The sequence below is a fragment of the Pithys albifrons genome, chromosome 3 (assembly GCF_047495875.1).
Source record: "Pithys albifrons albifrons isolate INPA30051 chromosome 3, PitAlb_v1, whole genome shotgun sequence".
Classification (NCBI taxonomy): domain Eukaryota; kingdom Metazoa; phylum Chordata; class Aves; order Passeriformes; family Thamnophilidae; genus Pithys; species Pithys albifrons.
The window spans coordinates 87,368,479-87,480,810 of NC_092460.1; the positions used below are offsets into that span (position 1 = coordinate 87,368,479).

The 112,332-nt window shown below is 39.5% G+C and overlaps 2 protein-coding genes and 1 long non-coding RNA gene across 4 annotated transcripts; 2 read left to right on the forward strand and 1 right to left on the reverse strand.

The window, feature by feature from the left end:
- The first annotated feature begins 6,805 nt into the window (after positions 1–6,805).
- Positions 6,806–70,690, forward strand: LRRK2 (leucine rich repeat kinase 2). Its single transcript, XM_071552608.1, has 51 exons — positions 6,806–7,280; positions 7,378–7,463; positions 11,746–11,852; positions 14,952–15,040; positions 16,344–16,478; positions 18,094–18,228; positions 21,186–21,317; positions 23,201–23,320; positions 24,418–24,542; positions 25,079–25,158; positions 25,908–26,014; positions 27,701–27,830; positions 28,376–28,500; positions 30,110–30,243; positions 31,788–31,932; positions 32,724–32,863; positions 34,190–34,318; positions 34,400–34,570; positions 36,603–36,858; positions 37,068–37,256; positions 38,598–38,719; positions 39,443–39,512; positions 39,937–40,157; positions 40,676–40,926; positions 41,994–42,142; positions 43,049–43,142; positions 44,227–44,413; positions 44,794–44,975; positions 45,475–45,704; positions 46,638–46,765; positions 48,035–48,253; positions 48,956–49,157; positions 49,761–49,849; positions 50,717–50,904; positions 51,800–51,954; positions 52,947–53,093; positions 53,247–53,438; positions 54,162–54,308; positions 54,627–54,727; positions 54,899–55,089; positions 55,902–56,062; positions 56,872–57,042; positions 58,817–58,917; positions 59,245–59,439; positions 60,418–60,611; positions 60,889–60,961; positions 61,779–61,963; positions 62,747–62,899; positions 63,616–63,824; positions 66,896–66,970; positions 68,861–70,690. The coding sequence occupies exons 1-51, from the start codon at positions 7,097–7,099 to the stop codon at positions 68,980–68,982; spliced, it is 7,623 nt and encodes a 2,540-aa protein (XP_071408709.1). The 5' UTR covers positions 6,806–7,096; the 3' UTR covers positions 68,983–70,690.
- A 6,308-nt stretch (positions 70,691–76,998) lies between these two features.
- ERGIC2 (ERGIC and golgi 2) lies at positions 76,999–102,341 on the reverse strand. 2 transcript variants are annotated; one of them, XM_071552610.1, is made up of 14 exons: positions 102,247–102,341; positions 96,546–96,691; positions 93,554–93,662; positions 91,280–91,326; positions 90,223–90,293; positions 89,561–89,601; positions 88,763–88,864; positions 87,210–87,305; positions 86,413–86,468; positions 85,385–85,483; positions 84,132–84,229; positions 80,668–80,830; positions 79,747–79,826; positions 76,999–78,952 (listed from the first exon to the last, which is right to left on the reverse strand). In XM_071552610.1, exons 2-14 carry the CDS (start codon positions 96,649–96,651, stop codon positions 78,887–78,889), a joined length of 1,134 nt encoding a protein of 377 aa, XP_071408711.1. In that variant the 5' UTR covers positions 96,652–96,691; positions 102,247–102,341; the 3' UTR covers positions 76,999–78,886. The 2 variants fall into 2 exon arrangements, with proteins under 2 accessions (XP_071408711.1, XP_071408710.1); XM_071552609.1 differs by lacking the exon at positions 102,247–102,341 and adding an exon at positions 98,863–99,035.
- Positions 102,342–104,159: 1,818 nt separating this feature from the next.
- Positions 104,160–106,982, forward strand: LOC139669523 (uncharacterized). Its single transcript, XR_011697282.1, has 3 exons — positions 104,160–104,304; positions 105,952–106,068; positions 106,872–106,982. It is a non-coding gene; the product is annotated as an uncharacterized lncRNA (long non-coding RNA).
- The last annotated feature ends 5,350 nt before the right edge of the window (positions 106,983–112,332 follow it).

A 112,332-nucleotide genomic window follows, 5' to 3' on the forward strand; every position in this document is an offset into this window, starting at 1 on the left:
TGCATTCACTTAAGAAGTTTCTGTAGGGGTCAATGCCTCCTTCATTCGTGTGTAACATTATGCAAATTTCAAGAAAGTATAACAATATGCATTATGCATTGGATGATGAGGCCGCGGAATTTGTTCAGAAGACTGGAGGATCTGGAATTGCAGCCTGTGGCCAACAAGAAATGTTTCAACCAAAAGAACAAAGAGTCTTGAGTGAGACAGGAAAAATTGTTTTAAGGTTTATTCCACAAAGCACAAATCCTTAGCTGTGGGCATTTTGTGGAGTATCCTGTGTTCCTTTAACTCTGCTATACATTTGTACTGTAAGGCAATGAGTCCTACTGCCCCACTAGGATGTTGTGAAGCCATTGTTCCCTTTTCATGCATATCATATACCTTGACTTTCAGTTCAGGCTAGAGTAATGGCTGTGCTTAAGCAAATTAAAGTAGGTCACGTGCTGAGAAATAAGACTGTCCCGCAGGAGCTGTTGTGTGGCAAAAAACCAGTCCACACTCTTGGAAAAAGTGATAGGAGATCAGAAAAAGAACAAGTCACTTCTGATCATGGTGGGCACCAAGCTGCAGAAACTTATGCCAAAATATCCCCCAAAAACTAGGTCAATGTTTATAACCATATAACAATGAATACTACTACAACCTGGAATTACATATAAATGCTTGTAGATTCAAGACTGAATGCAGAAGTCTTTATACATCTTCATCTTTGCTAGAACTCATGGAGGTTTTTTTGAACTACACTTTGTCATAAGACTCTGCCCAAAATTATGAGGCCAATAAATATATCATCACGGTAAGAAAATTCCTTGGTGCTTTTCTAAGGGAGATGCTATGTTAATACTTAAGACACTGCCACCATCCATGCCTAAGCCACACCCCAAAACACACTGACTCAGTGAACAAAACACTCAGATGATGCTGGCCACCACTTTAGCTTCAATGTAGATGTTTAATATTTTCATTCAGGTATCAGACTGACCTTAGGAAACATGTTATCCTCTTCAGGGAAGCTCATTTCCAGTTCCCTGGGCATCTCTACCAGGTCATTTTAAGGTGCATATGGGTTTCACAGAGTGCCTGCTGAGGGCACATTCGTCAGTCTCCTGAGAAAGGGAGCAGCTCTGAGGATGAGACAAGGCACACATGTCACAATCCCAAGCACTTTGCATCCAACCACATTAGAGGTGCAGCCACACTACAGCTGGCTCTACTCCTCCAAAGGCATCATGCACTGCTACAAATCTCACCACACCTTCCTAACACATCACTGTGTCCAAGAACCACACATTTGTCCACACGACTGCAGAATATTAGTGACACAACCTAGATGAAACAGGAAACAGAAATCAACTGCAGGAACCACAACTTCATGTCTCTCTGTATAGCAAATGACCAATGTAGCCCTCTGCAGAAATTAGAATACTCTTGAAGGCAGTTTTAATACATCCAAAACCAGCTACTTGGTTTTCTAGGAAAAAGCTGAACTAAATTAAAGAGTAATTTAATTAGTCTTTAACCTGAGCAACAAGTTAAACTGAAACCTTGTCATTTGCGTAAGTTCTAAAAATTTTTTAAAAATAGACTAAGTTTGGCTTGCCTTTTTTTTTTTTTTTTTTTTTTTTGTAACACTGCACAAAAATCAGGTCACACCAAAGCATAACTGCTAAGAGTAACAAAACCCACTGGAATGTTTGCTTAAAGTTAATAATCCTCACAACAACTATATGACACAAACTGTAACAAAATACTAAAGCCACTAAATCAAGGATCAAAGCACTTCAACTAGAGGTGTCCCTAGCTGTAAAGTATCAGAGTATGTTGAACATTTATTCATGAAAAGGATGTCTTAGATTAAATGCTTAAGTCTATTCTGAAGTCTGATTTTACATTCAAATGAAAGTTAGCTTTGCTAGTCTTCGTCCAGAATTCATATTCTGTATTTGTGGTACCACTTTCACAAGCTTTATACATCAGCACAGTGAGGAAAAAGTACTATTTTACTCCGCATCAGGCAGAAAACATCCATTTTAGAGAAAGAATTCTGCAACTTTAGAGATGCAACTATCTTTTAGCCTTCTTCAAATGTTATGTTTTCCTGGTACACCATACATTTATGTATATATAATACTATATATTTGTAGATACTGCAAGAAAACTCAAATTCATTCAGTTATCAACTCCATCTTTCAAGGGGTAGGGTTCACAGCTGCTATCATTGTTTCTGCTGACCCCTGTGAAATGTTAGATCCAGCAAATCACAAAGTCTTTGAGAAATTGCAAGGAGATGTATTGACAAGTCAGTCTACAATGAAAACCAAAACACAGAGTAGAGGTTACACAACGCTCTGCCTAGACAGGCCCAAAGATCCTGGGAAGCCACATGACAGAGTCAAGAAGTTGCAACCACCACCACACACACACACCGAGCAACACAGAAATCACACCAAGTACAACTAATACTTCTGGGTACTTCCATTCTCCACAGTTCTTTCTCTAGAGAAAGAGGAGGGCAAAGCAACAAAAAGGGGCCTCCAAAACAAATACATAAAAAGGATGGCTAAAATCACCTACTTTACCTGTGTATGTGGTGCTTCCCTGTTCATTGCAGGCCAGAAATGCGTCACTGCTAAGCATCAGAATCTACACAGGCAGAGGAGGATGTGCAGTGTCAGGCTCTCAGAAGGTACGGGTAAGACACAGCACCACAAGCAGGCTGAAGTCATGGCAAAAGAACAGGACCAGAGGAACACAGAACAGCCCCTGAAGAAGGTCAAGACTTACCACAAGTGGGATGACAATTCTTTAGCCTGATGTAGTGGCTGAGCTCTCAGGACCAAACGTTTCCTGTCACACAAATGCAGAGAATTAGGAAAAACAGAAGGCAGAGCAGTACTTTCCCATGTTATACACTGAACATCTTCAACAGCCCAGAAGTATGGCCCAAACACAGTTTGGTCCATGACAGCCCATTTTACAAGAAAAATGAAATTCAAGCTCACATGTGAAAAACAATCCCTCCACCAATCTAGTCTTCCTAACTGTTTCAATTTTGGCTTCATCCACAGAAAGAATAGAGAAATAACTACTTGCTTCTTAAGGAAGATTACTTGTTGTCTCTTTTTTGTTGAACGAGTGTTTCCTCTGTTATATTTGGAAGCATTTATATATGCAGTGCTTAATCTTTTTTCAACTACTGTCCAGCTGCACCTCAGTATGTTACATGGCCCCCACTTCAAACTCTGGATTAGCCTTTCAGCCCCATCCATGCAGTGACAAGAGAGGGACCTGCCTGACAAATTTCTGGATTCCACATGAACAAGATTGCACCAGATGCACTACCAATGTGATTAGTTCCATCCCCATTCCTGAAGTCCCGGACTTCAAGAGCCACAGGCAATGAGTCCAATAAGGCAGAGGAGGTCACCAAGTACAACAAAAGCTGTGGTGAGTCAGAGTAGAAAGAGTGGTGTTCAAACCCACCACCTGGGAAATGCAGTCCCACAGCCTGAGACAGAGTTGTTGAGCATGGCTGTCCCCAAGAATGTGGCTTCACAACCCAGTCACTTTCCAGGAATGACTCAGCCTGGCAACCCCAGAAGCTATAAAAGGGCAGAGGCCAGTAGAATTTGTCTTGCTTGTACACTGAGTCAAAACTGCAGGGCACCTACAAGCTTCAGGAGGCCACAGCTCACCAAGGATCCAAATGAACACAGATTGTACCTGCCTGGTTACTTTTTCAGGTAAGAATGCTATTAATAGTCAGAGGGACTATGTAACTGCAACTGACCACTCCAAAAACTGAAAAGCACATCCACTGATAATTCAACACATCAAAAAAGCAGCATAACCAACCAGGGGATGAGGTTTACCAATTTGGTGAGGCCATCAGCTCTGTTTCATCTCCTCTGTGTTCTTAGACAGAAGAGGCTGGTTGTCAACTAATTGAACTAATCATGTATGCAGACAAAACTGTTAATCCTCACCTGAAACTGAAGGGAGTCATTGAGTCAATTACTCTTAAGATTGAAGTTTAAATAAAAAAGATCCAATATCACCACAAACTCTTGACTCTGCCAGTTAGAAGCCATCAACACTAGATTCCATCACAAAGAAAACAGATTCACCGGTTCTGAGAAGAGCTTCCTGGGAACAGATATGAGAAATACATCTCAGATTTCCTATGAAAATGCTAGTTCACAAACCCAGAGAGAAAGGTATCAAAGTCTTCCATCAAACACAGTGATACATGATCACAATCCTAAGGCTTGTGTAACTAGCCAATGGAAGGTCTATACCTTTGAAGTTTTAACACTAACATAAAAAACACTTTTAAAGGATGGCTGCATTTCCCAGCCTTTACAGAAAATAGTTTACTTTACAGCACAGCAGAAAAGCTGTTAGGAGTTCCCTACCTTGTAAACTCAGTGTGAATCTACAAGCGCACAGATTACACAGAACTTACATACACATAGCATATCATCATCTGGAGAAACAGCTATGGATGGATGCAAAGAAATAGATTGAGAGATTACTGATAGTCACTGGAGTTAGAGAAGAGACAAACACTACCAAAACAACCCTAGAAGTGCTAGCACCATAGGCACTAATAATACCAAGTCAACAATGTAACAGTAAACCTCCATCCAAGTTATACTTCCAAATTTCAAGAAGGAGGAGTTCAAGATATGACCAGTTTGAAAACAAAGAGCAGTGGAATAGCTCTAGGGAACAACTAGGCCTGTTCCCTTTGAAAAGACTAACAGTAACAACTGCCTAAAGAACATCAATATCTGTCAGAAATGCCTATCAGTAACTATTCAGTTTAGGGCAAGTGATTCCTCAGTTAGAGGATTTCCAAGCAGAGGAAGATGCAACACTACAAACTGCAGACACCACCCCGCCAAGAAGGACCTAAGCATGTGGGGTAGTCTTTTTAAACCATATGCATAAAACAACATAACAAGCTACAGCTGACAGAGAACAGAAGATATGGAATAAACACACTCAGCTCCAACAGAGAGGAAGAGAACAAATTGTTTAAACCAGTTAAAGTGGCCTTCTGTGGTGGTCTTCGTGGCTAGGCAGGACATTCACACTCACCTATGGAGCATTAGAAAGAGCGTAGAAATATATGAAACTTCCAGAGCAGAAAAATATTAAGGAGGTGCTCCAGAGGTAAAGCCCTTTGGCCTTTTCCCATAATCTGATAATAAAGACATGCAGACAACTACACTTTACTGTAAGAGCTCAATCCTTTTGACAGACATCAAGACAATGTCACTCAGTCTATAACCCCTAATCATTTCTACAGATATTAATGGTATCTTCACCAGATTTCCCCAGGAAAATCCAAGAAAACTGCACAATATAGATGCTTACCAATACTACCTTGTTCTTTCTATTCTCCTCTGTTCTAATTAATAAATACAATGCAGAAGACCTTAGTCAAACCCTCCCATATTCATAGATACTTAGCAGAATTTGGCACCTCTCCAACTAGTCCTTCAGGGAACTACCATGTGCAGAGGAATGAAGTTTGGGAAACAGATTACAAGTCTGGGGTTTGACACTCCTGGTCTCAAGAAGATGCTTCCTTTATTTATTCAGACACCTGGGAAACTCTAGCACAATTTTTTTTTCTTTACCAGCACACATGGGAAGACGAGGAAACATTAACCCAGGTCTCAAATTTCCTAGGTCAGGAATCTACAATTGCAACAAATTATTTACTCCGGAAGATACAAATGATCCAAGACAGCATTCCAGCTGTCTACAGCATGATGAAACAAAGTGGGAGGCTGCAACTACGCATTTATTATAAATTGGGTAGAAGACACACATTTGACGATTTCAGGCATCTGTAGTTTCAGTAGGAGTAATGTAGTGGGAACCAAAAAGGACTGTAGTGGACTGCCCATGGCTGGACACCACTTTACCACCAAAGCTGCTCTATCATTCCCCTCTTCAGCTGGACTGGGAAGAGCATAACAAAAGGCTGATGAGTCAAGATAAAGACAGGGAGAGATGACTCAACAATCACCATCACAGGCAAAGCAAACTCAGCTTGGGTAAATCAATTTATTGCCAAACAAATTAGAGTAGGGTAATGAGAAATTAAAATTAAATCCTAAAACACCTTTACCTCACCTCTCCCTTCTTCCAGTGGCTCAACTTCACTCCCTTCACAGGGTGCAGTCCTTCAGGAACAGACAGCTCCATCCAGCACGTCCTGCCAGCAAACCTGCTCCAGCGTGGGCTCCTATCCCCACGTCCTGACAGGAGCCTGATCCAGCATGGGTTTCTCATGGCATCATAACCTTCTTCAGGAATCCACCTGCTCTGGTATGGACTCATGAAGGGGGGCAGCCTGCCTCACCCTGGGCTCTTCCAGGGGCTGCAGAGGGACAGCCTGCCTCACCCACCCTAGGCTCTTCCAAGGACTGCAAGAGGAGAGCCTGCCTCACCAGGGGCTCTTCCAGGGGTTGCGGGGGACCATCCTGCCTCACCAGGGGCTGCGGGGGGAGTCTCTGCTCCGGAGCCCGGAGCATTTCCTCCTGGGTGCTCTGCACTGTCACTGCTGTGTGCCCTGACCGGGTACGTTCCTGTCACACATTCTCCCTCCTCTGTTCCAGCTACTATTGTACAGGCTTCAGGAAGAACACATCAATCACGTGTGAAGCAATGCACATACATGGGGAGAGAACCATCTCAAACCCAAACAGCCACCCCACCCGCACTCCAGACAGTTTCGCAGGGTATCTGCCCTGCTGGGCGGCCCGCGGGGTCCGATTCGGCGGCTCTATTGGGCCGCTGCTTCGTCAGTCACGGAGGGCGGGGAGCTGCCGGCGGGTCTGGTCCGGTGTGTTGTGTTGTGCTGGCGCGGGCGCTTGCGCGGTTCCCGCGGGCGGTTCCCGGGGTTCCCGTGGGGCCGGCCCTTGGCTCCGCCGTGTCCGTGGAGCAGCGCCCCGGGAGGGCCGGGGGGCCGCGGCGGGGGCGGTTCGACAGGCGCGGGTGACGCGGGACAGGCTCAGCCCGGCCCGGCCCAGCCCATCTCAGCCCGGCCCGGCCCGCCCCGCCCCGCGACCGGCGGATGGGTGAGGGCAGCGGCTCAGCCATGGCCAGCGGCGGCCCCGAGGAGGGGGAGGCGGTGGCGGGAGAGGAAGAAGCCCTGAGGAAACTGGTCGTCCGGCTCCAAAACGTGCAGGAGAGGAAGCGGCTGGAGACGCTGGTGCAGACCCTCAGCGACCTGCTGGAGCTGGCAGGGCGGCGGAGCGGTGAGCTCTGCCCTGCCCTGCCCTGCGAGTGCTGCCTGCCTGCCCGCCCGCCCGCCCGCTGGGCGCTAACGCGGTCTGTCTGTCTGTCCCCCCACAGCTGCCCGGCTCTTCAGCGGCAAGAACGTCCACGTGCCCGTGCTGCTGATGGTGGATCTGTACCCGGGAGCCGCGGGCGTGCAGCAGGTCAGGGGCGCCGGAGCCGGGCGGGGGGCCGGGGCCGCTTCCCCCAGGCTGTGCCGAGCGCCCCGGCCGGGAACGCGGCTGTTCCGCTTGTTGTGTTCTCCTTAACTTGCTCTCGCCTGCGCCGCTCCATGAAGTGCTGTGGTGTGTCCTGCTGGCGCTCTCACCGCTGGCATTTAAAGGGACCAAGTGTTCCAGCTCCTCTTTGCAGACGCCACTCGCTGCGTCTCTGTTTAAAGGGCAAAAGGAGGCAAAGTAGAAAATAAAAATTAAGCAATATGAATACTGTGTGATGAAGGGTCCTGAATTACCAGTAATGTTATTTAATATAACTTTGACGTGTCAATATTGACGTTTGCCGTGGTTAGACCAACTCCCGAAAGGCAGAATTTTAGGATATGAGTTCATACATGTGTAGCTCTGACCTAGAGAGTTGTACTAGAACAGTTTTTTAAAGGGAGGGCCAATCTTTTAGCTAAGAGTAGGTTCTGCAATTTAAGGTTCTGCCTACCTGCCCCTGTAACTTAGCATTGGCCCATTTGGATTAGGTGTGGCACTTGCACGATGTTGTACTTATGGTATGGATGCCAGACTTGTCATACAAAACAGCTCCTTCCTGGCAGGCATATATTAAATTTCTGAGTATGATATGCTTAAAGGATGTTTATAAACTCCAGACTTCTTTGCAACTGTTTTTTTTTTATTATTATTATTAAGCCTATTTGTATGGTAACAATATTTTTTGAGATATTTTGTTTTTTTTCAATTCAGCTAGAAAGCAAAATATAAATTATATTGTAAATGCCTCTTAAATAATAGTATATTTTAAGGCATTTTGTGGTGGTTTTTTTTGTCTAATACACCTTAGCTAGAGGTCAAAAGCTCAAAATTCAGATTGAAATATGAAATTGTGTTTGTGTAGTGATTAATATGGAATAACAGTGATTTGAGGTTTTCTATTGTGCAGTGTCTGAAGTTTTTACTTATTTTACTATTCAATTGCTAAGTTGTTAAGAAATACAGAAAAATTAATCAGCAGTTATTTTCAAGATACAGCGTATTACATATATATACCAATTTACTAAACCTCTGTCCAGAAGTTTAGACTTGAAAGTGAAACATATGAAATCCAACCACAAGAAGTAGGTGTGAAATGTCAACACAAGACTCTCAGAATTGCATAGGGAAGATAGTGATTGTTTAATTTTCGCTTTAACTGTGTTGAAATACCTCACTCTAAATTAATGCAGAATCTTAAAATTTATTTTAATCTTCTATATGCCTGCATTTGCAGTCAAACAGTGTTTCAGATTAGAAGTTATGGAGCTCCTTCGCATTCCTGTGTTGTATTGGATTATGAAATTCAAAGCTCAGATCCTGTTCCTCATAAAAGATCTTAGGCAACTCTTTCTTCACATTCAGTTCTGATGTTTACAAACATTCACAATATGTTACTAGAGCTCTGCCTTCTTGCTTCATTCACTGCTATTTGTTTACAGTCTTTGCGAATACACAATTCTCACTTTACAGCAGTGGTGAAGTAATGAGGTCCTGATTACAGTGAAATCTCTTTCACTACTAATGAATTTTCATTGAATAAATGAATTAATCAACCTTTTTTGCTTTCAGCATTGTAAAAAAATTGACTCACATAAGGGAATAAACACAGTAAGAGAGACAGCTGAAGTGAGAATTTCTTTACCTGCCCTCCTTCAATAGTTACAAAGCATCGTGTTGTGCTGCTGTTCCACTGATTTGTACAAAGTATGTTTGCATAGTAATTCAACATTGCAAGTATTAGTGCAAGTCATAGTGCAGTCATAAACCCTGCAAGCTTCTTCAGAAGTATGAAGGTGTCGCAGTCTGGAACGTCGGTGGTGCTTGTAAGGAAAGTACATGTCTTTAAGTAAATATGGTAGTTTTCTGCTGTTACTCTGGCAGTGACTGCAGCAGCTTAGAAACTCTAGAGCAAAATATGAGTACACTTGAGTAAAGAGCAGTCAGCAGAGCTTTATTATCTCATGCAAAAGGGGGTGACCTAATGTAATACAAATTCATTGCATGCTAGAAACAGAAAGGGTCTGATTTAAAAATAACAGGAGTTTCAGTACTGCCACCAACTGTTTCTGTGTATAGGGACCTGTTTAAGTGTTTGTAAGGACATCTTTCTTTACTTTTTTTCTCTTCCCTGTAACCTTTAGAATTTCTATTATTTAAAAGACCCTTACTTTCTTACATAATTATTAAAGAGCTAATAAGCCCTCTGTTATCTGAGGCTGTGATTTTGGTATTTACAAATAGACTACCTATCAGCAGGGCAGATGTTTCCATTGGTCTTCTCTGGATCCACAACTCTTATAATTGTTTGTCAATACTTGAGTCTTAACAGTCCAGATAAAAATGTTCAATGGGAATATGAATTTCATCACAGTTTTAATACAAAAAGGAATCTTCTAAAAGCAGTAAGCAGGTTTTCATCAGATTCTATATTTCATAAGAACAATTAGGATGGACAGAAGTGGAACTTCTAAAATAAAATCTAAGAAATACAGAGTTTATGAATTAATAGTCAGCTCTAAAATGTTACTAAAATTTATACCTGATTAACTGTCACCAATAGACTCTCTTTTGCTTGGAATGTGAAAAATCAGGTAATTACATATCCACATCTTGGGGAGGACTGATGGTTGTAAGACTATTCATTGTACTTGCATTTAGTCAGGACTCAGTTACACAGGCCAACTGAATCTTTCTGAATGTCCATAGTACTTGTTTTGTAGTCTCATGCAGGGCAAGCCAGCTTGCTTTCCAAGGAAGTGAAGAGCATGGAAATTGGCTCATGGTCAAGATCACTCTGCAGACATTAAGGTTGTAATTTGGCTCTGCAGATCTATACTCAAATAGAAACAAAACTACTGCAGATAGTGCGAGCATAACCCGTGTACCAAGTACGTGAAAGACAAAAGCAGAATTCCAGTTCCCAGGGAGCTAAATCAGCTTTTTCATACTCTACAAAGCTGTCAGCTGTCTAGATTGAAGGCTTTGCTGTTCCTATGGGTGACTCTGCACTACCAGACCTGTAATTCCATGTCTCTAGTCTTACTGATTGCAGGGTTAGAGACCGTGCACTTTCTGTGAACTTTGCTGTTAAACTCCTTGGAGCTGGCCATTTACATTCCTGTTGTTGGCTGTCCCATCTTGACCCCTTTGCTTTACATAACTATTTTGTGGAAAACTGATCCACTTACACATACAGTTTTTGCACCATACTTGTCTTCTGTTTTGACCCTATTCTTAAAATACACAAGCTGCCTTCCACCTTATTTATTTATTTGTTAGGGGATTTGTTTGTTTGTTTATATGGTCAAGGAAGCTTTTATGCCTTGTTATAATTCATTTTTCTAAAATTGGTTTCATCTTGATTTTTGGCATTTCACAGTTCACTACTTCTCTTTCACAATGCAGAGGGGGTTTCTTGCTCATGAGTTAATTATTTGTGCAGATTTTGCTTAGTGTCTCCTCACTGCAGCCAGTTCAGTCATATGAGCTTGTAGGCATTCGTAAGACAGCAGCTTTCTTCAATGCAGAAGATCAAAGAAGAACATCCTTAGGTTTGGCATTATTTACAGATGTTTGAAAGTCAGAGAATTTGCATGGGATGAAGCTGGTAGTTATTAAGAACAAATACATTTCGTTTAGTGGTATTTTGTTCCTTATGATGTCAAAATTTCCACTGCCATCATTATGTTTTGAAAGCACGCAGTGTACAGGGTTGATAGCAAGAATATGAAATATGTGGTATTGTTCATGAACTTCATCCCTATTTAAAACATTGAACACCTTTAAAACCTATGCTTTTTCCTTATAATTTGCAATTAAATGGCAAGTTCTTCTGGAAACACACATTCTTTAATAAATCTGGATTTGTAATAATGCAGTGATCCTCCCTGGTCCGTGATGATGTACTATTGATCCCATCATGTTTTTCTCTCTGCCAGCATCTCGTTTAACTGTGTGCCCTTTACCCTCCAGGCAGTGTTGAAGCAGATTGAGAGTGATGTGTTTCTGCAAGTGATGCATTCAGAATCATTAGCATGTGTTAATTTTACCTCCATCTTTTAACTTTTCATGCCATTTGTCTTGTGTCAGTTAATTTTCCCTTACTTATTTAGCTTGGTAAACATTTTCAGAACAGCTGTTTTCCAAAAGCCAAGAATATTAGAAGACAACATTGAAGTTCCAAGCAGAATATCTATTCTAAAATAGCTGCATTTTTGTTTTACAGATGGGCTGGTCACTTCTTTGTAAATTAATAGAAATTTGTCCAAGTACTCTACAGAACATAGCTCCTAAGGATGTTGGGAAGGACTGGGAAGTACTGAGTGTTCATCAGTAAGTATTTTGTATGCCAGAATGCTTGGTTATTTTGGCAGTGTGTATATGCAATTAAATATATTTATATGAAGTTATTACATGAGCTTCTTTGTTCTGGGTTTCTTCAGCCTTCAGAATGGGAGACTCACACAAGCAGGGATCTTACTGTGCATATAAATACTTGATGGGCAAAGTAAAGGAGACTGTGCCAGGCTTTTCTTAGTGACACTCAGTAAGAGAATGAGAAGCAAGGGGACCAAATTGAGATGTAGGAAATTCCACTTAAATATTAGAAAAACACCCAAGCAACCTTTTTGACAGATGAAGTATTACTTGAATGGTTGTGTGTGTTCTTTCCAAATGTGAGAAATTATGTCCACAAGCCTAAAGTAGTGTAAATCAAAAAGAGGAGGTTGTGCCACACTTAATATTATTGTCCAAAAATTAAGTACTTTAAATGATCACCTCAGCTGCCTGTGAAGTCAGTGGATGCAATTACCTTCAGAAGGGATGGCTAGTTCCATCTTTTTGGTAAGTTATCCTGGAGCAAATTGTGGTTTTGGGCTTGCTTATCTCTATCCTTTAACTGTCAAGGGAAGCCTAAGCAAGTGGTTTCTGGATATTTGTGGTTAGATGGGAAGAAAACCAACATAGTTTAGCTGAGTGGTTGTCCAATAACACAAATGCTGATTGTAGATGTAGGCACAATACAAGTGGGGGTTTGTTTTGGTGCTCTCTTTGCATGGGCAGATTGCCCCTTCAGGGCTGATAATAACAACAGCCTGACAACCTGGTGAACCTGCCTCTGTAGTCTTCACCACACCCTTCCTTGGACAGGTTGCTACTGTAAGGTAGCATGAGGATGCATTTTGGTTTTGTGGGGTTTTGTTTATCTGTCTGTTTTATAGTGGTTTTGTAAAGGAATGAACTCCCTTGAAAGATGCATTGGCAGTTTATGTTGGTAAGTAAAAGCCATTTGGGTTTTTCCTGAGCAAGAAACAACAGCTGAAGCTGTACAAACTCACTGTAATTTCTTTGGGAGCTTAAAAACTGGTTAATTGACTGAAAGTTATTCTGAAAGCTGGAAGCACTGCTGTTGATTCTCAGGTCTCAGAAAAATTGCTTTTTGAGGGCTGATCTTTCCCAAAGCCTCTTCAGAGCCTGCACAGTGTGTGTGGTTGAACAAAGTGTCCATTTCAGACTCAAACTTCACTAAAGACCTGATGATAGCATTTCTGTACACACCACCTTCCCACTATGAGTATTTTAGCCACTGTATATCCCTGTCTGATATGTTGACAGTTTTCCTTGCTGTGGAGAAGCTTGGGCGAGTGGGTTAAGGCATTTCTGTCAGTGCCAAAGGCAGAGCAAGCCAGGTAAATTGTATCTCATGTATCCTGTGCATGGATTGGATTAAAACTGCAGTGAATCAACACCACAGTGAATATGTACTGTTTGCAGCAATGCAGGAAACAGTTATGATACCAAGCAAAAGGTCGCTTTTTTTTGTTTTGCAAGAGATTTTCCCTTTTGTGTTACTATTTTTGGAGAATAGAAATCCTAAGCTAGAAAAACCATTTCTTTCTTGTGTCTCAGCAATGATCCAGCTTGACCACATTGCAGTCATGTTTACATGTTTGTTACTGACTTGGGTGTTCTTGACAGACAGTGTGAGAAATAATTAAATAATTGCTGTCACTGTAAAGACAAAGGAAGGAAATTCCTCTGGTGTATTTGCATTCTTTCTACAAGCTTAAAGATACTTCATGTTTTGTAATCTCTTACATTAAACTCACATACAAGAGAAGAGGTTTAGAAAATTTTACATCCTCCTTCTTGATCATACTTGAAATGAGAGGGTACATGCAGGGAAATTTCTAAAGGTGAAGAATGTTTGTCTCCCATCACATTTTTGCCTCTTGCATTTACTTTGGTCATTGTAGCTACAACACCAGTGCTACAAGAGAGGTGAGATAAACGAGCAACATCAGTGATACATTAATTCCAGCTTATAAAGTTAGACTACAGCAAGACAACATTGTTGCCAGAGCTGGGGAGTGAAATCAGGCTGAAACTTTGAGTGCTGTTTATGTTTTTCAAGACAGGTCAAGAATATCAACTAAAGTATCACAAAGTACTGCACAATCCATTTTATTAGATATTATATATACAAAGACTCACATTTGAAATTTATTAAAATTGCAGAGTCAAGTTCTCTAAAATAACAAAAAGTAGAAAAAAGTTTCTTTAGATGTTTGGTTTTGTGTTTTTCTTTAGTTTTTGATTGTACAATTTCTTTTTTCTTCCTCTCTTTTGAGAAATGCTTCAGTATGAAATCAATGTTTTTAAAATTTTATTTATTTATTGAAGAGGTGTCACTGTGTTACAGGTGATAGTTTGAGCAAAATATGTTAAAAATATCAGCTGATTTTTAGGTGCCCAGTTTGATACATGCCCTGGATTTTCCAGTACTTGGCATTGTTTGGCTCTGTTTGAAAAGTGAATGGTGACTGGCTCTGATGCAGCATTTCTGAGGTTAATGGGACTCAGGCCAGGCCACACAGACAGTAAGGCGTGGGAAACTGGCGGTCTAGGAAATGTTTCTTCTTAGTGATTTGTCCAGTGCTGTATGGTTGGAACTTAGATCAGGCAGAATCCTTCAAGGTCTTTAACTGGGAAACTGCTGCTTCTCTTCCAACACACCCTTGGTGGTTCACCATAGCTGATCTCTTGCTACAAACAGAGCAGGGCTGTGCTGTCCACACACTGACCCTTCACAGCCCAGTGTTCTGTAGAGTAACCACCTCCTGAATGGTGCTTGTCCACTGTGGAATTAATATATCACTAGCTCAACATGAAAATAAATTTGAAGAATTTTACAGAACTATTTTAATGAAGTATGGTTGTAGTTAAAATTACAACATTATTTCATTGGTAACTTGAAAAAATGTAAACAAAAGTTTTTTTAAAAAATTAATTGAGAGCTCCTTAAGCTTTTGCTCTTTTCTGTAAATATTCCTGGTTTTATGTAAATGTTTGATAAAAGAATTTATATGTTAATATTTCTTTAACTATGACTCCTTTTCCCCCCCATCTTCTTTTGTTTTTAATTTTTAGGCAGATTCTTAAAATGCTTACAATCCACAAAGGAAATATAAATCTCATGATAATAGGAATAAAAGCACTAAATCTACTCCTCATGTCAGGTATTGTGTGTTTTACTTTCTCTAATGCATCTAAGCCTTTAAAACACAGAACTGTGATACAAAGTGTGTGACATGTCAGACCAGATTTTTCTCTGTTTTACTCTATGAAATCACTTGTAATTTTTTACTTGTGTACAAAATAATAAGAGTATTGTTTTGCACCTTTTTTACCCACTTGGGTATGATTCTCCAAATTGCAAGACTGTGAAGAACATGACCAATTAGTTTTGCCAAGTTATTAGCATGGACACAAATACTTGCTGTTAACTAGTCAAGTAAAATAACTAAGAGCTTATTTTTCCGTTACCAAAGTACAAATTTTGTAACCTTCTGACTTACTTCCTTTAACACTGGCTAGTACTTTTGAAAACAGTAAATTATCTCTGACTTTTCTGTTTTTCTGCTCTACCTAATCTTACCAAGTGCTGAGAACTTACGGTGCTGAGAGTCTTGTTCTATTGTAATTAAAGAGACAACCTAAGGGAGGGATTCTGGTTAGTTTATTCAAGCTAGCATATAATATTATGTGATACAGGTCTTGTTATAAAACATTACAATAATTAACAATAATAAGAGCAAAATCTGGCTATTAATGGGTTAACTATAGTCTTTTAATTGTGAGTTACTGAAAAGGGTCCAGCTGCAGCTGAAACACTGGAACAGTCATTATGCATTCTATTGTTACTGCTGTAAGCTTGAAATCTGTCACAAATATGAATCTTTTTGCCTACACATGTTATAGAGTTACTATTTTTTTCAGAATTTTTTCGAGGTCATAAGAGCAACAGTGAGGTTGGCTTTTCAGTTCAGTTTCAGCCAACAAATGGCTGCGATGGTGGGAATGATACAGATGGACTGATTGCATTGCTCACTGTAGCTGGCATGTACATTTAAAATCCCCTCTTTTTACTTCACAGTGCAGTCCTGCCCTCTTTCTTCCATCAACTTTACTTCTTAGTGAAACTTTTCAGCTGCAAAAGGGTTTTTTTTGATGTGTTAATTTTTGACCAGTTTAGAGAGGTGAACTGGTGAACTGGCTGATTGAAGAGTCAGAAAAGTACCAAAGTTCAGTGCAAGAATGGAGAGGGGAAACTGTCTTTTTAGCAGTAAAGTTTTAGAATATTAGTTCTTTTGTAAATATTGCCTTAAGAGATAAAATTGTCATGAGTTATACAAACCTGCATTTAAACTGGTACATTTTAATGTCAGTATTAAAGAATTTTGGGTTTCAATGGTTAAATACAGTTCTTCAATGGAAGTTGAGAACTAATCAGTGCAACATGTAATCTCTTCTGCTATTCAGATGTAATTGCTTTCCTGCTCTTGGAAGAAGAGGTGGATGTGTTTTCCTTGGTGTTTAATGCCATGCACACCTTCCCTAAAAATGAAGAGATCCAGCAACATGGATGTAAAGCATTACACAAACTTTTTGAGAAAGGTATTTATAGCTTGTGGTTTATTAAGTTAGAAAAATGGATGGATTGGGAGGGGATGGCAGGTGTTTAAATGCAATAAGTGTATTTTTGCATTCCAAGTTGATTTGTGTATTATATCTGTTCTTTAAATGAGTTAGCTCAAAGTAGACTTTCCAAGCAATATCACAAATTTTCTAAATTAGAGCAATAAATATAACATCTTTAAAAAAATCAGAATGTCTCTTTACTTCTGACGAGATTTAACTGAAAAGACATGATTCAACATTGATCAGTAACACTGGAATAAAAAGTGGTGACATTTCATTAAAATTCTCAAAACCAGGATTGTGTATTTAAAGACTGGTAAACTTTAGTAACATGTGAACAGTTCTAAAATCAAGAAAGATGTTTGTACTTTAAAAAATACTTGGTTCTTCTTTTGATCATGACAATGCTAAAAGATGATTATGTATCTATATGATATTCCTGTTTCTTCTGACAAGTGAATCACCATGTATTGAATTTCTGCGGAATTCTCAGTAATTGTGCATGTAATGGCCAGTAGTCCCCTTGTTGTATTGTTTGAATTGAGTTTCTTGCTTCAAAATGTTGAGTATTGCCATCACATGCTGTACTCCTTTGTTTCAAAGACAGTCTCCAGTCCTTCAGATTGGTTCTTTTTGGCACCATTTTGTATTGTATTTTCTAAGTCTCTCCCACACATGTGTGTGTGGGATTATCTTCTGTGTTCCCTCCCCTCTTCCTCTCTACATAAGTACTTTTGTACTGCTGTATTTGCTCTTCAGTCTTCATAAAAGGCTGATTGTTTTAGATTTGCTGTGCCTGTTTTTTCTAAGTGCCTGATTTTTACAGATCTGCAGGCTGCTGCAGGTACAGACCCACATACCTTCTTCTTGATGGCAATGCTATTGTAACCAGTTCCTAGGCTGCCCCTGCCTGGTTTTAGCTACCTCTGTGCCACCTTGTCAGTTATTGTTATGTGGATATTTGCCTAGACGTAGCTTGAACCAGATGCAGAAAATGATCCTGCCTATGAAATCTGAAAGGTGTTCCTTTCTCAGCCTGGGCCAGTTCCCTTATCTGGTTCATTGCACAGCCAGGCAGTTATGTCAATGTGAGTAATAGGGGCCAGGGATGGAAAAATCTTAAGCCATTAAGGTGAGATATTATTGAAGCAGGGATGTATTCTTTACAGAAAGAAGTCCATTATCAAAAAAAATTTGAGAAATTTAATAAAATCATGGAGTATGAAAAATTACATTCTATCAATTTTTTTTCACTGTATGCTTAGCTTTTCCCTCACTAATATACTGTCTTGGTTTGGAATATCTGAAGTTTGTTCCGTGAAAAAGGGTAAAAGATTTCTTCTAAAATACTGATTCACAGCGTAGCATTTAAAAGTCAGGACTCCATTACGCTAATGTTAGGAAAAGGTCTTTATAAAGTAGCTCAATTTTCAGTAAAAGGAACCATAATTGTGGAAGATGATGTGTTTGGAGAGTGCCTTACTTTCTGTAAAAACCAGAAAATAAATATAAGGAAACTTGATAAAAACAATTATCTTTTCTCATTAATGATTTCCTCAAAACATACTGTATGTCTTGCTTTTTAATTTAGTTCCAGAAGAGCAGCTGACTGAATTTGTTGAAAGCAAAGATCATATGATCATACTGAAAGTTTTTAAAGAGTTTCCAGAGAAAGAAGAGGTGATTCTTCCTGCACTTTACTCATTACATTCCTTAGCTGGTCCACGTAAGTGTATTATTTCAATTCCTCATCTCCCATAGCATGCACCAGCTCACACTTTCTGTGCTTGTAAAAACTAATCTTTGTGTGACTGTACAAAATCAGTGAGAACTGGTTGGGAGTTGCCAGATAAATCACTTTCCTGTTTTCTTTGGGAAATACTTCTTTTTTTCATTGGATATTTTTTATATTTAGCCATTGAAACAGATATCTCTCATAACAGGCAAATACTTTCTTCTGCTTGGAGTAAGTAGTAACAGAGGTGCTTATCGTGGTTGTAGAGACTGAAGTTCAAGACTCTGCCCTATCATCTTTTAATACTTGAAAAATAAGATAGATTTATTGACTAAATAAATCTTCGGTGAGTTTAGGTAGCAGGTAAAGAACACTGTTGGCAAAGTCTGTTCCACAAAGGAAAAAATGCCCATGCAAATTCAATGGCCAGGCCTGGGAAAAGACATCTGAGCTCAGACACCTGCTCTGACCATTCAGTGGTGGCTGCAATGGCAAGCATTGTGCACATGGCAGTCTTACAGTGTCCTCAGGGGTTGTGCAGTAAGACTGAAGAAAATGTCTTTGTTATGTTTTGTCTTCTGATAACAGCAATCACTGTTTTAGGCAAAATCAAATCCTGGGAAATATGCTTGATAATTTGTGTCAATTTGTTAAAAGCAATTTGATCTTGTTGACTCCGTGGCAGCTTTTGTCAGCTTCATGCTGGTAGTCACAGTTTTCATAAGCACAGAGCAAAGTTCTGCTTCCCGTGTCTTTCATGATGTCCATAGTACTGTGCCTCCTGCAAATGTGTTTCCTCACCAAGTCTTGCTCATACATCCTGTCTGGCTTTATTGCAGCTGTGCTGGCCCCATGTATGCCATTAAACAAGAACCAGAGCAGTGTTCCACATTTCATCAGACTCCAAGCTATTTAGTCTCTGTTTCTCAAACTTCATGCTGTTCCAGTCTGTGTTTAGAATTTAAGTATTCCTTGAGGCAGAAATAATTTTCCCCTAGCCCAGAAGTTACTGCTATTTGCAAGGGAAGAGGATGCCAGATTCTAAGTGCTTTTCAAACAGTAAATATTTATATGAAGTGTAACAAGAGAAGGGCATGAAAAAGACCTGCTCTAAAGTAGGTATTTAGTACTCTCGTTTCTAATACAGCCAGAGAAGCAGAGACAGCTTGCACATGAATGTGCAAATCTAGCATTCATACTCTTGGTTTGTGGCATCCCACAAGAAATCAATGAAATACATTCTTTAAGGCCACCATGGAGAAGTTAATTTACTGTAAGTACACACTGTAACTTACCCAGTAGTAAAATGTCTCCCCAAACCCTAAAGTTGAAGTCTCTATTCCAAATGAGTACCTCAATATGCCTTGTTTTACTGATACATACATAGGCTTTGTCCTGGTTTACATGTCATGGGAAATGACAAGGTAAGGTTGTATTCCAGTGTGGTACAAGAACTCTTTCAAATCTCAGTAGCTGTGATGGCATGAGAAGATTGCTTTGCTGCTGACTGTACTCCAAAATCTGTAGTGGAGTGATGGATGACAGACTGTTAGCCATTTAAATGGTAGGCACAGGCAGCCAGCCAGGCTTCTCCTCTGTTTAGTAGGGAGAAACAGGTACCTCAAGAGGAAATAGGCCTAACCCTAAACTAGCTGTGTGTTTCAGCTGGGATGGTACACCATACAGAGTGCTCAGATCTCTTCATCAGTTGTTGGGAGAACCTAGATTACTAAGTCTTGGTGGCTGAGATTAAATGAGATCTGTTCCATCTCCTTTTCTCTTGCTTGTTCTGGGAAATGGTGACTCCCTGCAAATGTACCACTGCGTGGATCTTGCAGGATTTAAACATGCACTTGATTATGCTCCCAATGAAGTAATAAATTTTGGAATCTTCTGAATATTTTAATATATTCAAAATTGCCACCTGTGAAATTAGGTCTTATGTGAAGTGATGCAATACTGTGGAATATACCTTTTAAAAGGTGATTTCAGTTGAGAATGACATGATAAATTGCTGTCATATTAAAGCATTGTGAAAGGTACCTTCCTTCACCATCAAATAGAATGCTTCAGAAGTGCTTCCTACTCAGCTTGCTTTTTCAACTTGTAGGTTATCATTATTTAATATTCATAGATACATTATTTTGAAGGTCTTTAAAAAGACTAATGATCTTTAATAATACCAGAAAAGCCAAGCTGTTGAAAGAACAATTATGAAAGTTTACAGACCTCAGCAGAATAATGCTAACTTCCTTAGAGTCAATGACAGGACTCACCTTCATTCACTGGCATCTGGATTTTGGCCAGGATTTTTTGGGTTCATATTCTGTCTCATACCCTGGGTGGACATACTGCAAGGATTCTTTCATACACCATGTTTTAACCACCATGATGCTATTTTGTCTTAAATTACTATATGTGGGATTGCTGTCCTCTGTAGGAATGGATGCATTCTGTCTTTGTGTTGGCTTCTGTTGGTTTCTGTATCTGGCTCAGTAATAAGCAGTAAATAAGCAGAGAGTGATCAAGCACTGGCACAGTTTATTTGGAGGTGGTGTGAAATTTCCATCCTCGGAGACACTCGGAAGCCACCTGGCCATGGTCCTACGCAACCTGCTCTGGGGGGCCTTGCTTGAGCACATGGATCGTGCAAGGTGACCTTTAGAGCTACCTTCCAACATCAATCCTTCTGTGATTCTGTGAGAGACAGATTTGCAATGACTTTAAAAATATTGCAGGAACAGTAGATGAAAATTTCTGTACTCTCAGTACACAGCAGGTGTACAGTAGAATTAATGTGAATTAAAACAATAACTTTGTTTTTGCAAAGCAAAAACTGAAACATAGTTGCAGTTTTCTAAATAAATCATTTAACTGAGGTCTGAATTGGAATCCAATAAACTTTGTTTTAATTAAGAAGCACTTTCTGTTTCTGTTTCTTTCTTTAGCCAGTAATGTTGAAGTGCTCATGTCTGGAAATGTTCGCTGCTACAATGTTATAGTGGAAATGATGAAAAGTTTCCCCAACAGTGAAACAGTTCAGGAAGTGAGTTGCTGTTTGTTGCACAAGCTTACATTAGGTAAGTTCATAAAGTTGTTTATAGTCAGCTTATTCTGGCTGTGTAAGAGTTTGGAGTTAAGTGGCAGCGTTACAGGCAACAAGACTACTAATATTCCAGTTAATCCTCAGAGTGGTGTGTGGATCTGTGTCTCTAATGATGTAAATATGCTGAAGTTACACTGGCCACAGTCAATATGGTATCCTTTTGTGTTAAACTTCAGTGGCAATCAGAAGCTGCCATAAAAGACTCACATGGGGGAGGAAGTAACAAGACAAAAAAGGGGAAGAATAGGCGAGTGGGAAATCAGTAGATCTCATTTTGTATAAAGTTACTGTAGAAAGGAGGAAAGTTACTTCTAGTTTTCTTTTTTTATTTTTGGAAAGGCAATGCTGAATGTGTGGGAAACAACTGGTGCTACAGAATTACCTGAAAGGCATTCTCTAAGTCTGTATTTTAACTCCTTGCAATGTATTTATCTTCAGAGAGCTGTGGTGCATTCCTGTCAGTGATGGTGCCTATCCCTGGGCCCCCTGTGCTGCAGCAGTGAAGCAACCACAGGGTCCTGGACTCACCCTAAATACTTTGGTTGTCTGGGCTTTCATGGGCTAATGTCACATCAAGAGAAATGATGCCAGTGGCAAAACATTGTGCCTGTTAGCAACTCCGTACTCACTTGTGAATATGATAAAGTGGTCTGAGCAGTTGCCAAGAACCATACCATAGGAAGTTCAAATAAAAATAAATATGTTTTCCCCCCTGCTGTGTGCAAAACCACTGTGAGCAGCTGCCCAAGCAATCCTCACTGCATGGCTGGTTCTTCACCAAGGACTCAGCCAAGGTCTTTCTCATGAGTTAGGCTTCCCAATTCTTGCAGGTTGTGGCCTGAAGCTACTGCAGATGTTGGTACCAGTGCATGACTCCCCTTAATCAAGTCAGTCCCATTCTTTCAGCATCTGTTTCTGCCTTTTTTGTGTAGATATTGTAGAAAATACAGATCAGACCTGAGTACAATCGAGAGCAGCTTCCAGTTCCCCTTCAGAAAGCCAGATACAGTTTTCAAGAAAATGTGGTGGCCCCTGATGTGGTATTTGCAGGGTTTTTTTGGCAAGAGGCAATGCTGCTCTTGAATGGTTTCCTGTGTGCTACTGATCTTTCACATTGCCAGTGTGATTCTCATTTTTACTAGTGAAAATTTAAACAAAACCGAATATAAAAATTGAAACCGTGGCTGTCATACTATATTTGACTAAGGAAGTGTTGCTCTATTTTTTTATGCATGATAGAAGGTTTTACAGCAAACACAGAAGTTATTTAGATTTGCTTGCTTTTTGGAGAGTTCCTTATATTCTATCTATAACAAAATACTGTACAGCCTATAGTAATAGTTATGCTTTAAATATATTTATTACCAAAAAGTAGTGCTTTCTGCTCTTCCAGAATGTATTTATTTATAATGCTGGCCTTAATCTACTTAATGAGGAGGGCAGAAACAAAGATTAAACCAGGGTTAAATGACTTGCTTCATAGGATAAATCAAAGCATGGTAAGAATTCAGGACCAGGACTGCATTTCCTTCCTGGCAGGAAGTCTGCAAGTGATATACTAACTGTATTTTTTTTTTATTTTGATGACACTGTGTACTTCGTTTTGCATTAAACCTTCATCTCTTGTAAAAAAAAAAAAACAGAAAAACAAAAACTCCAAAAAGAATCTAGATCCCAACTGTTTTTTGTCCTTGATCTCTTCTTTCCACAAATAAAATGATGTTATGTTGAGGCCTGTAATAAGAAACCCAATGTTTGCTACAAAGTTTGTGCATTGTATACCCAGAAATTTATGTTAAATTCATGTGAAGCTCTAGATGTGTGTTTATATTCATTTAGTACCTTATGTGTTTTCAGGAAATTTTTTCAATATCCTTGTGTTAAATAAGGTTCCAGAAGTTATTGTGAAGGCTGTTACAGCATATCCTGAAAATGCAAAGTTACAAGCTGCAGCTCTCAGTTGTTTAGCTCTTCTGAGTGAGTAAATCTGTTTACTTGTTAATTTTTTCATTCTGGTAATTTCCTATAGTAATTGCAAACTCCTTTAATAGGAAAACCCTCAGGCCAGATAACTTTCACAGAGCTGGTTTCCTACATGCTTGCAGTTTGTTGTTTTACTTTGAGAAGGCTGTGTTCATATCCTATGCCCAACACTTTCACAGTGTTTAGAGGTGCTAAGTTATGTTGATAGATCTGAACAAAGCAAACTGTTTATTCATAGGCAAATATTGGATAATCCCTTAACATAAAATCTTTGGTTTTTAACAACACTGATTTGGTCCTGTGTTTGCCAGGTGTGACAGTATTGTGGCAGTTGATAGCAACACAAAATCAATGCTTATGCTTGAGTTCTGAAATCAGTTAAAAGATTTAAACTTTTCCTTGAACACACTTGGGGTGTTATTTTGAAACAGAAGTTAGTTAGCTAGTGGCAAAAAGTTAAGAATCTGGTCCTCTTTGAGTAATTGTTCCATACAGAAGAAATGCTGTTTAAAAGTCCATAAAATAGATTGGAAATCAGTACACACTCCATCATGCCTCAGATGCTGTTGGTCACTGTTGGTATCTTTTTTTTCCCATAAATGCTGAAAAATTGCAAGACTTATTTTAAATTCTCTTGCCCTTTCTGGGGCCAGTTATTTCTCTTGTAGCAACTGCAGTTTGCATTCTGGTTCTCAGTGGCATTGCTGAAGAATGTTGATGGCTCTGTAATAAGTGGTTACTTGCAAGTGCTTTACAGATATATTTTATGCCTGTGGTGTTCTGTATGTAAATACACAAGAAAAAAAGTTTGTGCAGGTCTTTTCAGAGCCAAAGCCTTGACTGATCTGTAACTATGTGCCCCATTTACTACACTGCAGTTAAGTTTTTTACTCTCTTTATAACCTTAAAGACATTTTTCAAATCTGTCATAGAGTTTATGCCAAAAGACTTCTCCCTTCCCAGGAAAGGCGTATCTTCCCACTAATTTTTGCACATGGGCAGTGTGAGCACCTCCATGACTACAGGATGGTTAAGATATAAGTATTTCGTTTTCACAGTAACAATTTCTTGTAAATATTTTATGTTTCAAGCTGAAACAATATTCTTAAACCGGGACTTGGAGGAAAGAAAAGAAGAGGAGGAGGAAGAAAAGTTATGCTGGTTAGAAGCATGTTACAGAGCATTAGAACTGCACCGAAAAAATACAGATGTGCTGGTGAGAACTTTTGGGTGATGGGAGTAAGGAAAGACTGCATTATGTAATGAATAAAATGTTTAGCAACATCCTTTTCTCACATATATCCTCAGGCTAAAAAGGTTTTAAGGACTGAATTAGATTTAGAATAAATCTTACCTTTCTTATCTTTGTTCAACTCAAGAGGTTTAAGTAACTACTTTGGCTCAAACGTGGGTAGTTAAGCTGAGACTATTACCTGAAACTTTGGCCATGCAAAGACTGTTGTTTAAATTCCTCCTCTATATCCAGCAGCCAAACACAGATCCATCAACAGAAGAACTAATCTCAGTCTAAAATTGGTATCAAAATGCAAATCAAATAAATGAGACTGTCACACATGTTTGTAACTCAGGCCTCTCCCAGCTATAATGTGACATTCTACATTTTCTTCTATTTCTGCATAGAGCACCTTATACCTCTGTTGTGGACTGAAAAGCAGTCAAACTATTGAAGTTTTTTCATATATTTTTAATCTTCTAAAGGTATATTTTCTTAATACTTTTGTCTCTGTTTAGGAGGCTGCGTGCTGGGCTTTGAAAAATCTGTTTCTGTATCAACGCAACCTTCATGAGAAGATTGGAGATGGAGATAATCAGTCAGTGTTATCCTGAACAGGATTTTTGGAAAATTATTAGGCCATTTGGGGTTTCATGTTTCAATTATTTTTAGTTTTCTTTCCTGTTTCCTAATATATGATGAAATGCATGATAATCTACCACACTTGGGAAAATTTCTTCAGAAGTGCACTGACCTTGAGTCACGAAAAGCTGCCTAAAACTGTGTTTTAATAAAGGATCAGAACAAAGTCTATTAGAGCTAATTTTTACAGTTCACAAGGAATTTTGTTTTCAGTTGCAATAAGGATAAAGAATGTGAGAATGGAGATAATAGCCAAGTTAAGATATCTGGTATGTAAGGAATATGGAAAAGCAGTGCTTGTTTTTTCCCACAAATCAGATGGAAGGGCACTGTAGAGGGGATGCTGCCTCATCAGGGAGAATCTGGACATGGGTATGACACAGATTTCTATTTTATTTAAGCTATTTTCCTGAGATGCTTGAAATTTAAGTAATTCAGTTTTAGCCTATTAGTACCTCTTTCTGCACCTCAGGTCACTTGCAAAGCATGGTACCAAGTGAATTCAGTGAGATTCAGACTAGACAAAGTTGTGTAGGTTACAAAGGTCTTTCTGTCAGTTGTTTCTATGGAAACATGTTACAAGCCCAGAGCAATCATCTAAAAATTTCGCTATGTCACATAGTACCTTTTTAGGAAACTGGATTGCAATTATGAAATAACTGCTGTGATGCAGTCCATGTGCAGTGATTTGTTTGTCTCTGAAAGGTTCCCAGTAGACAGAGCAGTGATGCTGTCCATGCTGATGCACTCCTCTTCAAAAGAAGTGTTTCAGGCAGCTGCTAGTACCTTGGCAATTTTGTCACAACAAAATGGTAAGGCACTTTAATTATCTTTACTTTCTAATTCAGTAGAAAGTTATTACATAAATACTAAAGAGAATTTAATGTGTTGTTGTATAAACACAATATTCCCTGTGATTAGAATATTATGCTGTTGTGTTCAGTAGGAAGGTTATTCCTTGCTTTGAAAAAGCTGTTGTTGGCTGGTACCAAAAAATACATGGAAGTAAAGAGCTCTCTGCCAGTTTATGTGTTGCAAATGCTACTTTTTGGAGCAGGAGACATGAAAAGAGCATTCTCTCTGTTTGCTTGTTTAAATATCTACCACGTCTGAATTTCATCAAGAGCAGCATTTGTTGAAAATTACATGAATAAGGAATACAGCCCAAGAAATACCATCTTCTTGCTTAACACAGGAGATCTCCGCAGTCCTGTGGACTTCAGTGAATCAAATTGTGTAGAAAGTTAAGCATGTGCATGCCAGTTTTCAAGATTGCTTTAGTCCTGATTGTGTCCCTAACATGGTTTCCTAACTTTTTTCAATTTGCAGACCCCCTCAAAATTTTTCAGTGGAGATGTGGACCCCTGGGTAGAGTGTTTAAGCCTACTGACAGTTGGCCTGCTTTTATTAGATACCTTTCCCAGAATCCTTTGAAATGGTTTTGGACCTCAAGTGGTTTGCAGGCTGCACATTGAAAACCACTGGCTAGATAGGAAGAAAAAGCCTAGCAGTTAATTACCATTCTCTCGGTGAGAAAGCACTGTTTCATCACTAGTTGACTGAGCCATCCAAGTACATAAAACCTAGCACTGGAAAGGTTTTATACTTATTTATGAGATCAATATCTATCTATATTGAGAGACAGATCTCATAAATGTGTGCATACTATTATCATATACCAGGTACTCTCATAACATGGGCCTCTTCCAAGTGGACCTCTTATTCCAAGTGGGCCTCTTATTCCTTTTGTAAATCTAAAGCAAGTTTTTCTTTTGTCTTTTTTTTAATTATTATTCCTTTTTTCCCCTTCAATGAATGTGCTTACAGCAAAAACAATAGATACAAAGAAGCTTAGTAAAACCCTCTGGCACAATGCAGAGTTGCTTGAACTAACTGTTTGAATGGATGTACTGACCTGGGAATATCAATATTTGGTGGTAGTTACTCTGATAATGTATCATATTTTTTTACTGTTCTGATATGTATTGGTTACAGTTATAACTACAATGTGTGCTTGGATATTTGAATTTTAAAAAATGAATTAACAAAAGTCAATAGAATGAAAAAATATTATTTCATTTTTGAAGCTTTATATTGAAAGTTGGAAGGCTTTTTTTGAAAGTTTTAAATTATACCTTCCCTACCCTATATGAGCACAGAGTACAATTACAAGGAAGAAGTTTAAGAATAAACATTTTTGAAAATAAAAGTAAAGCTATACATTCTCCTTCCCATCTGCTAACTTTATGTAAGTAAAAATAGCAGATGTATAGAAACTTATTAGATGATTGGAAATTATAATCTGTTTAATTAAGCTATGCAAAGAGAAGTCAGCTTCGGCTCAAGTTGTTTCCCATTCTAATTTACACAATAATGTGTGTTTGATGAGGGGAAAAAATGAAAAAAAGGAGGGGAAAAAAGCAGTTTTGTTGTTTTTCACAACTATACATAAAGAAAGAAAGATTTACTTACAGGATGCTTGCGATTTTGTGTTGTAGTAAATATTAGGAAGACACTCTTGGCAAAAGGCATACATATGAATGTTTTGGATATAATGAGGAAACATCCACAGTCTCCTGAAGTGATTGAAAGTGCCTGCAGGATTCTGAATCATGTTTTTGAAGGAAGGTAACATAATTAGAAATGCATGTCCGCTTCCAGAGTGAAGGTTTGTGAAATTCAGTGGGGTGAGCAGTTACATTTAAATTATTGACTGTCACTGATATTAAAATTGACCACAGCCTGACAGCTCTGTTTAAGACATGGAATTCTGTAAGCCCTGTAATCAAATGCCAAGGTGGATGTGTGTGGGGAGCTGCATGTTCTTCTCTTCATGGTTCTTGAGGAGTGAGATTTGAATAGACTCTCCCTGGGTGGTCACTCCTTCTGTTAGCCACACTGAATTCCACTGAGAGGCAGAAAATTCCCCACAATATCAACTTAATAACAGTGTTAATATTATTTTTGTGTTGGCTGGGATGGATATTTACATAGACCAAATTAGTGGAATGGTGTGAAAATAATATGATGAAAAAGACAATAGTTTAATTTGTATTTCATAGTTCAAATCAGATTAACAATATTCTGAAGGGTTATCACAGTGTTAATTGAGGAGGCAAATACACGTAAAATGTAGAAATGCATTTTTTTATTCATTTTAAAAATATTTTCAGTTTCCCTCATCTGGATATAATGACAGTAGCAGCATCAGAAGTTGTAAAAGCCATGAGGAAACATGAAAAATCACTCTCTGTACAACTGGAAGCACTTCGAGTCCTTTTACACTTTATGGGACCTGGTAAGTCATCCAAAGTCATAGATCCGATCAGAGAATAGAATCAGCTGGGTTTAATCTTTCTTATCTAATGAGACTGCCTTTAATGAGACTTCAGAAAATTACTGCAGTTCTGTACATAGCAGAGAACAGCTGTAAGTCTTTAGGAACATACAAGAAGGGGGAACATTTCTGAGGTATTTAAGGTAAGAGACCAAAATTATCACTGCTGATTTCCCCTTGATTTCACCAGTGAAGAGTGAAGAGTTACCTCCATTACTTCTAAGGAGTTCAGGGAATGAGTGTGGAGCTGTCACTGTGATTCTGTATTTTCATCATTGATCCCCTTTAAGAGAAAGCATGATAATGACCTGAACACTGTTGTATCACAGAATGAAATTGTTTTGGTCGAATCTCTTGGAAGGAACATAAAAATCGGACAGTGATTTAAAGATATGTAATATACAATATATACTATTTTCTACAAAAAATGAGAAACCAAACTGACTAACTTAGAAATTCCTTTCCAAAAAAACCCTCTTTAGCAGCAGTCCACAGGGGGGAAAAACTGTTCTTTGTTAGTTTTATGCCTTTAGTAGAATTTAGGAGTTTTAACTCTTTTTATCACTGTACTGCTGTATATCCTGCAATTTTCCTCTCACATTAAGAATGAGAGTACAGACATGGGATACTGGTTTTTTTTCAGAACAACTTTTTTCAGGCATCTCTGCAGTTTGAGTTGAACATTTGCAAAACCATGAAGTCTGAAAATAGTAACTTGGCTGAAATGCAGACCAATTGCAGGTTTTCAGTTTCCTTCTATTATTTGAGTTACAATCCCAATATTTCCCTCTTTTCAACAAGCAGAAGGATAAAGACTTGATATATGTATTCTAACGTATAGGCAAGGCACTTTGTTTGCCAGGATCCTGGAAGTGAGGTCCTTCTAAAGTGTAATCAAACACAGAAAATGCCAACTGGATGTTGGAACTTGCAGGTTAATTAGAGAATAAAAAAGTAATTAATGGGAAAATAACAATCAGAACAAATATGAATGCTGAAGTGACTTTTAAAGGACTTCTGGGTACTTTCTCAAGTGTCACTTGACTACCAAGTGCCAAAAGCTACAACAAAGGTAAACTTGAAAGGCCTTTCTCTGTTCTTTTATATGTGCTCACATTCCACTTAATGTCATCTGTGTGTAAAATTTGTCCCATGATGTGCTGCCAAGTGAGCAAGGACAAATAGTTTATAGCTTCTCTGTAGTGCCTCCATTCCAGAAGGAAGAGGCATTCTGAAGTAGGTATCAGGAAGACCAAGAAACTGCATAGCTCAAAAAAGCAATACATTGCAAAGTACCTCAGGCCAAATTCTTTGGCATGATTTTGTGTTTTCATAGTAAGCAGTGAGCAAACATGTGGTGAAATCGTCCTTTCAAACACAATATACTCACATTACAATGGAACGGTGGAGGAACTCCAGTCTGTAATACAGTGTTTTGAAAATGTCATAAGATCTGAGTTATGCCGAGTCACTCTGTGTTCAATTTGATTGTTAGATTGTTACATTGAGTTAATACTGGGGAGATTATGAAATCTGCTGTTCTGAGGAAGGTTGTTTTCTGTTGTTGCAGATACAAAGCATGAACACCAGAATGGTTCTTCCAGAGATGTGGGAGATGCTGCTTTTGCACTCACAGTAAAAGTCATTAAAAGCCAATGTCTGTTGGAGGGAACTCACTCGTTGGTGCTTAATGCTTTGAACAGGGTATAGTTAAAGCTTTATTCTAGTAGATTTTGTCATTATTTTACACTTGCAATGGTGAAGCATTTCTCAGTTTTAGTTCTGCATTGATTTGCCTATTGATTTGACAGAATTAATCTTACCTCCTTAGTTTTATTGATCTTTTGAGGTTTCTTCTTACTTTCTTTCCTGGAGTGTATTATATGATCCTTTATATAATAACTCTAAGAGATATTTATAGAAACAAAGCAAATTTTTTTAAAAGATACAGTTTATTTTGATTTTTTTTAAATGGACTAGTGTGTACAGGAAAAGTGTCCTCATGCCTACACCTCAGCTACACATAGAATTGAGTGGGCAACTCAGTTGTCTCCATTCCTTTCACTGGTCAGTTCTGTAAATTTTTCCAGCCACTGGAAAACACAATGGTCACAGTGCCTTGAAGGGGAAGCTGAAAAATGAAAGGCTGAAGCAGACTCAGTCTATACAACGAAAACACAGGGCACTTTGCACAGCAAATAAACCTTAAATCCTAGTGATGGGAAAGGTTTAACTTTATGGTCATCATAAGAATTCCATCTCTACAAGGTTTTCAAGCTTCACATGACCACAGTCATAATGTAGCAATTTGTAATTTTTAAAAAAAAAACTCTCAAGAATTTTAAGTTTTCCAAACAGCTCCAGCCAAGGAAACTTATGTCTCTTACATTTATTACAGAAGTCAGAGCAAGTAATGAATCAATGAAACAGTGTCTAAAGGACATTTTTTGACCTGAAGATAACAGATATAGGAGTTAACAAGGGAGGTAAAATAATTTTTGCTTAGAGAAGGTGTTACAGTCTTTAGTGCTTTGTGGTCATCCCGACTGCATTTTCCAACCCAGCTGGTTTGTGGTTTTGGGGTAGTACAATATCAACCAGAAGGGCTAGAAATTGACACATTTTAATGAAAAACTGGAGGCAGAATAAGGACAAAGATGGATGTGACTCCACTGAAATAATTTTGCAGATTCACAAATCAACTGTGATGGCTGTGATCCTCTCAGATCTAGGCTTCATTTAGGCTTTCTCCATCTAGAAATTGGGGGGGAAACTGGGAAAAATATCACAACTTGTTGAATGACTGTATAACTAAACCCCAAATACTAAAATCTTCATGAGGTCTGGTAATAGGTATGTTGCTTTGTATCTTTTTATTTTTATTTTTTTTCAGTTGCCACCATACTAATCACTTGTGCCCATTCTCAAAAAAACCCCACATTTTTGTTCCTTCTTAGCCACAAAGGAAGTACATTTTCTCCCTCTCTTTGTCCTAAGAAAGTGGTATGAACTTATCAATGATTGTACTGAAAATTTGAGGGGAAAAAATGAGCAGCTGAAACTGATGGTTGATAAGGAAACCTTTTTAAAATCGTGATTGTTATTTAATGTCACATCAGCTGTAATTTCACATACTTAAGGGAAATAAGCACTTGTTCTTACGGAACAACATTAAAAACAAGCAACTTTTTTCTTGCTCTTGTAAGCAGAACAAACTTCATGTGCTTTTTTATTCCTTTCTTCATCAGTTTATTGGAAATCCTAGCATTCAGAAGTGTGGATTAAAACTACTTGCTTCTGTAGCTGAGTGCACTGGTGCACTAGAGATCTTAATCCAGCAAGGAGCTACTGACACTGTGCTTCACACGCTGCAGATGTATCCAGATGAACAAGGTAGGGAAGTGTTCTGTCAGTAGAATGAGAATGATGAGGTAGGAGGGTTTGATGAAGCACAGAGGCTGTGACCCATCTATAGCTCTCTTTAGTGCTGGATGTGATGTAGGTTGTCTATTGCACTCTTTAGTGCTGGATGTGATGTAGGTTGTCCCATGCTGTCTTTAGTGCTGGATGTATTGTAGGTTGTCCCATGCTCTCTTTAGTGCTGGATGTGTTGTAGGTTGTCTGTCACTGTCTTTAGTGCTGGATGTGTTGTAGGTTGTCTGTCACTGTCTTTAGTGCTGGATGTGTTGTAGGTTGTCTGTCACTGTCTTTAGTGCTGGATGTGTTGTAGGTTGTCTGTCACTGTCTTTAGTGCTGGATGTGTTGTAGGTTGTCTGTCACTGTCTTTAGTGCTGGATGTGTTGTAGGTTGTCTGTCACTGTCTTTAGTGCTGGATGTGTTGTAGGTTGTCTGTCACTGTCTTTAGTGCTGGATGTGATGTAGGTTGTCTGTCACTGTCTTTAGTGCTGGATGTGTTGTAGGTTGTCTGTCACTGTCTTTAGTGCTGGATGTGTTGTAGGTTGTCTGTCACTGTCTTTAGTGCTGCATGTAGGTTGCATGGCAAGAAGAGGCTGCAGTACTGCATAGTCCTTGAGTTTCACCCATGTTGTGGTTATGCCTGGCCCTGTAATACCTTATGCAAATAGCTTCCTGGAATGTAACTAAAAGACTGCTTAAATCATGAATTTATTCCACTCAGAATGTCTGAATTATCAATGTCTGAATGATACTTATTTTCCTTCTAGACATACAGTGTTTGGGTTTGATTCTTCTACGCTCTTTGATTACAAGAAAGAGTTTGTGCATTGCAACTATGCATGTCCTGGCAGCAGTTCTGGTGTCTACTCTGCGACGTTTTAAAGAAGTCACTGAAATCCAGATGCATGTACGTGTCATCTCTGTGTGTAAAGATGAAAATGAAAGCCAAAACCTTAGAAAATTATTTTAATGTAGTTATATTTGAAGTAGAATTCCTTATTTTACTTACTTCATCTTGATTTTATTGCAATTACTAGATTAGTATAAACCTGTGTAATTAAACTGATACTTGTGTTGTAGAGATGGTTTTCTTGGAGGCATATATTCAACCCAGAATGTGTAAGCATAGATTAAGTGTTTATCTAAAACTTCTGAAATTTGCAAACTAGAACAAATTTCTCAGTGATGATCCATCCTGTCAATCTATAACCATTTAATGAAATAACTATCGTTATATTATTGATTGCCCTTTTTTGAGAAGTCATAGAAAATAACTTAGTTCCCAGCCTTGTCACCCACAATAAACTTTGTGCAGGAATGCTGTATTTAAGAAAGGGTATTGGTGGACTGCTGTGTCACACTTGGGACCCACATCTGTATATGGAAGGGAAGTTCCTACACTGTCTGAAAACACATCTTCAGTTCTCCTTGTGTGAAAGTTCTGTTTCCTCTACTTCAGAAGTTTTCCCTGTTTGTTGGCAGTTTCATTTTTCTAGCACAATGGAGCTTGCCTGTGACATCAGCTTTCTGTGAGAGTTGCTGTGCTTATGTTTCAGCTCAATATGAAAAGATCACAAGTACAGCCTCCCTTCTTTGCTGCTGTTTTTCCTTCAACCTTGCCATCTTTAGCTTAGCAACCAATGTAGAGAGAAATAACAATAATGTGCTGAAATAAGGATGTTACTCTAAGTGATTAAGCCTCAATTAGGGACAGAGTCCCTAATTTACCCAGCTGGTACTTCTAAGTGGACTTTACTTGCAGAATCACGGGATAATTTCATGTTTCTGCTTAGTGTTTAGATATACCTGTTAACTTTTTCATTTTTTTACTGAGCAACACACTGGAACAGAGGATGTATCTTCATTCCATATCCTTAGAAGGAAGTTGTTTCATCTCTGCATTTTCAGGAAATCATGAGTACATTTGTCACTGCCAGGCAGGATGTTGTCAGATATTAAGGTGCATATTTGGCTTTTCAAAGTGTCAGTTAATATATGTTTAAGTGGGTCAGCTAAACAAGCATGAAACTCCAGCTATATAAACACAGAGACTCCAGGTATTTCTGCCTTCTCTCCTGATCTTCACTGATTTGTGAATTATTGCATGTTTAAAAGCAAGACCAAAAATTAAAGCACATATCTTTTGGTCGAAATTCGATTTTGTTGCATGACTTGTTTGAAAATGACACTTTTTAACACTGTACTTCTCTCAATTTTCTCATTGTGTTCTTAGGGATTTCATGCAATCTTGTCAATTCTTGGCTTGTCACCATGTTTTGCAAAGCTGCTGATAAATGAATCGTTTGACACAGTCATTTTCTACCAGATGTCTATGTGTTTCACTGACCAGCGAGATCGACAGGTATCTTCCTTCCTTGACAGCTCCACAGCTAAAAAATGTTGCTGTTCTTTTTGTCCTAACTTCTGTTGTCTTCCCATTCAGTTTCAAAGCCTGTGTTGTAATTGTTTTGCTAAAATAGCTGAAAATGATGATTTGAAAAATACGATGCTGGAAAAAGCATGTATGGAGTACAATAGTATCATGGCTGAATGTTTACTTCTGCTGGGAGCTGATATTAATAAGAAGACAAAGACAAGCTCTTTGATCTATCAGGTAATATATGGAAATATATATATAATTTTATTGCTTTAAAATTTGTGCTTTTGTGTTCCTTTCTGTTTTCATGTAAACATTGATTTGACAGAACACAGAGCAATACCCAATGCAGTCTGACTGGGACCTGAGTGGTGTTAATCATCGTTACTGACAGTGACTTCAGCTTCAGTCTGATATTCACTGAAATGCCCTTCCCTGTACTGAAGCTTGCAGGTCACTGTCACATGGAATATGTCCACACTGTCAGTTTGGTTCTACTGCAAGCTCACTTTAAAGTCTGTGCTCTCCAGCTGTTTACCATGTTCATGTGCAAACCTGTGTTCAGTCAAGTACTGACCTAGCCTGAGCTTGGAGTGTTTTTGAAGAAGACTTAAGCTTTTCAAGTTACCAGTCAGGTTTTTTTTGAACTAATCAGGTGTAGAATGCATCAAGCCCAAAAAGACCAGGAGCTGGTGTTGCAGATTTAGCTCTTTCCAAGCTCTGTGAGGCCAAAGTACCAATGGGGCAGCAGGCAGCACTGTGTATTGATAGGTTTCAGTGTGCTTAGTCCCACATTGCTCTAGACCTGTGAAGGTGCCTTTGCCCAAAATGTTTGTCCCAGACTGGTGGATTTTTTTTCCTTTGTGTTGTACTTGAAGATGCATACAGTCTTCAGTGTTTGTGCTGATTTAACTGTTCTGGTTAGACTTTATGCCAGCATAGCTAAAGTAGTATGACACCTTGGAATGCCTGAAGTCACACTAGCAAAGTGGTTTATCCAGACTGCAGCCACATCCAGAGTATCAACTATTTGAATTATGTAAGTATCCTAAAAAAGGCCATAGGCCAACATCCCATCTGGATTCAGCCTTGCCAGTGGAGAGGCTGCTCCCACATGCAAGTACTCCTTGCTAAATGTGACTGCCTTTGATTTTTTATTTTTTTAAGAGAAGTGGTGTGTATAAGCACTTCTTAATTTTGCTTCAGTGACAAGGTCTGAAACAGTCTGAGAGAACCTCAGCAATACTGCCCACAGGGAACTGGGAAGTGTTCGGTTCTGCTGGCAGGACTGACTGGGTGATGAAGCACAGCTGAGTTTGGAACCACCCATCCATCCACGGGGTGTGAGGTTGGCCAATCAGTGCTAGCAAACCACTGTGAACATAATGAAGTAACTGGCAGTATTTCTTAAAATTATTTTTGATATTCACAATCAACATTGGTCTGTGTAGCAATGCAGGCTTGGAGATTGGGCGGAGTAAAGCTGACTGAACCATAGAATCATTAAGGTTGGAAAAGATCTCCAAGATCATCGAGTCCAGTCTTTGACTGAGCACCACGTTGTCAACTAAACCATGGCACTAAGTGCCACATCCAGTTGTTTCTTGAACACTTCCAGGGATGGGAGCTCCACTGCTTCCCTGGGCAGCCCATTCTGGTGCTTAACCACCCTTTCAATAAAGAAATTCTTCCTGATGTCCAACCTGAACCTTCCCTGGCACAGCTTGAGGCCATTTCCTTTCATCCTGTCACTTGCTGCCTGGGAGAAGAGTCTGACCCCCACCTTGCCACACCCTCCTTTCAGGTGCTTAAAGCTAGTAGACCTGAGCTCCATAGCACTAGGCAAGGTTTGATGAGTCTCACTGGTGTTGCCTGTTCATCAAATATCCAGATACAACATAACAACACCTAAGCATCTTTTTTCCACTAAACAGATAAATAAATGGAGTTGCCATAGACCACATGAAATAACCAAACCAGATAAGTTGCTGTTTGTTTTTGCTTGAAAATTGTGTGTACTCATGGCAATAATTACAATTGCAGAACTCAAACATTTGATACATTTTGGGCAAAGACTTTATGGAAATGGGAGTTGTTTATCAGATGCCTGAGGGATGCATATGCTCCAAGGAGTAAGGAATTGTGTAACTGAAAAAGAGTCACAATCCTAAAGATAAAGTGAATTGGAACTTGAGACAAGCCTCTTAATGCACTCTGAGCTGTTGTTTGAATGCCTTACATAATGTTTTTAATTGCTTTTCTCTGTTAGGTTTGTGACAAAGGAAATAATCCTAAATTGGTGGAATTGCTATTAGCCAATGGTGCTCGAGAGCAGGATGTTAGAAGTGCTTTGACCATCAGTATAAAGAGAGGAGATAGCCAAATCATCAGCTTGCTCTTGAAGAAGCTTAGCCTTGATGTCACCAACAGCAGTATATGTCTTGGAGGATTTGGTATTGGGAGACTAGAACCTTCCTGGCTCATTCCTTTGTTCCCAGATAAACTTACTCCACTAAAAAAACAAAGTGAGTATATATAGAAACTTTTATATCTGTTGATGGTACTATGAAAGTGTTTAAGATCAAGACTTTGAGTTCAGATTCTCTTCATAGCACTCAGCTGGTTATAGAAAGTCTGACAAAACCTGAAAACATCAAGTTATTTCTACTGTTTTTTTAAAGCTATTTGGTTTGCTTGTAGAATATTCTGTATTTTCCATTTTTTGTACATACAGATGCAGGTTCTGCACTGGCAAGAATGGTGCTTAAATTCCAGATGAAGAATGTTTCAGAGGAGAGATCAAGAGCATTCTCTGATCCAAACTTCTCTGAAGATGGAGTGGATAAAAACTATGATTGGAATTTCATACCTGACCCATTAGTGGACAGTATTTTTCCTTTGAGTGATGATATTGATAGTGAAGGTAATTGTATTTCTTTTCTTTTTTCTTTTTGTAATCCCAATCTAGAATAGCAGGGCCATACTATAGCCATAAATCAGTTGTTTATTTGTATTTGTGATACGATACTACCTATGAAGGAAAAACTTCTATGTAAAATTTCATTCACGGTAACATTGGAGAATAGTTTATGGTGAGTAAGTATGTGCTTTATCTATAAAATTAGGACTTAAAAGAATTTTATTATCCATTTAAAATTAGTTCTTCATGCATTCAGTAGATAGAAAAAATGGGATTCATACAACCAAATTTAGATTTTGACTGTTTGCTGTTTGTCTATGAGCTGCCTTTATAGTCTATAGCAAAACACAAGCACTTCAAGAGCCCAGTTTGTCTCCTCATGAAGTTGGATGTATTGCAATCTGAGTTGTCTGTAAATAAAGTTTACACAACCAGATTTGGTATAGAGGACTATACTATTAACAAATAAAGTAAATGAAACAAGACCTATCCCAAAGATGACTAATTGATCAGAAAGTGTAAATGACAGCTGTGTGTTCAGTCCAACTTCATTCTTGGTTACCATGTCAGGACATCTGAACGCCTTTAACTTATAAAAGGACAGCATTTCAGTCTATAATATCAGCAGCTTTATAATAAAAGTGCCTAAATTGGCAACATTTTTATTTTTTGTTCAAAAGTCGCTCTTGTTTTAGAACAGCTGGCTACTTAAAATCATCACAGGTGAAGAATTTGAATTTGGCAGTCAGAGAATCCTAAGAAAGGTTTTGTTCTTTTCCTTTATATCTTTACATACTGTTTTTCATTTCTGTAGGTCTGTTTGTTGTCCCACATAGAAATGTTGATATCATTAAAAAATAGTCTTTACTATCAAGAGTGATTATAGGAGTTTTAAAAGTAGCTTTGAGAAGAGGGACACCTAAATCACCAAATCCAGAGTGGTATTTGATGTTTCGTTCTCAACAAATGTGGAAGTGCAAATTCATCTATTAAACTTTCTGTATTTTATTATTTACGCTGCAGTAGCAGAAAGATGTGCTATGAATAGTGTACAGTAATCCCAACTCGATCGAAATTTTGAGTCATAAGACATCAGGGTAAGAATCTGATGATGATACTTGGTCATATTTGAAGCATCTTGGATTAGTATGGTCCAAGTGCTCTAAAAAATGTTGACAACATTCTTGGCCTGTTGCACACCCAGTTAACCAGCGAAATCTTTTGAAATGTTCTGATGCTTTTGAAATGTATCTCTCCTTTGTATGTCAGCATCTATATTACAGCTGAATTCTGAGCCTCATCTTTAAATACATTTTCTTACTTATTTCTTCTCCTGTGTTCAAGGAAGTGATGGTTCACTTTTTACAAAGAAGAAGTCCAATTCCATTGCAGTTGCTGATTTATATTTTAGGGAAATGGCATATCAAAGAGGTTCTCCTACTTTACCACGACATTCCTACTCTGTGGTAAGTGAGATCCTTGATCATTCCAGGCTTTCAAGTACAACTGCATTGCCGACTGCAAAATTTTTAATATTCAAGAGTTAGGAAAGGTCATGTAACGATACGGGCTTTTGTCTGACTGTTTCCTTCTTTTGTGGTGCTTTGTACGGATGAGAGTTTATGTCAGCAAAAATCCATGGTCACTAAAAAGTAGATATCCTTTTGAATTGTTCAGATTTCCAGTCTGGTGTTCAAACAGAAATACAGGAACTGTGGACCTATTCACAAAGACTTAAGTACTCACTAGTGAAGCTGATCTTCAGCTGCGACCCATGGAGAGAGACTGATTCCATAAGAAGACATAAGAGGACAAATCAGTGGAATGGAAGTCAGATGCCTTTAAAAAGAGCTTGTCCCTATCTCAGGACTGGCTTTCCTAGAGAAAATTATTTTTTGTAATGTTCTGCACCATCCTATCACCCCACCCTAGTGAAAGTCATTTTAGGTTGCCAAAAAATGCACTTTTTGCATTGCACTTTAGATGTGCCTCTCTTTCACATTGCATGGATCATTAAGTCTTAGAAAGATGCAACCTATAATTATTTTGAGTTGAAGTGTACAGTTTGTTTGTGTTCTCCCAATGAGTTCTGATATAAAGAAACCACAATAAAAAGAGATTACTGAATTGGGATCATTTAAGATACCTGCCTATGTTTGCAACTGTTTTTTCTCATTGGCATTTTGCAGGGACCTGGCTCGGAGTATGAACCATTTACAAAACAAAGAAGAAAATTCTTGCTTCCAGATGAATCTCCCAGTAAGTGAAGTACACATTTTAACATATGTAACAGATTTTTCACCCTTAATGCTTAAGCAAGCATAGCATGCAAAGATTTTAATCAGATTATATATTTGTTTACAAATAAGAGGATACGTTTTGGAAATACCATGGTGGAATACAAATAATGCATATGTATTTGGCTTCACAAATAATTTATGTAGAATCAAACAGGCAATGAAATTCATGAGTGTTCTTAATAGCTTTCAAAAGCTCCTTCTGTTTTGCAGTGCATAAGCATCCATCTTTCCCCTACTGTTTTATAAATTTCTATGTCTTAATAGAAGTCTTCATGGATTTCAATTATCTAAACATTCACTGCATCTTTAGATCCCGAGTTAATTGATCTTATACTGAAGTGATAAATGTAATCATGCTATTTTTCACATTTTTGTTTTAATAGAAGGCATTTCAAGATTTTCACCACATATAAGACCATCAGACAGTCTTTCTTCATTGATCTCAGAGAAAGAGTGTATTAAATCACTAGATCTTTCATCAAATGAACTGGAGAACATTGATGCCATCAGCCAGAATAGCTGCTTAATTAGTCATCTGGAACACCTTGAGAAACTGGAGCTCCACCAAAATGCTCTTACCAACATTCCAGAACAACTGTGTGAAGTAATTCTGCATAATTTTATGTAATACAAGCTAAAATTAGTTAAAATAAATTATCTCTAATAATATAATCCATACCTGTTGTGATAATGTATTCATAGCGATATTACTCAAGAATATGGGTGTATATTTTTGCATGCTTCGTACATTTAGAGTTTTCATTCAGTGGATTTATGTTCATCTAGAAATAAAAATATTTTCATAGAACTGTTTTAAGTAATTTACTGCAAAGAACTGCTTTAAGACCTGCTATATTAAGTAGTATAATAATAGAAATGGAACTGAGATTTGCAGGCAATTAATATCTGTTAAATTTTATGAAAGTGAGCTAATTAATTTTGAATAATGATTTTTATTTTGTAACAGAAATAGGTTACATTGGTATGATTGCTATTGTCTGTTTTTCCTACTGAGGTAAATATGAGTAAAGTAATAAATTGTATAAAAATATAACTTAATCATAAACCTAAAAATTAGTATTTCCTTTTAATTTTTTGAATCAAATTATCCTTTTCTTTCAGAACTTGAAATGCTTGACTTACTTGGATTTGCACAGTAACCGATTTACTTCTTTTCCAACTTATTTACTGAAAATGAATTGTATTGCAAATCTTGATATCTCTCGAAATGACATTGGACCTTCCTTTGCTTTGGATGCATATCTCAGATGTCCAACTCTAAAGCAACTTAACCTTTCATACAATCAGCTGGTATGCACTCCTGAATTTCTTACAAGTGTTGCTGAAAATCTGGAACAGCTGTTACTAGAAGGGTGAGTAGCATTAGTAAATGGGCTGTAGCATAAGAGACATAACAGGAAACAATGTATTTGTCATCCAGAATGATGACTGTTATAGCATGGAAAGGATTATTTAGTCTCCAGTGAAACACTGATGTTGTCTTCTAAGTGTGTAAATTGCTACAATTTTCAATGTTGTGTTGTAAAGTCCATGTGAAAATCTTTGTTGGAATCTTAACACCATTGCCATTCCAGTAACACACTACAAATGTAGTTCAGTGTCTTTCTGCTGCCATACTATTCATCCCCAGGGCTGGCTGTCTGGTCTGACATACTCAGCTAGGTTTTCTGTATACACAATACAGTTTCCACTGTATTTCATATTCACAAAAGCTTTTTTGGAAGTCGTATTCATGGAATCTTAGGTATTGGCATGAATATGTTTTAAATGGCAGAAGTATGAGAACGTATGTAGCTTTTGGTTTACCAGCACTTATCGTATTTGTTAGTGAGTGAGATAATTCATCTCTATATAGAATTCTTAAGAATGCAGTTCGTGTTAGTTCTGTAAACTGCAGAGACTGTCTCATACTACCCTTGCAAAATAGTGCTGTGTGGTCCTTTTATCTCTGCATTTTCAGGATCTTTGTCTCTTTCTGGTGTTCTTGTCCCCAGGATACATCGTTTGTAACATTATATACTCATCCCGAATTGTATTCCACATATGGATTTAACTTTTTTTTAGGTTGATAGTAATTCCATGCCTATAGTCCTGCAAACACATATCTTTAGTACACAGAACCCCTCACAAATGCAGCTGTCCTCTTTCTGTGGGATTGAGCTTCAGTATGTAATCAGAAAATGACACCTTTCAATATATTCTGTCTCTTGCTCTCCAAATTAATTTAACCAATCTTAATATCTGTTATGTTATTTCACATTGCATGTGGACCAGTGTTTTTGCTGACTAGTCAGTGTTTATATAAAGACTTTTTGTTTTACCAGTGTAAGGATGACATTGTCAAATCAACACTCTTCATGTTTTCCCTAATAGTTCTTAAATGAAACATCGAGTATTTTCTTTCTTCTTGTTATCACAGAAACAAGATTTCATGCCTGTGTTCACCCATGTGCTTGAAAGAATTGAAAATTTTGAACATTAGTAAAAACAACATTTCATCCCTTGCTGAGAACGTTTTCATGGGCTGTACAAAACTGGAGCAGTTCAATGCCAGGATGAATGCTCTTGGTAAGTATTGTGAAAATACTGCACCTTCTAGAAACCACTCCAAGTCACAAAATTCCTCTGCGACCAACATTTGGAGTCTTGGGACACCAGAAATACCACAAATGCTCGTCCTTGTTTATACAGTTCCCTAAGCATCAGCTTTTCATCACTAAGGATGGAGTATGCATCCAGTAATTTGAGATCCCACTTGGCTGACAGCTTCTGGTCCAAAAAAAGCAGGTGTTCCGTAGCTCCTGTGTTTTATCTTTAAACCTTGTGCAGACAGCTTAGGTACCACTGGGCAGATGCCCTTCACTAGAGCCCAGTGTTAAAGAACTGCTTTGAGTCCATACAAAGTGAGAGTCAGTAATTTCCCATATTTTATGCAAAGGTGTCAAAATTAATTTGTCTATGAAAATTGGAAGTTGCATAAATCATTTTTAATGATACTCTGGGAGTTTGTAAGTTATTGTCAAAATTTATTTTCTTCAAGACATAAAATCTTCCATTTAGAAATTATTGTCACATTATTTTAGAAGGTAACCCTTATAACTGCATTAAACACAGCTGAACTCTTAGACTAATTTTTGTATGAATAAGACCCAACACATCCTGGGTCATTTGGGAATATTATGTATACTGGCAATACAGTAACATCTAGGTAAGGTTATTTCAGTATTTAGTGCCGCTATGAGACGAAGGATATCAGTATGTAATGTATTAAAAGCCAATATATGAATTAATTTGGGGAGTTTAGTTTTAAATAAACTTTGAAAAAAAGATTTGAATTCTGCCTTTGGTAGATGTTACAAAAACATGTATATAAAAATGATAGATTGACCTTTTAGTTTCTCTTTAATTCTGGAAAATTCCTTTCTTAAAAGTAATTCCTAAAAATAATAAAATTATTCTCTTTTTCTGCTCTAGAAAGAATATCTGACTTGTCATCCAGCATAACAATTTTAAAATTATCCCAAAATTGTTTTACTAATGTTCCAGAAACAATTCTTCTTCTACCACAGTAAGTTATTTTCTTATTTATTGAAGTTAACATCAAGTTCTTGATGAAAAACATCTGATGACATGACTTTGTTAAGCAGAAAATTCTGCACTCTTGACTGATTTTCAGGGAATCCTCTCTAACAGGTTAAATCCAGAACTTAGTAGCTTTTAACTGAAGACAAACTAGTCATGATTTTGAGAAATTCTGTTCCTCAGATTCAATTGGTGTTTGCAGAAAATATATTACTTGACAGTTGAAGCTGACAATTCTTGCTGAGAAAACCAGAATTAATTAAATGTTTTCTTGTAACCAACAATAAAAATATGTTGGCAATTTTTCCTTTTTGAGTTCTGCAGACTTTTGCACAAGGCTACTGGGATTGGTTTTTCACTTCCCAAATAACATGGGATACTTACTCTCAAAGAATAACACTTCCTCTAAAGGGAATTGTGATAAAGATGCATGTGACATTTATTCTGTTATACCTTCAAAGCAGTACTCATGTGATAATTGCACTTCTGCTTTTTTTATAGAAGTTGATGACCTTAAGAGATCACTAGAATAAGATTGTGGAAGGAGTGCTTGGAAGGGATGATCAGATCAGTTGTCTGTTAGGTGTGGGCAGATGTGAGTGCTGATGGCACCATGGAGAGGGCAGATCCACAGATTTGTGAAGTTGCAGCAATGAAATGTACATAAAGCATGTCATTATTAACACCATATTACACCATTTCAGCATGCTAACATTTATATTCGTGGCAGCAGATTTAATAGGTGTGTTAAAAAACATACAGTTTTCAGATACTACATCTCCAGGTCAGACAAATGAATGAGGCATTGCATGGAATTTTGTATGCTTCATGTTTCACAGTAACACAAATAGCATATTTGTCCAACAGATGTGAGTGAACTATGTAATTTATGCACATACATGTATTGCAAACATATCTACTTCTATCTGCATTTCTGTCAGATATCATCTGTTCTGATAGCTAATCCACTTATTTGTTTATTAAAAATTCATACACTTCCAGTTCCAGTTAATCTGGGGTTTATTTTTTTCTCTTTCTAACTTCTCTCTTTTTTATTTTCGTGTTTTCAGTTTGCGATCGGTAGATTTAAGCCAAAACAAGATCACCAGCCTGCCTGGACCAGTGCACTGGAAATCATCGAACTTAAGGGAGCTGTTATTTAATCACAATCAGATAGACGTCTTGGACTTGAGTGAAAAGGCATGTGCATGGTCTAGGCTAGAAAAGCTACACCTGTCCCACAACAAGTTAAAGGAGGTAAAGTGTAAGATTCTACCTAAAGAAAGTTAAATCATTTTTAAATTGAATGCCATTTTTCGATGTTCATTTGATTTTCATGTCACCTCTCATGCCATTGTACATTCTATAGTGAAATGCTATGTAAGTGCCAATAGTACTTCTATAAATGAAAACCACCATATTTATTCAGCTTTTATTCCTGGAATGTGTCATATAATCTGTTTGTATAATGGATTGCTTATGAGGTCCTTTCTCTATTAGTGTAGAACATTAGGCCTGTTTATTGAAAAAACATACACTGCAGTAAAAATAATACCTAGTTTTGTAAAATATGTAATGTATTCATGCTAACAGGGTTTTTTAATTCATAACTGCCCATTAAATGTTCTTTTATTTAGATTCCTCCTCAGATTGGCTTCCTAGAAAATTTGACTTCTCTGGATGTAAGTCATAATCCCGATCTGAGATTCTTTCCAGATGAAATGGGAAGGCTGTCCAAAATCTGGGACCTTCCTCTGGAAGGACTCCATCTGAATTTAGACTTCAAACATGTGGGATACAAAGCCAGAGACATTATCAGGTTTGTTGCCCTGTTGTTCTTGAATATTCCTGTTTTGCTTTCTTGGCAGGTGCAGTAAGCATTAGTTTTGAAAAGACATGTTGGTTTGTTGTGTGAAATCCAGCATGCCGCTCTGTGGAAGGTTTCATGTCATATCAACACACACACACATAAAATAGACTAGAGTGGTTTAGACCATACTAATACTACCTCTTGAATTTGATGTTTCTATGAGCTATGCAAACAATGGTGCTTACCAGTTATTTGTAATATGTTTCTTCTGTTCCCCAGTGCATTGCACAGAGCATAGTTTTGGGATAATTACAAAACAAAAAAGATACATTATAAATTAATCTTTAGCTTTCAAATCAGAACCTAGAATAAACAGTTAAAAGCCCAGTAATATCAAACAGATATTGAAAATCTGAAGAAAATGGCATGGGTTTAGATTTTTCCTTGTTCTTGAGTTTCATTGGGTTTTTTCTCTATTACACACTTTTGCAAACTTTTTTAATACCAGATTTCTTCAACAACGACTGAAGAAGGCTGTACCTTATAACAGAATGAAGCTCATGATTGTTGGAAACACAGGCAGTGGGAAAACTACCCTGTTACAACAACTAATGAGAAGCAAACGAACAGAGCTGGGCTCTCCGAAACCTACAGTAGGCATTGATGTAAAAGACTGGATCATTCAAGGGAAAGGCAAAATGAAGAAGGAGCTTATATTAAATGTGTGGGATTTTGGAGGTATTTCACAAGCTTATTGTCCTTTACTATTTTCTTTTCTAAGATCTTAATGCGTTACTTATTCTTAGAATCAGCCTGTGGACATTAAAATTGGGGACAGTAGAATCACACAAACTTACAGCAAAAGTCCAGTGACCACTTATAATTTAGTGAATTCTGTAAATTAGCAGTTAATCAATCAAATTTAATATAAAACTTTAGGAATTTCTCATCGCCAGATGTGGTCTGATCACTCATTTCAACCACAGGACTTTAAAATAGTCATTTCAGAATAGTAAGAAGCAGCTTCTTACCAGAAGAGTCTTCCACTCAACTGATTCTCCCTTTTATAGTCTGGGTCTCTCTAGGCTCTACAGTATCACAGGTTTTTAAGGTTATGGGAAACAAAGCACACTGGAGGAATCTTTGAGCCTTGGGTTTTTGGAAAATTTTCTAAGTTTGGGGGACTACAGAAGCACTTCTAAAATTCGGGGCTGTTTTAGGCTATAGGAAAGTCATTTTTAAACAATGTCACCATTTAAATAGAGTCTGTTAACACAGTGCATAAGCACAGATGGGCAGCATTCAAGCTGGATGTCCAACTTCACTTGTAATTTTGAGTGTTTAATCATGTGAATTTGGGACTCTCTGAAGTTGCTGGAAGGATGGAAGAAGGGAAGGAAGGAGTGAGGGAAAAGTTCAGTACTGGAGTTTTAAAAGAATCGTGACCTTTCAAGTTGTCTTTCAACACTACACTTCAGTCAACAAACTACCATGGAGTACCTACCTAAAACTCATAGTTATTATGGATTTCCTGTCAATGTAGAGAAAGTTTTACAAACCTTAATTTAATTTGTGAATTAATGATCTGAGAATAAGTGTTCTGCTGCTTTCCTGTGTTCTGATGATGTTCAGTCAAGGAAATACTAAACAATGAAAATTTTTGATCATTAGGGCAAGAAGAGTTCTACAGTACCCATCCTCATTTTATGACACAAAGAGCTTTATATCTTGCTGTTTATGATCTCAGCAAAGGACAAGCAGAAGTGGATGCTATGAAGCCATGGCTTTTTAACATCAAGGTAAGCCATACAGAATGGAATTCTGCTTTCCAGGGACCTGTTTGTGGACAGCAAATTAACTACAAATATTTTTAGACAGGGGAAGAATTAAAAAACTCTTCAGAAAATAAAAATAGTAAGATTAAACAAGAGCTGAAATACATCATGTATTGGATATGAAAATACTTTTAAACTTGCAAAGGCATGATAAGCACCATTTGTACTTAAAGTGGTACAAAGTGATGTGCGAAAGAATAGTTTGTATATTCTGGCAATATTTTGAATTGACTGATAAAAATAAGAAAGAGATAGTATTAAAAGAGTGATGAGTTAAACTTGCTTTTTTGTTTTACTCCAGTGTAAATCCTGGGGAAATCAGAGTTGGACTAATTTAAAACTGACTAGATCCAGAATTGAAATCATGCTATTAAGTGTATTCTTAGCATCCTGTTGTTAATAGGAATGATTCCGGAACTGTGGTAGGGAAATTGATCTGAGAATCTGCCTACATAATTTTTGTTCGCTCTGAGTGTTTTATCATCATTTAATGGAGTCACTCACTGGGAGAGTGACCATTGCTTGTCTTTTCCTTTGGTAGGATGGTGAGCTATGACTGGGCAATACAATCACAGAAAGAGTTTTTACACTGATTCGGTTCAGTCAATTTGTCTTTTTCACTCTTTTCGCCTTGAAACAGTGACACAGGACAGAGGGTTGCAACAGAGGGTTGCAGTCAGTGTAGTGTTGATGAAGACCATTTCTGATGTGTTCTCCTTTGCTCTGCAGTACTTGCAGATATTTCATTGCTGCACTGTTCCAATGACAACTAGCAAAGTGCCATTTCCTTTGGCTTTTCCATTTTGTTGGATGTTCTTAATGAAAAATGTCACTCCTACTTTACAGACGATGCTGTTAATCTGCAAAGAATGAAGTCCAGATCTACTCTGCTTTCTTTTAGGAATAGCTGATTTTTTAATATTTCTGTTTTGAAATAGACTGCTCTCTGCATCTTGAAAAATATGTTTTGCACTTATAGGCTAATGCATTTTCACTGTCTTATCCAGTCAAGGTTATTAGATGGGATTGCAGTTTAAACTTATTGTAAATAAAGACATGAAATAGTATTTCAGATTTCAAAAGTTAAGAAAAGTTTATTCAAAGAGGGAGAAATAGTTGCTTTTTTAATTTTATTGATTGTTTTGACTAAATTGTTCACATTTTATGTGGATGTAGAACACTGAAATCAACATTCACTATTGAGTTAATCAAGAATATGGATCTTACTGACAGGCACGAGCTTCAACATCCCCCGTCATTCTTGTTGGCACTCACTTAGATGTTTCTGATGAAATGCAGCGTAAGGCCTGCATGAGTAAAATCACTAGAGAGCTGTTGAATAAACGAGGCTTCCCAGCAATCCAAGATTATCACTTTGTCAATGCTACAGAAGAATCTGATTCCATTATCAGACTTCGGAAAATCATAATAAAGGAGAGTCTTCACTTCAAGGTAAGCTTTATACTGTTGGCAATGTTGAAAACTTCCTAGTTTTAGTTAAGTGAATACATTTTTAATCATTAGCACATAATTAAAGACATTTTAGTGTGATAGCAAACTCATCTTGCCTTTATCAATGTTATACACAGCAAAATAATGAAAGAAAATCACGAGCTTTGTTTTAATTTAATTTTCTACCATAAAAAATCAACTAAGTAAAATTCCCAGGTAAGTTCTCTTTTCTAGCAGTAGGGCCATCTTTTTCTTACAAAAAATTTATTAAAAACTGGTTTTGTTGTATGTGTTAAACATGTAAAATTACATGTTTGTATCATGTAATTATAGCAAGTATTGCAAGATTTCAGGGGACCAGGAAACAGGATTTTGTGATTTTTGAAAATCAACTCATTTTCCATTTACTGATTTCATTTCACGTAACATGAAACTTTTCCTAGAAAGAGGAGAGTGAATTAAAGCAGTAAAAGAAGATCTTGTGGTCTGAGTGATGCTCCTAAATTGGAGAATTTGCACTTTAATTCTGTTGTCTCCAATGTCATCCTACCCACTAAGCCATGTTAGTCAATAAATGATTGTTCTTGTTCCTTCTTGCTACTACTGTTGAGTGGATGTACCCACCTTACATCTTAGTTATATTGTCTGCAATTCAAATGAATAAATTATTATGTTTAAGATTATTCTTCCTAATTTTTACAGATCAGAGATCAACCAGTGGTTGGTCAGCTAATTCCTGACAGCTACCTGGAGCTGGAAAAGAGAATTTTGCTGGAAAGGAAAAATGTCCCAGTGGAATTTCCTGTGATTGACCAGAAACGCTTATTGGAAATGGTGCAAGAAAACCAGTTACAATTGGATGAAAATGAACTCCCTCACGCAATTCACTTTCTGAATGAATCAGGTAAAACACCATCTTCAGTGTATGTTTATTAGCACTTTGTTGCAAATCTGCAGCAGACCGTCTTGTACACATTTTTAAATCCTGCATGATGTTGCCACTAAGTGGTGAGCTGAAGTGCCTCAGCTTGGGTAACATGAGTTTGTTAAACCAGGTTGTTAGGAAGGGAATTCCATGATATGAAGGATCACTACTGTAACCATTTATATCTCTTGCCCCTCCTTGAAAACATCATATCTGCTGGGTAGACAGAACAGTTGCTGAAGAAAGATGCACTTGCTCCAATAGCTCAGATTAGAGCAGTGGTCAGAGGAACACATGTAACAGCTTATCTCAGTGCATTCCCTAAGATTAAACCCTAAACCACACAGACCTTGGCAAAAAAGCAAGTCAGATTACAAATCTAACAGAAAGTCTGAAAATAAATGTAAAGCTGAACAAACCATGATTCCATTCTACTGTTCTGAGATTGACATAAATTCAACACTTGTGTTATTCAAATTGCTTATGTCAAGTCACATAAGGAAAACAGCCCAGAGTGGGGTGTTTACTTTGCTTAATATGGAGCTTGAGCAGTGCAATCTAATTACAGTTTTCTTTATGCAGGTGTTCTCCTTCATTTTCAAGACCCAGCACTACAGCTGAGAGATCTGTATTTTGTAGATCCTAAGTGGCTGTGTAAAATCATGGCACAGGTTAGACTATGATTACTTTCTGTCTATGGATTCATGGTATGTTTTGCCCTGTCTGAAGCCCCTGTCACTTATCAGTGATTCTTCTTCACCATTTCATTATCCTTTCGTGATCTTGGGTTTTCTCAGGACGCACATGGTTTTATCCATCTCTTTCTGTTCCTGTTGCTTTTTGGACAAGTAACTGTCTCATTGCTTCTGTTCTTACAATGTAATGTCCAGTATAATTTAAATTGCCATGGACACAGCAATACATGTAGAATAGAAAAACACCCTGGATGCAAAGTAATCCTGCAATATGTTGCAACAAGTTGAGATGGAAGGTGAAACTTTGGGTTAAAACTCTAAGAAGTGGGGAAGAACTGTCATTGTATGCTTGATATGGATGACAGAGGAAAGTGGGTGCCATGGATTCACATGTTGGAATGGGGGAGTAGCAGACTGACTGCTGAAGTGAGACCATCATTGAAGTGTTGATCTAGAATCACTCTTGAAATTTATTATATATATTCAGATTTCCTGACCTCTGAAACTTCACCCTTCATTCAGTGCCAGAAATGGGATGGAAAAATGTAAATTTGAGTCTTTAAAGCTGATAGGATAAAGAGTGAGAAAAGACCTGGAAGATGACAACTTGCAGTGGAATCCACACAAGTGACTTGGACAGGTTACATTTTGTCACTGCTCTTGTCATGCTGTCTAACATCATGGAAATATTTGGTTTCACTATGAAAGGCAGTCCATTTCCAAACTTCTTTCCCCTCTCCCTGAATACTAGGCTATACCAAATATTTCAGGGAACAAAGTTTGTCAGGAAAATGCAATCTAATGGTGAATGTACATCTGAAATTGTTTTACTTTTTTTGAAAGATTCTAATGGTGAAAGTGGAAGGCTGTTCTAAATATCCAAAGGGCATTGTAAAGCGTTCAGATGTGGAAAAATTCCTTTTGAAGAAGAGCAAGTTTCCTAAGATCTATATGTCACAATACTTCAAGCTTCTGGAAAAGTTTCAGATTGCTTTGCCATTAGGAGAGGATCAACTACTCATCCCAAGCAGGTAAACAAAGCTAAACCCACAAAGGTCAGCCATAGAGATAGATGAAAATAAAATCCTCCCATCAGGCTAACTAGTTCAACTGATCAACAGGTACGTGAAAGTGTGATACATACCTTGTATACTACATTTTAGTAAATGCTTTTGGAAGAGACACATTAAGCTGAACTTGTAGCAGATAAAGCTTACACTGTGTCAGAATGGTGGGTAAATGGAATCTATAAATGATAAAATGCTTTCTGAGGATAGTATTTCTTTTACGGTTACCATGCTTCAAGACTACACCAGGGAGATTATAATTTAGCTTTACATAGCAGTGAGCCAGCATTGCAGGTATTTATTGCAATATAAAAGACAACCATAAAATTCTATAACTTAATTGCTTGAAGTGAGAACCACAGACAAGTTACTCATAGGCAGTATCTCTTCCAAACAGTGTAGATACTAAATGTGGTGACAAAACCAAAAAGTTACGACTTTCAGTGTGGTATTTTTGTTACATCTGAAGCACATAAGACAGTTTTTCTGCCTCAGTTACAGACTTCCCTAATGTGTTTAATAATGCTTATGTTGCTAATTAGACTTTCTATGTACTTCAAAGCCCTGGGATAGGAAGATTTTATCTGAATGTCTTCCCTGCCTTATATATGTTTCAGATTCTTCTCACGTTTACATTCGCTATCTAATGATTGTTAGTGAGGTTAGTTTAAATTACAGCAGAACTTCACTTTAGCACAAGCAAGCAGAATAGGCAGATACACTATCTGTCAGCTCCCTGATCATCTGAATGACACATTCATTAATAAATAATTTATTTTACATAATAAATTATATATGTCATCAGTTGTTTTGCATAAAGTGCTTAATCAGATTCTGTCTTTATACTTTATTCTTTCAGTTTGTCTGATCACAGGCCGGTTATAGAGCTTCCCCACTGTGAAAATTCAGAAATTATCATCAGGCTTTATGAGATGCCATACTTTCCTATGGGATTTTGGTCCAGGCTGATCAACAGATTGCTTGAAATATCACCTTATATGCTGTCAGGAAGAGGTACAAATCTTTATCTTCAAAAACAATAGTGACCAAGTTTCCTTTGAATGCCAACACCTGCATATTGAAACCCTAGTCCCCAATATTGTTATGTTTTAGCTCATTTCCAGACACTTCACAAATGTAAGAAAAAGACAGTGGTCATTTTTGTTAACTTAGAAATATGCAGGAACAAGATAGCACCTGATCTTCACAGTGGTGTGCAGAAGAAAGTGAAGGTTGTAAGCAGCCTATTTCTCTCCTTCACGTGCCAGAGATAGAGGTAATCCATGTATATATGCAATATTGCTATTTGCTTCCACAAAGAATACAGGAAGGAGTATGTCTTCCACACAGAAAAACAGCTTGTCTTCAGGTTCATTGATTCTCCTTTTATGAAAGCCTAAATTCTTCATTTTCATCAGAAGGAGTGGGTGTGTCTTCAATTTTTTTTTTCAATAATTCTGTGCTTTGTGTAGACTTATCTGCTGAACTTGCCAAATTCATTCAGCTTTGTTTCCTTAATATGTGATTTATGTATACTGGTGACAAGTCAAGTACAAAAAACATGCATTGCTAATGCTCTACAAATGCCTGCTATCCTGGAATTCAGATTTCTTCTGAGCATTAAATTCCAGTTGCATCCAGCTATTTTCATGAGTGTGTGGCAGGGGAAAAATTCAGATAACTGTGTTTTTTCATACATTGCCCAAGATATTCTATGCTTGAATCTGAATGTACCTGAGCATTTCTGTAATGCCTACCTGCTACATGACTTACCATCTTGTTCAATATTTATAGTTTGTGAATATACCTTATAGAACTGAACACCAACTGACATATCTTCAGCTTTTGTGGGGCTATACTATGCTGCCTGCAAAGTTGTAGCCTTTATTTTGTTTGTTATTTGGGTATGTGTTATCCTACAATGATAATTAAACAAAGTACGTTGAATTTTAAATTTGACATTCATATTTGAGATCAGATTCTTAATCTCATTTTGTATTTTCTAGAGCGAGCTCTTCGTCCTAATAGAATGTATTGGAGACAAGGCATCTACTTGAATTGGTCTCCTGAGGCTTATTGTCTCGTGGAATCAGCAGTATTTGACAACAACCCAGACAGTTTTTTGAAAATTACAGCACCTTCTTGCAGAAAAGGTTAGTTATTCCTGGGCCTGATTTTTTCTGCAGTTTGATTTCAGCTTGGCATTTTGGTTTGTTGTGCTTTTACCCTTAGAATGTAGAGTTTCTCTCTGTAATTAGAAGTATGGCAGATTGAGTCTGTAATTTCCCTCTTTTGGTTTCTTACAGGGTGCATCCTTTTGGGGCAAGTTGTGGATCACATAGATTCTCTTATGGAAGAATGGTTTCCAGGTTTGTTGGATATAGATGTATGTGGTGAAGGAGAAACACTGTTAAAGAAATGGGCTCTGTACAGCTTTCAAGATGGTGAAGAACATCAAAAAATACTCCTTGATGACTTGCTTAGAAAAGCTGAAGAAGGTATATATTTATGCTGTTTGAGGTACACGGAGGTACACCTGTATGTAGACAAATAATATACGACATCCCCTTCATAAGATTTGGATACTTCACGTTTAAAAATGTTTCATTTCTGTAAGAAGTAATTACAGTGTAAGTTGTTGGGTTTTTTAATGTAAGAGCTGCCTAGTATATGTAAGTATAGAATATGAGACAGATTGCAGCTACTCTGTGTAGCCAAGTAAAAATTGCAATAATGAGAAGAATCCTTTTGTTGTCATATTGATAATGCAACTTCATTCATGGGACTGAATCCAGCATATAGTAAACTGATGCTTGATCTTCTAGCTGGATCATGTAGAACAGTAATTTAAAAGGCAGTATTCAGGATGACACTCTACATACAGCATTCTTTCTTTTTACAGACAGAAAGATAATCTCTTGGTTAGTTTGGTGTTGTTACATAGCAACAGTTTTAATTACATTTGATTGGTACATGTACAGAACCTTGAAAATGCTTAAACATGTAAGATCCAAGAATTTGAATGGCAAACTTAGTATGTATGTGTGTGTGTGCACATCTACATAAAAAAATAAATATATATCTATGCACTCATATGAATCTAATTTTACGTATGTTGGTCTTACACACTCAGAGATCCATGTACCTTTCAGTGCCTTTTGAATTATGACTACTCTTCTTTTTTTTCTTTTTTTTTTTCTTTTTTTATTTGTTTCTCTTAGGTGACCTTTTGGTAAATCCAGATCAACCAAGGCAGACCATTCCAATTGCTCAGATTGCTCCTGATCTGATATTGGCTGATTTGCCTAGAAATATTATGTTGAACATTGATGACCTGGAATTTGATGAAGCTCCTGAATTTCTCTTGGGTAAGCATTATTTTGTAGGGTTTGGGGGTTTTTAACAGTTTATGTAAGCAAATCTATTGAAGTTGGTTTTGCAACATTTTAGAGATTTCTTTTCTGAAGACATGTATTACTTTAGGTTGTTCTGAATTTAAGATTATTGAATTTTTAATTTTCCATTAACTTGTATGCTGGTTTTTATGTGTTTAGATTACTGATCATGAAGCTTAACACAGTAGATGATCCACATTTTTAAACTGAACCCTTTTTGAGAAATGTATTTTGAGAAATGGTTGTTGTCCCTTTGTTTATAATAGTCTTTTCAATGTTCCTGTTCAAAAGGTGATGGTGGGTTTGGATCTGTGTACCGTGCATCCTATGGTGGAGAAGAGGTTGCTGTGAAGATTTTCAATAAACACACTTCCCTCAGGCTTCTAAGACAAGTAAGGAATAATGCTTATTTTTGTAGTGCTGCTCTTGGAATGCCAACCCCAGCAAAGAGCTTTAAAAGTTTAAGTAAATTGCAAATCTTCACTCCAAAACATTCTGAGTTTACTTCAGATTTACAAAGGTCATGCTATTTGCATTATTTCATTTAATCTTACAATTTACAGGAGCTTGCAGTGCTTTGTCACCTGCATCACCCCAGTTTAGTGTCTTTGCTGGCTGCTGCAATCCGTCCCCGGATGCTGGTGATGGAATTAGCTCTTAAAGGATCTCTCGATCGTTTGCTTCAACAAGACAATGCAAGTTTGACTAGAACACTTCAGCACAGGATAGCTCTACATGTAGCTGATGGCTTAAGGTAAATGTGACTTCGTCATTGCTGTAAAAACAGGATATGGGTGCAAATAAGATATACTGCAAATGAAAAGCCTCTATTTTCTCATATCCCTTTGGATCAGGCAAATGCTTTTATTTTTATGTTTGATTAGCTGATATATAACACAGACTTTTGTTGCCTGTGTTTTTTTCTGATAACAAGTGACCCTGAAATGAGCTCAGTTGGTTAAAACATGGTGCCAATAATACCAAGGCTGTGGGTTTGATCCCTCTCCAGGCCATTCATTTGAGAGTTGGACTGGATGATCCTTGTGGACCCCTTCCAAGTGAGAATACTCAGGGATTCTGATTCTGTGATATTTGTATAAGCAGAAAAATTGCAAGAGTTCTGGGTTCAATTTCTTACATGGCTGTTGATTTCATATTGAAATGTCAAAGAATTTAATTTAGTGCATTTCTCAAGTTCTGAAAGTCCCTGAATGACCTTGGGATCTAGTGCAGTGTGACTTTAAAATGACAAAACCTGCAAAGGGGCTGAGGGGTCAGTGAAACTTAAACTTCTAAGATTCAGTTTGCAAACTGCCAGCAACTCTTCAGATAAGACTTGGTACTAAAATACTGCAATGTGTATGTGCCAGTAAATAGTATTTCAGAACAATTCTGAAGTTATTGTCCAGTAAAGGAGTGTCATGTTGGCAATGTTTGACATTTTTAACACAATAGCTCACATTTGAAAGCACGATTTACCCTTGTGGGAATAATGTACTCAGTGTGTGTGTACAGATAAATCCCAAATATATAGATGCTTTCAATAAATATTTTTTTTATTAATAGATACCTGCATTCAGCAATGATCATCTACCGTGATTTAAAGCCTCACAATGTGTTGCTTTTTACCTTATATCCCAATTCAGCTGTTATTGCAAAAATAGCTGACTATGGCATTGCCCAGTATTGTTGCCGAATGGGAATAAAAACCTCTGAAGGCACACCAGGTATGGAAATATTCTTTGGTTTACAGTCCATTATGTCCAAAAACAGCTAATATGTTTTTATGTAGTCTGTAAGAAGTAACTCTGTCTATACTGTAGTCAAAATCACAAAAAGTAATCCTAATCATATTACAAGTTGTGCTGCCAGATTTATATCTCTTGGCCTTTCTTCCTGTTCATGTCTTAACTAACCCCTTTATAGAAGAATCAAGAAGTATACTAAAGGTTTAAAAACAGAACAAATGAAATTGCATGCATTCATCTTAATTTTTTGCTCTCTTAATGTGGCTATTGTGATATTGAAATTACACTGCTAAAATTTGTTGGTTTGATTTCCAGTAGTGCATATGGAGGTCTTAATGTTTTTTAAAGGCAGTAAATACCTGCACTGTTCCCCAACTTTAGAGAGAACTTGTGAACATCCATTCTAAAGCACTGACCAATTCAATCACTCTGAGAAGTGCCTTTAGCTCTTTTAAATTGTGCATGAGGGTGTGACCTCAAGTGTTAAATGTTAGTCCTTCAGGAAAGATTGCAGACTTGTGCTTCATTTTCAGCATTCATTGATGAAGTAATTATTTTATGTGTAATGGTGCAGGAGCTCTGTAACTGATGGACTGTCTCCTTCCTTTATACTTACTGCTGATGTTTTTGGAGGTCTGCCAAATGCAGACTATTGCCAGCCCAGAAATAATGTGCTGTTTTTAGTTTACTTCCTGTGGTGTTTTCATTCATAACTGTTTCCTTTTAAAAGGATAAAGACAGCTTCATCTTGACATGAACATAACTATTAATGAATGATTTATCTGTAGGATTTCGAGCACCAGAGGTTGCCAGAGGAAATGTTATTTACAATCAGCAAGCTGATATTTATTCATTTGGCCTGCTGCTTTATGACATTTTAACAGGAGGAGGTAGAATAATGGAAGGCTTGAAGTTTCCAAATGAATTTGATGAATTGGCAATACAAGGAAAACTACCAGGTATGCCTTATTTCTTAAAGTTTTAACATTTGTCCTCGCATCTCATATGAATTATGTTATCTCTAACAGTGATCAGAGGAGAAGACTAAATAAAAGCAATTTTTAGAATCTTCCCCTAATTTTATATGGTCTATAAATTGTGAGAAATAGACATATATTTAGCATCACAATGAGAATAATTCCATTGCAATTTCACAGAATCTAGCTGGTTCACTTTGTAAAGAAATAAAGGTTTTATGTATCCTTGGGACTTCCTCCAGAGCCAGCTAAACTGGGTGTTGCTGAAGGTACCATCCATAATGCATATCACGCGTGAAGATAAACACAATTCCACCTTTGTTCTTTGACTGAGATACATTACATTAAGATATCCATTATTGAAAAGCTGAATATCTTAAAATCTTTTAAAAAACTTAAAAAACAAAACAAAGCAAAAAAAAAAAAGCTCCACTACCTTAGAAGAGCAGCCACCCCTAAAGATTTCAATTAGGAATTTCCTTTTAACTTGTCAAGACTGTGAAGTCCCTGTGCAGCTATGTAACATTCTTCATATTCCATCTGTGTTACAATATGTAGTTTTTGACTGCTGGATCGGGGAGTAAAGGGGCTGTCAGGCCAGACATAGTGTAGTCAGCTGGACAATGTGATGCCATCTTTGGCAATTTCTACCAGGGTGTCAAGAGCTGCTGAATTTTTATAAAACAACAAGCTTAGTGTCTGGTGTTCTTATTTATTGCCTACAGCAGTCAGTTTACTCATGAAACATTCTTTAGAAGTATTGCACTCCATCTAGAGAGAGCAGCAGCACTTAATCTGGCATGGCTTCTCCATTATGAGAGACAAAGGGTTGATACATTTTCAGCTCCTTAAGAGAAATTGTCCAGTTCTAAGCTCAGGCAATTTCAACCTCCTTCCTGAAGGGAATATCCCAAGAACTAATGACTGTCTCTTGAGCACAGCTGTCCATTTGACTATATTATGAGCCCTATGAAATAATCAGAAGTATTAGTTTCTGGAGATGGTACAGTCCCATCTGTCCACATGCTCATCATTTATCTATTTCCACCAAAAGAAAGGCTGGCTGATCTCACAAGTAAACAGTGCCTATCATTTGTTGAACTGAATATGTTCGTTTGCAGGTATTTATCATTAATGTTACCTCTGTCTAATGTAGATCTGGAGTATCTGCTCTGGATTATGATGAACTAAAAGGAAAAGCAATAAATGCATCATTATTCATGACTAATTTGTTCTTAGCTCAGCAGCTGTAGTCATAAGATACATAATCACAGCATTGAGTGGGATTTTGAACTTCCATATCTCATAAATACTACATGGAGTTGTTTATCTAGTTGCTATATGTTTTATTGGAAGTTCATCTGTATCCCATGTATTCTGCCCAAACACAGAAGAATAAATGTGGAAAAACGTGTTCACAGGAATTTGAAAGACTACAGATTGAAATTACAGGATTAATTAAAATACAACCCACATATATCTGTGATTCAGTCCCAGGTACAGGAAGGAAAGAAAAAGATGAAGCAAAATCCATTTGCTGTGACTGCTATTAATGAAAAGGGCTCTAGTTCTAGCACTTCATGCTCTAGCATTTAATGGTAGATGAACAACTCCAAGCTGTTCATGCTGACATTTCACCTAACAATGTGATATTTCTTAGAGCAGCTCAGGAAGAAGTTGATGAATTCTTAAAATAAGAAATTACTCAGAAGTATGCTAAATGCTGCTTAAGAAGTTATTTAATTTTACATTTTAGATCCTGTCAAAGAATATGGGTGTGCCCCCTGGCCTAAAGTTGAAAATTTAATTAAAAGTTGTTTGAAGGAAAACCCTCAGGAGCGACCAACATCTTCCCAGGTATTACTTAGTGTATTTATTTGTATTTTTATGACAGATGATACTAAAAAGTGGTTGTGCTTTCTGGAAAGGAATGGGACATTAGGTTAGTAAGAGACACAGGATTTTTTCTGCTCTTCCTTGCTGGAGTGGAAACAGACATGAAATACTGGCTACTCTTGCCATCCAGAATAAACTGTTCCATTCAAATCTACCAACCACTTATTCTAGCCAGACCTATTGAGATACCATGTCCATATTCCATAAAATATCGTTATCCATTGCTTATTATTTATCACTGTACAAGCCATTGCTGTGACCTTGTGTGTGCTGTGGCTTTCTTTGTAGGTTTATGAGATCCTGAATTCTGCAGAGCTCATCTGTTTGATGAGGTATGTCTCAATGCCCAGCACATCTACAGCAGAGTGCATGGTAGCTGCCAACCAAAGCTGCAAGAGGGCAGGAGTCTGGATAGGCAACGGCAACACAGAAAAAGCACAACTTTCATTTGTTAACCTGAATACAGATGGACATACTTGTGAGGTGTGTGGGAAAGCTACCATTTATTCTGTTTTTTTCTGGCACCCAGTTGTATTTCTGAAGCAGGATATTACTTCTGGAAAGCTTGAGAGAACAAAGCTCATAAGTGAGTCATCACTGTAGACATGAAACAAAGTAGAAAAGCAGTTGCTTTTTCCTCTTTTCCTGCCATCCAGCCTGAACTTTCTCATAATACTGTCTGCACTACTGGGTGACTTTCTTCCACTCATATGGAAGCTATTTTTGCATGAGGCTGCAAAAAGGAGTAGTAGTTAGGCAACCCTTCATACCTCCCACAACAATCCAGGCAGTCTCTTAATGATTCCTTACTTCCCATGAATGCCATCTCCTTGTGCCACTTTGGCAGTTGCTCTCCAGTTCTTTTAATTTGATTTTTGTACATCTCAGTCCCATCAGAAAAGGGGAAAGGTTTTACCCAGGCTTGCTGTGCTGTGATGAACATGTGTGCCAGAACTGAGTGTGACTCATCAGCAAAGTTGTTTAAGTTCTATTTCCATCTGCCATCTGTTGACCATGATACATCTGAATTGGTAGCTTTGCTATAAATTTACATGGGTTATTTTTTTAAAACTAAAATGAGAAAAAGAAATATTCAGCCAGTACTTTTACTGTTAGCAGTTAAACTGAATGTATATTGCAGTGTAGTTCTGTTTGTTTAATTCTCTGATAGCTTTTAGACCTTCATTAGAATAGAGAGAATATTTTTTTTCAGAATTCAGCTGAGAGGTTTTCCTGTGTACTGTTTGAGGGGTCCTTCCCACCAGTACTTTGAAGATAAATGGCACAATTGAAAACGTATTCTGCTAGTAGGAAATTAAATTTCTTACAGGGGAGGTTAGGCCTTAGGTCTGTCCAGGGTCCTAGAAGATTGTACTTCATTTCTATCACCAGTTAATTAACTAGCATTTACACTTACTGGAATCAGGACTATGTTGTTTTTCTTCTTTTTTTCTGATTCAGGATATTGCAGATAGTAAAATTATAAGTTTGGCCTTAGTGACTCTTCCTACAGAGAAAGAAAACTGGATTGTAGCAGGAACTCAGTCTGGTTCTCTCTGGGCCGTTAACACCGAAGATGAGACAAGAAGGCATCGTCTGCAGAAAATGTCAGATTCCATCACCTGTTTATACTGCAATACTCTTTCAAAGCAAAGGTATAAATGAATTTTTAGTATTTTGAATTACATTTTGGAAATGCTACTAAACAGAGATGTTTAGAAAATGGCATCTCTAAACTGTGCTCTTTGTTCAGACCACTGCTGCTTATTTTGACTGTGTTTCCACTTAATTTTGCACCCAGTTACACTGGGGACTACATTCCTGATCACAGGGTTTGTGTTTGCTTTTAGTGTTTAATTGAATACTTGAAACAGTAGAGACTTCTTATCTGATTAAGACATTTCTAGAATTCATTGTTTTATTTTATTTCAGCAAACAGAAGAATTTCTTCTTGGTAGGCACAGCTGATGGCAGACTGGCAGTTTTTGAAGACAGAGCAGTAAAGGTAGATTTGTTCTTTGCTGTCTGTTCTACAAAGTGCTATCAGTAATATCTAAAGCAGCTACCAAGAGGAACTTTATTTTATGCTACTTACTTTTTAATTGCTTCTCTAAAGCTAAAAATAATTTTCTACTGCAGTGTTAGAGGAACTGCACATGTTTGAAAATAATTCAACAGTCTAGTTAAGAGGTGAAAAATTTCTTTGAAAGGCCTTGCAAACTGGGTAGAGACCACCATGAATGGTCATTACTAAGAATATTCTAACAGTTTTTATCTCCCATATTTATTGCTGTTATGGCTCCTTTTTCTTCTTATTTGGTAAATTTTTGTAGGACAGTTTTGTTCAAAAAGAAAATACTGTTTAGGTTTTCTGTGGGTCAGAGTTCTTCTCACAGGACTGATGAAGAAATACTGTGAGCTGTTTATATCAGCTGGTTCCTGAGGGTGAGCTCCTGAGCCTGTGCAGTACAGAGCAGTTATGGAGTTGCAGTGCTTTGTAGAACTAGAAAATGGCCCAGTGTGGGATGTCTCCAAAGATACAGATGTGACTTTCCATCCAGTCCTTTTAACTGCTCCAGGGCTTGCAGGATGTGTCAGTACCTGCTCTGTGCTGTTTCCACTCACACAGGCCGTGTCCTATGGGACATCTATAATGGGATATGGTGCTTCTCAGTCCATAGCATTCTGCAAATGTGCTGAACCATAATGGGTCAGAAAATCTGAATGTGTATATTTAATTCAGGAGGCTGTGTGCTCTTGTAACAGTTTCTGAGTGTCTGCATCCTCCTTGTTTCTAATGCAGAGTATATTTTTTCTTGCAGTGTAAGGGTGCTACACCTTTGAAGATACTAACTATAGGAAATGTTAGTACGCCACTGATGTGCTTAAACGAGTCCTCATGCTTATCTGAAAAAAATGTTATCTGGGGAGGCTGTGGAACAAAAATCATTGCCTTAACTAGTGACTTCTCTGTCCAAAAGCTCATTGAAACAAGGACAAGTCAACTGTAAGTTTTTTCTTACAAGTGATGTTACTTGGCATTTTGTTGTTTCCATTAAAGGTTTCTGACAGAACTCTAATGTAATGTGTTGTTCTAGAGCTCATTCTTTGAGTTTCTTTTCCTTCCATAGTGCTGATGGAATATCAGTGAGTAGTGTTGAAAGTATTTGTTGCTGCTTTTAAACAAGGGTTATCTATTTTTACTCTATAAAGGATTTATGAAGTCAATATCTATTCAGAAAATGTCTTAAAGAAAGTGGCCAGTTTTTCTCCTCCAACTGTATTAGTCCAGGCCTCGTTTTCTTTATTTAGAATTATGTATTCATACTTAGCATAGTATTTGTCCTTCCCTGTCTGTCAGTATGATATGTGTGCATATCTTTGTCCTATATATATTTAATCATGTATGATGGCTGACTTCTCACTATTTAGAAATTATTAACTGATATTTTTGGACTGTTTGATATAATTCTCACATGGACAAATCCTGCTTTGAAGTTAAGGGGAGTTTTTTTCTGAGCAGGGAAAGCAGTGTTTGATGAGAAAGATTTATTAATAGCCTTTGAGCATTAATGCACCTCCAAGGGTATCATCAGCCCAACTCTGTTACTGTGAGAGTTGATGTCAAACTGTAGGGTATTATAGCAAAGCCTTTCAGTTGTATCTTAGCCCAGTTTGGTTTTAAGGCTGAATGGTTCTGCAAGAGCCAGAGGGAAATTAGCCCCACACAAAATAGTCAGGTTTTGTACTAGGTATTTTCTGTGTATCTAACTGGAGTTCTCTCTCCTAGGTTCTGTCATAATGCTTACAGTGATGCAAACATTATTTCAATAGCAATAGACAAATCTATCTACTTGGCAAAGAAAAACAGCCATTTTGTGGAAGTCTGGGACAAGAAGACAGAAAAACTTTCTGAACTAATTGACTGTGCACATTTTCTTAAGTAAGTGTTTTTTGCAGATAGTTGGCCTGATGGATAGAAAGCTGAATATCAGGTTGCCTTCTGTAGCATAGTACCTTAACCTGCCAGAGGTAAGGGATTTGCCCAGCATTTTGGGAAAATGTGGATTTCCTTTCCTCTCTTTTGGCCCAGAACTTGAGACTATTCCGCACAGCATTCCATTTTTTTAAAACCCTTGTTTGACAATTTCACTGATGTCAGGAAGACTTGTTTAGCACAAGATATAAGAAAGTCTTTTGCTGTCTATAAGGTGCTAATACTTTTGTATCCAGTTACTTCCTGCATCCCCTGATTAAGAATGTCTTCTCTCTCCAGAGCACAGATTCAGTAGGGGTTCAGAGTTTTATTAACAGTGACAGTGATTTTCATTTGCATTTAAATTGTTTCTCTCCCTTAACGTGCCACATCCATTTCTGTTTATGGTGAGGTTAGGAGCAGGTGTAGGTGTGCTCTTCCACTCTGCAGTGACATTAACCTCCTGCAGACTGGGAGAGAAGGCCTCCTATTTAAAGACCTTCTGAAGGAGACCAGGTGGCTCTTAGACACCCACTAGTTTTCATTGCAGTTTTTTAGCATGAGATTTTTGTGGCTTATCTTGATGAATGATTGTTTAAAAGTCTGGCATTGAGAGAGTCGTTTTATTAGTTGTGGAATAGTGTGCCACCAGATTTCAATGCAAATTCTCTCCATACTTGTAGGAACAAAGTGGAAAAACTAAATAAGGAATCAAAACATAAATTGGCTTATTCTGGAAGAGTGAAGACAATTTGCCTGCAAAAAAATACTGCACTGTGGATAGGGACGGGAGGAGGACATATCTTGCTGCTTGATTTGTCAACGCGTCGTCCTGTACGAGTTATAGACAACTTCTGTGATTCTGTGAGAGTCATGGTAACAGCTCAGCTAGGTAAGTAAACCACCCAATGATGAGTCCTTTGAAATCAGTGCCAAGTTTAGGTGTGCTGTGTCCTGTTAGTTGTGGTGCTCCAGTGACAGATCAGCACTGTCTGATTTGTTCACTCATTCTATTCCACTGCTGTTGTTTCAGTCAGTGTCACACTCAGGTGTTAGCCAGATACCAGCAGGCTGAACACCTGGGCCCCCATAAAGCAACAGCTGTTCTGTGGCTTGTCACTGCTCAGCACACCCCACCTTCCCTGCATTCCTTGTGCCATCCTTCAGCCCAGCTCTCACCATCTTCTGTTCCACAGTCTTCCCTTACATGTGTCTGCCTGTATTTTCTCCATCTTAAGTGCTACATTTCTGGCTTCTCTCTCTGTGGACCATTTTAGATTTCAATAATTTTTCCTTTGTTGCTTATCACTTCATTGTCTTCTCCCATCCTTATTCAGGAATAGTTCTTTTATATTTGTATCACAGACAGATCACAGCAGCACTGGGAAGGTGCTACACACCTGGACTCAGCTGTGCTGTTCCTGTCAGGGACAGTTGTTTTGAGCTGCTGTAGGCAACAAGAGTTGTGGGGTTTCAGTGGTAACCGCAAAGAGCCAGAGTGTAGATGAGTATGGGGCACTCCTTGGCTCTTCTAATTTCCTTCACCTGTACACTTTCTGCATCTCTCCCAAAAGCAGTAAAGGCCATATCAACTCAAGTTCATAGTACTGCAGTGGTGAATACACTCAAAATACACATTATTTCATAAAGTACTTTGTAGATTCCCATCACTTTACACTAAGTTTTGTAAACAACTCCAGAGTTTCCTTGTCAGTGTGATTTAAAGTGTGTTTGCCATAAAAACCAAAACACTGAATTGCTGTGGTTTCAGAAGCACACTGTAATCCAGCTAGGAAATTTCTTAGGTGCAGGCTGTGCATGTTTCCTCATTACCATCATGAACTTATTCTGGAGCTGTTTTTCCCTTTCTGGCAGCAGAAGAATCCATAGACTATGGTTAGCTCATAGTGCTGGCAGTGTTGTATGAGTCAAAAAACCCATCTCCTTCTGACTTGTCTTTGCAAGTTTGTGCAGTCTGTTCAGTCCTCAGCTGTTAATGGTGCCTGCTATGGCACAGCATTATCAGTCCATCTGGTCCTGATAGCTACAGTGTTGGTACTATAAAGGGACATCTTATTTTTAGCATCTTTTAAATAATAGTTACTATGAAAACATAATTTCTGCCTCACTTACTGCTGTCATTGATAGGGAAAGTAAATTGTATAGAATAGTACAGTGTGATTTAAAAAGCCTTGAATCTGTCGCCTCAACATTTTTAATCAAAATTTTATATAGAGAAAAAATAATACTCAGGAGAAGTTCAGCTGCATTTGCACAAATCTCAAGAATGGCAAATAAGATTGATATATGCAGTTTGATGTGTAGTTTTTTCCTTTGATCATCTTTTCACAGCAATTATTTATAAGGGCTGGGGTTTTTTCCTAAATTCAAGGTCTTGGTTTCGACTGGAATTTTCACAGAATCTGTGAAAGTGACACAGAGATTGCTGAGCAGTTCTTCAACAGAACCACATTGCTTCAGTGAAATAAGAGAAGATAAAGGGAAATATTTTTGTATGAAATAGTTTCATTTAAGGTTAAAATATATAATGTCAATTAGATATAACTATTTCAGGAAAAAAGGATTGCCAGACTTTGAGACATTAATTTTATCTGTGGTTCATACATGAATATGAAATATAAAGCCATTTTCTAATTCTGTCACCTAACATTGATGTTCAGTAGACATGAGACTTCCCACAGAGAATATTATATACGTAAATCTATAGTTCATTGTGCAAGTGCAAATTTAGACTTCTACATAGCAAGACAGGACCCAAGTCTAAATAAGACACATTATACTGAAGTTCCAATCACTTTTGTAAGGAATATGGATAGGACTGGTTGCAGAAGAAATAAACGTAATGAAAAATCTGAGCATGGAGGATGTGTATGGTTCCCACCATCCCTTATCTACTATAATGGGATTTACATCAGTCTTACAGGAGCATATACTGTCAATCTCCACAGGGTAGGAAAAATCTCTCTACCTTGCAGAGGTCTTGGGGACCCACTAGAAAACTTCTAAGACTGGCCTTTGCAGTTCAGCCATACTCGAGTTGACTTATACCCCAGAAACTGATCCCCTCCTCCTCTTTTCCCTGGTGGAGTGGTTGAGAGTTCCCAGATGAGGAGGTGTGGGGTGCAGTGCTGCAGCTGGGGTGCCTCAGAGTGGATACTGTTCCTCCCTGGCCTGATCCATGACCCAGTAGAGAGGCTGTGTCCTATATTCCTCTGCTGGCTTAAAGCCGAGGGCTCTCTGCCCTTGTTTTGCTGCCAGTAGGAACAGGGAGCTGCTGTGGCAGGAGAACATGGAACAGCTTCTGTCTATCTTTGCAAGACATTTATAAACACGCCTTGTTGGAAATAAGCAGGAAGTTGATACTGAAACACTGGCACATTCTGTTTATCCCTTTGTGATCCAACCACTGCAGTCCTCCTGATCTTTTTTTGCATTATTCAGTAGGGACCCTCTTATGCTCCATCCCCTGTTTCCACTTCCCTGCTAACTCCCACCTATGTGCCATCATTAGATCAGATTATTTTTACTCAGTTTGTGTCATATTTCATTGGTGTGTTTTTTTCATAGCCGCTCTGATGACTGGTACTTTCTGCTGTGCACTGGGGCTTCATTCCCAGCCTGTCTCTCTGCTGTTTCCTGGGATCTGCTACCTCTGCCTGTGCTGTGTAATAGGGTGCTTTGTTCTTGGGCTTGTTCAACAGGCTGGGCAGCTGATCCCGTGCTTGTGCCTTGGAACCCTGATAAACACTGACATTAAATGGAGACATGAACTATACTGTCCTCATGTCTGGGGTTTTCATGGTTAATGATTTTGAATAAAGGGCTCAGTTGACTGAACTCTCCTTTCTGTCCTCAGTGCCAGGATGTCATCTTTTCTTTCTGTCCTTACATTACAAAATTCCCATTAAAATTAAGATTTGACATTTTATTTCTTTGAAAAAGGGAGTCTCAAGAATGCAATCCTGGTTTTGGGATACTGCTATAAAAGTGACACCGAAGACAACAAATATCACAAAGGTACCTAAATTGTGTTTTATTAATTTCTAGTATTAGTGGAGTAGTCACTATTGTGCTTAACTACCCACTGAGAGTGGAGAGTTGATGGTCATCATTTGACATAGTTTTAGTGAAACAATATTATTAAAGTTTTTGTTTTCTTTTGAACATCTGGGCTCCATATAAACTAACAGTAACGCAAAAATGGATCAGAGGAAGCCACTGTTAAAGTATATAATGTAACTTGTTGGGAAACTATTTGGAGAGTAAATGTCATTGTCTAATTAGACAAATGGATTTCCAGAGGGGTTGGTGCTAGGTCAGGAATCCTCAATATGTTGGTGAGTGATGTGGATGAAAGAACAATGAATGTGCTTTTCAGATTTGCAGACAGCTCTCAGCTAAGACACGAGCTCACTGGAGGGCAGGATTAGAACTCAAAGTGACCTTGACAAATAGAACAAATGGTCTGGAAGGAAAAAGGATACAATTCAGTAAGGATAAATGCCAGACCTTTACTTAATTAGGAATGATCCATTGTACCAACATGAGTAGATTATCAGCTTGAACAGCAGTTCTGCAGAAAAAGGTCTGTAATTGATTGGAGGCTGATCATGAGTCAGCCATGTCACATGGCTGCAGAAGAGGCAAACACCTCTCTCACACCAATTAAAAAGTGCTGTCTGTAAGACATAAGCAAATTCTTATGTTCTGCTCAGTGCTTATATAGCCTCTGCTGGAGGAGCATATCCATTTGGGACATTGCTGAATATCTGGACCATTAGGAATAGTCCAAAGGTGAGAAATGCAACCTGTGAGGAAGTGTTGCAGGAAGCTAAGTTGGTTAATATAAATAAAGCCTAGAGAGGACATGATAATAGGCTTCAAATAGGTAAATAAAGAGCAATGGAATAAAAACTTCTACATCTGCCCTGTGGGTAGGATAAGGACTAACCAGTTTCTGTTACAAGTGAGATTTAGGTCAGACATCTATAGAAGCTTCCTGACATTTAGGATAGTGAAGTGCTGGAAGATAGAAAAACTCCATCTTTGGATTTTTCTAAGAACAGGTACAGTTGGTGCTCTGATCAATGCACTTCTTCCCCTTTATCTCATCCCAGTTGCAGTGACTCCTAAAAATGTGGCAATGACAGTATAAAGTTAAGGGTGGCAAGTGATGAACTGACCGAAATAAAGTAAGAGTCAAACATAGAGCACTGGGTTTTATGATATGGCACTCCCCAATTCCTGTTACCATAAGAACACTTACTGCCTTTTTAGCATTTTTGTTTTATTTAAGAGTGACATTAATTATAGAGAGTAATCAGAGACTCCCAGAATCCTTGGGGCCTTCATTTGGGAGCTCCTGCTCATGTGGGTGTTCTCAATTATCCCTGTTCCATTAAAAACAATGTGAATTTTTCATGATAAAAGAGTTGTTTGCATGAATGGAGATTGAAGAAGTGACCTTTTCTCAGTATGTTCACTAGCTTATGAAATGAATTGTTAGTTTACAGTGCAGGGGTTATGAGTCTTGTAAGCATATAGGTTGTATCTGCTTGGGAAAATAGAGGTGAGATTTTGTGCAGGCACTGCAGTACAGCTCAGTACAGATACATCAGCTGTATCTCAGGTCAGTGCCTTGTGGCCCACAGGCACCAGAAATGGTTTTTCAAATGCTTTTAAATGCGGTACTCTAAAATTTAGGACCTGGAATCCAGCTTGTAACCTATAACTGCATGACCTCACACATGAAGTGTCACATAACTTGTCTTCTGGGTCCTAAGGATCCTGCTTCAATTAGTGAACTTACAAGTAATTAAAAATAAGCAGATAAGCAAAACCACTTCTAATTATACAATAATTCATCTCTGTTTCAGTTTTCAAATTGTCTTTATTCTTTTCCCCCAGAGTTACAGTCCTGTGTGTCAGTGTGGGACATTAACCTGCCCCATGAAGTGCAAAACCTGAAAAAACATATAGAAATGAGACAGGAATTAGCAGAAAAAATGAAGAGCTTTTCTTTGGACTGAAACGTCACCCTGCAAGTGCCATACTTTTTTCTAGTCTTCCATCCTAACATACTGTGCAATATTTACAACTTCTTGCTGTTGTTTTTAACTAAAAACAGGAAGAAAATTGCCATGAGAGTATTCACAGGGATACCAAGAAGAAAGAAGTTATTTTTAATATTTGATAGGACAGAAAACTGTTGAGAATTTTTGAATCTAAAATGTTACTGTGCATCCATTGTTTACTTGTGAAATTCTGCTCTCAGCAACTATGGCTCAACTTCAGTATAACATTGTTCATCTGGTTTTTGATCCCAGTTAAACATTGAATAAGGCAGAAGACTATAAATGGCTCTAATTGACTTCATTATCTCTACTGAGTTGACACTCTAATAAGAAGCAAAATTTAAGCCTCTGTGTATTTACTGCAGTTTGCATGTATGAGTTTGCTCTTTTGATTCATGTGTTAGTAATAAGTCAGAACTAGTGACCCTGAGTATATGAAAAAAACATTATATTTAATCTAATAGCAGTGTTTAAAGGAACATGCAATGACTACATTACTCTTTGAAAAACAACAGGCACAATATTCTTTATTCCTTCCATGAATAATTGAACTTTTTTTCGTTATGACCAAAAAACCCTCATTGTGCTACAGTAATAAAATAGCTCAGAATTTAAATACACCACCAGGCTTCTGCAGGTGGGTGTCCTCTGGCAGTACTGGAGTCTGCCTGGCTCTAGGAGATGTAGTCATACTGCTGGGAACATCACCCTTCACAGAGATCTCTTGAGCAGCTCACTTGGGAAAGCAAAGAGAAAGCACCAGGTGAGGGCTCTGTCTAAGTGCTGCTCTGCCTGGTGCCACACAGGGAGCAGCATCCTGCTGCAGACACACCACCAGATCCTGGGGCAACTGGCTCATTTGCTTTCCTCAAACTGAAACAAACCAAAAGGGAGCTTTCCCTTCAGCATTTCTAATGTGCAAAGTTTCCACTTATTAATTCTTGTTTTAATTTATATTGTTATTTTGGGGGTTAATTAGTGGAAATGAGGAGCATCAGATTTGGCTGCCTCTTGTGAATTTGTTGCCATACATTGTCACTCAAGAGCCGACTTGTGCTGCTCTCTGGCCAGGAGTCCAAGCTGGTGCTTCCAGCCCACACTGACCTGCCCTGAGGAAGTGCCTTGTTTCTGTCCATCTCAAGACAAACATCAGTTTCTTTCTTTGATACCAAAAGAATCTACAGGGTGCTCCTGAAATCTCAAGGAGGGGAGTAGCCATTCCTGGAGTCTAGAGCTGAACAAGGCTGAGCAACCAAAAAGTTCTGTTCTATGTTTTTGATTGAATTACATACTGGGACAACAGCATTTCTTGTGTCCAGCTCTACCCTTGTTCTGTTTTCTGCTCCTTGTGGAGTGCCTACTCAGGATTCCTTTCAGATATGCATCCCAGTTTTTATGTATTCTGTAATCTGCATACTGAGAATAATTTGCTATTTATATGGGATTTTATAACTCAGAAAGTATATATATTATATTGAATAGAGGTTTTTTTATAAAAGAGTATATGCATTCTAAGTTTATTTATAAGTCATTTGGAAATATAAGCCTTAAACATTTTTATTAAAACTGTGCTTTGTTAATAACCTAAGTCTACTTTCTCATCACTGAATTCTCAAGGAAGAGCTTTTATGGCATTTAATTCCTTCAGGATGATGCAACATCCCAGTTCTGTAGGTGGTATTGACACAGCTGCATTCACACTTGTGCTGTGTCTTACAATGCATGTCTTGAGCCCTTTTCCCTTCCCCAGTTCATCTCCTACCTCGTGTTCCATGCAGCCTTTCCCAGGGAGGGGAGGGCACCTGTAAGCAGTACTGTCCCTGTGGTCATTCCTCACCTCTCCAAGGCTCTCTGGGTAAGAGTGATCTGAATCAGGACATGTATTTGGTACTACAAGGAGAGCAAAGAACAAAAAAGACAACAGCAACCCAAGGAGAGTCAGGAGCCCCTTGCAAACCTGACTCAGCCAGCCACTGTAATTATCTGTGGTGGAGCAGAAAAATCCTGTCATGGTGGTAATCCACAGGCACAGTTTAGCAACACAGAACTCATTTACATGGAGCACAGTGATCCAGCGTCATCCTCACCAGATACTTGCTAGCACTGGAAGAAAATATTTAGACATCTCATGCTGGTGTTTCTTGTTAGAAGTGCTCAGGAACTGGCATCCCCTTCCCAGATGGGACCTGCCACCACAGGGAAGAACAGCACCACTAAAGTCTGTGCTACAAGCAAACCTTTCCCCAAAAACATCTCTACTGACAAACTATAAGGAAAGAGGAAAAAAGATCCATAACTGTGTTCACTCTGGTTTTAGTGGAACTGTCTGGAAATCAGAACAAGCTCTATCAGTGCAGCTTCCTGTATACTTAGGATAACATCCAGCACCTGAAAACAGAGATAGCCCTTATTTGAACAAGAGCCCGTTTGGTGATGGGAAACAAGGATGTGGTGTGGCTGTGACAGAACACCTGAGCTGGGACAGGTAATTAACCTTATATTCCTCAGTGCAGCTAAAAGGTTCTGGGGTTTAAACCTAAAGACAAGGAGAGAAACTGTACAGAGTGAGCTGAATGCTTGATTAAAACAAAGGCTACTGCCTTTAATTAGAGTAATTCCTTTTTATTGGTTGCTTGCTCTCACAAATTACATATGCAGATTCACCTGGTCATTAATTTTAACCTCACTTCTTTTACAAGCAGTTCCTGGTCAATCCCAGTGTAAACAAGTTACCCAGCCTGATTTAATGGACTTTCTGTATTACACCCTGCCATTTCTCTTACTCTGAAATCTCATACTCCCTCTTGCATCCTGTATTATTACCCTATTACTCCTTCATGCATCACTTTGAGGCAAAACTGGGTTAGCTAAGGGAAGAGGGACAATGAGGCCTCTCGAGTGAGGCTTGATCCCCAAACACAGGCATTTGTCATTACTGCCGCTTACCATCCCCATCCACCTGCAGCAAGACAAATAATCCATTTTATGATGGATACTTCACCTACCAGAGACATGAGAAAGTAATAAGGGAAAAGAATGAGTCTCAGTGAAAGAGGAAAAGACAGTGACCAGCATATTTTTCTCTTAGTCTTTCAAGCAGAAAAGCATATGAAAAATTCCTTTTCTCACTTTTCTGCCTTTTAAGTTAATCACTAAAAGAAATCTGAAAACAGCTGCTGCCTTTAGAGAACCAAATTTCTGATTGGAAGTAGCAATTGTTATTCTGTCTTAGTTCTTCATCCATATTATGAACTCATCCCAGGACTGTATTGACCTGCACAGTCTCTTATGTAAAGCCTTCTTCATGGCCTTTGAACAAGTATAATTCATTGGCTGTTCAGCATACCATTTTGATAATTTTTCCAAAATTTTTTTTCTTTCAGCATGTGTGTATCTTTGTAACAATTAATTTATAAATACAAAATGGCACAATCACATAGAAATTGAGTATTATACTTACTGCATATCTGTATTTTATAATTAATGATTTTAAAAAGAGAAAAACACAAGATGTATTATTGTATTAGCAAAGGGAAACCTCATTTAGCAAATCTTTAGAAGTGAACCCCAGTGAAATTTCAAGCAGGAATCTGGCAGCTTCAGGAACATTCTCTGTGGTATCTGTGAGCTGTGCAGGCATTGTGTGAGGACAGCTCTGCCTTCTGCTGTGGGCACCTCAGGAATACTCCTCAATACTTACACTAGTTTTTGTTCAATGAAGTAGCAGAATTACAAGAATGATCAAATTGTGAAACAATTTTTTAACCCTTCAGTGATGTTATGCTGACTGGTCCCCACCTTTTACACATGGGTCATTTGGACTGAGTAGCAAACTGGAATTATTTTTTAGAATTTAGTAAAACTTAGGATCCACTAGTAGATCTATTAAAAATAGTATTTTTTAATTCTGCCAGTTATTTTAATAAAAACAAGAAGAAGATAAAGCAAGCAAAGGCCTTTTTTCCCCCCTTACCTTGTGCGTTGTTTTGCTCTTCCTGCTGCCAGAGGTTTGTAAAGCCCTGCAGTCAGTCCCTATCAGGACTGTCACTCATTAGTGAGGGGAGACTTAAAAATCAATGTGCTGTCTCTGGCGTGTGTGATTATTTACTTCCCTTCCACCACAGCCCATTAGTGTCACTGACCTGAAAACTTAAAGCGGACGGAAAAGGGAAAAGAAACTAAAATCTTCTTCTGTGGCAGTTCCAATGTTTTTCTTTCCCCAGACCATTTTTTTCCCTCGCTTTTTGCTGTGCTTTTACTCTGCCACCTCTGGGCGCTGTTTCCTCCCTGTGCCGCCTCGGCAGTGGCTGCTGCGGGCACGGCTGTGCCTGGGATCGGGGCTGGGCTTTGCGGTGGGGCTTGGACCCCGCTCCCGTCACACAGCAGCGCTGCCACAGCAAAGAGAGAGCCGAGAGGGGAAGAGAAATAAACACGAAGCCTGGCAGTGCTCTCAGCAGCTGGGACCCGCTTTGCGCCGCCGCCCCACGGATCCCCCGCAGGGATGTCGGGGCAGGAAACGCGGCCACAGTGCCCGGTCCTGAGCGAGGGACACCGGGCAGGGGCATCGGGGGGGGCAGGGGCATCGGGGGAGGCAGGGGCATCGGGGGGGGGCAGGGGCATCGGGGGGGGGCAGGGGCACCGGGGGGGGGGCAGGGGAATCGGGGGGGGGCAGGGGAATCGGGGGGGGGGCAGGGGCATCGGGGGGGGGGCAGGGGCATCGGGGGGGGGGCAGGGGCGGCAGGGGGGGGCAGGGGCACAGCCCCCTCCAGAGACGTGGGGCTGCATCCCGGCAGGCGCTTCCAGCCCCTCCTGCACCACCACCTCCCGTGCCAGGAGCCCTCGGAGTGCGCTGGACCATCGTGCTGGACGCAGCACGGCAGGACCTGGGCAAAGTGATTCATAGAGTAACAACGGAAACACCTGGCTCGTTTTACTGTAAATACACAAACCTTAGGTCAGTGGTTCTCAGTTCTGCTTTTCCTTGCCTTGACATCTCAGCAATTGCCTTGAAAACATCTGTTCTCTGTGGAGCTGCAAGAACATCCACCCCCTCCACCACCTGCCAGGCTCCCAGGCTCTGCAATTTGGACATTAAATCAACTGGGCTCAGAAATATCGATTTCACACCACCATCCTCAGAGGTCACAATAAATAAATGTTTAAAAAATGCTGCAGAACTGCTCTCAGAGCTACAAGCCCTTGGAAAAGCAGCAGCAGCATTTCCAGCTTGCCACGCAGAGGGTGGGGAAGACCAAAAGCTCATCCGCTCCCCTGTGGTGATGGTGGCCATGTAAAAGAAGGTATTCCCTCTCTGCAAGCCTCCACAGATTGCTACAGTGACAACTCTTGCAGCAGTCAAACACTGTCAGGTTCAGGCAAAACTCAAAGGATGCTGTGTAACCACATATGCACAGTAAAGGCTTAATGCAGTTTCTTCTTGTTCCAATGAAGTTCAAAATGTGCAAAGTGAATTTCTAAACTTTAAGGAGAAGTCCCCACTAGTGCCCCCACTCCCAGCTGAAGCAGAGCAACAGCAGCACCTGATGGGCAGGTTGCTGGGGTCACCCAAGCCCTGTGCAGCAGCTCTGCTCAGTTTAAATGCCAGGGTTGTTCACAATCCTTTTAATAGCCAACCACCAGCCAGGGAATGAAGCTTTGGTAAACAGTAATTTTCGAGTATCATCCATGCGTCAAAACTCACCTCCTCCCCTGACTTTTTTTCCATCTCCAAAACAGTAGCATGTGCTGAGCACTCTGTAACTAGAAAATCTCACAGCAAAACACGCTCCCATCTTGTAATTACTGGAAAATTTGCAAGGGGAAAAAAAACCAACGAGCCCAAAAGCATTCAATTCCATTTTTACAGCTATTATAGCTAAATGCAGGAAGGAACACAAACACCTGCACTCTGCAGGAGCTCAGAAGTAGCTGATGCAGAGCAACCTCAACCCAGTCTGACTGGTTTTCACACCTCAAAGTGCTGGTCCTGGGACTTTGAACATTTCTATTCATATACACAAAATAAAAGCAAAAAGCCCCCAATCCAAGCCACAATGAAATTTTGCTTAAATTCTGGTATGTGGAAGCCACAGAGAGATGCATGTTCTCAGAGCATTCCTTCAGCTCTCCTCCATGGGAGGCTGCACCACCCAGCCTTGAAGGTTCCTGTTTTGATGAATTTATGGACCAGTTCTTAGAAAACTCCTCTGGAAGACAGGTAGGACTGCCTTTCTCCTGGGCCAGCAGCAACCAGAAATGCTTTGGAAATGACACTAATCCATGTCAGAAGGAAAAGGTGAAGCATTACATATCCTTTTAACTCAGCCAGCTGAAATGCATGCTGGTGCCCCAGCAAGATGTGCATGGGCAGACAGTGGACTGACCTACAGCATCAAACCCTTGCCAGGGCACTGAAGGCAGCAGGCAAAGTCCCTCAGGGCCTCTTGAAGCATTAACTCCTAAACATTAACCACATATGCAGGCATGGACATTTTCTCTAAACAACAGACCACCCTCGAGGCCAAGTATTGGGCAGCACTTCCATTAACTGAGCATTGGTAGAGAAAAAAGCCCTGTATCTTTACAAGAAGTAACTTTGCACCAGTCTGAGTAAGCAAAGCGTAAGGAGCAAACCTCCCACACCCCCACCTTCTGGGTGCCTTTTAAAAACAGAGATCTTTCCAAGTACCCCCAGACAAGCTGTTCTCATTTCCTGTCTTTCCAGGAAAAAAAATCTGCAGCACTTGGCTACCTCTGAAAAAATAGAGAACTTCAGTATCATCAATGCCACCAGAGATGTGACCGGGGTGATCACACCCCTCCTGCTTCAGTGTGACTGCATCAGTACACAACACATCCACAGCACCGGAACTTCTCACAGAGAACTCGGGAGCAGGAGGATGAGGCAGCAGCTGCCTCCCTGGCCTTGGTTTTGTCTGTACAGTTAATCACAGCTGCATTCATACACCAAATAGGATCTGCCTCTGACCGTTCCTAAGCAACTACACCGACTACTTAGGGCTAGTTTGCCAAATCAGTCCCTGAAAAGCTTTAATAGATCTTGGGCAGGGCAAGAGGGATAATCCTTGCCTAGTTTCATGCAGGACTGACTCCACCAGCACATGTCCCTGTCCACAGTGGTGATTTTACAGCAACTTCTTGTCAATGTTGTGATTATGGTTTGCAGGCAATGGAGCCAAAGATGGTCTATCCTGTTAAAAACCTGGAGTTTCCACTCGAGCCACAAAACCAACACAGTTACTCAAGCATTATCCATTCCCACCCTCTCCTCACCTCTTGGGGCTGGCACCAACTTCCCACAACACTCTGGGGAGAGCAGGGCAGGACCAGGGCACTGCCCAAAACAGCCCAGCTGGGAGCAGGGAAGAATTTTTGGCCAGAAAGACAGTAGTCAGCACACAGTGTGCTATGAACACATATGATGAAGGTTAAAACTTTCTGCCTCTGTGCTCTCTCTTGTCAACATCGTGTAAGAGCAAAGGATAAAAATGTATCATTTTGACCATCTTTCCTGACCCAGAAAATAGTATTTGTTTATCTGCTAACCCCCTTTCAAAAAATACACATCACATCAGTATCTGGGTTTCTGTTCCCCTTGGGACACCCATTCCTTTAATTTTTCCATACTACACTCACTTCTATGCAATATTAATGAATGTAACAAAAAAAGGTCCCTGCAATAAACTACTGTTTTCTCTGGGGCACCCCTGCACTTGCTGGTTAAGCCAATGACAACACACACTGCAAGGATGAGCAGTACTGCTCTAACAATCAAACCCTCTGTGGAGAGAAAGCAAACAGCCCAGCAACACAGGCTGAACTGATCCTGCATCCACTCTGCAATGCAGCACCTCACATCTGGAAGTGGATCCCAAATTCTTGTCCATTGGCAACCAGCCATCACACAAGCTTTGTGCTGGATAAAACAACATGAATATGCCGCACAAGCACTTCTGACACACCAAGCTGCTCAGCTCTTTTATGTGAGAATAGAAAATAACATTTAAAGTTCTGGTACAGAAAGTTAATTGAGATCAGTTTCTCCCACCAGTACAGTCTGTTCCAGAGAGGTAAGAAACAAGTATTAGGACAAAGCCCAGAGCAGAACCAGTCCAACTAGAAGCAGGGAGAAACCTCAGAAGTAAATGCTAAAGAGAAATGGGAACCAAAGAGTTTTTCAAGTTGCTGGAGTTTAAATCAGTGTTAAAATAAAAGGATAGACAAGAAAACCTCAAACCTGGCTGTCATCCCAAGGACCCGGCTTCCTTGAATTTCCTTCTCAACAGTCAAATTCAACAAAGGTCTTTCCTTATTTCCAACATTTTATTTACTATTTCATTTCTGTTTAGCAAGCCCTTTGCTTTGCACAGCCAATCAGCTGTGTTATTTACACTATGCTCATCACCAAGATCCAAGCGTCCTGTAAAGTACATTGACAGAAGTCAGCAAAAACTGACAATGCCACAGAGACTTTTATTTTTCTGTAATTAGTCCTCTCAATTATAATATTCATTCCATGGTAAGGCCAGGATCAACATCATCCCCTAATATATTATTAAATCAGTTTTGCCAAGAAGGAATCATATTATTAGTTTTTTACACTGGTGGAGAAACTGTTCAACCACAGTTGTGTACCAGTAGTTCAACAGTAACATGATGTTGTTTCTCAAAGCACCATCTGCATTAATAACATTAATTCTCAGTAGCATATTTACAATATGATATTGCTGTCTTCATTTCATTTACAAAAACCTTCATGAACAAAAAGGATTAATTCTGCAGATCCCTTTCCCATCACCTGTCTGCAGCAATATGATTCAGATTCCCTGAAGTGATCTACTTTCAGCTCCACACTCCCTGGACTAGCAGACCTCCCAGCTGCCCTGAACTGGGCAGCTTCTCGCTCTTCTCCCAGTCCATTTCCAGGATGTGGATGCTCCCATGGCTCACATACCAGCAGCAGGGGTACAACAAAGGTTCCATCAAAGCCATTTCTTTACCAAGAAAGAGGCATACAAAGATTTCCTGATCTTTTACTAGGGAGTCTTGCCTTTTATCAAAACTACAGTCAAATGCCTTATTTAAATGCCTTATTCCAAGTACAAAAACTGTGCATACTGGAGGGCATTCTCCGAGTCCTTGGGCACTTCCACACCAATGCTGGAGCGACACTCTCACTGTTGGCACAGTGTGGAAACACAGGAATTCCTCTGCTCCATGTTATCTTTTGTCCACTAAGGAGCAGTGGGACTGCAGAAAGGCAGCAGCTGTGACCAACATCACGGCCTGGGCTCCTCCAGCTTACTCCAGGTTCTCTCCTGTCCTCCTCTTCTTCAGGATTTTCTAGGATTGCTCCCCACCTGTGTGAGGCATCTCAGCCCCAGCATTACAAGAAACCATGAAAACCCAACCCCCCACCTGCACACCTCAGACAAACCCCAGCTCTGCTGCTGTCCCTCTGTGCCTTCGACACATCCCACTTGTTCTCTTTTCTCCTTGGGGCCTGCAGCCTTCCCAGGCATCACTAAGACACCTCAGTGGTCAATGGCAGCCACCACGAAGATGTTCAGCTCAACTGTCAATACTGTGTTGGCAGCAAGACTCCTTTACTCTCCAGAAGATGTTCCACCTCACTGGTCTCACAACTCCCTCTGGCTCCACGTGCACTCAGAAAGACAAAAAGTTACACAAATTGTTTTGTTGGTGGTTTGGGTGGGTTTTTTTGTAAAGACTTTTTTTGCTGCCCATCAGCACTGTCTCAGCATATTGCACAATGTTTTCTTTCTTATAAAAAAGGTCTTCTGTATCAGGGAGGAAGCAAGAAATTTTTCTCAGGAGGCTAATGTGTACTATTGTCTGTAATTAGAGGTAAGTGGTTGCTTGTGTGGCCATCAGGAAGTGGGACCTAGTGAAACAAAAACAAGGTGTTACTAAAGCCTTTATCACAAACAGAATCTCCACTTCCTCCCTCAAAGCACACACTATTCTTTGGCATTTCTTGGAGGCCTTTTACCTGGTCTGTCCTACAAAAATTTGACAAATCTGGTTGCCTTCCCTCTTCTGTCTCCACTCACATAACCAACTTTTCAGCTGGAAAAAAGGCACAGGTCTCAAAGGCTATCTACACACTCAAGTAGGAAAAATAAAAGTAAAATAAAATAAAATAAAATAATTGCTAGAGGAGCAATCCTATTACTGCCCAATGACGGGAAAAGTGAAGATTGCTCAGTTCTTTCACAGTGCTTGGCAGAAGCCTGCAGACTCATAGGCAGCACCACTGAACTGCTGCAGCACCCAGTGTCCCTTCTTCAGTCTGCAGGCCAAGCAGAATTAAATGTGAAACCAAACCAGCACAGGCAGTCTGACGAGGTTTGGGAAAACATGGAATTTTTGGAACAACATGAATAAAAAGAATAAAATTAAAAATAATACAGTAAGGATGATGGAGGCAATGTAGGAGAAAAACCTCTAATAAGCTCAGTTGCATTAATTCAGCCTGTTAGAGAACACTTTGCTTCCTTATGTTTTAGGTTTTCCAAATGTTTTTAAAAGCTGTTGAATCTCTGCTCTTATGCATGTCAAGGGGAGGGTGTTTATTGCCAACACCTCAAAACCTTCTGGGACCAAGTCCTAAAGCTGACCTGATCATTCATCCTTAGCTGTGCCACTTATTTAATACTTAGAGAAAGTTTTCCTTACCGATGTGGATCTGTAAGAGCCCAGCCTGAAACGGCAAAAAATAATTTCTGCTACAAATCTTCCAAAGCCATGTAAAATTCCTGCAATGCCAAACAAGATTCAAATTGTCACCAGTAGTAAAAATTTATGGAAGTATTACAACAAACCTCTACACGATACTTAGATAGGATACAGTGCAGTAAACTCATACATAAAACACTAAGAAATGAACATTAAAAAAGGAAACATCAAGGGCAGGGGAGAAATCTTGCATTCTGAATGCATTGTGGAAAGCAAAGCTATCCAATTAAATATAATTCCCTCTGCCAGCTTTCATGGGTGAAAATACATTCTGTGGGACAGAAAGGCAGCTCTTAGTTCAAGGTCTCTTTACTAAAGCTCTCTTCAAATGACAGCCAAGAACAGGAATAACTTTTGATCAAGATGCCCTATTATGTCTTGACTAGTAAGTGAATTGTGCCTTTTCAACTTAGTTTATTTTCTTTGAAGGAGCAAATCCTGCAGTGCATTGACATGGAAAATCCTCCCAATTACTTCAGATGGAAACTTTACCTCAACTTTTGTCACTAATTGACGAGTGGATCCCAACTATAGGAAATACACAGAATATCAGAAGTCAGTATGTGTCTCTGTAGATATATGTATATACCCCTCCACAGAGATACATCCTTGCTCTTCCAGAAGTAAATTAACTATGCTACAGTTACCAGAAAAGAAACAACAGGCCCTGAGAGCAGCAGAAATGCTATATTGGGACACTGAAACTGAGCAGCTTTCAGGGCACATTTCAGTGCACACAAATGAGCAACTTCATCCTAAACCTGTTAGAGGTTCAGGACTCCCCTGTAATGTATCTGTAACAATCGCCATGAAAAAAAAACAATTCTGAAAGAACTTAAGAGGGAAGGCCACAATAATCACCTGTAGTTGAAAAAATTCCCCCAATAATGCCACAGAGCCTCACTAAAAACTGCCAAAAAGGCATGTGTTCTTCTGTCACTGTCACCATAAGTGAACTGATATCGTATTTCATGAATATTCCTGACACCCCATGGCTGCCAGCTGCATGGTTAATTACTCTTTCCTGAAAGAAAAGAGAGAAACACAAGTTAGTCACCTGTTATTAGTCACAAAAAAACCAGTCTTACTAGATGTGATAACAAAAAGCTATTTAATCAGAGTTAGCGATCAACAGAAGGCCAGGGAACACGAAGGTAACTTTGACCAGTACCTTCTAAATGTCACACATCATTAGGTGAAAGTTTACTTTCCTGGCCACTGGCCTTCTGTGCTGAGTAGCAGTGTTCACCATCATGCTCTCTGGTACTTTCTCTCAAGACTTGCTCACATGGTCCTTTAAACAAGGATTTTTATAACTGGACTGGTTTTGGTACCTCTGGGGATAAGTGCCACAGTCTTGGTCTAACCTGTGAACTCAGGGACTGCACTGCTGTGACACTGTGCTACAACCCTTCCCACTTTTTTATCCACTACTGTTAATCACATCAGAGTGAGACCTTCGGGAAACATTTAAGTTGTTGAACATCCTTAGCTATGGCAGCTTCCCCAGAGGGTGTACATAAATCACGGAATAGCAGGTTGGAAGGGAGCTTGAGGATTTTTCTTGGCAAAAGCCTCTTCAAATTTTTTGTCAGTTACATCATTTCAGACAACAATCACACAGCAAGAAATAGACCTCAATAAATAAACCCCCCCAACTCACTAAAATTACCAGATTCCTCAACCCTAATTCAAAAAGTTGTACAATTTCTACTCATTTGCCCAAATTCTTAAACCAAAGACCCCAAAATGAGTGTGTGTCTGCTACAAATATCTACTTTTTAGAAAAGATTTCAGGAAAAAACACCTCAAAACAACCTTAAGCTTCTTTCAAAAGTTTGCTGTCCTTTTGTTGTTAGTGAGAGGTGTTGATTAATGCACTGCCAGGTATGTCTGGCTGAAAACACACACAGGCAGCAGAAAAGAACATAATTGACTGAGACAAACTCAGCCATGTCTCAGCTAATAAGAACAGAGAAAACAAGACAAGCAGGACTGAACAGAAAAGCAATATATCACAGCTCCATTTCATTTGTAGATTTAACACTGCTCAAAACCCATGCAGAATACAGTACAAAATAAAAAGCAGAATACCACTTTCAAAAATACAGACTAGGCAACCTCAGTCAGCTAACAAAGCCATAAAGTATATTGCTTTTTCAGCTACCACAATAAAGGAAAAAGAATGTCAAAACAATGTATCAGTAATGATACCGGGTCACAGAAACTTTGCAATGGTTAAATAACAAAATGCAGAATGCTTTTGGTATTTCAAAAGCATGACAACAGTCAGCATTCAAAGACAGATGATGAGGCATGCTGAGAAGGAAGAGAAGGCTCCATGTAGTTAAACAGAAACTTTCCATGGGTAAAGGACAAAAACCTTTTTCTGTTTGTTTTTCCTCTGTTGTTTCCCTAAGCCTTACTGGTCTTTTGAGGTCAAATGGTAAAAAAAGATTATGAAGTTAAATAGAACACACAAAATTCCACCCCCAAAAGATACAGAATTCTTTTTCTGCAAGCCATTTTGGTCTACTTCCAGCTTCTACTGCTGCAGATTCAACTTTTGATTGCTAAAAACTGCTGAAAATAACTAACCCTGCATCAGATAGCTCAGTGAAGCCTTGCTAGAATTAAATCTTTCCAACATAAACAGTATCTCAAACCCCAACAATAGTGGAGACAATTCTGCCCACACCTTTCAAACTCTGCTTCCCATCTGCTCACCACTAGCAATCAAACCTCACTGCATTCAACTTCTGGCCACAGCTGTCTGAGCACCTTTTTCCACATCTCCATATGTGCCTACTCTTACAAAATAAATGCACGAAGGTGTTCTGCAAACAGCTGTTCTTAACAGCCTCTTCCAGTTCATCTTCTAGGAATACTTGGTTTCCCAAGATTAACACAAATAAGCTTTACAGGGCTACCTCCTGGGCAACAGCAGGTAAGTACACAATGCCACTTCTCCTCCACTGTTCCACGCTTTTCCCCTAAGCAACCTGTGCTGTTGTAACTTTCTTAAAAACCCATCCCCACAAAAAAATAAAGAGCCAAGGTAGACTGGGCAGTTAATTGACAGTACCATCTTTACAGCAGGAGGAGAGGAAAACTGAATCCAAAATGAAAAATAAGGGAAAAATGTCTAAGACAAACTCCTGGATGTGAGTCAACAGCTTAAGAAATGCCATGGTTGTTGCAGAGACTGTGCAGAGAAACACGAAGCAGATTGCTACACCAGCAGGAGGTGGGAGTATACTGCAGTAAAATTCCTCCTCATCCTTGCCAGCAGTCCAGCTTTCAAGAGTTGCAGAGCAAACCTTTCCCTTCAGCAGTCTGCATATCCCACGTTGAACACCAAGACATCACCTCCATCCTACTTTCCTTACCTACATATTTTTCAGAAGCACAACATGGAGTTGTAAGGAATAAAAAACTTTTCTCCCTTGGAGAACACCACAAGCTGTAGTACAGTGAACTGCTATCCTAATCCCTGAATTTCCTTTCAACCCAAGGCTTCCTTCTTACCTCTCGCTTTATCTGTCAATTTTAATTAAACTTTTCACAAAGATTTTTTTCTTTGGCTTTTGAATAAAAGATCAAAACCAAGTTCAGCCTCTGAAAACAAGACATGTAACCAGTACACCCAAGGCTTTTTTCCTATTTACAGCAGTCTTTAAAATTAGTACTATGCTGCACTAACTGCTGCCGTTATGGATTCATATTAAAAGCCTCTCCAAACCCAGTAGTGGAAGCTCTCTAGTCTTGAGAGCAATTAAATTTGGTGGTTCATCAAAGGTTTAACAAGACAGCCGAGACACTGTGTGACTAGTTTCATGCAAACTACCTTGTTTCAATTTCTTATACTCCACAACCAAGTTCATGACATTCAAGTGAGCTGCATTTTTTTGTTTGCTTCCCATATGGATAAAAAGCTGAAGTTGGATTAAACATTTGTGAAGCTCCACACTAGGTTACAGACCTCACACTTGAAGGATTTCACCACCACCACCATTCGCATGTAGTGAAGTGGAAATTACTCTTTATCTGTCATTAATTCTAATACCAAACTCTGGATCTACATATGCAAAACACTAATGCAAGAAGTTTGCAAGTGTCACCAAGCATGTATCTATTTTACCATCAGTACTGTATGATTGACAGATAAATTTAGTGTACTAAAATGTTCTACAAAGGGTCTCTTCATGCTAGAGGAGTTTTCAAAGCCATGGCACAGGCAAGTCTCCATTTTCACATTTGAACTCTTGTTATGAACAACCACTTTCAGACTTTGCTCTCCATGTTTTTTTCTTACTTCCACTTACCCTTTCTGTCACTGAGAATTGATGAGTTTCTGCTGAAATTTTATGTGTATGGAGTTTGGTTGGCACAACTGTGATAAAATATTGGAACATCTGGTTGTCTAGAAGAAAAAACATCTCACTGTTGAATTAAGTACAAAGACCATCTGAGACATTCACAAATAAATCAAAGAAATAATATTAAAATAGTTAATCAGCTAAGCCATTTACACTAGGGATATTCTTCAAGGAGTCCCAGCACTGCCAAGCCTATTTCAGCACCATCTGCACAAACCCAGTTAGTTTCCATGGAAAAGGCACATGTCCCACTTGTACTCAGAGAAATTTACATTTTACCCATGTAATAAAAAGACTCATTAAGGTCAGGCCACTCAAAGCTTCAAATGAAACACAGACAGTGTTTTCCAGGGCACTAGAACAAGTTCCACACTGTCACATTTTTCATGATATATACACATCTCACAGTGGTCTCAAAGGATTTTACAATACACTGAATTGTAAATACAATGCTGGTTTTTCTCTATATTAGACTTCTGGAGAATTCTGCTAGAGCAATCAACATGCTTGTGTGTTATGATTGCTCTGTCTTGGTTCAGGTCCTTAAGAGAACAAACCCCAATAGACAGAAATAATTTGCTTCTACTACACTAAACCATTCTGGCTGTGACAGCCAAGGGACTGACTGGCTTTGAAACAACACCAGCTGGAGAAGGTTTGGGGATCACACACAGGGAATGTCAGTGAGAGCATGAGGCAGGTTATTACTCTCCTTTATTTATACATGAGGAAACAAAGCGATAACCAAACCCATCCTGCAGAAGCCTCACAAAATACACTGTGGAAGGGACAAACCAAACACAGGAACAGAATCCAAGACTTCTGGTGCTATTTTTTTAAATAAAATCAGACTTATTTTCCCCCATACAACAATCAGATCTATGATTCTCCACTCTAACATACTGCTGTAAAACTCTCTGAAGTATGAGCAGGCATACTGTAACTTCAGCACAGCGTAAACCTGGAGAAAACTGCCTATCACCTACAGGGAAACAGCAGAATTCAACAATGCAGATAATTGAAAAGAAGTGCCCATTTAAAATGCCATGTAGATAAATGAACAGGGCATTGCTCACTACCACATTAAGCCTGACATGCTGCTTGTAAATCACAACATTCCTCAAAAATTATAGTATTTTGAATGCAACTACTGGGAAAACACAGAAAAGAAAATGCTTTTTTAAACACACAACACTTACAATCTGATGCAATTTTTTCTGTTCCATCCAAAGGATTAATAATTCCTGGAATAAGCTCTCCAAATGACAAATGATCTATTCTATGGGAGAAGTTATAGGCTGAAAGACAATATAAAGGAATGAAACATTTTTAAACTATGAGATTCTGTACCTAGAGAAAAAGATGCACCCATTTGTCACACTGAAGTATTTTAACTAATCCATTTACCAAACATGTCATTGGATTTGTGCCTCTGACTACATCAGCACATCTACACATGATTCAAAGAAAACTCAAATCTGAAATATTTAACAAAAAAGTTAGATTTCTCTAGAAAAGAGCTCTAAACCAAATTATTACTCTATTTTAAACATTCAGGAACTGAACAGTTATAATTTCATGACACAGAACTTCTAGTCAGCCAAATACTTACATTATTCGACTTGTAGAATAATTCAGGTTCTTATATGCAATGGCATGTAAAAAGACTAAAATTTCATAAATTAAATTTACAGAGGAAGTATAAGGCAGTTTCCAAGATACTACACTGCCTGATTTTGCAAAGGAATTTAGGATCTCTAAAATTACACAGTTGTGTTAACTTGAATTCACGGGCAGACAGCTGGAGGTTTAATCAAACTTTACTGGTTTAATCAAGTTAATTTTTCACAGTAAGGCACCTTTATCTCATATTAGGTAAGGCAGCAACACATTTAATATCTGGACTCATAATCCAAAAATTAAGTTTCTAAGGGCAAAGGTCAGAAATTTTCAACCTTATGAAAATATTTTCCAGGAAATAGGTACCTTGGACTGAAATACAGAATTTTATATGGCACCTGTGTTTACAAATAAGTACGTGTGAGATTACTATATCATTATCATTACTGTAGAAGCAACCTAAGGATAGTCCTGATAATAAAGTTGCAACGGAGTCAGATCATCGCACAGCCTGAACATCTTCACAACAGCAACTTAGCAGGAATTAGGAGACAGCAGCCTGACTGAAATGATAGATGCTCCTATGGAGATAACAGAAGGAACTTACACTCATGGCTTACAAGGGCTGCCAAGTGTGCATGGCCTCGAGGGTGTGGTATTGCCCTAAAGAAAACAAGATACAGTTCATGAATCCATATAGAACTATATGGGAAAATTACATTTCCTCCTCTATTTCAAGAAATACTTTATCTATGGATATATGCACATAAGTATAACATAATATATATATACTAAAATACATGTACTATATATATATTTTAGAAACTGATACCTACAAAAATTTTGCATATCTATATAAAAACCAAATATGACATTTTTATTAATGTCAAGTCCAGACAGCCTGAACAGTAAGGTACAGGAACCTTGGACTCATAAAACACTCTTACACAAAAATGACACCGAAATTACACAAAATTAGTGTCTTGCATTTTTAGAAACACATCAAGCAAGTCGCTATGCTATTAGAAGAGTCACTAAGTCCTACTACATGAAAAGCTGCAGAACTGCTCAAGTAACTAAAAAAATTTGACATTTGTTCCACAACTAAACAAGTCAACTGCACTCTGTATTTGCTCCCTGACAAAGCAAGTTCCAAGGGTTTCCATCCTGTAAGACACTGGAATTCATGACTGCATTACATGCAACAATGCACTACACTGTGTTGTTTCAGTAATTCATGAAGAAATGGAACAGTGCAAGAAAGAAATACCAAGCATGACTACAAAAACGTTAATAAAATCCAGTCATTAAAAGTACAAAAGCACAAACACATTTACCTACATGCACTATACAGAATGCAGAAGTCAAGGGTTTTTTTATTTTCAGGAACTGAACAGAACATACTTGCCCACAGTTATGTGAAAGTTCCCTGCCACTTTATTGACATAGAGATGCCCGTGAATTCTGCATGCATCTGGAGACTGCAATGAATTATCTTCCCTGTTTAAATAAAAACAACATTGAGAACACTTGAGAATATTCACTGTCTAGCAGAAATAACAGCAGTACAGTTTGATTTCTTTTTCCCAGCATAAAGACACATTTTACATTATCATCTCCTTATTCTATTATTCTGGAATCATAGCAGAGATGTGGAAGGGAGGAGAACTAGTAAAGGTCAGTTGGATGACAACAGTAATCTCTCATTCATACTTGTATTCAGAGACCTGGCCTACAATGCTGACTTATTATACCTGAACATGTGAACATAAAATGTAAAATGTAAGGATATTTTGCTGTCCTGGGGATTTTTATTTTCCCACTTACTTCTACTAAAAATGGCTCTCTGGCAAAGCTCTAATGCTGTAGTGAACAGAACCAAAGACATTTTGATCACATTAACACCACCATAGCAAGAAAAGCTTTCAACAGTTATATTTTACCTAACCTTCCTCTCCCAACTCTTACTGGGACATCCACAACTCAGAATGTATTTCCAAAGCTGCTCTTTAGAGGGAGATGAAAAAAAAACTTTTTTAAAACACATCTCAAGCAAAAATAGTATTTCAGATACTGCACTAACAAGTAACATAAAGGCACGAAATGAGGAAAAAAGATTCTGAGCCATCTTCAAGCTCACCTTAGGAAGAAAGAATATATTTGGTCCTCAGACAGGGAGATTTTAACACAAAAAGTGTGTATGGCGGTTTTGGTGTTTGTTTTGTTTTATTCAGGGGTTTGGGGGTTTTTTGTGCTGGTTATTTACTCCTTTGTTTTTAAGGGGAAAGAATTTTAGCTTTCATTCAGAAAGTGTTTTCCCCTCGGGGAAAAAAAAAATCACACAGCATCTATATTCAGGCAGACCAAGCATGCCATGCATGAGTCTCTCAGCATTTGTGGGTAGTCAGAATAAAGTGAAAATAGCAAGGTTTCACCACACAACCTTACAGTGTTATTTAGACACAGGAATTTACTAACAAAACACATTTGTACTCAAAGGTTGATTCTTTTAAAACTGTGAAGCTTTAAATCACAGCTAATAGCAGCACTGTTATTAAAAGTTGCTGGACAGAAAGATAGTTTAAAACAGACTCTTGTTTAGCATTGCTCTGGATTACTGATTCCCATTAAGAAGAAAGCATCAGACAAAATGGAAGAAAAAAGCACGTGCATATATTTATCTGTGTGTCTGTACCAGGCATACATATAGATGTGCAAGTTACACAAAACCTGGAAACTTTCTCCAGGTTGGAAACCACAGAAGTTTTCATAAAGCAACAGTTTTTCAAACCAAGTATAAAGCACAGTATTTTAAAATGCATTAAAAAGCAGTGAAATCTTTCCTTACAACCTTGTCTTCTGGAAGCAGGGTGTGGATCATAACCACAATAAAACGTGAAGTCTAATTAATGAGGCAACAGAAGGGGGAATAATGACACAAAATCCGTTTTTCTTACCGTGGTGGCAGTGCTGTAGAAGCACTTTTAAAAGCACTTTTGAATATTACATCTTGAAGAGAGTGTTCTTCCTGCAGCCTACTCTGAATTACTTGCAGCATCCTAAAGATTAGAGAGAAGTGTGAAAGCATGCAACAGTAAAACAACATCTACCTTCACAATTAACTATTAGCTTCAGCTCCAGGTTGCAAATCAAGAAGCTATCAAAGTTGATGTAAGTATTAGAGCCTTACCTTATTAGAAGTACAAAGCATAACTCCCAGAATTATGTCCTTTACAGAGCTTGAAGCTCAGGTGTTCACAGTAGTGGGTTACCAAAATATCAAAACTAGCCAGATAAGTTTCAGTTACCCAAATAGGTTTCAGTTCTGTTACAAGACTATCAGTATATCAGGCACACACAACACCAAATTATTACAGATAAACACTGAGTCAATTCAGGTAAGACTCAAATTCTTTTGGTTTTGCAAGAATGTGCCAATGTTACTATGGTTCAGCTTTGGCATTTGTTTTATATCTGTCTTATACTTTTGATCCTATAATTATAATTTGTGCTATCAAGCATTCATTCAGAAATATAAGCTGAGTGAGTCCATACATCTTGCCTTGCAACTGCATGACCCAATTCCATAGCTAAGTCCATAGTCAATTTTTTTCGGTAACAGAGGTATCAAATAATGAGAAAAACAAAGTAACTGTTAGACCCAAGACACGGTTGGGTCATGTGACTCTGGTGTACCTCAAAGTCACTTCCAGTACAAATAATACAAACCATAAGCATGCATCTCAGCGGTTTACCTTTGCAATTCTTTTTGTTGTGGGGTGAGATCAAATACTACCTGAAATAAAAATAACACATCTAGTTAAACAAACAGAAAGCTTCCCTTCCATGAAACCCATAAAAAATTGGGGTGTGAGAAGGGGTGGGAAGTTGGAATTAACTTCACACTTAGTACTCAATAATGGAGTTTATGAAAGGACATTACACTTTAAATAATACATCTAGTGTTCAAGTATAAAAATTTCTGCCCCTTCTCACCCAGAATTATTCACTTGCTTGCATTTATAACTATGCCATCTTTTCCTAAAGCTTCCCTAACTTGAGTCAGCAGCCATTGCCCTTCACACCTTTGCTAACAGAGACTAGTACAAGCAGTGAGAGCACTTTAATTCTGAGTGATATAACTGATCTGCATGGGCTTGATGCAAACACCAGTGAAACAAGCAGAGGAGCAATCTTTCAAATCTATATATTGGTTAACAGTAATATCCTCCAGAAAATAAATCCAATTGCAATTAATGCTCAAGTGTACCCAGAAGCCATGGCCAAAAGAGATCAACTACAGAAAGTTTCCTCTAAGAGGCTGAAGAAAAAAACCACAAGCAAGTAAACCAGCCCAATAGTGCTTTGCACCAAGAGCAATTTAATCTTTAAATAAAAAATGAAAGAATGAACTTACTGGTTCATAGATTAGCCCATCTGCAGAGGCGACCATTGTTTCTGCTAAATCCAGAACATCAGCCCCCACATCTATTTTAAACAGGAGATACACAAAGTCACACAGATAATCAGAAACAAACAAAAAAACCTTTCAAGTCGAAATGTAGCTTCACAGTGCAGTGCTAAACTTCAGTATGTCTCATTCCTTCAACCTACCTAACCTCCAACATGAACTAATGCACAGTGACCAAAAACACTTCAGATTTGCAGTATCTTCTCACTAGTCTAACACCTACAGTGATGTTGTATGAACCACACATACAAGCTTTCTAGATCTGCCATGCATAAATATTTTGTCCTGTTTTACAAGTACTGAATAGAAACCAAGACTAGACAAAACAGAGAATAACGTTTTGTTTATTTCTAAACAAAAAAATAAAAATACATTGAGGTACCATACAATTAATGCAAGGCTTAAGCCAGCCAAAAAAAGTGAGTCCTGAAAACTTGCTGGCACTTCTGATAGAAGTGGTATTCTCTCTCTTTCTTGGTCCAGGACAAGCAAGACCAGTTCATACAAGTAATGGTTCAATCCCTAAATGATGATGTCAAAATAACAGTAATCACTGCCTTTAAATAGGAAGGCATCCATTTTATGTTCATGAGGAGGATGAAATTACTTGATGGTTTCAGTCCTGTTAAACAGTAGACCAGGTTAATATATCCCAAGTTCATAAATAAATAAAAGTTGTTATAAATTCCTGCTGCTGAGTTGTGTCTCATAATGAGGTTTTAGAATATTCCAGCACAAAAGACTGGAACAACAGATCCTTTTCTTGCTGACAGACAAATCAGAGTTCTGTAAGATGTGAATGAGAGAGCACAGGTACTTCCTTTCACATCTCTTATCAATTCTGTCAGTGAGTCATAAGCCATCAAGATCATTACATGCCACCAAGATCAGAGGAAATCGCACTGGTAGAATATTCTGAACAATATCCAACTATATTTGCAAGCAAATCATACTCTGAAGAGGTCTTAAAATGTTTCCAAACTTTCACTGATGGAATACTTACATTGACACCTCATGGCAACTGTAATATCAATATTGATTCTTAATTTACTGGAAAGAAAAAAAAAGGCAAAAAACTATTAAGCAACAATGAGTACAAGTATCAAGAGACATACTGCTATAAATCTCACATTACTTGCAGAAATACAGCTAAATAACAAAATTTACACCAAGTAATATAAACTTAATCTGCTTAAAATTTAAGCAAAGTGAGATGGACTACTGGAGCACATTAAAGCTCTTGTAACTTAAGTGAGAACCTCCATCACACCAAAAGTCTGACTGTGTGGCATTTCCTAATATTCTAGACATTTCCTATTGGTTTTCATGTTAGTTTCACAAAAGTAATTTAAATTATAATTAATAAACCTTGCTACAGTCACATGGCTCTATTACCTCCACAGAGCTTCTTCTGGAACTTAGTAGACCAGGTTAAACATAAAAGCAAAGGATTCAACAAATCACATAAAAGCAAAGAATTCAACACTGGCTCAATGTGGGATCTGACAGGGTTAGCAGAAAGGAGAAACAGTTATAGAGATACCAGTCTCCATTGGTTTAAATCGTCAAGAATCACAGGCTGAGTGATTAGCCCACAATCAAACCACGAAATCTAGAGTGGGACATCTCCAAAATCTCATAATAGTCTCTTAACTGATAGACTATCCTTTCCATGTGATAGCTTCGCTAGGGATATAACCTACTTTAGCAAAGACCTAACTGTTAAACTCCCATCTGTTTGAATGGATTTACTCTAACAATGTCCTACTTACAGTGGCTGGGACCAGTTCACCACTGTGGGGGTGTAACCAAACTGTGTATTCTACACCCTCTACATCATTTCTCATGAACTGTTAATAATGGATCATTGGCAGCAGCTGCCCAGGGCACACCTGACCCCTCAGGCTACAAGCCGGGTGTTAAAGAACCCTGTGAGGCAGGGGAGTGTTCCTGTCTTCAAACCAGGGACTCAGCTGTGATAACTCCCCTCTGGGAGGCATCAGCACCTTCACACCCACCCTAAGGGGTCATGTCTGCTAACGGGCCATTGGGGACTGGCACAACAGGCAGTTGCAACAACCCAGACTAGCAAAGATTCCAGAAATATCCCATGACTCACAGAGTTAAATCACCCACTGTGAAACATCTCACCCTGGGGGAGGTACTGGGCATTCCCACCTGAATCTTTGGCTTTTGGGGACTTCTGGTACCACTCATCAGATCCAGAGGAGCACCAGAACCTCGACAGGACTGTGACTGCCACTCTCAACCAGACTGTAGCCATCATCCTCACCAACAGGTTTTTCTTTCCCTTTACTCTGCACCCAGGGGGATCAGGTGGTGCTCAGCACAGGGGCTGACAAACACCATTCTGTTTGTGCCCCAGGGTACTGGGCTATACATCTGTTTTTGTGGGTTAAACGCAATTTTAATCTGTATCATTGTATTTATTGTAGTATTTTTAGTAAATTGTAACTCTGACTTGCAATCTCTCAAGTTCATTTCTCTTGCTTGTTTACGTTTGAACCAGCACACTCGAGTTTTTGAGGCGTTTCCTTTAAATTTTTCTTATTTTTTTCATTACAGAAACCTTCATTATTTCTGATGTACAAGACATCCAATTAATATATATCTTTAGCTTGTTACCACAGCAACTAGTCAACCAGCTTTTAAAGTTATTTCAGTTCCATAAGCATGACATTTAAAAGTGCTCAGGGCACAAAATCTGCATTAACTTCACAGGGACTCACAGGTGCCTGACCATCTCTGGAAGAAAGGCAGACACAGTCCAGACAGGCACATGAAACCATCAGGAAATGTATCTTCAGGGGGACTGTAACTGGAGACATGATCAGTAGCAACCTCGAGATAAGACAGTCGAAGTTCTGAGTGCATCAGGTTCACTTCAGGCAGCACAAAATATAATAATGGCAACATACAAATTGTATGAATTAGACTAAGCATCATGCCAGTGTGGCGAGTTTACCCAGCGGATGTGGAATTACATATTACAATGTTCTCTGAATTGTTAGCAAATAATTCCTCAGGGAGCCCCTTCACCGACAAACCTACACTACTTTGATTTCTTCATTGAAGAAATATCAATTTGTCTTCTTCATGGATCCAAAAAAAGAAAAAAACTCAAATTAATCAACAGAAGAAAAATCAAGTCCCTTTAGTATTTTAATTTCAATCATTAATTGCTTACACATCATTTATTCTTTCCTGAAACGCAGACAACTTAAATTTTAAAAGTAATTATAACCAATCAAGTTACCTTGTAAAATCCTTGTCTACTTCATATTCATATTTCATCCATGTGTCCCTGTACACCATGAACTCCATTACAGCCAGGAAAGCTATCGTTGTAAATGCTATCAGAGAAACTGGACAGAGGGGAAAAAAAGTAGAAATTTAGATTGTGAGCAATATTATTCAAAACCAAGCATAACAAAATTCTAACATTCCACAAAATTAGTATCACCAGTACAATACTGGCATCTTTGATTTACAAACTCAAAAGCTGCTCTTAGAAAGTTATTTTCGTATCTACAGTATTTGTTTTTAAACAGGAATGGAAACAAACAAGTCCTACTTTTGCATCAAGAAAGTACTTATTAAGTACAGTCAAATACTAAAATGATGAGGAGGTTGTGAAATTCCTTATATGGAAGATTTAAGAATAGGCTATATCCTCCTCCACATATAAAAACCCCACAGATCACTGTCAGGAATGGTCTAGGCAAACTCAATCCTAAATTCAAGCACGAAAGAAGGTAGAGCACCTTAAAATCCCTTCAATCGTCCACTTGTCTACAACTTAAGTTCTTATAACAATTTTTTATATCAAGATGAGGGTCAAGAAGCTAGCAGAGAAATAATATGCATAATATGCATTATATGACTTGTGTATAGATGCACACTCTGATATTTCAAACAATTACCCCTCTGGTGATCAGAAACACACAGCTATCCAATTCTACCAACAGCTAAATAAGTGAAGAACTGACTTGACATTTGTTTTAGGATGAAAACCAATTGGTTTATTTTAGGGGTATATATGTGCCTCACTTATCTCCAGAGCAGCCTACTCATCACACCTGCAAGGCTGCACAACCTAAAGAGAAGATCATCCTCCTTCACTTAACAGAACGTGCAGAAACACTGTAACAGATACCCAGGAGCACCTGCTGTGCCTCTTTTACTAACTCATGGCTTTTGTTAAGTTAAAAAAACTTCAATTGTGGAGTATAGTAGCGATTTGTAGAGCTTATTGACACTGTTTTTCGTGGAGTACTTCTATGGAGTCTGCAACTGGCAGCTTGGTAAAAAACACACCCACTGCTGTCAGGATTCAAGTCACTACACAGTAGTCCACAAGCCAGGAATAGGGGAATAAAGGCACTGTCCTTTGGGATCAGGAAAGAAACCATTGACTGCTGCATTGATCATCAACATTTCCAGTTCTAGCTTTCAGATGACACTATGTAACAGTCACATATAGGAAATCCTTCATGTCGATGCATACTGTGAAAGCAGATGCACTAGTCATTTAATTTTTCTGGCTATCAATTTCCTTTTGGGGCCAGACCCACCCCAGGGCAACAGGAAAGCTGGAACCATACTGACTACCCAAAGCCATGCAGGAACAATTAGAGCCATTGCTGTTTTCTGGGTAATTCTGCATGAAGGTATTTGTGGACCTAAACAGGAAAATAAAGTCTTGCAGAATTTCCAAAGACAGATCCTCTTCTCTGAAGGGGCTCCGACGCTGACAGCTGAAGTCTGTGCCTGTTTGAGAGACTGGTACCTCTTTTACAATGGGTTTGAAGTCACTGAAGTTCTGAGAAGAGTCTTGGTATGTTTTGGATCCCTATCACACCGGAAAGTAAGCCTGGTATGTCAATCCTGAATGAAACAGGAGAGGTGAACCCAGAGAGGTGGTGGATTCACCATCCCTGGAGGTTTTTAAACTGAGATTGGACGTGGCACTGAGTGCCATGATCTGGTAAATGGACTGGAGTTGGACTTGATGATCTCGGAGTCTTTTCCAACCCATTCGATTCTATGATTCTATTTCAGATTTTATAATGGCACAGAGTAAGACAATTCTATATTGTCATTTATAAAGTTACTGGGATAAAACTAAAGAATGCTAAAGTAACTTCTGGTGTTGAGAGATCCTTAAGGGATCATTCACCAAAGTGAGGTTCTTATGAAGGATGGTGCTATACTTCAAAATGGGATTTTTTAAGCATTTATTGTTTTTCTGCAAATTACAACATAGAAACAACTCACTTGCTTTCTCAGGACCTGAGACTAACATTAACAAAGAGTTATTTAATCACTTCTTAGGTGTTATTTTATATACAACAATCCTTTAATCATTAACAGTGTAATTCAGGAAAGGTAGAAAAGTAATCCAGACTCTTGTGATATTCACTTCTACACTACAAGTGGCATAACAACTTCAAAGGCTTTGAACTTTTTATTCAACTGAGTTTCAGACATAATCACACACCAGAGAGATTTCTGTCATCCATTTCAAACCAAGTGCTAGCATTTTCCTGTCTAATTGCAAGTAATTCCAATAGTCCAACAGATGAAGTCACTATTTCCAGATAAGGCTACCTCTGAACTCACCTCAACTTAAAGGTATAATTTTATGATCAGATACAAAAAGCAAAGGTAGTTTTTACAGCTACAGCTTTTTCAGAGAAGCTCAAGTGACTCATAAGGACAGTACAAGCACGTGTCCTGAGTAGAGTGTTTAGTTCTTTAACGGGCTTTCTTTACTCTTAAAATCGACTACACCTTCAAGAAAAAAGCTTTAGAAAACTGCTCTTCATCCTTATGCTCAACTTATTTGTTTCTGCAGAATGTTCTTCCTCTTCTACGAAAGGATAGCCTTGAATCTCACCATCATTTCAGTTCATGCTCACCCAGTCTCACCCAGAAACCTGACACCAAAGGCTTAGTGAGACAACAAATAAGGCAGTTTTATGACAGCTTTGACACAGGGCACTTCCAGTTATAATGGTTAGAAGTTTTTACAGTGAAACTTTACATTGGGTTTATAAAAAATCTCCCTTCAGATGAGTAATGAATGCATCTGTTTGGATAAGATACTGTCTTCACTTGAAGGGGATGAGCTCTGTCAGTCCACCAAAGAAATCAAACCCCAGTTTTGGCTAGTTTCAAATTAACACAGATGCCTGTCTTCCTTCTGTAGAAACTTCTATCAATGTCAGCATCTAGACAAGGCCCACCTGTGCCTCCGCTCGCTGAGGTCTCCACATAGCTCTCAGGAACCTTTGGAAAGGCATCCAATTCTTTCATCAAATTCAAGGTCTTCTTGCGATTCAGTCGCCTCATCTTCAGCACACTCCTCCACCTCCTCCTTCATATATTCCCTCTGGTTTGAGAATAAATTGTTGTGATTAAAGCACATGGGCAATACTGCTCAAACTGACTGGCTATAACTATAAAGCAATAATAAGGCAATTAAAACCTCAGTCTTCAAAAAACACATGCTAGGCAACTGGATGGTCACTCTTCCTTCAAGAAAACTGTTGAAGTTGGCCTGACCACTACTGCTTACATCCTCCACATTCACCATTTAATTACTCTGATTAATTTCTTTCTCAATTAAGTTCTTACTAGTATTTAATATACAGCATTTTAAATTAATTAAAAAGAAAAAGTCAAACTCAGTTCTGAAGTAAGCTTGCTAAACAGACCTGACAATGCCTGGAGGTCACTGAATTAGCAAGGAATATCTAATAGGCTGCATAAACTTGGGAGGATGTCAGCCTGCTCTGGGCCGCTATATTCAGCCAATGTAGGCATAAACTATATCCTAAAGGGAAAAAAAAGGTGCATTTTGCATTTTTACAGCTGGAGAATTTTATGATCATCATAAAATGAGCATTTTTTTCCTTTATAAAAATAACTCCGAAACAAACTATGTATCAAATACTAATTCCATCCTTCAGAGTAAGTTCTGTCCATAACATGATCTCTGCCCTGCCTAAAGTCACGTTAACCTGCAGGATGCCAAGAAACACAGCCTGCCCAGGAAATACTGTCTTAAACTGTTTCCAAATCATGCAAATATGCTGACAACCTGGTCCTGCCAATATGCTGCGTGTTTTAACAAGCTGACACTGTTGTTTTATTTCTGAGGAACTGCTGAACTTCACCCAGAATTTCTGAAGCTATGAAAACCATTGTGCATTTACTGTATTCTGAGGATATGTCATCTTATTGTTCCCTATTTAAAGACAAGCTAACCTACACTGCCAACACAGCTCTCACAGAGACAGTTCTTATCACTGTCTCGTAGGAATAATCTGTGAACTCATGTCCCCTCTTTCAAGGGAACATAAGTCTCCAGCGTGTCCTAGTGAAATTACTCAAGAGCTATTCCCTGCTCTGCCCCTTCCCGGGGCTGAGCAGGCTTTGTGCCACGCAATAACAGAGCAATGGGCTTTACTGGAACTGGAAGTTCACATGAGAAGAATGATCACCTATGTCTGTAACTTTCTTACTACATAAACTGACTTCAGACTCTGCATTGGGTCAGACTGCAGAGATCAACAAAATGGTACCCTGTGTTGCACAGCAGTCAAAGAAACCAGTTTCTGGAGTGAGCAGAGAATACAGGTGCCGAAACAGGCTTTTGGTTATACAGCATAAAAACTCCAAACACACACATCAGGGAAGCAGGGTTCTGTCCTTACTACACCACATAATCGTGTTTTAAAGAATTATCTCAACTCACTCAACGCAGCTTAAGGAAAAGCTGGAAAGCTTCGGAGCACAGATACGGTGAAGCAGCTGCTTGGACACACAACTGGAGGCGTAACATTCGCCAGGAGAGGAAACACCGGCCAGGGCTGCCTGCTATCCGACACAGACAGCGCTGAAGCCGACTGAGCACCGTTCCATTTTCCCGATATCTTCCCTGCTATCACGGGTGTAACCCGTAACGAGGCACCAGCTAAATACGGGGAATTTGTTAGAACTTTACTAAGAAACTTTCTAAACCATGCTACATCAGTAAGCATGTCAATTCCTGTAATACAGCTAGAACCATCCGATCTGTTGTTCATCGCTTTCTTTAATCCCGTCCATACAGATTTAGTTTTCCCCTACAAACCCCCACGGACACCTGATCCCTTCCGTCTGCCCATCTCAACACACACCCCGGAAACACCAAGTGTGAAACCTGGAAACCACTGCTATGAAAGCAACATATTATGAATGCAAGAGCCAAACGAATTTAAAAAACCACATTATTATTATTATACAAAAAAAAGGACAAAGCACAGCACACATGCCACTCGAGACCAGAGCGCCCGCAACCCCGACCCACGCGAGGGGCTCAGGCAGCTTTCCCGTACCGGGACCATTTGGCAGCGAAGCCGCCACTGGCGCGCCCGAAGAGCCTCCCGAGGGCTTGGCCCCGGCTGCTCACGCCGAGGGAGGCCCCGGCCGCCGGCTCGGAGCCCACACGCCCGTGCAGGCCAGGAGCGCTCCCGGCCGCCGCGGGACGGGACAGGCCGCGTCCCCGCCCTGCCCTACCTCTCGGTTCTGCCGCCGCTGCGCAGCGCCGCGGGCGAGGCCGGCCGAGGGGGACGAGCCGCGGGGCGCTGCTCGGCGGCCGCCGCGCTGAGCATGGCACGGCCGGGGCGGGCTCGCTCCGCCGCCGACACCCGGCGGGAGCCGCGGGCCGACGGGAGCGGCCAGCGCCCCGCCCGCCCCTGCGCGCATGCTCGCGGCGCCCCAGGCATGCGCTGGCGCCGGCGGGACGGGACAGGACGGGACGGGAGAGCCGTGCAGGGGAAGGGATAAGCGGGAACACGCGCCTATGGAGACAACGGGGGTTGTTCCCCGCCCGCGCGGCTTGCAGGTAGCGCTGGCCGCTGGGGTTCCGCGCTGCCGCGCGCCGGCCGGGAACAGCCGCGGGATGAGCCTCTGGAGTGAGATCCGCAGCCCGCGGGAAATACGGGCTCGGCCCGCAGCGCTTCCTGCACGGGGCCGCGGCCCGTCCCTGTGCTGTGCCCCGGGCTCGGCCGGCCCTGCAGGCACAAGGGACGCGCCGCCCGCCCCTGTGTCCCCCCCCGGGCACGGCAGGCCCTGCATGCACAAGGGACGCTCTGCCCGCCCCTGTGTCCCCCCAGGGCACGGCAGGCTCTGCAGGCACAAGGAACGCGCTGCCCGCCCCTGTGTCCCCGGGCACGGCAGGCTCTGCACGCACAAGGGACGCGCTGCCCGCCCCTGTGCCCCGGCCACGGCTGGGTCTGCAGGCACAAGGGACGCTCTGCCCGCCCCTGTGCCCCGGGCACGGCTGGGTCTGCAGGCACAAGGGACGCGCTGCCCGCCTCTGTGCCCCACCCTGGGCACGGCAGGCCCTGCAGGCACAAGGGTCGCGCTGCTCCCGAGAATTTGGGAAGCGGCGGGGAACTGAGTGGACGTTCAAAGCGATGTATTGTATATCAAGTCCCTTCCAAAGCAAACTGAAAAAGCACCGTAACGTGGCTTGCAGGGATAGTGCTGTTTCGGGTACTATGGATATAGAAGCAGGCAGTGTTTGCAGAGAGACACTATCTTGGGTTAACTGAAGGAAAAGGCTTTAAGACAGCTACAATAGTGGGGAAGGGAACATTTTAAGCTCACAAGCCAGTCTTCAGACTTGAAGTGAAAAAAGTAAGGGGGCTTACATACACCGAAAATCTCTCTTCTCTGCACTAGTGGTGGTAATAAAATAGCACTTTCTCAGCACAAGCCTTACCCCTTAGTAACAATGTTAGTCTGTCTCCAGAATTTTCCTTACAATTCCAGCAACTCTCTCTGTGCCAGAGTCCTCTGTAGTCTTTACAATGGTGCTGCTGCCAAAACAGGCTTACAAAGTTGATTATCATTGGGTTACACTATGCCAATGCCACCCTGACCACAAGGAGCTGATCCAACCTAGACATCTTACAGCCTAAAGGGAAGCTCTCCAATATCTTCTGGGAAGTACTAATATCTTAAATGGCATCAAAATTATTCAAGAAAAGTTACCCCATGGAAGATTTAACAAAATAATTTTTAAAATTTATACCAAACATTTATATTCATAGACCAGAAAAAAGAGAGACTGAAGACTCCAGTATTTTTGATGAGGCAAGCAAATAAAACTTACAAGCCAGAAACAGCGATGAATTCCACAGCATTCATTCAGATTTGCTCTTTTTAATGGTTTAGAGAAAAAAGTAGATCCATAACAAAAGTGTTTCAAGTAGCATGCCTAAGTATACACAATTTGAATTAAATTAAATGACTGTTTGTGTATCTTCAGCATTTGAGAATAAAAGGAACTGGAAACTGAGAAAGCAATAGGAACAGATTCAAAGAGCCTTTGCTTTTTAGGGATAGGCAGACAGTGGGTTTCAAGGAAGGAAAGATACAGCAACATGCCAATGTTCTCACTGAATTCTGATCAGGTTTTTTTCCACCAGTATAGCACCTATAATAGAAATTGGATCAGACAGTCAGAAAAAGGGAGTGGGAGGATGATACTACAAGAGATAATAACCAGGCTAAAAATATGTACATTTGTTCATTTGTACATTTGCTCTGTACATTTGTTCCATCATCTCAGAAAGAGCAGGCAGCTTTAGCTACAGCACATAAAGCTCTTACGCTGACATGCCAGTGGCCCAGGCTATAATTCAGCAGCCAGGGATTTTGCAGGCTAAGCCCTGTTTTCCATTTTTGAAATGCTCTCAGCACTGAGGCCTGGAAGGAGAAACTGATAGATCTGGTTATTAGACATGCAGCAGAGATGCTCAACAGATGTTCTCACAGGCTATGAGTTAAAGCAATCCAGCCTGCTCAGACAGAGGCTCAGCTCTAGTGCTCAACACCACGCTGAGATGGCTCTTACAGCGAAGTGGCATGGGACAGAACTGCTTGCAGCTTTGCACCATTATAATTATATTTGCAACTACAGATGTCTCCATGGGATTTTATGAAGGAAAACACAGAAAACATTTATCAGAATTTCAGGCAGAGAAAATTTTTATAGTGATAACACCATGCATCACACTAACTCTATATATTTGAATGCAGTGTTAAAGCGATGTAACAGTGATGGGTGCTATATGGCACCCATCAAGTACCAGACTCCTCTAATTCAAACCATGTTCCTTTCCTTATGTCTCTGTCTGTCTGTATTCTGTGTTTCCGATCACGCCTCAGTGGTGGCAGCCTATAATCATCTGCCAGATTACCTCTGGGAGCCTGACGAGAAGGAAGAAATCCAGCTGCCAGCAGCCAGCCATGCAGCTGAGCCAGGGGCTGCCCCTCGGCTCCTGCTTTGTGCACCTTTGCTTCAGTGTGGTATTTTAACAAGATCCCAAAGCACCCCGAGACCTGAATGCTGTCACCTATGCAAAAACACCACTGCCTTCCCCCAAACCCCAGCATTTAACACTGGTGATTTATGAACACTCTTGATGTGCAAAGAAAGCAAACCACATGTCTCATATCCATACAGCTGAGCAACTCACAAATTAAGCAGGACAGGAAAAAAATGCCAGGAATGTTGGGCTACGAAGCACACTGATATCAAGGACAAGAACAAAGAGGATGGTAGTAGACCAAACAAGAAAAGCAAACGTAAACACAGTCACAGATGCCGCCTACCTGCACTCGAAAACACTTCGACATTAGTTAAAATGCTAGAAACCGTATGCAAGACACTCAAAACTAAAAACCTGGATAAAGCATGTCGAGACTAAACCCAAGCCCCCAGCGTTTGCTACTACTATTGTCGCCTGCACAGGTGGTTCGCGATAGATGAAAAAAGCACTTTGTTAGCGCGGAAAGACAAGGGAAAAGCCGGGAGGCAGGAGCGGGGATCGGGCGGGAGCGCCTGGAGGGGATGAGGCGGGGCAGGGGGTGAGGAAGCAGCCGCTTTACCGGAGCGTGCAGACATCGAGGTGGCATTTGAGGAGGAGAAGAGGAAATACAGGTGCAGAAGAGCAAATATGGAGATGAAGGGTGGGAGTGGCTGGAAAGGGGGTGGATGGGTAGAAAATCAGTCCCGGGGCAGAGCGGTGAGGGTTGGGAATACGGAAGGGGAAGAGGAGGGCGGGGAGGGGCGGCCGTGGGGGCCAGCAGAGCGGGATGGGGCGGGAGCGCCCGGGGCCAATGCGGAGGAGCGACGCGGCGGGACCCGACGCCTCGGGGGGCGGTGGGCGGTGGCGGGACCCGACGGGGCGGGGAGCGGTGGCGGGACCCGACGGGGCGAGGAGCGGGGAACAGTGGCGGGACCTGACGGGGCGGGTAGTGGGGGCGGTGACGGCGGGACGGGGTGGCCGGCGGCAGGCTGTCGGTTCCTGCTCCCGCTGCTCCTTTAAAGAAATTCTGGATATCGATAGTAAAGCACAATTTTATTCCGGCCTGGCCACGGCCAGAGTCACACAGGGGGCCCATGCCCCCAAGTGTGTGTCCACTGGGTATACAAAACTCAGTCTTAATGCAGTTAGCACTAAATATCTATTACAAGCACTCTGTAGATTTACGTCATGGAATTACACATTCTGTTTATGTCTTATGTTGTTTGCTATTCTTACCCCCGCCCCTCTGTCCAGGTTCTGCTCGGGCCCTCCTCTTGTTAAAAGCACTTCTCATGCGCTTCGAGCTGCTTCTCCATTCAAGCAAGTCCTCTTAACTTGGTTGCACATGCTTAAGTCAGCTCTAGTTCTCTTTTTATCTTAACTGCCCACCCCTGGGCTGGCCCTGCTCGCAAACAATTACATTACATTACATTTTGCAAAGTCTCAATAAATTTGAAAGCTAATAATAGCACAGTTCAACTATTAAGCCACATTATTTTGTCTTTGTTTCACCCCGGCCCTGCCCTCGGTGCTGGCCAGGGCCGGCTCGCTGAGCCCCCGCTCCCCACGGCCGGAGCGCCGAGCTGTGTCCCGGAGCCGGGATGGAGCCGTTGGCCCTGCGGTAACGGAGGCGGCCACTGCCGTGCTGGTCATAGAATCATAGAATCATAGATTCAGTTGGGTTGGAAAAGACCTCCAAGATCATCAGGTCCAACCCTTGGTCCAACTCCAGTCCATTTACCAGATCATGGCACTCAGTGCCACGTCCAATCTCAGTTTAAAAACCTCCCGGGATGGTGAATCCACAACCTCTCTGGGCAGGCCATTCCCATGCCTGATTACTCTCTCTGGAAAGAATTATTTTCTGATATCCAACTTAAATTTCCTCTGGCAGAGCTTAAGCCCGTGCCCCCTTGTCCTATTGCTGACTGCCTGAGTCATTTACAGCTCCCATTTTCCTGGCCCGGCTGTACCTGTTGTCACTAAAGACAAGCTGATGATGAAAGGAGGCCTTGATCTCCCTGTGCTTTCACATCAGTTTTCCAATTCAGCCCCACTTCTTTTGGGACATCTCTTTTTAAATTACCTTAGTGAAGGTTTTGTCACAGGATCTCAAAAGCAGAACAGTCCAGTTCACTGAAACAATGATGTTAAGGCTAATAAGACTATGTCGAGCAATCCTGTTTACCATTAATACATCGTGTAAACAGAGGGGCTTTGTTCTGCATAATCACCACTCTTTCCATACAAAATTATTTGACATTTTTCTTTTAAGATAGATTAATTCTTACTTTGTTTCTTTCTGGGACTTGGCTAACATCTAAGACGCAATTATACAGCTGTTCCATGAAGCTCTTGGGGAGCTCACAGGAGAGCTGGGCTAAGTGCTGAGCATTCCAGTGAAGCACTATGAAAGCTGTGGTTAAAAATACTACAGTATGATCTCGCTGTTTTAGGTGGGGTTTTTTTTCCTTTTCCTAAGAGTTTAAATTGTTTGGTGTAGACAGAGAGCTGACTGGAAGTTGTGTCTTTCATTCAGCAGAGATTTGCCACATGATGTTGATAGATTGTATGGTGTCTGTGGGGAGGAAGAACATCAGTCACTGGACTGAATTCCTGTCTAGATTACAAATGTCAGGTTAGTAATAAATCCTGCTCTTTCACCACTTGGCTATTCTTAGTAATTAGATCATGATTACAAAACAGAAATATTTTGATAATTGATAAAGTTACATAAAAATACTAATCCTTTTGCATAACATTCTTGAATTATCTAAACATAGCACAAGGCCAAATCAGGAGACAAAGACACACTATGTGTGTATGCTGTGACCTTCAGTATTTCTTTGATCTTAATGTTGTGGTTTCCATTCTTTAGAATACAGTATTCCTGAAAAAACACATGAACATTAATGAATAGGTTTCTCAAAGTTTCTCTGAAGTTGTATTCACAAATACACTGGTTTCTACTCATTTGCTCTAAGTTTGCTCTGTCCCATCATAAAACTTAGTCTTGAAAAGTATTGCTAGTCTTAAAAACCTGAATGGTAGGAAGTATTTGGCCTTCTGCTGGGCTGATTGGTTGAGAATGGTGTTAGCTGGCAGAGTGGAAGGACAAGAATGTTTTGCTTTGATGGAAGAAAAGACATTGCTATTAACTCTATAAAAGACACTAAAGTCTTCAAGGTTTGGGAGAGGTCTGGGTAAGCCATATGTGAGCTGGTGTTTATATTTATAAATACTAAGTTTGACATAGTCTTACTAGTATTTTATCAAAATTTTTGAAGTCATTGTGACCACTGTGGTGTTAGAATTATACTAGTAGCATGCATGAAATATGCAGAAATCATCAGATTTCCCAAAACTTACTGTAAACTGTGTCAGTAAGTATGCACATTTGTTGTTTGGGCTCTATAAGAAATAAATATTGTGAGTTTCCATGAAAATTATTCTCTTGCTGTTCTGCCACGCCAAATAGGTTGTAAGGATTTCCTGGCAAATGGTTAGATTTTGCTTTATAAGAATATTATTTTGATTTTAATCAAATATTATTTTATAAGAATATTATTTTGATTTCAAGGAATATGAACTCCTTGTGTTGGCGAAGGGGGTTATTTATTTATTTATTTATTTGTTTGTTTGTTTGTTTGTTTGTTTCACCATGCCTATTGTTTTCTGTGACAATTGAATATGAATGGTGAGAGCTAAATCTCACAAAAATAAGAACTGTTAATTAAGTTTATCTAGTCAAAGGATAATCTGGCAATCATCAGCGTTTCAGTTAATTTTCAGGACACTTCTGAAAGGCAATCTGAAGGGGTAAGTATACTCCTAAATGAGCACCTCAAAATGTCCAGTAGGTCTAATATATCCCAGCTGTTCAAACAGTATTTCTGCACAGACCTGCTCACACAGGGAATGGAGACCCTGCATCTCCACACCTGTGGATTGTTTTTTTCAGTCTCTGTTTCTGTATGGCAATACTTTTTTTATAAACTGCTAGCACATGGCACTTCTTTCATGCCCATTTGACTGAGCCCCAACTTCCAGCTACAGCTTTCAACATACTCTCTGCAATCTCCTGCCCAGCTCTCTTCACATCTTCCTTGCCCAGTCTGTGGGCCTGTGATTATCTGGGGATCTTCCTGAAACATTAAATCTTTTTACTGGCAGGGTACTTGAGTCAGCTGCTTCTCTTCCCTCTCCCACCCTCTCAGTCTCCAACTTTAAACTGATCCTGGCTTCCCCAAGGCTCTGGTCCTTTTCTACCTGTTTTCTGTTGCAGGCTCATTACCCTTCAAGACACAGCAAAGACTCTGAAGTGCCATCTGGCTTGATGTTCACAGACACCACTCCTTTGACTCTGCTCTGGCAGCTCAGGGTACTGGTCACAAAACACATGGTGAGAAAGGACAGGCAGCATGTGAACAAACCAATTGCTGTTGAAATGTGCTCCACACAGGTAGAAAACAAGGGAAAGATTGCTTCCTGCCTTCATGAAAAGGAACTTCCTCAATAATAGCTTTTGAAAGCAAGAGGTATTTCCTTCTCCAGCTTTGCTGTTGGCACTTTCTGTGCTTGGCTGGTTTTCCATTATACTCAGCTGCTCCTGCCTGGTGGTAACAACGCTTTCTTCCTGTGTGACAAGAGGAGATCTGGAAAGTGAAGTGAGACAAATTTTTTTCTGCTTTCTTCCATCTGGTATAATTAAATACTTGAGAGAAAGCAGAGCTTATATATTCTTGATCCTGGCAAACTTAAACCTATCCACCAGTCCCCAGCTCATTGACATGTAATGTTCTGGCTGTGCTACCCTTATGTTGGTTATATCTTTAGGATCCATGATGAAATATAATCATTCCCCTCACTTATCTTATGTGTGACTTTTGTGTGATGTTTCCTGTGTTTTTACAGATTCCAGATGTTGCAGGATAGATACAAATAAAATTGAACAGCTGATAGCCAGTCATCATTCTGTCATGTATTTAGATAATTAAAATGTATATGTTGACAGATTTAAATACCTCCAGAAGGCTTGTATTAAATTTCATTTGGGACTGAAAACGGGCAATCTCCAAAGTGTCAGTTTAGCTATTTATATTGTCAAGTTAGACAAAAGAAGGTATGTGTAGTTGTTGAGGTTTTGGCTGAGCTCAGATTCATCTGACTCCTGTCTGCTCTGTGCTCACTGTCTTTTGCAACCAGGGACCTCGTGGACGACCACAGGAGAGAGGCCATGTGAGGAGGGTGCTGTTGTGGTGCACAGCCCGACGCCACACCTGTCACGGGTATTGGTGACTTCAGATGGAAAACTTCAGCTTTCCCAGTTATTTCACCCTGCAGGCAGGCCTTTCTGAAGCTTATGCAGCTTCCTCAAGTTTTATTCATTTCAGTCTAAATGTACTTTTTCTGATTTCTAGTTATTTTGTGCTACTTTTGTTTTCCAATTATACGAGAAAGAAAACATTTCTTCCACCCAATGAAGTAAGGAGAAAGAAAAGTGATTTCACTCTGCTCACTTTTACGAACAAAAATTAATTTAAATGAATCAAAAGTATTTTATTCCATATCAATCTGAAACATAATATTTAAATTTGAAGTTCTTGTAAAAAAATAAGGAGAAACTATGAGGGTAGATTCCTTTCAGACACTTGTAGTTCAGGTGCTTTGCAGGATGGTGGAAAAGCTGGTTTCACTTTGTGCTTCTGACTGAAGGACCAGAGCCAGTGGCTCCTATGGAAGCTGTAACCATGGGGCTTTTGTGGCTCTGCAGTGGGTGCTCTTGCTGCTGCTGCCACTGCAGTTGTCCTCCAGTGTGCAAAATCTTCTCTCCACTGTTTTCTCAGACTGAAGCTGTCATCCTCCTGTCTGTCAGGTTCTCCTCCTGAAGATCTCAATTTCCTAGTTTTTTGAGGGGAAACTTGTGGAATTGACTGTTTTCCCTTTATTTCTTGTGGTCTCCTAGGTTGGGATTTTTGTTTACTTACCCCTCAAAAAAAACCCCAAACATACATCTGAGTTCCCAAAGGGACTACAGTGTGGAAGGTTTCTGTATTGGTAAGAAAATGTTTCTGAGCCAGTGTATTGGGTTTGCATGGCCAAGTTTTGGCAGCAGTGGGGCTACATGGGTTGCTTCTTTGAGAAGCTGCTGGATTCCTGCATGTCCAGTAGAGCCAATGCCAGCCTGCTCCAGGATGGACCCACTGCTGGCCAAGGCTGAGCCCATCAGGAATGACAGTAACGCCTCTGTGATAACATATTAAAGGAGAAAAAGAGTTGTTGTGCAGGTGTTGCAGCCAGAGAAGAGCAGTGAGAACACGCAAGCAACTCTGAAGACACTAAAGTCAGTGCAGAAGGAGGAGGAGGAGGAGGTGCTCTGGGAACTGGAGCTGAGGCTCCTCTGCAGCCTGAGGTGCAGACATGGTGAGAGAGTTGTGCTCTGGCAGCCAATGGAGGGCCACGAGAGTGCAGAGATCCACCTGCCGCCCGTGGAGGAGCCCAAACCAGAGCAGGTGGATGCCTACAGGAGGCTGTGACCCCATGGGAGGTCCATGCTGGGGCAGGGTCCTGGCAGGGACCTGCTGACCTGTGGGGAGAGGAGCCCATGCTGGAGCAGGTTTTCCTGGGAAGACTTGTGACCCTGTGGGGGGGACCCATGATGGAGCAGCCTGTGCCTGAATGACTGCACCTTGTGGAAAGTGACCCCCATTGCAGCAGTTTGTGAATAACTGCTGCCTGTAGGATGGACTCAAGCTGGAGAGGTTCGTGAAGGACCGTCTCCCGTGGGATGTATCCCATGAGGAGCAGAGGGAAGGACTCCTCTCCCTGAGCAGTGGCAGAAACAACCTGTGATGAACTGACCTAACCTCCACTCCCTGTCTTCCTGTGCAGCTGAGGGGGAAGAAGGGAGAACTTGGAAAGGAAGGAGAGGTTGGGGAAAATTTTTTTTATTCTCCTGCATAGGTCCTGTTAGTAATAAATTTAATTAATATTCCCACTGTGTGTCTGTTTTGCCCATAATGGTGATCAGTAAGTGATCCTGCCTGGTCCTTATCTCAACTCATGAGTCCTTCATTATATTTTCTCTTCTCTGTCCACTTGCACGGCGAGTGAGAGAGTGGTTTAGTGAGTAGCTAGTGTTCAGCCAGGGTTAACCCACTACAGCCAGTGGGCCACAGAGGTTCCTCAAGGGCCAGAGAGATTTTCTGAGCTCAAGATAATTTCTAAACAACATCACTTTAACCTTTGCAGAAGAATTTACTTTAACCTAGGGAAAACTACTTGGGATAATTTAGGCTGACAAGTATGGAAAATCTAATAATAGGGATTTAAAACAGAGCATTGCCACAAATTTGCACAAATAGGACAATCTTTTCTTAGCACTTTCAGCAGTACAGAAACCATTAGGAGAATAAGAGCACTGTTATGCTTTATTAACAGACACTAGAATGGAAAAAGCTTTCTGGTGAGAAACTTCATTATTCTGTTGCAGGGTAGTCATTGTCATATGAAAAACTGTTGCAGTCGTCCTAGTTCTGTGTATATCATTCTTGTACAAATTGTACTTTGAAGCTGTAATAGAATTATAAACCCTGGCTTACAAAGGGGTTTCTTTAGTTATTTATTTGTTTGCTAAAATATAGCTTGATATTTTAAAACAAATTATTATTGACATTTTAAAAGCATACAGGTAAATCTAATTTGGCAACTGCTCTTCAGGCTGCTTGAGTCAGTTTGTTGGCAGAGTGTTTTGTGTACTTTGCAGTTTGTGTTTCCAAAAAAATCTTTGGTCAAATTTTCTTTTAAAAAACCTTTTTTTTTTGTCACTATCATGACACACCTTGGCTTGAAACAAGAATCAGTTCTATGAGAAGCAAACCTTTCCATTTCACTGAAACAGTGAGATATGCAAAGCAAATATTAGCTTTTAAAAGTATTTTCGAGCTGTCTTATATGCAGAGATTTAGATTATTCCCAGTAAAGTCATCAATATAAATATAGCTTCTCCTAACTCCTGCAACTCTGATGTAACTCTCCCTCTCTAATGGATACTCTGTTTTAGAAGAGAAAATTTACATGGTTAATTCCTATGGTTATGGAGTTTACATATATATATATATATATCCTCCAGCACTTCCATTAAAGCCTCAAAATGCAGTTTTCCCCTCATAGTCATTGAGGAAACTTGTATGTGGACTTAATGGGGCCAAATAAAGCCAGTAACCCAGAGCATGTGCTTAGGAGGGTAAATCTGCTTTCCTTGGGATACTTTCCCTTTGTTCCCCTGTGGAAGGTTGGCAGGGACAGCAAAGTGCCCTGGGCTGCTGTGGGTGACAACAGCCTGTAGGAGCAAATACTCCAGGGTGAAGCACTTCAGTCTGGGTCTTTGTTGTTGTCTCAAAACCTGTAGGGAAGCCAACAGAGGTTCTCCAAACAGCTGTGCAAGTCTTGCCATGTGTAAGAAAAGACCAGGACAAGCCAAGGGACGAGAGTTATTTGTGACTCCCCAGACTGAACATCCCTTTGCATTCCCACCTGGAGGGTAGTGGCTTCACCAGGGAGATGCCAGTTCCATAGGCTTTTGCAATTTACTTTTCACATAAAATAAATTATAACCAGAAAAATGTATATAAAAGCTCACCATAGCTATCCTGGCAATGTACAAAACAAAGAGCAGGGCTCTAGCTCAAGGCCTGAAGAGCCATGGTTACTGACACAAGGGGGGAAAATTTATCCCAAGGACTGTGGTAAGGGAACAGGCCCTTTGGGGAGTGCATCCAAGGCACTTGTGTGAGTTCAGCTTCACCATATGGCTGTGCTGGTCTAACAGCTCCACAGCTGGTGCTGTGGCTTCAGCTGATGTCCACACACCTGACATCGATGCTACAGTGTCTGATCCCATGGAGCATGGCACTGATGGGCACAGTCCCAGGGCATCCGGATGCAGTGGCCAGAACTGGGTACTCACAACAGGGTTTGTCAATAACAGGCTTGATCAAAAGTGAAGCAGGCTTGAGGTTCACACAGGAGGCTTAGCTGGGAGGGTAGAAGATGTAGAGGGGCAGAGGCAGCCCTGGAGACCAGACTGCAACATCTTGTGAAGGTCGGAAAAGTTCTTCTGCTTTCTTTTCCTCTTATGAGTCTTCAGTTGTTTATTCCTGAGCATATCCCTTTTCTTTTTTTTTTTTCCTTTTTTAGTTATCTCTGCTATGCTTTCATGTGCAATAATCCATTTTTTCCTCTTGAATTTAGGGAAGGATAACTATTTCTGATTAACAGGACAGCAAAGCAATGAAAAATCAAGAATTTCAAGCACTTACGTTTATTAATGTGAGAAGGTTCCTAGAAACAGCCTTGTCCTGTTGTACTGCATGAACTTAGCAGGTAAATGAGACATGAGTAAACATAAGACTGTACAAGGTATGTGACAGATTTTTTATCCTACCACTCATACTGCTGGCTTGGAAGTGTCAGAACTTTACAAAATAACATGAAATGTATCTTGGATATACGTAATTTGACTGACACTTTGAAAATCACACTGATGTTTTTAACGAATCCACTCTACTTTTTTCATCTTTAGTAGCTATTACTACCATCAGCAGTGCTGTGCCTGCCAGGGAGATCATATTTTAGTTGAAACTGCATTTCTTGTTTGCAGTGAAAAACTCAAGTACTTCAAACCCCTGATTTGCACACAAAACATGAAGGACACCATGGGGTGCTGTGACTCTTATAAAATAAAGAAATTCCTCATAAATTATAAGTAGACTTGACATTGAGTTGTGGAGAAGTTCTTTAAAAATAATTATTAATTATTAAATTTAAAAGCAGCCATTTGCTCCAGGATGCAACATATGGAGGATCAGCCAGCCTGTGGGATGTGGAGGTGAGGAGGCTGGGCAGTAGGGTGGCCTCCCTCTCCCAGCACACCTGAGCTCCATAGCATATTCCTCTGCTGTCCTTAGCTCTCTCCTAATCAGATTTATCAAAAAAAAACCCCAAAACCTTCACTTATTTAATTGTAAACATATGATGTATTCTGTTTGTATTATGCAGTGTTACATTATACCACTATGTAGAAACCTAAAAAATGTAGTCTTTGCCTTTGAGAAAGTACATTTTAAATGTAAGAGATGTTTGAAGAAATGAGAACAGAAACAAAAGAGGGTAGAGAGAAATGTAGCGAGATCATTTTGCTTTGCAGACCATTAGATTTGATTTAAGATTTTGGCCATGGGTGGGATTCATCTCAGAGCATTTTAATTGCCTAAAGTACACAGGCATCTGTTCTAAGCCAGGGCGCTGGGCTGCCCCTAACCAAAGGAAAGCAGCAGATACCTCCAGAAGAGAATTTATCCCTTTAAGTGTCTAAAGAAGGTGGTAGGATGGACTCTGTAGGGATGCCTGTTTTCTCCATTGACGCAAAGGAAGCCCAGGTGATTCTTTTAGATTAAATACTTACTTTTCACATGGCAAGGGTAATCCTAGGCTCAAATAATTTTATTTCTTATTGAAAATTTAAAGTGGTGTTTCTACTCCTGTCCTCTTCCTTCACTGCAGGTTGCTGTCTGTGAAGGGAGTATATGTTGCTGTGCTGGCAATTCCTGTCCTTTCTGTATATTGCGGATGTGCCTTGGGCCTAAGAAATTACAACCTTTGGACC

What these genes read in the sequence shown, in the direction of transcription:
- LRRK2 (XM_071552608.1), top strand. Translation starts at nt 7,097, where the DNA reads ATGGGTGAGGGCAGCGGCTCAGCCATGGCCAGCGGCGGCCCCGAGGAG. An exon ending in ACAATTCTTCTTCTACCACA is followed by an intron (nt 43,143 to 44,226) that starts GTAAGTTATTTT and finishes TCGTGTTTTCAG; the next exon opens with TTTGCGATCGGTAGATTTAA. An exon ending in GACTGTGCACATTTTCTTAA is followed by an intron (nt 62,900 to 63,615) that starts GTAAGTGTTTTT and finishes CCATACTTGTAG; the next exon opens with GAACAAAGTGGAAAAACTAA.
- ERGIC2 (XM_071552610.1), bottom strand. Translation starts at nt 96,651, where the DNA reads ATGAGGCGACTGAATCGCAAGAAGACCTTGAATTTGATGAAAGAATTG. An exon ending in TCTACAGCACTGCCACCACG is followed by an intron (nt 87,306 to 88,762) that starts GTAAGAAAAACG and finishes TTATTTAAACAG; the next exon opens with GGAAGATAATTCATTGCAGT. An exon ending in TTTCACATAACTGTGGGCAA is followed by an intron (nt 86,469 to 87,209) that starts GTATGTTCTGTT and finishes TGTTTTCTTTAG; the next exon opens with GGCAATACCACACCCTCGAG.